This window comes from Equus asinus, chromosome 6, assembly GCF_041296235.1.
Source record: "Equus asinus isolate D_3611 breed Donkey chromosome 6, EquAss-T2T_v2, whole genome shotgun sequence".
NCBI classification, from domain to species: Eukaryota; Metazoa; Chordata; class Mammalia; order Perissodactyla; family Equidae; genus Equus; species Equus asinus.
The window spans coordinates 70,615,140-70,759,318 of record NC_091795.1 but is presented as its reverse complement, the minus strand read 5'-3'; the positions used below and the strand labels follow the sequence as shown (position 1 = coordinate 70,759,318).

Genomic DNA, 144,179 nt, shown 5'->3' with positions numbered 1-144,179 from the left:
AAGCCTAAATTTGAAATTCAAATATTTGAACTGATTGTGATGTCCACGTGCTACAAAATTATAACGTTCCTTAAAAAAAAAAAAACCCTGTTGATTGACCTAGAAGTATTTTTTGCATAATGCTTTTCAGTCAAGAGCCATTTTAAACCCTCAAAACTTCATACATGCAAGGAAAGCAAACTGAAAGTGAAAGTCACTAAGTTTACTCTTATTTCTAAGATTAATTTCAACCTCCCTAATTTTCAACACTCCTGCCATTGTCCAGACTACTAGATGCAGCTACGAGGAGGGATTTCCTAAGTCACACAAGGAACCTGGACAAGATTACTCTGGAGGCATATGTGCGATGTCTAAGTTTGTGGTTTGCTTCACTGTGTCTAAAGCAGAGGTTATTAGACACTAATGCTGCACAGATTTTCTAAATATTCTGTATTGCCAATGGCAGAGCCAGATGTGAGCCACATCAGGAGAGATATGCGTGACAGCGTTTTCCCAAATGCTCACGATGAACTATAATTTGCAAAGGGGAAAATTGCAGTTGTGTGGTGCCAGGATAATTTCCTCCAAATACCACTCTCATCAGGTCATTTTCTCCTCGGGGAGAGTCAGGGCTGCCTTTTGTGTGAAATCGAAAGACTGGTATTAAAGACCTCAGTCGTCTGCCCTACCTTGAGACTATCCAAATGGATCCCTGTACCCGACGACAACCTCTTAACTCTTCTCCTATATCTTTTGCTTCAGCAGCTCCCTCTGGAATACAGAGCTCCAGCATCCTTCAAAACTTGGCTCAAACCTCATCATTTTCAAGGAGACTTCCCCATCCAGACCCTCTCCATGCTCACCATTCTCCCGTATTTGGCATTCCCCGTAGTTATCTATAGTTGTCATTGTGACTGTTGGTGGTGGCCACTGGAAAGCCTGGCATCAAATTTGCAGCCGCTTTAAAGCGAGTGTGTGGAACGGACTCTCTGGGGTGCATTTTCTGTGCTTCCTCCTGCTTACCTTCACTGTACATCCCCACCCTTGAATTTGCTCTGCTTTTTTGTTGCTTCTAATTTACCTAGTTTTACATGACACCTTACATCCTTTCTGGATCAAAGTGGAGTGTCAAGGTGTTTCTTGGACTATATCAGCATGTGCTTTTCTGTCAGCACCTGTCCTCTGCGAGTGGCTTAGCTCCCACTAGTTCATATGCTCCTCCGAGGAAAAAATTATCCCAGAAGCAAGTTATCTTCTTGTTCTAATTGTCTTCTTCTATTGTCATCTTCTATGTTCTCGTTTTTGAAACTAATGGGTTTATTTTTTGTTCTTCCTTTGCTTAAAAGATTATATGTGCAAGATCCTTATATATACGATCTGGAGGCCAAAATTATCATCCTTTCTGATTATGAAAGGTTAAATGGTTGGCCCAATGTCACCCAGCTGATAAGGCAGAGCCAAGACTTGAACCTAGGTCTACCTGATTCCAAATCCCCTAAGAGTGTCTAGTACCATGACAGGCACTGAGTGTTCTGTACTGATTGATGGTTGAAGTATGACCAGGAAAATTTGGTTCGGAATTGAATAAAACCTTGGAGGCAAAGCTATCAAAAGTTGAATTTGTAAAATTGGTACATTGGCTTCATAAAAAGACGGTGAAGAGACCCTAAGTATGTCTACCTGTGAAAGACAAATTAGACCTACTAAGGTAACCAAAACACTTAGGGTGTGGAGTAAATGTAGCACTGGAAGAGATGCCACGTGCTGATGTCCATGTCTGGACACTGAGAAAAGAATGGATGGAGCACTCTGGTTTGGATTTAAGTCCCGGGCAGACTGATCCAGCTGTGCAACCATCACAGGAAGTCTAGCCCAAGCCCTAATAAGGGTAGCTTTGGTGGGTTATCTCTTGAGGGGATCTGACAAAATGGGGTAGACAGACTTTTTACATCCGAGGAGAGACTACAGAATCTGTGTTTCTTAAGAATCTTCACACATTACATTCTCTGAAACACTATCCCTAACTCCTCCTCAGAGTTTCACGTTTATGTAGTATTTACCACACGTTATTTTAATGATGTGTCTCTGTCTGTCTTCCCCACTAGACCATCAGCTATTCAAGGGGCATAATATAATCTTTTGGAAGGATCATGCAAAGGTCACTTCTCCCCAAACTGATCTAAAGATTGGATCCAATTCCAATAAAAAGCGAAATAGAATTGTTGAGGAACTTGACCAACAATTCTCAAATTTATAGAGAGGAGCAAAGATGTAAGAATAAACAAGGCACTCCTGAGAAGGAATATCAAGATTTACTACAAAGCTGTAGTAATGAAGACAGTGTGGTCCTAGCACAGATATAAACAAATTGCCCAGTGGAATAGACTAGAGAACCCAGAAACAGAGGCAGAGAGAAAAGGGGAAGGGCCTGGGTCCTTGAGATATGACAGAGAAAGCATTGCAGATCACTGAGGAAACAACGAATTCTTCAATAAATGGGGCCAATTGGTTATCTTCATAGGGGGAAAAAAAACCCTGTACTTAGATCCTGCTTTGCACCATATGGAAAAATCAAGTCCTGGTGGATTTAAGACTTAGATATAAAAAGTAAAACTCTAAAACTTTTGAAGACAATGTAGGATAATATCTTTAGGACCACAGGGTGGTGATGATTTTTTTTTTAAAATTACAAACTATGAAAGAAAAAATAATAAATTTGGCTATATTCAAATTAAGAACTTCTGTTTAACGATAGATCCCATGATGGAAATGATCAGAAAAGCCACAAACCAGGAGAAGATATTTGCAGTATGTGTAACCAATAAAACATACATAAAGAAGACTTATGGTTTTTTAATCTTCAAAGTCCAATAAATAAATGAATAAATACAAAACTAACAGGCCCAGTAGAAAAATGGGCAAAAGATAGGATGAGGCAGTTCACAGAATAGGAAACATGAGTGGCCCATAAATACATGAAAGCATTCTCAACCTCATTAGTAATTGGAGAGACGCTAATTACAACACCCAGTGAGATACCACTTTTCACCCACTGGATGGGCAGAAATTAGCAAATCTGACACTGGCAAAGTCTGGGAGAGGGTGTGAGTCAGCTGGAATTTTTATACACTGTTGGTAGGAGTCTAAATTGGTACAACCACTTTGGAAAAAATAAGTTGAATGTTCACATACTTTATAGCCTAGCAATTCTACCCTAGAGAAACTCTTGCACATGTGCCAGAGAGTCATGTGATTCTAAATATTAACCCCAGAGGAGCTCCTGCATAGCATTTATGGATAGGAACATTCACAGCAACATTGTAATAACAACTGGAAGTAATAACAAACAACCGGAAATAATAACAGACAACCGGAAACAATTACGCCTGGAAAGAACTCTGTCCAAAGTGGCCAGAGAATGAATAAATAACTATTCATGCCACAATAAAATGTCATACACGATAGAGAAAATAATGAACTACAGGCCACATGGACAAATCTTAGAAACATAAAACAATGAAAAAAGCAAGTGAAAAGAAGACTGCATGTAGTCTACTACCATTTTTATAGAGCAAGCAAAATTAAATAATACATGGTTTGATGTTGTATACACATGTGCCACCTTGTTTATTCTTTAAAACCAGGGGTTTATAGAAATAAGATTCAGAATGCTGGTTACTTCCAGGGGTCTGTAGGACCTGTTATAGGAGAGGAGCCCACCAGCTGAAGCAATGGTATTGGCCGTGTTCTCCTCTAAGTAAGGCTCACGGGTCCTCCTATTGTTATTATGCTCCATCACCTACCTGTGTGACACTCACATTCTTTTGCATATATCAACTATTACATCATAATAATAAAAGGAAAATTCAGGTGGCCAGGCTTTCCGAGAACACAGAAACAAGATTCTTCCAGTTACTCATGATTCTGCCTGTGCTCACAGACTCGCCAACATCCAATGTTAGAGATGGATAGGGCAGCGAGGTCATCTAGGTCCATCTTGCAGCTGAGGATATTCAGGCTCAGAGAGCACAGGCAACTGTTCTGTGATCACCTGGCAGAGCCGGGAGCCGAATCCAGGTCCTTTGACACTTCTTCTCTTGAACAAAGTCCCCAAGCCATGCTCTTCAGTCTGGTGGATAATAAAGAGAAAAGAAATCTCCAATCTTCTTTATCTCTGCATCTTTGAGACCTGGTACAAGGCCTGACAATTTGTTGGTCTTCGAAATATCTTTGTTAACTGTATATTATGGAAGTCTCCATGAATTGTCCACAAAGTGTCTCCAAAGTGGTAGAAAGGACTTCTCTTTCTCCTGGTTCAATAGCTTCAAACCAAAAAAAGTTTCCTGGAAGCAAAACAGAAAAAACTATCAGTCATGTCATTAACGGGCATTCCCAGAACTCATATGTGTGGGCACAGGGGAGGAGATATTGCAGGGGGGGAGGGCAGAGATCGCTGCAGTAGCCAGGGATATATTTTCCAGCTGGTCCCAGCAGGCCAGCCTTGCGTGACTGACTTCTTAGCTTAAGGTGTCGGATTCAAGAGAAAGGAGCCAAATCCTATGAATGTGTCTTTGTTGCCTCACAGGCGAGGAGTTGCCAGGATCTGTGGTTTGGCTGTGGAATGAACAGTGGAAGCACTTTCTCTTTCATTATATCTGTGTAACAGGCTGGCTGATCCCATGTCGTGTTAGTAAGTTCCTGGCAAGGCAAGTGGTTTACATCTTAGTTCACTGATGGCTTCCCCGAACCTCAGGTTTCCCCTGTCCCTAATTCTCTATGTGAAAGTCCTTTCAGGTGTCATTATTCTTCCTCCCTTGGTTTTTCCAGACCTTCCCTATCACCAGGAGGCTGAGCCAGGTCTGTGTTTGTGGGGAATTTACAGCCAGGCTCCTTCTCCAGCTCCTGTCTGGAAGAACAGTCTCTTAAAGAAGAGCTGTGGAACCGGCCTCCTCTGAGTGATGCCAGGCCTATGGTTTCTCAGTGTGCCCGAGGTCTCCTGGCTGCAGTTGACACTAGCCAAGATCTCTGATTTCACCTCAACACTTTCTGGAGTGCATTGTGTCAACAGACCCAAAATTTCAAGTCTTACCATCTAAAAACATAATATATCTCCTCCTTTACTCAAATCTTTTATAGCCCTCAATAAAGTCTCTTGTTTTCTTTACCAAATCCTATACCTTTCTCAATAACTATATTTCTGGGTGTGTTCTATTTGGGGTTACTGGAGACTGCCATATAATTAAGCAAGATAATAGGCTGCTTCTGCACTGAGCTGCCTGCTGGCTGCTGGGAGTGCTAAACGATGACTTGAGCCAGGCTGGCCACCACGTGTCTGCCTAAGACAAAGCAATTCTCTCTCGTGAAGAAGCACCGCCTTCCTGCAGGTTGTATTAAGACCAGGTGCTTAGTTGTAATTTCTGGTTTGTGCAGGTCCTTCCCAAAGGTAGAAACCTGGGCCTGGTCTCCCACATTAGAGTAATGCCAAGAGCAGTTGTGGCCTCCTCAGCTGTTCACCATCCTTGACCCAGGCTGCCTTACTTATTACAGATAGAAGGGGCTGTGGACGGATGACAGGAAATTCTTTATTCTCACCTGAGCTCACTGGGTGTCTGCTCTGAGGATCAGCAGATTCCGCCACAGTTCTTGGCTTGGCTAATGTCCTCCCACTGCAGATCAGCGCCACTTGCTAATTTACACTCTCTCTACTGGGCCTTCAGGATGTGTGAGCTCTCTGGCTTTGAAGCCAGTTTTACTTGGGTGGATAAGGCCTGATTTATAGGTTTTGCATATACTCATGTTTTGTTAATTTGAGTTTTTAATTTCCAGCATATTTGGGCTTCACCTTCTGCACCTGGTTTTTCGTATCACTGATCCCAGTGATCCACGTTTAAGCCCTGATTTCACAGGAAATGTCACCCAAACATTTACAGAACACCTGTCGTGTGCAAAAGGAAGTTGCCCTTGGTGGACCCAGCAGCACAAGTGGCCAGCGGGAAGAGGCAGCGTTTCCGAGACTGGAGGAGGCTCACTGAGAAACCAGTCCAGCCCCTTGGTCCGTCCCCATTCATGCTTGGCTCCTTGGCCTGTGAAGAATACAAAACAGCCAACTCCTTTTAAACTGCTTTAATCTGTTTCATTAGTAATTCTGCAGGAAAATTCCCTTACAATTCACAAAAATAACATAGCCTTTATAATCTTTTATTTTTTCAGAAGTACCAGCTATCAGGGTGGAAAACGGAAAGAGCATTAAACTCTCTGGAGGATTCCAATGAGCTGTGCTCCAGTCAGACCTTCCTGAGACCACCTGCATGACCTTGAGCAAGTCACTGACCTCCCCATGCTTCATCCCATTTGAAAATGGGAACAGCAATACCTACCTCATAAGATTGTGGTGAGGCACAGATGACTCCAATAGCTGGGCAAATGTTAGGTATTATCGTTTTACCCTAAGACTAATAATAAATGTGTCATAAATACCTTATTTCAAGAAAATAATTCTTTATTTAGTGCTGACCTGCAGGAAGAATATGAGAGATTCTGGTAACACTAGAAAATGATGGAAACAAAAGACAATAACAGCACACAGCACTAGTTCATATTTATGGAACACTGACTGCATGCCACGCGTGTTGTGAAGCCCTCCAGATGAAGTATCTGACTTAATCTTCAGGCAGGTAATGTTATTCATCCATTTTTACCAAAGAAAAACAGCCACATTTAGCAAGGTTTAAGAATTTGGCCAAGGTCACATAGCTTCTATGTGGCAGAGCCAGAATTCAAACTCGAAATAGCAAGTCTTGACCTTGCTCCAAGATGCTTCCAAATTATCATGAAAAATAAAACATATTCACAAATAAGACATATTCACAGAAAAAATAAATCAAATTCACAAACTTACAAATAAAGTAATAGAAGGTATACCATGGATGGTACCATTGATTACCCCAATACGTGCCCTGTTTCCTGGTGCAAGGTCTTTGTGCTCACCCTTCTCTTTGTCTGGGACGCATTTTTCCTCTTCCACTTGTCAAAATACTCATCCTTCAAGGCACAGGTAACATGCCACTTCCTCCACGAAATCTTCTCCAATTCTCAGTTCTCTCCCTCTCTGGCTCTATGTTTACAAATGGAGGAGGAAAAAGGTGCCCTACACAAAGGAAGATGGGGGCACAAAGGCCTAGGGCCAGGAAACAAAGCACATATGTGAGTAACATATTTTGCATGGCTGGAATGTAGGAAAGGAGAAGAGAGATGTGGGCTAAAAGTAGGGACTGCTAATTGTCCCCTAGTATTCATTTGCCTTTCTTCCTTTTAGTAAGAAGACCCCAATTTTATCCCAGTACACAGCTACCCAGCTAGAGACTACAGTTGCCAGCCTCTCTTGCAGCTAGGTGTGGTCATGTGACTAGGTCTGAACCGATGGTGCGTGAGCTGAAACGATGTGCTGCTAAAGCACTGTCCTAACGTCCTAACGATGGAGCCCTCTACCTGGGACTTCTCATTTTCCCCTTCCTTCTGGATGGAAATGGTGACAACTAGAGCAGCTGCCTTGGACCCAGATACAGAATGCATAAGTGGAGGATGGCAAAGCTGCTCTCCCCACCTAGAAACTCACCTCTAGACATATGAGAAAGGAATAAACTTTATGTCATATAAGTCGTGGTATTTTGTGTTCTTGTGAAAACTCCAGAATCAAAAATTTTTTCTGCCTGCACCCCAATTAATACAGGACACACCCTATAGGTCCTTGAATACATGGAAAATATTTGGAAAATACTACACAGGCAGTGAGAAGCCTTTTTTAAATTTGAAACATCTGTGTCCACTCTGTGACCTGGTGGCATGGTTTACCTTTCTTAAACAGCATTACTATATTAATAGTGAGCCTTTCTACCAACTGAGTTTCTAACTATGTTAGCCGGAGCTTGAGGTCAGGAAAAGGTGTGCCTGGACCTCATAGCAAAGGGCTGCATGGGCTTTCTTGAGAGAGCTTTGCTTTCAAGCCAATAGAAGAGGAAGAGGAAACTCAAGGAGAGATGAGGGCTGTGTGTGTCTGAGACAACCCCACCAAGGAACCATTCACCCTTGGGCTCCAATAATGTGCAGTTCCCAGTTGTTCTGGAATACGGTTACTCTAAAGAGGGCAAAATCTAAACCAAGGGTACCCACATAACATCCACCATCTTACTTCTTCCACGTCCATACACGACTCGCAATTAGATTTAGACCAAGAGTAAGATCTCGTCTGTGTATTTTTTTAAAGAAATATGTATTTCAGATAAATGCATTTTGCCAATACCTGAAGCTTAAGTTCTCTTCTGTTATTTTATCGTTAGCTAACAAAAATTAAATTAGTGCTATTGTTCCCAAGATAATCCTAAACAAAACTACAAACCTAGGAGCGAAATTAGTGGCAGTAATCATCAGAAGGTGGTCATCTGGGTAATCCAGAATACGTTTGTTTAATTTCTTTTAAATTGTCATCATAACAGAAACACAAATTTGAAGCATTTTCTAGAGAATTTGGGATCAATCTGTAGCTCTCCTGTTTGAGAAATTCAGGTGTAAGCAGCCAACATTTGAGACATGTGGTCTCAAACTAATCATTGGTCTTTCATAAATTCTGCCTTATAAATATATGTCCAAGATTTCAACATGTGTTGTATATTAAATATTTCTACTACACAGACTTATTCCTAAAGGATCTGTGCTGAGGGAGAAAAAATTTAAATGAAAAGCAAAATTTTGTAGTTCTCAAATTGCACCTAAATCAAATAAGCAAAAAGTGAGGATACTATTACTTGAAAAAACAGTCCATTTACTTGCATTCCTGGGAAACTCAATATATTTCATCGCTATGTAAAAAATTATTTGTATTTCTATGTAAAATGGAGTTCACATCTAGGTTCAAGCACGTAAAGGGTTTCTTAACTACTTGAATTTGTGGTGAGACATTAGAAAGTTGTGTGGGATGTGGAATAGTGTTTTTGATGTGCAGGATGGTACTGTGTGTGGCAGGATGACCAACATCCCTGATCCCACCCACGAAATGCCAGGAGCACCCCCAATCATTGTGAAAATAAAAATACTCCTAAATTTCTCAAATTGTCCCCTAGGGGGCAGTAGCGCTCCCGTTGAGTACCACTGTCGGAGTGATGCGTGCGCTGGACTTTCTTAACTCACTTCCTAGGGCAGATCCTCCCACTGCACCTGCAGTGCCTCAGCAGCGGCGTGTGCTTTACAAAGCTGACACAGGGGATGTGTTTAGACAAATTGCTGGCTTCAGATCAGACAAGGTGTTGGGCCAGAGCGTCTCGCCCTCCCAACGAAAGGATTCTTTGCATCATTGAACTGACACAGGGAAAGAGGCTGGGCATTGGAGCATTCTCACCTTTCGGCCTACTCAGGAAACCTTTATCTGCACGGAGCCCCACAGTGCTGGCTGGAGAAGACAAGCACCGAGTGCATTTTAGCAGCATTGATTTTAGCAGCATTGCTAATGAGCCAGGGTAACAACGACCCTTGCTCCTAAAAGCTCTTTTTTCACAGCCTAAGGGAGAGCTAGGAGTGTGATAGGGAATTACAGGGGAAGGGGAAGTGTTGAATTCTGATGAGAGAGGAGAGGTCAGAGGGCAGAGAGGGTGGGTATAAGAGTTGCTGCCTCTGGGAGTCCTTTAGCGTGAGGGCATGGGCTGTTTGCTTTGCCTTGCTATATTAGGAACAGATATAGGTGGCGTAGGTACAGGAAGTGTTTGTAGACAGGAAGTTAAAGGAAAGCAGAAGAATCTGGCAATGCAAGATTCTCACAAAGAAGTAACTCTCCAGTTAAGCGGCGACTCTAAAAATAGCCTCGTTTAACTGAAACGCTATCATGTCGAAGACCCAGATGAGTCTTCTAAGCTACACGCATGCGTCTCCATGTCCTTAGGAAGGAGCCGGTATAGGCCTGGGGTCGTGAATAGGGGAATAGCTGCCAGTGCCTCTGTTGTTAACGTTTTTCTCCCCAGCGACGTTCTCAACCTGCTGTTGCCACATAGCATTCATTCCGCTCCCAGTGGGGCCAATCCCTACTGTCAGATTCATCTTCCTGCCTCAGCGCTGAGAGTTCGCTCAATCCCATCCTGCCTTGTGAGTCAGACGAGGTATTGTGCATTGCAGAGATGACAGCAGTTGTTTCAACTGGTGCCATGAAATATAACTCCCCAAAAGGAAACTCAACATGCTTTAAAAAACAACAAAAAAAAAACCCTGAGTAGGCAGTGACTTGTCAAAAGGGATATAAAGTTACTAATTTGTTTAGGTTCCAAAACTGTTTGTAAATACCATCTGTAACCTTTCAAAAGAGTACTTTAGGAGCTGACCCGTGGCATAGTGGTTAAGTTCTGCCCGTTCCTGTTGGGCAGGCCAGGTTCACAGGTTCGGATCCCCGGTACAGAACTGCACCACCATCAGCTGTGCTGTGGTGGTGACCCACATATAAAATAGAGGAAGACTGGCACAGATGTTAGATGGGGGCTAATCTTCCTCAGCACAAAAAAAAAATCACAAATTTTTTTTATAAGCAATTCATTTTTGAGATAAAACTATATATAATAATAAGGAAAGATCTCTAAGACATTAAGTGAAAAAAGCAGATTGTGGAAACAACGCATTTAGTGTGATCTCATTATGTATATCATTTAGATCAACTTTATTAGTTAGGTTGTTTAGATCTTCCATAACCTTATTTTTTATTATCCCCTTGATCTTTCATAAACCTGCATATATAAGTTAAAATAGCCTATTATTAATATTTTTTTCCTATTTATCCTTACATCTTCCATATTTTTGCTTGAAAAAGTTGATGCTATGCTATTTGGTGCTTAGAATATTCAAAGTTTATGTGTATATAGTGAATTTCACTCTTTGACATTATAATGTATTCCTTTTTATCTTATTTAATGCTTTCTGGCCTGGATTCAGCCTTCTCTGTAGTTAATAATCATTACCTCTGATTTCTTTTTGTTTGGCATTTTGCCATTCTTTTATATTCAACCCTCCTGAATTTTTTAATTTTAGTTATGTTCTTATATATGGCATAAAATTGGATTCTGCCTTATGATATATCTAAAAGTCTTTTTCTCTAAATGATACAAGAAATAAATGTCATGTTATTTTATGATCTTTTTATTGCTTTTGTAAATATTTTACTGTATAGACTCTTTGCTGTGTCTGTGTGAGTGTATCTGTTTCTTCTGATAATTAAGAACATACGTATTTTTGTTCTAGAGGTTACTTTTATAGATCCAACTTTATTTAACACTTTATGACTCTATATCTATAGAGTCTATCAATTCTCTACTGTGATCAATAACAATAATTATTCTATTTTGTCCCTATTCTCCACTCCTGATCACTTTTTCAGTGTTTACTTTAGAATTGTTACATACATTTTTACTTTTATTACTTGATTTGCTAGCTTTAAACGGTATCTTTTAAACCAAGAATCAGCAAACTTATTTTGTAAAGGATCAGATGGTCAATATTTCAGACTTTGCAGTTCAGATGTTCTCTGTCACAACTACTTAACCGCCACTGTCGCATGAAAGCAGCCAGAGACAATCTGTAAAGGAATAGACATGGCTGTGTTCCAATAAAACTTTATTTGCAAAATCCGGTGGTGGCTGGATTTGGCCTGTTCGCCATAATTGACCAATCCCTATTTTAACTTACCAGTTAGGAAGAAATAAGCACTTATCTAACTTCTCACCTTCTTTCTCCCTTAAATTCCAACTTTTGTCAGTTATATAAGATTTATATCATCAGGGAAAATAATATTTGCATTCTGTTACGTCATTCTAATTTCCATAGTTGCTTAAGTCTAGGTTCTATTGTTCAATAGAGTCATTCAATGCTCATCACCAGTATTTTTATCACAGTGTTTTTAGCCTTCTTCTAGTTGGATACTTTTTGTCTAGTAGATTCCTCAAGAAGGGCTCGTGGAAACTATTTTCCCTGAGTCTTGCATGTTCCAAGCAGTAAATTGCCCTTAACTGAAGGAAAGATTGGCTGGATATAAAATCCATAGACCACATTTTCTCTTTAGGAGGATTTTGGAGCTACTGTTCCACCGTTTTGTAGCACTGAATGTTGTTGACCTAAGGTCAGCCTGATTTATTCATTATAGGTGATTTGATCTTATTGCCTGGATGATCAAATGCAACAGAGACTTCCCGCAGGAAAATATTTACAAGAGCAACTTAAAAAAATAATAAAATAATATAATAGACATTTCTTGTATCAATTTTAAAAAGACTTTTAGACTATATCACAAAACCAAACAAAATCCAATTCTATAACATAAATAAGAACATCACTAAAATTTTAAAATATTCAGGAAAGTTAAAAAAGAATGGCAAAATGCTGAACAGAAAGAAATCACAGGTTACAATTATAAACTTCAGACAATATTCAAAGGGTCCTTATATCTCTTTGAAGTACAGAATGTTTATTAAGCTCTGTCTCCATGTGGACCATTTCAGTTAATTTTCTCTGGGACCCAGTGTACCTTTCTATTAAGTACAGTCATCCATTTAAGGAAAGCTTTATTGAATTATGTCAATAAATCCCTCTTCTGTTTCATTAATTTGATGATTTGTCTCTTGGTCCTTCAGTTATGCGTAAGTTGGATGTCCTTGCCCATCTTCCAATTCCATCACTTTCTCTCAACTTTTCTTTTTAATTCTCAAACTTAAAATAGTATACATTACCTAATTTTTTGTTTAAAAAATTTTTTTTATTTTTTAAAAGTTTGATCTTTTAAAAATAAACATGTCTTTATGTACTTTATGCTTGAGATGATACTATAGATAATATGACTATTTTTAAAAAATCCATACGTCCAATCACAGAAGGACAAAATTCATTGTACAGAAGGTAAAAGGAAGAGTCTGTTCTAGGTTACACAGACCGGAAGTACCTCTCAACTTTTGAAGCCCTTTACTTCCTTTTGATTTTGCTCAGATTTTTCATTTATATCCTCTAGTCTATATTCAGCAGTGTCTGTTTTCCTTCATGTTCCTTCCAATATAGCCATAATTTCAATCATAGGGTATTTCGGGGTTTTTTGTTTTGTTTTGTTTTGTTTTGAGGAAGATTAGCCCTGAGCTAACATCTGCCGCCAATCCTCCTCTTTTGGCTGAGGAAGACTGGCCCTGAGCTAACATCCGTGCCCATCTTCCTCTACTTTATATGTGGGATGCCTACCACAGCATGGCTTGACAAGCGGTGCCATGTCCTCATCCGGGATCTGAACCTGCGAACCCTGGGCCGCCAAAGCAGAATGTGTGCACTTAACTGCTGCACCACCAGGCCGGCCCATAATTTGATTTTTTAAATCCTGGACTCTGTGCTTCTTGGAGATGACATATGTTTGGCAGTCTTCTCTATTTCTTCTAACACAATTGATCTATATAGATATTCTATCTTTCCTTGAATCTTATTTGGTAATTTATATTATACCTGTTTACATTTCAGCAACTTTTGTTATTGCACATGTCTCCCTTGATCTTTTGTATCTTGCTTGGGCTCTTGATTTCATTATTTTTAAATTAATTCCAAAATATTTTGTCATAATTTATTAAAGTAAACTTTATTTTTTAGAGAAGTTTTAGGTCATAGCAAAATTGAGTGGAAAATACAGAGAATTCCCATATACTCCCTGGCCCTACACAGGCATGAACCTCCCCCACTATCAACACCCCACACCAGAGTGGTACATTTGTCAAAATTGATGCACCTATATGGACATATCATTATCACTTAAAGTCCATAGTTTACATTAGGGTACATCTTGGTGTTGTACATTCCATGGGTTTTGACAAATGTATGATGACCTGTATCTACATTATAATATCATCCAGAGTCGTTTCACTGCCCCAAATATCCTCTGTGCTCTGCCTATTCAGCCCTCCCTCCAGCCTAACCCCGTGCAACCCTGATCTTTTTACTGTCTTCAGAAGGTCATAACTTGGAATCATACAGTATGTAGGCTTTTTAGATTGGCTTCCTTTACTTTGCAGTAATATGCATTTAATATTCCTCATAGCTGAGTAGTCCATTTCTTTTTAGCACTGAATAATGTATTTCATTGTTTGGATGTACCACAGTTTATTTTACCATTCAACAACAGAAAGACATCTTGATTGCTTCCAAGTTCTGGCCATTATAAATAAGGATTCTATTAACACTTGTCTGCAGGTTTTTGTGTGGACAAAAGCGTTCAGCTCATTTGGGCAAATACCAAGGCACCCAATTGCTGGATCATACGATAAGAGTATGTTTAGTTTTGTAAGAAATGGCCAAACTGTCTTCCAAAGAGGTGGTACCATTTTGCATTCCCAACAGCAATGAATGAGAGTTCCTGTTGCTCCGTATCCTCCCCAGCATTTGATGTTATCAGTGTTTTGGATTTTGGCCATTCTAACAGGCAAGTAGTGGTATCTCAATGTTGTTTTAATGTCATAGTTTTATCAGCTAGACGGCAACATTTCTCTGGAGATTGTACATCATTTGATATGCGTTTTTCCTATTCCTTTCCTTCTTTCTTCTTGTGACATCTTTGTATATTACAAGAATCTGTGATGGTTCCTTTTTTATTACTTTTTACAGAAACAAGTGATATTTTCCCATATCAGATTTTTGCTTTCTTACTCATATTACTTTGCTGTATTAGTCACCCACTTATGCTGAAAAAGGTGACGTGGAAGGAAAGGGAAAGATAGGGTACCCAGTTCCTTTTCCTTTCGGTCCTCCTTCCTCAGCAGTAAGTCAAGGCAGAGAGCGTGGGCAGAATGTGTGTTGAGTCAGTTTTGTGCACTGTTTCTACCATCCTGGTAAAACAAAACAAACATATACATGTGCAAGCTACAAAATACGAACTGTTTAATTTCAGTGATTGTGCATATAATTTAAACGCTCTTATATTTAATAATTTAAAACTGGTGTTGCACAGTATAAAGATGAATGGTAAAAGTCATGGTAATAATATTAAATTTTTAATTTTCTTTACTTAGAACAACATTAAATAGCAAATAAAAAACATCGTGACAAGTCAAGAGAGAACAGAGGAGACAGGAAAAAGCTTTATATTTTTAGGACCTTTAGCAGCACTTTTTTCCAGATTTTTGAACAAGGGCTTTGCACTTTCACATTGCACTGGGCCTGACAAGTTAGGCAGCCATCCCTAACAGGAGCTTAGTGCTGAAAAGACCTTAGAGATCGTCTAGTTCAATCTCTTCATTGGATAATGAAGGTGAGGCCCAGAGAGGTGAAGTGACGTCTAATTTAGGAAATTAAAAAGGAACGGTAGGATGAGAGGAACTTCCTCCTTCTTCAGACCTTGAGTGGTGAACTGAGCTTTCCCTGAAACACGCTAAATCCACAGGGACCCACACCTTTCCGACCTGTCCCATCCAGGTTCTCTAGTGCCCACCCTCTGCCATGATGACCCTGGTGTTCCCACAGCCAGCCTTGTCTCCAGAGTACAAGGGCAGTGGAGCCAAGGCCCCAGCATTCTTCGCAGCTGCTTCATGTTTTGGCCCCATTCCCACCACCCTGGATTCCCCCGCTAGGCATCACTCCCACACGTTCAACAGCCAGACAAGATCCTACACCACCAACTGCATCCTGCCAGCCCTGGGCGCCTGGGGACTTTCAACAGACATGAGTTCTATTCTTGGGAACATTTGGCTTCTAGTAAGTCCACAGAGCCTTTAAAGGTTTGGGAAGTGAATTATTAGAGGTGGGGTTTAGGGGAGGACGGAGAGTCCCAATGCACTGTCCTGAATCTTCCTCCCTTGGACAAGTTTCTTCCTTCCTGTGAACATAGTATGGAAGGGAGAAATGAGCTGGGGAACTGAGTTAGGGAGATGTCTTTTCCTACCACTCTGGTAAAATCCTTGCCGTGAGGCTTGCAAATGTTGATTTTGAAAAATTTAACAATTTCTTCTCAAGACAACTGATTGAATAATACATATAATAAGAGTCTTTTATCAGATTTTGTCATCTGATATTCCAGCCAGCACCACACACACACACACACACACACTTTTATTTTCACATCTTCAGGGAATAAGAAGAAAATGGACACTTTTTCTCAAATTACAGTGAGAGAATTTTACCCTCCCTACAGCCCTAGAGCCCAAAGAATTCCCAAAACACAGCAAAGCGATGTCTGAAAGGACATCATGTATCATTTCATTCCTCAGGGTGGAAACAGGATTTTGAACTCCACCCTGCCCTCCCTCCACCAAGACTAAAACCCTAGAAGGATATTTTCTTTGAATAGTATGTTTTCTGGGACTTCTTCATGTTGCCTGAAAAGTGTTTTTTTTCTAATCAAGACATTCTGGCACAGGCTGCAGCTCACCCTGGAGTGCTGCAGTGGACTGCGGCCCTGGCTGCGCAGTAGAGGAAAAGGGCCTCACCCCCTGGGGCCCACTACACTCTCTCCCAGCTTTCAGGCTGCTCAAGCTTTCTCGGGGAACGTCCTTCCCAGCCACCACCAGCCACAGGTTTTACAAAAAAGCGACCACAGCCTCTGGCTTCCCTGCTGTGGGGGCGGCTCCAGGCTCCACCTCCTGACCCCTGGTCCTGCACAGATCTCACCCCTTGCTTTGGTCAGATTTTTTCTTTCCACCAGCTCCCGTGTACCGGACTCGGATTTTCACTTGCTTCCTGAGCTTTCTTGCCAGGACTCAGAATTCACCTCCAGCCCAGTTCTCCTGCTCTTACAAGAACCAGTTCAAATGCAACGGTCCCTCCCGGCCTCCCGCACCGCTCTGAGGCCCAGCTTAGAGCGTCTGAGGACGGCCTGTATTCCAGCACGTTAGTTTACTCTCGTGTTTGCTTCCCCACTGAACTGGAACTCAGGAACTATGACTTATTTTTCTACGCCTCCCCTTCCACCCACTGCCGAGTGCAGTAACGGTAATATGGCACACCCTAGGTGTTCAGTAACGATGGGCCGGATAAATTCAAACTCTCCACTGCCAGCCCAGCATTCTCTGTTACCATACCTGCGCGAACACTCAGTAAATACATGTGGTGGTAACTTGGATTTCGGTTGGATAAATGTCTCCTGGTTGTGTTCTCAGAACCCCTCCTCCAACACTACAGAGGCCATAAGGGAGGCTGTCACACTCATGAGATCTAAAACGTCACGTGGGCCGCTCTGCCCAGCTGTGGGGCACTAGGGGCTGTTGTTGGCTTTGAACAAATCCTGGGATTATTTATAATTGAAAATCAGACTCCGAGAGCCTGTAGAGCCATGAAGGAGTTTATTATTCTCGACCCCCACGTGCTTCCCCTCTGTCCTCTCGCCGCCCCCTCCACAGCAGGATGTCAGGCTCTCAGGCCTCACAGCACCTGGGCTTGGCGAACGGCCACCTTCCCGCCGGTTCATTCCAGGAGTCAAGAATCGCAGACCACCCTGCACGCCCACACATACCCTTCTGACTGGGATGGAGCATCAAAGAAGGAGAATGGCCAGCTGAGGCGGAAACTCAACAGGGCTGACTTATTCCAGGCTTATCTCAGCAGGGGCCTACAGAAGCCTGGAGAAGGAATGGAGGCCGCTGGGAGGACCTTGGTGGGAGCTCAGTCCTGTTTCCACCCACGGGACCACCTCCCTCCTTCCTCCACACTCTTGGCCTGAGCCTGCCCTTCCCGGGAACACAGCAAGCTCTTAGGCCTCTAAGGCAGCACATGCCAAGGCCAGGTGACTAAGAGAGCGGAATAATACAGAACATCAGACCTGAAAAGGCAGCTGAAGATCTTCTAAGTGAGTGAATGTAAAACAGTTTTAGCGCAGAGCCTTTCTTCAGAAGAACCTTACCAGAAAACCCAATGAGCAAAACCGATGAAAACCCAGAAAGAACAGCCCCCACTTCTGCTTTCACGCTCCTCCTCAGCTCCCTTCCTTTCCCACCAGCAGAGGCACCTGACATCCCAGAGCCCAGCTGCAGCGTGCCCTCAGGGACTCTAACGCCACCAGAGCCAGGCCAGCAGGCGGCCTTCTCTTGCCTGTTCAGGAATGGTGCTTATGGAAAGTCATAGAAGGCAGGCATGTTGATGAGTGCGTTAGTCAGAATATTGTTTTTTGCAAGTGGTAGAAGCCCGATACAAAGAAGCTTAATTAAAGTGGGGCTTTATTGGAAGGATCCTGGAGCATCCACACACATATCTGGGCTCTCAGTACCCAGAATTGGGCCTCAGTGACATGAGGACTCCTCTCTTTCTGTCTCCCCTCTCTCCCTACCTCCACTTGGCTTTATTGTCTTCAGTGGAGATGGGTTTTCTCTGTGTGACTAAAAACTTAGTCTCTGGAACCCGAAATTCTCATCCATGCCTCCAACCTCCCTGAGTGAAAATGCCTTCACCACCAGCTCTTCTTAGAACAATCCTAGGAAAGCTCTCTGATTGGTCCGGATTCTGTCATGTGCCCATCCCTGAACCAATCACTGTAGCCCACGGGATGGACACATGCCTACCCCATGGCCAAGAGCACAGAGTTCTGGGATTGACAGCCCCTCAGAACCAAAAGGAAAGGGGACTGGGAGAAGTAGTTCCCCAAAGAAAGAGAGGCTCCTGTTAAAGATGGTGAACAGTGCAGGTTCTTAACATTTTGACAGACTCTCTTGGAAACAGTGCCTTAATCAACAAGGATGATCCCTGTGCATTCACCTTCAAGTGTTAGAGACTGGGGCAAGAAGAGCCTTGCAGAGCCCCTCAGACCACCCATAGAGGGAGCCATCTACACTCCCCCCATACCACTAGAGCTAAACCCGAGCATTAGCTGGGACCATGTGTGTTGCTTTTCCTTTTAAACTTAATTCAACTTGAAAGGACTCTTCATCTTATCTTGTGCAAGTGAGCAAGGGAGAGTGTGTTGGTTCAGTGGTGCAATAAATAACCTCTCATTATGAGAAATGTGATGCCTCCACCCACTAAGCCATTTGGTAACCATAATCTGACATTACAGAAGCTTTTCTTGTGAGACCAGAGACATCTGAGCCACTTCCCTTTTCAAACAACTTCAGCTAATGGCTTTCCATGCTATTAGTGGAATGAGTCCAAGCTATCTTTGATTTGTGGTCACTTGATTGGGTCCTGAAAGAGGAGGCTTAGTTTTGCAAGGAGGAATAATTGCCTGGGAATACTGCAGAGTGATACAATTCCTGTGGAGCTGGAGGGACCACAAATTTGGAGAAACTTAACTCCTCCAGAGAGATGAAAATATTCGTAAAGGTTCTCACTCCCATGCTGGCCCCTTCCTCACTCTGAGAGCTCACTTCAGCCCTCTCTGCCTCTCCAATTTTCCTGATGCTGGGAATGTTTTCTTAGAAAGGGAGGCGGGGGGTGTCTTTTTGGTTCCTACTACACAAAGCCGGAAGCCATGTATTAAATGATCCAGCCACACAGCCTGCCTCACAGGTCGTAGCCTTAGGCAAAGTGTCGGTCCTCGGAGCGCACCTAAAACTCTACGTATGAATTTCACGTTCTGACTCCGGCTGCTGTAGGACAGTTCAAGTGGGAGGGCAGCAGTGTGTAGCCATTAAATAGACCTTCTCTTACTAATAAGAAGAGAGACACCATTTTGTAAAGTTGCACAACCACCTGCATGCCTCTGGGCTCACCTGCAGGCCCATGTTAGGGTCTTTGGTACCATTTGATCTAAAAGAAAATGACCAGAGAGCTCTAAACTGTGCTAAGCATGCTTCACAGGTTGGAAGAAAAAACACCAAGGGGACAGCATTTGTTTTGACACTGGAAACCTGGCTTTGTTTTCAGAATCATAACAACCAAAGGTTATCTCAGGCTTACAAGGGACTTTTTCTTTTTAATAAACTTTTTATTTTAGAATAATTGTAGATTTACAGAAAAGTTGCAAATATAGCACAGAGAGTTACCACATGCCCTTCACTCAGTTTCCACCAATGGCAACGTCTTTCATTACCATGCTGCATTTGTCAAAATTAAGAAATTAACATTGGTACAATACCAGCAACTAAACTCCAGACATTATTCAGATTTCACCAATTTTTCTACTAAAATTCCAGTATCCCACGTTACATTTAGTCATCAGGTCTCCCTAATCTCCTCTGATTTATGACAGTTTTTCAGTCTTTCGTTATCATCAACTTGATAGTTTTGAAGAGTACTGGTCTGATATTTTGTAGACTGTCCCTCAGTTTGGGTTGTCTAATGTCTCAGAACAGACTAAAGTTATGTACGCGTTTTGAGGAAGAATACCCCACGTGAAGTGCGTGGGAGGGCCTTTGTGAGAGAACAGGCAGGTAGCTCAGATGTTACAAACTGATCTGCCTTCAAACCAAACCATGTTTTGTTTGTTCTAGCTGTATTTTTAAGAAATTTTGTGCCAATTTGTGCCGGAGATTTTCAATTCAGATTTCCAGCCTCTTTTAAAAAATAGAAAGAGCTGGTGGCTGCAGGCTTCCCTGGCAGTCAGGGGTGGCCTTGAGAAGCGGTGGCCCTCCATGGGACACCTCCTCTTTGGTCTTATGGCCTCCCTGGCATCAGCTGCCATTGACCATCATGTCCACAGTGTTGATATTCTTACAGTAAAGAGGTGTTTTCTGTATTTCTATCATATTTTTATCACAACAGAAATGGACCCAGAAGGCCCATGCTTCCAGAGAAAGCAAGGACAAGAAAAGCAGTGAGTCAAATCTCAAGGAAACTGCATTTTTTCTAATGACAGGAAAGGGCATGAATGCACATTCTGAAAACTGCCTGTGATTCTCTGTGACTGTTGTCACATGAAACAGTCCTCACCGCTTATTTGGCAGCAGAAAGGCGGGTGTTGGTCAAGAGGGAAGCCAACTCTAAGGGACATAGAAGGGTGAAGGGACAGGATGGTGAACTGTCCACCTGCCCTGACTTCCTCCCAAGACCCTTCCCCAGGCCAACTTCATATCACCACCGAAGGATGGCCCTGTCACCTCCCGGGACACAGCCATCCAGTAGCGTCTGCACAGCTGGGCCTCCTCTGGGCAGGGACTTCCAGCACTGCCATCTCCACCTCAGAAAAAAACCTGCAAGCAGAGACAGCATCTTCCACATCTTTTGTATCTGCCCTAACTATGGGCCTGCTAGAGGCACATGAGGGTCTGTCTGATTTCCCCTCTACACCCCCACCCCTGCTACCTCTAAGTCAGACACCCCCTGTCACGTGAGCTAGAATTCTGAGCCCTAACCTCCCGACCCCAGGTGAAGTGATGACAGGTTCCCCAACTCCTCCTCTGCCTGATCCTGCTCCCCTTTCCCATCACTCCAGCCTTGGAGGCTTTAGGATCTGTAGAATGTGACCACACCAAGTTTGAGGTGGTGAGCAAGCCAAGTCTCCAAACAATCCCCTACTGTGAGGAGTCTACCCAATGCATCACAAGAGCACACCTGGAGCGGGGGCACCTCAGGTAAAAGGAGTGAGCCCTGGACCAGAAGTCAGAGGATGTGGATTCGGTCTTGATTCCAGAGCTGTGTGGTTTCAGGTAAATCACCTAGCCCCTCTGGGCCTGAGTTATCTCAGCTATCAAATCTGGTGGCATTTTTACCCGCCTTGCCAATCTCCTGATTTCTGTGATGTGTAAAGATGATATGTAAAGCCACAGAATCAGCTTCCTGACTTGTTCGCTTCACTCCTAAGCCCAAATTATATCCTTCTCTATATGTCCATAGCAGCCCAACCTTCTCCATGAGTGCACTTCCATCGCATTCTCTGCTTCTGTGTTAACCCTGACCCCTGCTCCTAAGAGAATCGCCTTGAGGACAACATACCTATATGGGAACATGGGGCTTACTACTGTGATACTCACTCCAGGACTTGGTATAGGGCATGTCAAGAGATGCTTGTTGAATCAAGCAAGCAAGAAAATAATATAGTGTATGTAGAAACACTTCCTAAACTGCTAGGCTTTATCTACACGTGGAAAGCCAGGGATAGAACCTGGCTAGTTTCTGGGTAGCTCATCTAACCAGCCCTCCTCTCAGACAGCCTGTTCTGGCTGACAGCCAATGCCTATTACCTGCCTTCTGGCCAAAGTTGATTGGACCAGAGTTTGACACCTGACTTAAATCTGTCAATATATTGGCTGACAAGCTGCCAATCAGACTCCTCCAGGCTTTGAACTGTCACAGAGATAATAAATCATGAGATGAAGGTAGGTAACTGCACTGAAACGTTATGCAGAGCCATGACTGGTACAGCCGTATTGGTCCATGACAGGCACCAGAAGCCAGCAGAGAGAGAAGAGATGGAGAAAGAGAGGTGAGAGATATCCTCTGGGCCTTAGAGTCGGAGAGGGCAGTCTCAGTTCCCAACAGTCCAGTTGCATTTCCAGTCTGGCTGCACTTCGTGTCTTGTGCTTGGGTGTCCAAGAGATTTTCCCTTGACATTGTTTAATAAATTCCTCTTTGCTTGAGCTTGGGGTGGGGTGGGGGGTGAAATAGGTGTTACTTATACTCAAATAATCTTTCATTTAGACACTGGGCAAACAAGGCCATCTCATTAACAGGTATGAACTTACCTATGGGGAGAAAGAAAAGGACACGCTTAACGACTGAGGCACCAGTACCTCCCTGAGGCAGGGATAGGTCGGAGGGCTCTCCTGAGTCTCAGGACAGACCCGGAATCCCAAAGTTGATGATGGGGGTGGTACCTCCCTGTGGAGACTCAAAGATGCTTCTCTCAGTTGAGCAGAGGAGGCTGAGCCATAAGCCAAAAAAAGTTCCAAAGAAATCAAGCTTCAGCCTGGCATGTTCTTGTTGGAGCTGAGAGCCACCAGCGAGTGGCCCAACCAAGAGGCCTCCCAGGACCCTCTGTGGAGATTGGCTGGCTCCAAAGGGCTGTGAACCCACCAAACCAGGAGATGGCCAAGCTCACAATAAGTGAAAGTATAAACCAGTCATAGGAGCAAAGCGACAAGTGCAGGAAAAGGAGACATAGCCGACTTTGGGCCTGCCACTGGGATCCTGGTAAGAAAAGATTCCTCATCCAGAAACTGTAGGTAACTCGGATGGTGTTTGTCATAAGATTTGAAACGCTGTGGAACTTGTGGTTCCTGTAATTGGTCTGCCTCAGAGGAGCTAATATTTATTGATTTTCTTCTGTAAGAGGCAGGATCATCCGTTTAGTTTGCCAGTATTAAAAATTCTCAGATTTCTGGAAGAAGGCTGAACCAAGAGAATTGAAATAGGCATCTCTATATTGGTTTTATTCTTAATCACAGAGAGTGATTATAATGACAGCCTCCACAAACATCCAAAACCTTATTCTTTTTCAAATCCTAGGAAGTTGAAAATGATAGAAGGAAATGAGCATTTCTTGAGTACTGAACGTGTGTCAGCACAGAGCCAGGCCCTTTTACAAGACGGCAGTGAATTGGCACGACCTCCGAAAGTTATGACTATACTCATTTCACGGAAGAGAAAATGGAAGTTTAAAGAAATTAAATAGCTTTCCCAAAGTCCCACAGCTCATATGGAGCCAGTCTGAGATTCTGGTCCATGTCAGTGTGTCTCAAGTTGCTGATCTTTCTGTGGCACATACGGCCTCTCTGTAACTGGTTTCCCCAGGACCTTAGGAAGAAAAGAAAAACTGTGGCTGGTTGTCGAGTCCCCACTTCCGACCATCTAGTTTTATGTGAAGGTCTTGGGGCAGAAATGAGGGAAAACATGTAAATTCCAAACTAATATTAATATTACCTTTTTTTCTAATATGTCACTTTTAGATTCATATCTTTAATCCATCTGGAATTTATTTTCAAATGAGGTGTGAATTAGAGGTCTATCTTTATTTTTGTCTTAATGGATACCCATGTATGCCAGTACAATCTATTTTTTAAAGAATCCTTTTCGGGGCCAGCCCACTGGTGTAGCAGGTAAGTGCGCACATTCTGCTTCTCGGTGGCCCGGGGTTCACCAGTTCAGATCCTGGGTGCGGACATGGCACCACTTGGCATACCATGCTGTGGTAGGTGTCCCACATAGAAAGTAGAGGAAGAGGGGCATGGATGTTAGCTCAGGGCCAGTCTTCCTCAGCAAAAAAGAGGAGGATTGGCAGTAGTTACCTCAGGGCTAATCTTCCTCAAAAAAAAAAAAAAACGAAAAAAGAAAAAAGAAAGAAAGAATCCTTTTCCCATTGAATTGAAAATGTCATCTTCATTATGTTTCCATGTTCATTGTGTGTACTTACTCCTGACTCTCCTCTCCACTGATTTATTCCAGCGCCATCTCCCTACCATCTAAATCTTGCAGCTTTAAGTTTTACTACCTGATAAAGCAAATCATTCTTCTTAACTCTTCTCAGGTACTTATTCTCCCATAGAAACATTAACATCTTTTCACCTACTTCCTTCCACCCACCAAAATAATCATTTTTATTCCAATTAAATTTTATTAAATTTGTTTATTAATGTGGACTATGAATAAGGATTGATGGTAAATTAAATATGATGTTGCAGACACATGGTCTGTTTCTCCATTTTTTCCCTCTTGCCCTATGTCCTTTACCACAATTTTATAGCGTTTTTTTCATGTATGTCTTTTACCCATCTCATTGGATTCACTTGTAAGTATTTTGTAGTTTTTGTTTCTATCAAAAATGGGATTTATTTTTATTTCTAATTGGATGTACTCATTTAGAAAAAAGCTATTGACTTTTTTATATTTATCATCTTCAGCTTCTTACCAAACTCTCCTGTTCATTCTCGTAGGTTCTTAAAGTCACTTAATTCTGAACATATATGTATATTTCTGGAAAAAAAGTGATAAATTATTTGGTTTTTCTCCGACATTTTACATATTTTATTGTCCTGTTGCATTATTTAAAACTTCCAAAACTACTAAATAATGGTAATAGAAGTGAACATTATTTGTTCCTGATTTTAAAATGGCTTCACAATTTCACAGTTTTATATAATTATTATGTTTAAAAAGTCATATTCTATCCCTATGTTATATGCAGTTTTTATCAGTAATTGTTGCTAGATTTTATCAAATGCCTTTTAACATCTACTGCAATAATATAGTTTTTTTCTTTTAATCTAACATAGTAAATTTTTTCGATAAATTTCCAAATTTTAAACTATCTTTACATACCTGAAATAAACTTGACTTAACTTCTTTTCATCCTTTTTATAACTTTAAACTGGATTCTGCTCACTAATTTTTGTTTAGTATTTTTGCTTCTACATTCATAAATAAAATTGTCTACTTTTCTTTTTTTACTTTTATCAAGTTTTAATGTTAATGTTACTTGGGAGCTATTTCCACCTTTTTCCTATGGCCTAGGATAATTTAAATAATAACCTGCTGCAATTTCATGACTGCTGGCACAAAACTCCCGGATCAGAGACAAAAGACAGTTTTACTCACAGCAGTAGCGGCAAATAAGAGATCAGCATCTTTGTGCAAATTTCCTAACCCAATTCCCATAGGGCAATGTGAAGGGGACCAGAGGACGCCCGGACATGCAGTGATTGGATTACAGGAGAGGAGCCCTAAATTTAAGGAACCTGATTATTTATAACAGGCATTAAGCATACCTGCTCTTTGCTCCAGAGCAAGACACACTCTCTATCTCCAAGGTTGTAAGAAACCTGCCCTTTACTCTGAAGGGAACCACTCTCTCTATCCTCCACAGTTTACTATACAAATATCCTTTAAAAGATCGTCCAGAACAAGGAGCAGCCAGTAGTTCACTCACAGATGTACAGAAAGGTGAGAGAGCCGTGGAGAATTATCTCCCAACAACAGATAACTGAGGCAAAAAGGACAAAACGTTAGTACTTTTTAATTCTTAGGCAGTGGGTATATGTATGTCATCACATTATTTCCTGTCTTTTTCTATATTTTTTCAACATCTGCCCCCCCCCACACAAAAAAAAAAAAAGAAAGAAAGAAAAATAAACAAGAGGTTTCTAGTAATGGAATAGCTGCCTCAAGATTTGGCGAGTGTTCCAACAAAATATGGATGACTTCCCTTTAGGAACACTGTAGAGTCCGTCAGTTGGATGGATGGGGCAGGGTAGGCCCCTCACATTCAAAGAATTTACAATATTGCATGGTAAGTTGGAAGGCATTTCAGCGTTCTTGCTGTTCCTACTTATTACCTCTGCATTTCATCATATTCATCATAGGTAGAACAGGAACAGACGATTGGAAACCACACACACACACACACACACACACACACACACACACAGGGACACACAATTTCCAAGCAACTCATCCCTGGGATATCCATGTTTCCTAATCTCTTTAGTCTTTTTTTAATGAGGTCAATGGCAAGACTACTATTTGTGCTCCTAAAGCATTGGTATATGAAAAATGTCATGGGCACAATAAAGTCCATGGTGAGCAAGATGAACATGACCCTGTCCCACAGATCCTACTCTCTAGAGTGGAGAAGATCAATAATTCAACAGAATAAGCAGCTGTGACTAGCTCTCAGCTTCACTAGAAGTTAACTTAGCCCCCTCCTCTTCCATGTCTTCTCACCCCCTAGCTCCCTAGGGAGGATTAGCCAGAGAGAATTGGTGCAACTTTCCTGTGCCTGTCCCATAGAGAGGAACAGAACGGGAGAGCCAGGGAGATCGTAGATTAACAAAAAATCCAGTAAGGTTCTGGCTACAAAAGGTGTCTGCTCAGGTGACTGCCTTCTCTAACTCAGATCTTCCTTTTCAAAGGAAATTCCAACATCTAGCTTCATACCTCAAATGAATATTGATTGCTTTAAAGCACCCAGCAAATCTAACATAGCATTAAAAAGCCCAAAATTAGGGGCCGGCTTCGTGGCTCAGTGGTAGGTTCTTGTGCTCCACTTCAGCGGCCCGGGATTTTGCCAGTTCAGATCCTGGGCGCGGACACGTCACCACTCGTCAGGCCACGTTGAGGCGGCGTCCCACAAGCCACAACTAGAAAGACCCACAACTAAAATATACAACTATGTACTGGGGGGATTTGGGGAGAAAAAGCAGGAAAAAAAGTCCAAAATTAGAATATTCTCTTGAGGTCTTTGCCCAAAATGCAACATCCCACATCCCTAGTCCTTTCCTCTCTCCTGCCACCCTGACACCATTCTTGTGGCCATAATGATATGTGAAACACACACACACTACACACACGCATGCATTTGCTTTCTCCACATTTCTAAAATTTCCTGTTATTCATTCTCAGAGGCTGAGGATGCAGGAGGGGCTCCTGTGCTGGAACAGGAGCAAGATGGCTCATGAGGATGATGGTCTCTTCACTCATCCTCTCGGCAACAATAAAAATGCAGCTACAGCTCAGTTTAAGCAAACACCTCACTGAAAATTCAGATTTATAGAGAATATTAAACAAATAATATTAACTCCATTGACTGGTCTTTATTTTTGAAAGCATTCAGAGTAGAATTCCTTTACTTAACAAGCTTCCTTCACAACTATTCCAGAAAAATATTTCCTCTGAAAGATAAAACTTATCTGTGGTTTGTTTTTTTTCCTGATTTGGTACCAGAAGGACCTGAAATCAGATAAGCAATGAGCAAAATGCAAAACCAGATTCCAGTTTCCTTCAAAAGCTGAAGTAACGATTCTAATCTGCTACAGCTGGAATGCTAGGTGCCCGCAAAAAATTTTGAAAGATGGACTTCATCTGCCCCCTGCTGAATTCTAGGTAAATGACAGGACTTCCTAATTTGGCAGCAGGAGATAGAGCCAAACTTGGCATGTATTAGCATCCTTGCTAGAATCCAAAGGCTACAGCAAAAGAGACTGCACCTGTGGTTCACCACTGTGTCCTCAGCACGTCGCATAGTTGGAATATAGCAGGCACTCAAAAACCATGTGCTGAATGAGTGAACATACAGGTAAGGAAGATGTGCTTACATACTCTGTTTGCATAGGCATAATACCAAGAGTGTATAGACTCAAGAAAAAAACAGGGGAAATGTTTTGCAATTCTCTGTTCATAAGTGTTTGAAATAAATTGGTGGCAATCAAGCATGCCTGATGTCCTCTAATAACTCCACTGGGCTAAACAAAAGAACAAAGTCGGAATTTTCAGACTTAAAGATGAAGGTAGACTTTCTAAATGTTACTGCCAAGAAATACATCTTTGAGAGCTTAGGATCTAAAAGCCATGAGGTTAATAAACCATATGATCATCTCTAAGGTGGCAGAACTAGTTGAGAGATCTGTGTTATCTTTCATCTCTTTCTCCAGAGATGCTGCTGCCACCAGCTCCCCCGTGATTATCCGTATATCTCTCAAGGATTAGTGAAGGGAAGGATAGGAAAGATAGGCGTCATCTTTAGTTGGGGGTGGATTTACAAAAGAAATCACATTAGGGCTAAGATTTCAACATTTGAGATATCTATGTGCCTATCCTGGAGAAGCTAGGATTCGCTGAGGAGTCAAAAAATAAATACATGCAAAACAATTCTAAAGGGAATATAATTGCCAATGGATGTCATTTAGAAAATGTCCAAAAGGGAAATGTTTCCACCAAGGGAATGTTTCTACCAGTTGAGACTGGCCCTTGGCCATTTCACGGTCCTTACACCATACCACTAAGCAAGCAAAGAAAACAAGGGGCGCGGGAGTGTCTGCCATTTCAGTGAGGGAATTGATCCTGGGTATTAAGGGAAGGTAGGACTGGTGCTACACCACACAGGCAGGCAGGAATGTTCGGAAACTAAGGGATCCTCCTTGTACTTCTCTGTTTAATGGTGAAAATTAGCAGAGGACTAGAGCAACCCTAAAGAAGTAGGGGGCCACCAAGCACTCAAATCCCTCAGGAATAAAGGTTTGCATCACTCCATCAGGTAAAGCCAGTCGAAGTTGTGGCTCAGGGCAAAGGGAACGTGGAACAAGTCTTATTTTTCTCCTTCCCTGGTGAGTTATGTAAGTACACATGCTAATTCTCTTTTCCTTCCCCCTCCCTCCCCCAACTATACTATATAGTCTCTACTGATGCATCTCACAATTCATCCATAGTTTGCAGGGTATTAAGATGGTGTTGTGTTTAAATTAGAAGAAGGGCCATCAAATAAAAACCCTGAATTTAGAGCTGAATATAATAAATTGAGATTTGGGGCTTCGCCTTTTGAGGAGAGAGTAGCATATTTTGTATAGGGGAGAGTTGCATTGTGTTATGCAGGTTGGAGATTGAAGGATGGGAGAAGGATGTATGTTGGTGTTAGCAGCCAGGCGAACTGGAGAGAACATTTGCCCCTGCCCCAAATCTTTCAAACACCCTCTCCTCACTTTGATAATTCCCCAAGTATAAGTCCCACTGCCCTCATATAGAATAATAACTTTAAGTACCTTGAAATTTTGAAATTAACACAACAGGTGTAGTAGATTCTACCCATCAGATATATACCTGCGAGATCTGGTTTTGGAAGTGAATTTTTGGAGAAAACAGACAAGGTCCAGGGCAGCTATATTTGCAGGGCCAGAGCAGCAAAGGCAGCCCGGTTACGAAGTCAGTGGCGATGGTGGCTTCTCGCACCGCCCACAGCAGCGTCTCTACGTCACGGCTGCGCTGTGGTTCTGGGAGTGTTCCTAGAAGCTCAGCGTAGCTTCTCCAGAAATTCTGCAAATTTCTCATAGCTTTTGTGAATCCCATGCTACTTAAATCAGCTAGAGAGGATTCTGTTGTTAAAACTAAGAAGTCCGATTAGTATAGGAAAATGTAATAGTTACGTGCCTACGGGCAATTTTTCTTCCCTCCCTCAGCCTCAGCCGCATCATCTTTGAAAACTTTCAAGCACTGTTATAAAGACTAGAAATAATACAAAGTGCCGTACATCTGGGAAATGCTCATTTCATGGCTTATTATTTCCTCAAAATATATCCAAAATCTATTTCTTACCATCTGAGCCAGCATCGTCATCTCTCACCTGGGTTATTTCAATCACCTCCTAAATTATCTTTCTTTTTCTAGCCTGCCCACCGTGGTAAATCTATTCTCATCACAACAGCCAAAATGATCCAGTCAAGTTGTAAGTCAGTTCCCACCGCTCTTCTCAAAATGCCCTAACAGTTCCCAGTTTTCCTTCTACTAAAAACTCCTTTGGACAGCCTGCAAGACCCACGTGCCCTGGCCCCTAACCTCGTCGCTGACCTCAGGCACACTTGCCTCCTTACCATCCCTTTCACATGATACTCACACTCACTCCTCAGGCCTTAGCACTACCTGTTCCTTTTCTCTGGAATATTCTTCCCCAAAATATCTGCATGGCTCCTTCCCTCATCTCCTCCAAGCGTTTGCTCAAAGGTCATCTTCTTAATGAAGCCCACCCTCACCATCCCACATAAAAACAGTAAGCCTCCCCACCCCGTGCACTCCTCAACCTGATCCATTTCTTTTCTATAGCACTTGTCACATTCTAACAAACCATACAATTGACTTCATTACATTTATTATTGTCTGACTTCTCTACAAAGGCTGACGTTTTTGTTTCTTGTTCACTGATGTTTCCCTCATGCCTATACCTGGGTCTGACATATGGTACCCAATACATGTTGGTGGGGTAAAGAAATTATCAAATGAATGGATGAATATTGCTTCTTCAACTGTTCTACTACTACGACGACAACGACTACAGCCTTCTTTCTTGGCTCTTCCAAGTTCACTTTCTGGATTCACCTTGCAAAATTCTGCCAGGGCAGGAAGTGAGATCAAAGCAGGAAGTTACCAAGCCAATAGCATGATGTTTCCTCAGGTTCCTACATCTATAATTACAACTATATGAAGAATAAAAAGCTATTAATTATGAAATGCAATTTTCTTTTCAGGGTGGGAAGAAAGGGAAGGTATAAGGAGTGTTCTTTCATTTGTTGATACTCAAAATACCTTGAATGATAAAACCTAGAGTGACTCATTTTAGACTTGCCATTCTTAAAGGATTAAGAGGTAAAGTAAATGGATCACCCTTCATTTTTGAGGAAATCCGTGATGTCTAGAGTTGTGCCACACAACAGGGGCAATGCCCGCGAATAACAAGTTCAACTTCTTGTAGTGGATGGTCAGGGACTTTGGCTATATGAAGATAGTTATGAGACAACCGGGGAAATTTGAATTCTAACTGGCTATTTGATATTGAGTAATATTTTATTCTTTTATGTGTGATAAGAGTATTGTGGTTGCTAAAAATAAGAACCCTAATGTTAGGGATACACACTGATGCATTTATGATTCAAATAACAAAATATCTGAGATTTCCTTTAAAATAATCAAGTGGGGTGGGGGGGGCGCAAGGAATGGGAGTGTAGGATAAAACCAGATTGGCTATGTACTAATAATTATTTAAGTTGGGTGATGAGTATATAGCAGTTCATTATACTATTTTCTCTACTTTCACATTTGAAAATCTTCATAATCATGTCTTTAAACATCCCATTAAGGACCTTTTCATTAAGTCTTAATTTGATCTATATTTGGCACCACATCTCCTCAATCAGGAAAAATACAGTCCACGGTCCACACACATTGACACTATAAATAGCGCATAGATGAGATCCTGACATTTACTCAACTTTACCGCTATTTATAGACACCCAAGAGTCAACTTCCGGAAGAAATACCACTGGAGGCAAACCAATGGAAGCTTACCTGAGTTCTGCTTCCTTAATTTCTTTCTCCTCCCTCAAGCTTCTGTTTCACCCACTCCTCTCCACTACTTTACCTATATTGTCCTTAAAAGATTTGGGAGAGTTTCACTTAATGTATGAGTCTTTTTAAAATTGGAGGATATCTGCCAAATATTTTTAGTTAAGTATAGTTGAGGTAAGACTGTTCTTTTCAATATTAATTATTCATTTACTTCTCAAGGCCCCTTCAGGTTTAAGACATGGGAACATTTACATGTCTATGTGCTGTGGCAGAGACAAGTGCAATTACTTCATCCAATAGCTCTAGAAAACCGCTTCAATGTACGTTTAAAAGAAGTGCTACAGTTCTGACAATTCAGGTGGTTAATAGTGTCGTGTTCTGATTCTACCAGGCACTATTCAAAGAGCTAGAAACACAAGAATGAGCAGAGAATCCTTTAGAAATTAAGAGCCCTTTAGAAATTAACATACAGGAAAATATACAATAATATGTAAACAAATAGGTACTGATAAGAAAATGCTAAAGTAGGGTAAAGCAATAGAACCACTGCATAAAAGTGAGAGCTGCTTTAACGAGGGTGGTTAGGAGAGCTCTCTGTGCAGAGGTATCATTTGAAATGAGATCTGGGTGATGAGAAGAAAGATCTGGTGAGAGAATGTTCCTAGCAGCATAAACGATGGGCATGGAAATCCTGAGACAGGCTCAGTGTGTTTAAGGGCAGGGTCAGTGTGGCTTGAGCATAGTGGATGAGAGAAATGGAAGATGAGATCACAGAGATATGCAAGGGCCCTGGTAAGGAGTCTGAGTTTTATTCTGGTGGCAAGGGGAAATCACTGGAGAATTTGAAGCAACAAAGGCGTATGATCTGACTTATTCTTTAGAGTAAGAGTGTTCTGGCCACTTTGGGGAGAACAGACTGTAGAAGAGAAAGCAGACCAGTTTGGTGTGAAGAGAGATGAGTGTATGACTAGAACTGTAGCAGGGGAGCTAGTGAGAAGGAGTCAGATTTAGGATATGTTTTGAAATAGAACCAATGGGCTTAGTGATGGGTTGAGTGTAGGTATGAGAGAAAGAGCAGATATGAAGATAACTCCTGGATTTTCTACTGAGACAGACAAAGATTGTGAGTGAGTGTACTGAATTGGGGCTGGGTGAGAATCAGTAGTTCTGTCCTGGCATATGTTTGAAACAGACATACAGATGGAGATATCGCATAGACACACATGTCCAGGTGGGAGATAGACTTTTAATAGCCACCAGTGTCACCATTAAAAGATGGTGTTTATGGGATCCAACAAAGGACACTGAGTGGGAGAGAGGGACCACTGAGGTGAGAGAAAAAATCCTAAGTGTTTCAGTGAGTGTGGTCAACAATATCAAACGCTGTAGAGAGACTGAGGGAGATATTAGATTGACATTTTGTTTTGAAGATAGAGGTCTCTTTTGACCCTAATAACTGTTTCCATAAAGTGGTGGAGACAAGCCAGACCGCAGGCAGTTCAGGTGAGAAAATAGAGGCACTGTGTGTACGTATAAAACTTTCTGAAATTTTTGCTGTGAAAGGAAGAAATAGATCTGTAGCTGGAAGGGAATGGACAGGCCATGGGAAGGTTTTTGTTTGAAGATGGTATTAAGGAATGTCTGTAAGCCAAAACAAACGATCCGGTAGAAGAGAATTTAATGACGCAGAGGGATGCAGAGAAAAAGGGTATTTGCAGGATCAGTCTTCAAGAAGTTGGATTCCAGAGCACACCTGGAAGAGCAGACCTTGAATATCAATAGGGACACTATCCATGGCAACTGAGAAGAATGCGGAATCATGTAGGTATACTTGGAGTTGCACTCATGAAACAATGGTGGCAAGATAAAATAATTTTTGTCTTATTGCATGCATGTTTCTCTATGAGATATAAGGTGACGTTATCAGGGTAGAACTAGAGAAGGCAAAGGATTTTAATAATCTGATGAGCAAGAAGGTGTGAAACAGCCCCTCCATTTACCAGAGAAGTGTGGTAGAGTTGTTTGGCAGGGCTGAGTACCTATTTCAGATTTGTGGTAATGCAATTTAAGACACTTTAGTCAGCTAGATTCCGTTATTTTCTCCAACAACATTCAGTGCTAGAGTATAGGTGCAGGTAATCTGAGTTAGGTTTATAAACAGAGTTGAAGTTTTGCCAGTGGGTACCACAAAGGGGCCAAGGATATGTATAAATGAATGGTTGTAGCGCTGGCCCACTGCATCTAAGCTGAGTAAGAAAGAAGTGAGATGAGGGGACATGGATGAAAAGTAGCAGGGACAAAGGATGAGGTTTTGATGAGATTAGAGAATTGCTTGAAAAGGAATAGTGGAGTACATGAGCAGAAAGGATGGGAAAGATAGCTGTGGAAAATCTAGATTAGGGAGGTAACATAGTTATATGGTAGAGGGGTATGACCTATGAGTGAGTAGAGATGGAGTGGAAGAAAATATCATTGGAGCTGAAAAATATCAAGGTATAGGATGGGTTTATGTCAGTTAATGTTGCCAAAAATGACCACAGAAGGAGCGAGAAGACTGTAAACCACATGCTACGGTTATCAGTGAAAGGGGGGAGTGGCAGGGAGCTCAGCAGATTGTCCACAGTAAGATGGGGTGCTGAGTGGAAGTCTGACGACTCTAAAGAAGCTGGTTTTTTTGCTTGTTGTTTAATACAAAAAAGATATGAAATCAGCAATGGAACACGAAGACATCTATCCTTCCTTTAGGACCTAAAGAACACAGGGTATGGAAGGAAACCAGCATTGTGGGGAGTACAGGGGAGACATTCTACTTGGGGAGTGAAAGAGAAACCCAGGTTTCAGTTAAGCCAAGAAATGGAGCGAAAAGACACAAAGAGAGAAAGCTTTTAAGCAAATTTGCTGATAACCTGGGTTATAGAGACCACAGAGGGAGGGATAGGAGGGCAGGCAAGGGTTGAAGATGGGGCTAGAGTAGGTAGTGGTTCTCAGTCCTAGCTGCACAATAGAATCACCTGGGGAACTCTTAGAATACTGAGGCCTAGGCCAGACCCCCCTGACCCAGAATCTCGAGTCGGGCCAGGGTGCCGTGATCCTGATACACAGGCAGAGTTGAGAACAACTGGATTAAGTGATATCTGAAGCAGTATGGAGATAAATGGCTTCGTTTTCTGATGGTGAATGGGTGAAAGGAGTTGCGAGGCCTAATGGGTTAGTCCTACGAGCACTGCTGTAGAAGGTGTAAATTGGTACCAGACTTTTAGAGGACAGTGATTCTCCTTCTAGTTTATCCTGTCTCCTGGCTATTACCAGAGATGTGCACAGTGATGTAGGCGCAAGGTTCTCCACTGCTGTATTAACACACCACAAATGGAAAGTCAAATATGCAACAATATGGAACTAAATTATAACAAAATAAAATGCAGTCATTAAAAAGATTAGAATATGACGTACTGTCATGAAAAAAGGCTCATGATGCATTAAGTAAAGGCAGGTTAAAAAACATTATATATAGCAAGGTACCAAACTCAAATATATACTTACTTTTATACACTAACACAGATAAGAGACTAGAAGGGGAAGAAAAAGATAGCATTTATCTTCGACAAATTCAAAGTATCAAAGGTGACTTTTTATACTTTTAAAATTTCTTGCACACATTCTATATTGAAGGAAAAAAGATTTCTTTGCTCGTTTCGGGGAATTGCTTATTTTAAAGAAAGGGGTTTATAATACAGTCCCAATTCCCACTGTTACAAGTAGAATTTGGTTTGTCTGACCCAATCAGTTACTGGTGACAGGAGCATGACATGGGCTTTGAAGTGCAGTATTAAGAAAAATACCCCAAACTTGGAAATAAAGCAAAAGCCGCTACAGAATGTCCTTTCAAAGTCATACTGGGGCACTGTTTAACATGCCTGCCAAGGACATTTCTTAATCTAGGGCGGTGGTTCTCAAAGTGTCCTCCAAGGACACTTGGGGGTTCGCAAGACACTTCTGGAATCCTGTAAGGTCCTCTCTTTCCAACTACATAACTGTGTCAGGCCAGATTTTCTTCATATATTTCAACCAAAACAACATACTGCAACATATGAAGGCAGAAGCTGATGAGAATCCAGCCGTCTTCTGATAAGCCAATTAAGCGTTCAGTTTGCAAAAGTGTAAATCAATACCTTTCCTCAAAGTATTTATATCTGAAATTATTTTTCATAAAAATATTAACATATAATGGGCTTATTTTTAAATTAATATTTAAACATTTTGTTTTAACTTCTAATAAGGTAAATACTGATAGACCACTTAGGGTCCTCAGTTTTTAAGAGTATAAAGGGGACCTGAGACCAAAAGTCTGACATGCACTGATCTAGATATGTCCAACTTTGCTATTTACTATGGAGGACTCAGATAACTCCTCAAAACACCCTTCCTGGTGGACAGCATAACTCCTGTTCCTCTAATTCGGCGGCCCAGGGTTTCGCTGGTTCGAATCCTGGGTGTGGACATGGCACTGCTCATTAGGCCATGATGAGGCGGCATCCCACATGCCACAACTAGATGGACCCACAACTAAAATATACACCTATGTACTGGGGGGATTTGGGGAGAAAAAGCAGGAAAAAAAAACTAAAGCAAGCCCAGCTCAGAGTTCTCTGAAAAAATAACCCTCAAAAGTTAAATACTGCTATTCAATTCTACAAATAGAATATGTTCAGTGAAGCAAGGATGAATAGCTATCTTCATGAAATATACAGCACACTCAATAGAAGGGTCACAAATGATTGTCCCTTACACAAAAGCAAATTGTGTCTTAATTAGTAAGATAACTCATTCATCATTAAGTCCGTCTTTAAAAAAAACCTACCTTCTACTATCGATTAAAAAGATCTATACCACAGAAAATATGTCAACACCAGTTATTTCAGTCAACAGTTTTGAGTTTGTCTTTAATCCCTTTTATTGCTTCTTGCTTAACAATGTTCAGTCTTCCTGCTGAAACCAAAATGCTTTCTTGGGATCTTTTATAGAATTATATATTCTTTGGGGAAAACTCACACTTTCTAACAAGAAATACTAGGAAATCCAATGGTCTACATTTCACAACTCTTTACTTAAAAACAAAAAATAAGCTATGTGTCTTTAATTTCAGAAGAACTACTATTTTACAACAAATGTTTTATTTTTTCATTCATAAAAACAGTCCACAGCATTCATGAAACAAGATGGAGAAGAAACAGAGACATTTTTCAGGTGGATTCTTTAGTTTGAGAACAGATGAGCTGGTAACAATCTAACACAGATGGAAACAAACACAATCCATATAAAAACAGGATTTGAAAGATGGAGGGGAGGAGATATATCAACCAAAGTAAATTTAGAGCTTTCAGACATGCAACTCAACATCTGAATTTTCTTCACTCAAAAACTAACCTCGGTGCTTTAATAGGTGTTCATAAAGAAAGCTACAAAAGTATTGCAAAAATGTTAGCTTTACATATACCACAAAAAAGAGAGAGAGAGAGAAAAGAAATTAATAAATCCCCAGCTATGCCTACGATGATCACGAGTTTTCCCTAAAAGAGACAGGCACAGAAAAATAACCTTTTGCCAGCTTAGCTTCAAGGTACAAGAGCTTAGAGTCCTCACTTGCGTGTTTCCTGCTCATGCTCTTCTCGGTATAAAGAAATATGGTTTATGCAATGGAATACATACTTGAATTCCTTAAAAAAGAATCACAAGTTTCATTTTATATATACAACAAATTTTTAATTATGTACTGAAAATAAATTACAGGAAATAACTTTAAAATGCAACAGAAGACAAAGTCACGATAAACATTCCCATTGAATTCCCTTGGGGGGTGAGATTGCAGTGCTCAAGGAAGATAAATATCACAAATATATCAAAAACTTCAAATTGTCTATGCATTCACACACTGACATGAGCCACAAACATTCCTTCACAGGGACTGTACTTATTAGCCTACCACAGAACCAGATTTTGCCATAAACTACAAAACTTTTAATACAAAATTGTATTTATATATTTATAATTCATATACATGCCCTATCTGTGATTTTAGAAAATAAAAGCTACACACTGTACAGACACTCTTAACTCATAGCTGTAGGCAACATTTTTGGATGGAATTTCTCCCCCAATAAAATTAATGGCATATTTTATGTACATGAAGGCTAAACTGCATAAAAACAGCTCAGTTTCCCAGATATGCATCTCCTTTTAGGGCAGATTTATAAATTTAAAAAGGCAAGACAAATGTACACCTCAGAATCACTTTCTTAGCTACGAGAGTTGTCATGTAATTTCTGTGAAGTTTCTGATACATGCATTTATGTAATACTGGTATTGAAGGCAGTAAAGCAATATATACTTTTAATGTAGTGGCTCAATAAAGGCTTCATTGTCATTTCAATCTGATTCTTGATACAGTGATTCATTAACTTCTCTAAAAATTAAAATTTCAATGGGACACTATGTTGAAGAGACTCTAAATACATTTCTTAAAATATTTCCCTGAAATATCCTTTTACATAAGACAAATTTCACTAACATTAGATTAAGTAAAAACGAAAAAGAAGAATTAAACATGGCACAACTGTGCATGATAAACTAATGCTCCTCAGCCAATCTCCATGTCTTAGGAGCCATGAACAGAATGCTTAAAACCAACGAACAATTTTCACACTCTGTGGCAGCCATCTGTGAAGCCAGTTATACTAAACTACTTCTACAGTTGATTGTAAACTTTGGTTTATTTTTTCTTTATTTGAGTTCTCATTGTACAGCAAGCATGAAAAAAAGGGAGAATGGAGTCCATGAGGAGATGAACTGTCAGTCTGTCTTTAATCTGGCATGATGAGACACCTGGTCAGTCAGGCCTGCTTTGATAGAGTTTGTTACAGACTGCCTTATGTTTTCCTCCATCAAATTATCACCCAGGGGCTTCAATACCTGTGATATGAGAAATGTGCAAAACAAATAAAAACATGAGGTAAAAAAAGAGTTACATATAAAAATAGATATAAAAATTCAATTCAAAGCAATGAAGAAAATAACCAGGAATGTGGGAAACAAAAAGATGCTTCTCCCAAAAAAAGTTATGATCCTACAAATAATGCAGTTAGACATTTTATAATGCAACAAAAATTACTTTCCTCCTACTCAAACCATTTACAATTCCTATGAGATGGATGTGCAATTCCATACCCTATATGCAGCATCAAATCTGGTATGTATACAGCATTTATGCAGACCGGCCCAGACGGTCCTGCTTATTGTCCTACATGTATAAGTGTGAACACTTCAGATAGAGAAAAAAGTTAAAAATACTGTCTAATTTTTCTTCTTGTTATTGTTGGATGACAGTCTCTGTCGCTGTGCTGATGAAAGAGCACGATGAACCATTCGACGTCTAGTAACTTCAAACAGTTTGGAAAACACCTAAAACATGGAGTGATTCGTTAGGAGAATGACTCAGAGTGCCTTGAAGTTAAAGCGTTTAAGACTACAAGAATTTGAGACTTTGTAGGTTTCTCACCTTCCTGGGACTCCTCTGAAGCAAAAAAAAGAGAAATGCAAGACAATTTAGACAATGTTGATGCAGCACAGATCTTCCCTCACTACTGATCACCTTACCTCAACATGCTGAAAATAATTTTACATACTTTAGACTTTTCGATTTAATTGTTTTGTAATAATGGTACCTCTAAAATCCTAGAATCAGTGTATACAGGAGATGACTGATTTTCAAAAGACATTGTACAACTATTGAAATTCATGTTGTAGAAGATTAGTAATGGTCCAAAAGTTTATTCTTAAAAAGTGAGGTGGTACCAACTTTTAATCAATCCATCTTCTACTAGAAGATACCAAAGGCATATGAACAGTGAGATTTTTTAAGAGATAAAAATTTAAATTTAACAAATATCCAAACAGAAGCTTCCAAATCAGATCTGAATAAATAGAGCATTTGTTTAAAAAATAAATACAAGCTCCAAATTAATATAGTGGGTCACTTTATAAAATAATAAGGACATTATTACAAGAAAAGTCAATATCCAATCAACTTTCTTCAAAAAATGCTTTACTTCTTCAATCTTTGAATTTAAAGCCCAAACCAACACGGACCTACATATCCTAGCATCTTCAAATAAGCCCAATACTTCATCAGCCCAGAAAGGCTATCTGAAAATGCCTATTATACTGTCCATCAGTAATTACTGTAGCTCTCATTCTGGTTCTTGACATGATGCTCAAGTACTTCCCGACGATCATTTTAATGACAACATTCTTAAATGGGTATTTTCCGAACACAGGCAATTCCAGCACACAGTTGACTGATACACAACATGGCTTCCCTTAGAAGATACTTGTCAGGCCCGACTTTGAATTCTGGTCTGACGTAACATTATGGTTTGGATTCTGGGTGAGGTAAATGATTATGATTAAGAGAAGCTGGTTCTGTTTGTGGAACTTTGCTTTGTTCATTAGTGTTTCCATAGCACAGAGGTCAAACACAGTTTCTTTGGTATAAGAAATAGCTATAGGATTGTTCCTTGTAGTACATCAGTAAATAGCCACTATCTTCATGGAAGGCAACGTAGACCTGAACACAATTCAATATTTTTCCTGGAATATAAGCATGCATTGCTTCTTGCCAATATTAGTAAGAAACTTCTTTTGCTTTCCTAAAGCACTGCACTTCCGAACTTATTTTCCTTACCTTTGTGTAACTCTTTCATTGATTATATTTTCTTTTCTCTCAAAGAAAAAAATCTTCAGAGATTCTGGCCCTGCCCACTGTCTGGTATAATCATGCTTACGACTAAGACTCTATCCAAAGGATATTACAGATTTAAGCCAACTAAAGTACACTATAATCATGACTTTAAAGAAAAAAAGAACTCTTCAGTTCATACTTTAAATAAAGATTATACATCCAAACAACACAGAAAACATCCTTTTGATATTCCTCATATAAAGGGAAAGCAGGTATGCAAATATAGGGGGGCTGGGGGAACAGGGATGATAGGGAGGAGATTAGTCATTGAAAAACCAAAAAATAGAAAGATAGATACCAACCTGTTCCCATAGTGTTTCAGCAATCTGATCAATCATTGTTCCAATTTCTCTGAACTCCCCAGAGTATTTAACATACGCCCAAGTACAAAGAGACGTCAGTGCTAACCCCATGACAAGGTTACACAAGACGGCTATAGAGTTTAGGCCAATAAAGCCAGTCAGTCCTGAGATTATATACATAGCAAACATAACTGCAAACAGTGTGGCAGGGGTGCGAGCAGCATAGAAGATGTTTTTGCCATCATTGTGCTTTATAAAATTTGCATAGGTTTCTTCAATTTCAGCCTCAAGCTGGTCCTGATAACGACGGCAGAATTCATCTCCACCCATTTTTTTTACTGAACGGAACTGTTTAATCGCCACTTCCTTGAGATCCAGGTGTTTTCGCTCCAGATCTGAGGGTGCAATGTAAGGCTTGTCCCCGCCACATACCTGTAGAGGCAGGATTACAGCAGGACAGATTACATGCTAGAAGTAAGTCACACTTGAAAGAAGTTCCTTGCTCATAGCTTTCAGTCTCAAAAAGTCAAACCACCTACACGGTTCAGTTTGAAACTTGTTCATAACACCTCACACAATCATAACCTACTTATTTCTTATATGTTTAACTGACTCAGGCAAAATAAATTTTTCAAACATGACTAATACCAATGAAGACAAAAAATATTTTACTGCAATCTGTACCTGACCTCACTTGACCTACCATAAGGGTACAAAAGACTGCTGGCAAGAGAGTGGGTAACAGATACACATAAAAAAGGTACTTTAATGTTCAATCTAGCAAGCTTGGCATAGAAATTGCTACTGGCCTTAAGCTAATGTTACTTACATCAGAAGCTACTAATAACAGCACTCTGAATCATATGTCAGAAAATATTTCAGTACAGTTTATGTAATAACTTACCACCTGTATCTTTAACTATGTGAATTATTTTCTTAGTTTATTTCTAGCAGAGACAATAAAGGGGAATTAGGGAATGACGTAACATGACAATGCATAAGGAGCACAAATAAGTTCAATTATTTTAAATATAAAAATCTTCTCTCTCATTCTAGTGTCAAATTTAAATTTCAGTTACAGACCTGTTCCATACTTTTGCAATAGATCTCTCTTGCTCCTGCTACTGCAGCAAGATTATTAGCTTCAGCTGTTGCCTAAAAAGTAAAATAAAATGTGCCAATTTTATGCAAAAAATACCTGATGACTCTGTAAATTCTGATTAACACAGTAAGTTATGTACAATGAACAAGTCTGAAAATGAACCAGAGAAAATATTATCAACTTTCAGTTTTCCTTTCTAATGGAAGGAAACACCAGTATAAAGGATATAGTAATTGCTTCTAATAGGATTCCCTGCCTAATGTTGTTTTGCTTAGGTTTGTTAAAATGGGTTTGTAGAAAACACCACATATTTTCAGGAAATTACAGAGAATTAAATAGATACACCCTAAAATGTATCAAATCTCCAGACGTAAAGAATCAAGAATTACACATATGGTTCTCTTTCTTAAATACACAGAACTGCTTACTGCATGAGTTTCATGAGAAAACACTGTTTAATCCACTATCAGACTGAGAAACTGCCCAAAGGAGCAAATCTTAAACAATATGAACTAGGTTAAATAACATTGTCCCAAAAGAACACTTACTAAAAAAAAGAAAAAAGAAAAACCTAAATTCACTAGTAGAAGCTCTAAACCATTAATACCAAGAGAAAAATAAGCCTTATTTCAACCAACATTCATTGTCAGACTCAGAAGAAGCTTGGTTCAGAGAGGGCCATATTAAGCTATCTTCTGCAACAGAAATTTTCCTACGCTTTTCAAGCAACTGAAAAGAAGGTACTAAGGATTCATTTCTGGTGGCCTATATGTGTGCAAGGTCTGCTATCTGTAGTTAGAAAAAAAATGATATAAATATAAAAACTTCAGGACCCATGACATATATTGCCTTAAACACGTAAAATTTATTTGCACGTAAAGAAGCACCACTCCATTTCCAGCACGTATCGCTAAAGCAAAGATTTTTTTCTCCTTCATAAATAAATATGGGTACAATGCACACACTACCTGAAGCATGGACTTTGGATGTGGAAGTTCTTCTCCTTGATAAATTTTAATGTAAGCCTAAAAATACAAAGACTCATTATATAGGTAGCTTATGCAATTTGGCTCTACATACCCAAAGAAAGAAAAATCATTAAATATAACGATTCACACTATTAAAAGGAAAGTCTAGGTTTTAAGTCATATACTCTCAGTTCAACTAAGTTAACCTTATTCTCAACATTATTAAATGTGTATGTTGCTAAATAATACCCTAGAGAAATGTTTCTAAATATAATTCCATCTTCCATAAAAGTTGTATCTCATATTTAAAAGTTATATATAAAATGCCATCCACTTTATGAAAAGAAATCCATTAATTCCCCCCTGCCAATGTTTCAAATAAATGTTAGAAAACATTTTAACTCAGTATTTTACTTTGACTAGCTGAAATTCAGTTCAAGAAAAAATATCACCTAATTTTCAATTTAAAAGTAAGAAGGAAAGATGGGAATTTTCAGTAAGTCCATATAGGAATCTTTCATCTCAACTTTCTACTGACTCTAAATTAATTTATAACTAAACAAAGGTAGTATGAAAGTTATCAAGTGTCCATTAAATGACAAAAAAATACACTCTTAGTTAAACATATTTTCCCTTCCACATCTCTATAACTACTACGAATAAATACAACCCTCTACAATGGTCTTGCTCTGGCAAGCAAGTGATAAAAACTAGAGAAGAAGAGAGGGAAAAAAAATCTATGAATAATTTACTTGAACTCAGAAACTAGTTTTGATACTTTCAGCTCTTATCAAGTACTCAGAACTGTGAGAGAAGGTTTCTGTGAGAACTCAAGATGCAGAATTACACTCCCAATGTTATCATTCACAAGTGATGGTATTACAATAATATCGTCAATGATTCTTCTCTCCATATCAGAGCCAGAGAAAAAGTAGAATAATTCTGTAAATAAATAAAACTACTGTCTAGAAAATACAAGTTGTCTGCTAGAATCTTAAATATCCTTATATATTGATTCACCCAATTCAAGGCAGAAAAATACATTTTATTTTAAAACAAAGGTAAGAAATTTCTTGTACATACAGATGAGTTCTAAGTCAGCTATATTTCTAACTTAGACAAAATCATTTAATGTAAGAGTTTTCCTACCTTAAAGTATTCTACAAGATCTCTACAAGTGACCTTAGATCCACTTATCTCTTTTTCTACCAAATTTTCAGGGGCAAGAAGTAATGGAACTAGATTTCGAAGCTCTCGTTTAAAATCTTCACCAATATCTAGTGGACATAAAATTAGTCAACGTATTAGTCAAAAAAAAAAAAAAGGTAAAGAAGTCCCCATTGCTAAGAGGTCATAAAATTCTGTTTCATGAAATAAGAATACACGGTACCTACTACCTAAGTAGATTCATTTTAAAAAACTCATCCAAACACGTCATATCCCCTAGGGAAAAACACAATCCACCCCCCCACTCTACTAGTCCATTTCCCTCATCCCCCAATGACTCTTTCAGTTAAAATAATAAATAAAACAAATTGTGAAGTACCAAAATAAATTCCACATTAAGTATTAACTAAACTATCCCTTTCAAAAGGCAAACAATTCATGAAATTGTATTAAATTTTAATACTAGATTTTGTTTTTCCAGCCATACTATAAAAGTTTCATCAATCCGCAAGCCTTTTGCCATCATGCTCAAAATAATTCTACAACATACAAAAAAATTATACTATCACCCCTGAAACAGAGAAACTTAAATTTGATTACATCAATACAATATATTAGTAAAGCTTTTTAGCAGACTGCCATCAGACGAAAAACTGAAATGTTCCCAGTCTTCAGAATTTTTAGGACAACAGACCTAATACGTTGAGCAACAGACCACATATGTTAATCAACATGCTAGGTGTTTGCAACAAACCAGTGGAAAGCTAGAAAGACCACACAGAGCATTACAATCACATCATTAACAATGCATCAAAATGTCCTCCAGTATAAGACAATTTAAGGAACGATGTATTTAAAAAACCATTCAGCCTCTAAAAAATAAGTTCTGATTTTAGCAAGAATGAGAATTCCCACCTTTCAATCTCCCATCAAAACTAGGATTAGTTGCAACTTTAAGACCAGGATGTGGCAAAAGGAAGCAACCGAGATTTGAGAAACAATTGTGAATATGCTTCCTTACATTCTGTAACTCTTCATGTTGATTTTGTTTTACCTGAGGGCAGAAGGAGACAGGATGAAGGTGCAAACAGGAGAAAAAAAAGTTTTTAAAGAAAACCCATAAATAATCACACGTATGCACACTTAACTCAGATGCTACTCCAGATGGGTGTTTTTTGACAATGTAAAATTTTTTACTAAAAATTCATTTCTGACCACTTTGGTAAAACCCCACTTTGTCTTAAACCAGAAAAGATGTTTTTTCCCATGTTAGCTGCCAAGGATCCGAAAACACACAAATACTAATTAATCATAATATCTGACACCAGAATAACTAGTTGTGGTTGTGATTTACAAACCAGTAAATAAAGAAGTTCCCTTTAAAGTACTTATAATGGCAAAGAAAAAAACAAAGTACTAATTTGCATACAAATAAAAAGGCCAGCCCCTGAGCAAAGTAACAGCTAAGGTGAGAAGCTCCAGTGCAGTCCAAAGAACCTCAGAAATTTGTTAGGATTTCAGCACAAATGATTACTGATGATTTATGCTAGTTACCAGTGTTTTGAAAAAAGAGATTACTATGTACTTTCTGGACAAAAATCTTAAACTTAGATTTTTAATGACTACTTATCCCAATATAACTCATATACTCTCCCCCAAAGACTCTTCTCAAAAGCCATTTGAAAAAAACATGCACCATTTGTAATCAGCAATCAGATTTAGGAAACTACCTAAATCTCCATCAAGAGTAGAATGGAAAAATTGTTATCTAGTTATATGGTGGAATACTGCATAGGAATGAGAATAAATGAACTAAACTACATGCAACAATATGGATTAATCTCAGAAATATACAATTGAGGAAAAGAAGCTAAACACAAAAGAATGCATACTGTACATGATTTCTTTCATTAAAAGTCCAAAAACAAACAAAGCCTATCAGAGGTCAGGATAGTAGCGGAGGGTATGGGGGGTTAGCGGATGGAGGTGGGTGCTTCTGGGTGCTGGTTACATGGCTTTCTCAATTTGTACAAATTCATCAAGCTGCACACTTATGATTTGAGCACCTTTCTGTATCACTTCAACAAGACATTAAAAAAAACCTTCTTTTCTTTGAAGTACATAATTGAGTTTACTTAGTATGCCTAATGTGCTTTGTGTTAATTTCTTCTAAACAAACCAGAGAAAATTCTGATGACTGAAATTATCTCTGACAGTAGGGTCTGGAAATGACTTTCAAATGATCCAAGAATGAGGAATTGATTTTACTCTCATGTTAGAAATAAGAAAATTATATTGTACCCCAAGTTTTTGAACATGGTTGAGAAACTAAATACATCATCCCACAGGCAAACAAAATTTCACCGACCAAAGAAGAGAATCCTCCTACTTAGGAATAAAGGGACTTTTACGTATCTTTTGTGTATATAAGTAGATGGCTAGTATCTGACCTGAGGGTTTCCCAAACACTTCTGTGGGAGGGTCCCTTTAGGAATAAAGGATCATGTTGGTGAAGTACTTTTCCAGGAAAGACTTGGTGTGGCATATTGCATGGGCCAGGAGTCTGGATGTTTGGGTCCTAGCTCCAGTTAATAATTAGTTAAGTAACCAAAGCCAAGAGACTTTTCTGGGTTCCAGTTTCATTATATATATGATATATATATTTTTATATATATAGTAAATACATTATATTTATATATTAATTATATATTTATATATAATATATAACTAAATATATTACATATATATGTATATAGATATATATATTAAGTATATATATATATATAAAAGGAAGGCTGAACTAGATGATGTTTAAGATCCCTTTTCCAGCTCTACATGCTGTCACTGTGAGATAATAGCCAGCTCTGGTGGTCTGGTGGTTAAGATTGGGCTCTCTCACCAGTGAAGCCTAGGTTCATTTCCTGGTCAGGGAACCATACCACCCATCTATTGGTTGTCATACTGTGGTGGCTGCATGTCACTGTGATGCTGACAGCTATGCTACGAGTATTTCAAATACTAGCAGGGTGTATCAGCATGGTGGACAGATTTCAGCAGAGCTTTCACACTAAGACAGACTAGGAAGAAAGACCTGTCCACCCATTTCCAAAGAAGGTGCCCTGAAAACTCTACGAACAGCAGCAGCGCATAGTCTGATACAGCACCAGAAAGTGAAAGGATGGCATGAAAAGACTGGGCAGGGTTCTGCTTTGTGTACAGGGTCACTAGGAGTTGGAATTGACTCAATGGCACTAACAACAATTATGAGAGAGTATTCTTTGGAGAGAGGGTCTCACATCATCTGTGTTCAATCCATACACGTATTATCCAGCCTGCCCCAAATGTTCAGAAGCTCAGCTGGGCCAGAAAGAGATAGGCATGCAATCTAAGTAGATCAAAAAGTTAGTCTTCTTCAAACTTTTGTCCTTTGAATATTGATTTACTGAGGGGACAGTTGATTCTAGAGACAAATATTTGTTCCTTAATTTGTATTTGAGGGCACTGCCCTCTGGCAGGGTGTTACCAATTTACTTTCATCCATAAAGGATGGAGTCATCTGGGTAACATGGGATACTCAATTTACTCCACGACATTTGGAGACTGTAGTCTAAGCAGCAGTGCAGGCAGCCCACTCCTTCACCTGGCGTGGTGCTTACGCTTTCCTCTCTAAGAAATAGGAGCTTACCTGCAACCTCTTTTCAAGGAATTGTTTTCCACCTTCCAAACCATATGAATGTTCATAAGGATAACTCCAATCTCGAATTAAAAACATTAATGTCTACAGACAGAAAAAAGTTAGAAATCATTTCTTACAAAATTTTACAAAAAATCACTGCAACAACTGAAGCCTCCCTTACTCCCCTAAACAATCTTTATCAAAAGTTATAGTAACCAAATGGTTAATACTGCTCATAATTACATCAAGAGCCTACCTAAACCAACAACACTCCCAGACCCTATACCCAGCAATTGCCTTCAATTGAGAACCTCACTGCGTATAAAGAGTCACGACAGGCAGTAACACAGTATTTTAAAAAACGAACAAAAGGCATATCAGGGCATATAGATGATAATTTTAAGTCAAGGTTATATAACAAGAAGATCAACTAACCTAATTCTAGACCAACTAATTCTTTTCACAGAATTTTTTATTTGTATATGCTTAGGTTTCTCAACCTCAGCATTGTTAACATCTGGGGCCAGGTAATCCTTAGTGGTATGTGACTGTCCTGTGCATTGCAGGATGTTGAACAGCATTTCTCGCCTTTATGCACTAGATGTCAACAGCATTAATCTCCCCTGCAAAAATGTGACAACCAAAAATGTCTCCACACATTGGCAAATGTCCCCTAGGTGGAAAAAATGCCCCAGTTCAGAAAAACTGATGTACACCAAGTAGAGTACATTTCATTCATATGCACAAAATGAAGCCATAACCTGCCCAAATATTTCATAAAAGTGATCACTCGAGCCAGACAAGACTGAGGCAGAATCAATGTAAACCCACTGACACTGAGAATAACCAGCAATGCCGTCACACTGGAAGGATTCCACACACTGACAAGCAAACAGGGTGGAGTCATTCTCACCTACTATAACACAACTGACGAAACTGTACTAATGTCAACTTATAAATTACACTTACTTCAAAAAAGAAACTATCTGAAATTGATAGGACTCCACAGAAGCAAGCAGAGCATATGCTTCTCAAATAACTCCACCTGGGTTAATTTCTGACTTAATATTCTGTACCTGGCATTTAAAAGGAAAAAAAAAACCATGGGGATAGAAGGGGTGCAGGAGGGTGAGGGATATAATAAATTCTGGAATTTTTCTATATGAAACCAAAACAAAGAATAACAAGACCAACCTCAACCTGTAAAACACCACGAAAAACAAACCTACAATATCTTGTGGTATAGAAACACGTTTAAGACATTTTCATGACTGTCTTAAGCTTTGGAATTAAATAACATCTAATTAAGACAAACAATATTAGCCTCTTAATCTAAGTAAAAGTATTAATCAATCTATATTCATTTGTTCTATTTCCTATCCCAACAACCTACTACTGATAAGTTGGTGAAGACTATAAATTAGTTTAAACTCCACTGAATCTGTTGTTAAAAATGAGTTTGCTGTAATATATTCATGTCTTCAGAGTTACGAGATGAGGTGGATTGACAGCTTTTCATAGGTAAATTTTAAAAAATGATAAAATACTTACTTACCTGAAATGGTTTCTGGTAGATTTCTTCCATTGCCAGTCTGCCGTACTCTGTAAATAACTATCAAATCAAGTTATTTAAAATAATGCCCCCAAAGAAACTGAGATATTTGTAAAGCTGTTCTATATATATCAGACCACTAGATATCAGAGCCTTTAAAATCATTTGAAAGCCAAACATTTAATTTCCTAACAGACTGGATATATATTAAATTCTTTTAGTAAAGAAGTCCTACGACAGTTTAAAAATCATATAATATTCAATCTTCTTACAATATTATAGGCTTCTAGGTGTAAAGTCACAATAAAGTGGGAATTAAATTTTTAATACTTTGGAATACATTCTTCGAGACATACGTACTTGCAAGTGTTGAAGATCATCTTCTTGAATATTCTGAGACAAATTATATACCTGTTAAAACAAAATTTTGTTTTTATTAGTGTTTTATTTTGAATACTCAGCTGTGTAATAACTTTACTTGTGGAAATGAAGGCTATTTTATACCTCAGCACAAATGAAATCACTTAGCCACTATCTTATCTAGTGGCATATGGAAAGGAGTTTCTCTTTTTTCCTAACAGTCAGGATAAAACATTAAGGCAGAAGCAGTGGTGGTGAACCATGCAAAAATCATGAGTATATGCATATGGGGCCTAGAAAGTAGAAGACATAAAAAAAAAAGTGTATCATGTGGTTTCTTTTTCTCCTTCTCAAAGTTTCTTTAATGTTATGATCTCTTTTTTAAAAAAAGGTGAAGATTGTTTCCACAATTATTTTTCTAAGTCAAGGAATGTGAGGGGCATAGTTCTACAAAGATAAATTCCTCCCTGGCACAATCATAATACCATAAATCATAATATTTGCTTATGGTTATTTGGCAGACACCTCTAATACCATCGACCCTAATATGGTTCTCTTTTTACTTAAATAAACTTATCAGTATAAACAACTTAACATGAAAATTTTATAAGCCTGTAGTAGTTAAAAAAAATAACAGTAGGTGGCACTCATGCCCTATCAAGAATTTTTTAGGCAGCTTTTGAATGCACTTAGACCAGAGCTGATAATGGAAGATCTAAGTACTCTCAAAGAAGGGAACTGGGAGAAAAGACTCACTAGGTCCAGTCCTTCTGAGTCAGGTCTTTAAAAGGTGACCTAGGCCACCACAGGAGAAAAGTAGGTATCCACAGATGTCACCTCTGTGACAAAGGTTATAAGAAATAACTTTTGTCTAAGAAGATAGGATTACACCAATATACTACAAAGCTACAGTAATCAAAACAGCATGGGACTGGCAGAAAAACAGACAGACAAATCAACAGAACAGACTGAAAGCCCAGAAATAAAACCACACATCTATGGACAGCTAATCTTTGATAAAGGAGCCAAGACCATACAGTGTAGAAAGGAAAGTCTCTTCAATAAGTGATGTTGGGAAAACTGGACAGTCATGTGCAAAAGAATGAAAGTAGACCATTATCTTACACCATACACAAAAATTAACTCAAAATGGATTAAAGATGAATCTAAGATTTGAAACCATAAAACTCCTAGAAGAAAACACAGATAGTATACTCTTTGACATTGGTCTTAGCAGTATCTTTTCAAACACCATGTCTACTAAGGCAACGGAAACAAAAGAGGCAACATTAGACTAAAAAGCTTCTGCAAGGCAAAGGAAACTACGAACAAAATGAAAAGAAAATCCACCAACTGGGAGAAAATATTTGCCAATCATATATCTGACAAGGGGTTAATAACCAAAACATATAAAGAACTCATACAATTCAACAACTAGAAAACAAACAATCCAATCAAAAAATGGGCAGAGGATATGAATAGACATTTTTTTCCAAAGAAGATATAAAGATGGCCAACAGGCATATGAAAAGATGTTCAACATCACTAATTATTAGAGAAATGCAAATCAAAACTACAATGAGATTTTACTTTACAACTGTCAGAAAGGCTATAATTAATAAGACAAAAAATAACAAACGTTGGAGAGGATGTGGAGAAAAGGGAACTCTCACACACTGCTGGTGGGAATGCAAACTGGTGCACACACTATTGAAAATAGTATGGAGATTTCTCAAAAAATTAAAAGTATAAATACCATATGATCCAGCTATCCCACTACTGGGTATTTACCCAAAGAACATGAAATCAACAATTCACAGAGACTGATGCATCCCTATGTTCATCACAGTATTCACAATAGCCAAGATGTGGAAGCAAGTGCCCATCAATGGATAAATGGATAAGATGATGTGGTATATATATACTACTCAGCCATAAAAAAAGACAAAATCGTGACATTTGCGACAACATGGATGGACCTTAGGAGTATTATGCTAATAAGCCAGACAGAGAAAGACAAACACCATATGATTTCACCTATATGTAGAACATAAATAAACACACGGATAAGGAGAAAAGATTAGTGGTTATCAGAGCAGAAGGAGTTCCGAGGAAGGCAAAAGGGGTGAAGTGGCATATATGTAAGGTGACAGATAAAAACTAGATGATTGGTGACAAACACAATGCAGTCTATACAGAAACTGATATATAATAATGTACACCTGAAATTTACACAGTGTCATAAGCCAATATGACTTCAATAAAACAATTTTTTAAAAAAACAAAATAAGGTTACTCCAAAGATAGAACAATTTGTTCAAATAGCAAATAAGTAATAATCTAGCTGACAACCACTTGGAGGTCAAAAATATAAACAGCCAATATAGGTCAGCAAACCTAAAATTATATTCTCAGCTAATTCCAAAAAGGGAACTTAAAATGACTGAGGTGATTAAACTCTAGATTTAACCTTAGAAACTGAAAGCATGATCAACCTATTCATACCCACATGAGCCTTGGCATTTAGAAAATAGGTCTAGATCCTTTCATTGTCAAGGGCAGGTTGCAAACAGCAAAGACAGAACAGGATTTGTTTATCATAGATCATTAGTACATATTATACTGCACTGTACTTAACACATGCTCAATAATTATTTGTTGAAAGACTAAATGACAAGAGGATCAATCGGTCATCGATCTATTAGCCAGGCAGCTTATGTAAGGAAGAGGAAAAGCCTAGCCTCAAAGATCAGGAAGAAAGGAATAACAAAAAAATAATTTTAATATTCTTGATTATTGTTTACAGAACACTTTCTTATGTATCATCTCATTCAGATCTCATTTGTGACTGCACACAATTCCTCATGAGATAGGCAAGATGGGTAAAATCCTCGTTTTACAGATAAGAAAGTAGCTTAAGTGGCTGTCCAAAACCAGGCCTCCTATTGCCATAAAGTTGAATAAATAAACAAGAGAACACCAAGGCACAAGTTTTAGGACAGAAAATTCCCTCATTATAATTTAAGGTAAGCCATAGAGCCAGCTAATCTGAAGGGCTATAATGTGATAATATAAATACAAAAATGTGGCTCTGCTTGTCTCAAAAGAATGGCAGTTGTGCCACCTTGCAAGATCAGAGAAAAAGAGGTAGACAAAATGGAAAAGAGAGACTTTGAGGGTCCCCAATACCATCATTTAATTGGTAGTGATAGATATCTCCAGCCCTAAAATAAACAGAAGCCATGCTGAAAAGTACTCCTCATAATAATATGCAAAACTTTTTTCTACTCTCACAGCTGGATACTTCACATTGAGGAAAGAAAGAAATGGGAACTTAAGGGAGACTGGTCAAATGTTCCAGATGTTATCAGAAACCATTACAAAAATTCCAAGACACTGTGACAGTATCACCTATGATCTATTATCGATAAGAAACATTTCTTATCTCAGGAGGAGCACATACTTTTTTTTAACATTTGCGAATATACTTCTTGATACATCTTCACCAGCTGGGCCTAACCACTATACTTCAATAATTCATCTTTCAGCCAGAGAAGTATCAACCATAGATGACAGAAAAGAGATGGCCTAGCTTGAAGAGACTTGAACTTGATAGAACACCAAACACAATTAGGGTATAGGATAAATGAAAAACAAAATGGATTTTATTCCTTTTCAAATGCAACAAGTGGTAAAAGTCCTCAGTTTATTATATAACATCACTTAAGTTTCCTAAATTAAATATGAATTAATTCTCATGCCTCTGCCTCCATTAGTTCAAACAATCGAGTACTAGTTGTCCTACAAAGCAAATACAAAATTAAGTTTAATTACTTGGTTTCTTTGGCTGGTTGGTTGGTTTAGCCAAAAAAATAAAGATATACCCTACATCTTACTTTATCTGCAGCTATATGACTGAAATCAAGTAAGGATAACATGCAATATCATCTTTTCCTTAAAAGAAAAAGCAGAGATGCTATGATGAAAAACCAAAGGGACTGGCTATTGGTTTACTGCTGCCTTGGTAACCACTCAAAGTATGAAATTTCACATTGTGACGCAGAACAGCAAGCATGGAAATGTAAACTACTAATAAGAAACGTAAATAACTCTTTCTAATTTTAATCCTTTTTTTCTTCAATCAAAGGCATTTTGAAAAGTTATTAGGATTATCTGAACTGATCATACCACAGCATCTCACGTCTCACCTGGACAGAGCTAGTCATAGTGCTCAGAGCAAACACTGTTGCACAGTCTTTGATAGTTGACTGGCTATCAAAGGCACCCTGGGTATCCATTAGCAGCACAGCCACCTAGGAATTTAAAAGTTTAAAATACTAAGTAAAATACTCACTAATAGTGACTATAAAAATGAAATATAAAATGATAAATGTCAAAATCAGTAATTAAGCCAAGAAAAGTATTCTAAGTTAAATACCTCACATATTTTGACATAATAATCCATATATGTTAAAGTTATCAGACTTAACAGTTTTGTGTTGTTTTGCTCTTTTATATCAGAAAATAGCTCAAGAAAGAATATGGGAGAAAAAAATAGTAAAAAAAGCATAAACAGAATTTTACTTTTGTTCCATTAGGTCTGTCGATCACAAATACTTCATTCCAGACTTGTATGCCTGTTGTTTCTCTTTCGCAACCACCTCGCCATGTAAAGCCAGTCAATGGTTCATTGTTTCCACCAATCCAACTTTGAGAATCCTGTTAAAGTCAAGCATAAATGTAAAATAAAACACAAAAAATTAAGAACTAAAAAAGAATGTAAGAAATCACCGTTCCTTATTTTACAGATGAGGAAGGTAAGTCCAGCGAGATAAAATACACTGTAACATTACACAAGTAGTTACAAAGCAGTCCCAAATCCCGTCTGAGGTGCCTTGTCTTAGAGTGTGATCTCCTCCAAACCTTCTCAGATCTGCTCACATTTTCACTCTCCAGGTTTCTAGATAAGTAGGGTCACATTCACTATTCTCCATTTTGGAGAAATTTCCCATAATTTAAAAAAATCGTAAAATATACATACCAGCTATTTTGACATCTCCTTTACAGATAAGCAAAACTAAGCTTCAGACAGAATGGCTGTCAAAACAGCACTGCTTTCTTAGAATAGCTTATACTAAAATATTTTCATACTGTCTTAATTTTCTCTTTAAAAAATATCAACTTTAAAAATAACTACGACACTTGTCTGGAACCTGATTCAAACAATCCAACTGTAAAAAGCAAACCAAAAAAAAAAGTCTTTTTCGAAATCAAAAGGACATCTGAACCCAGAATGGGTATTATATTAGATGGTGTTAAATTGGGGTAAAGATGATTGTTTGGTATGATAACGGTATTGTGGTTGTGTTAAAAAATAATAATAATAATAGAGTCCTCTGTTAAATACTCAAGTATTTATGATGAAAGGATATGCTGGCATTTGCTTTTAAATATTCCAGCCAAAAAAGAACAAAAAGACAGGGAAGAAAACAAATGAAGCAAGACAAGCACAATATTGCTAGGTACACTGGGGTTCATTATAACACTCTATTTTGGGGTATGTTTAAAATTTTCCATAATAAAATGTTATAACTAAAATCACAGGGCTAAACTGCTAAAATGAAATATTATGAAATAACATAAAAGTTAATATACCACAACACAAGGTAATTTATCTAGAAAATTAAATCTGGAACACAATAAATGAGTAACTTTGACAGATATCAGATCCCTATACTTTAGTATACTTAAAGCCCACATACCCTTTACTCAAAGTACCCAGAGGAAAATTCCTTTGTTTCAGAAATACTTCTAATAGGCTTGGAGAAATATATATAGTAAAAGACAGACAACAAAGTCCAAACTAAGCGTAGAGAAAACATGTTTAAGGTAGGCTCAATGAGGGATAAAGCAATTTATGAAAAGTAGATATAAGGTGAGAAAAAAGTGTTGTCCCCACCATCATCTAATGTGAAGATCAGCCTTAAACTTCAAACCATCTATAATTACTATTCTTCGACATAACTCCCATTCCCAGTGGGTTACCAGTCCTATGAATTACGAAATTCTCTTGGACTCTCTTCTTCACTTTTCAATCTTCAACTTGAGGACCCTCATCTCTCTGTTGGTCACAAGGCTGCCACAGGGCACAACTCCATTCACACTATATACTATGGATTTGTGCTTCAGGAGGCACCCTTTGCAGAGATTACAATTAACAGTACGCCTAGACAATGTGCTCCCTTTTGAGCATGGCTAAGAGATACAGAAGAAATATGATCCTTTATATTATTCCTAGAAACAATACAATAACAGGGACAAGACAGTAAAAATAAATTTTTTAAATTATGGATGACTGAAATCATAGCCTAACATGTTTGTTAACTTTACCCTCTCCAAAAGAAACTTTAAAAAAAAATTAGTCTCATTAAAAAAAAAAATCTACTGATTATATATCATCTCTTCTTAGTTTAGCCTGTAATGGAAACGTTTAAGAAGTAGTAAATTGATTAGTCAATAAAATGATGAAAGAAAACATAAATTAGAGAACCTAACTAATCAAAACTAGTAAGTTTTGATATTTTAAAACTTGAAGTTAAGAAGTCTGCTATTTCTCTAACATACTAAATACTGATAACTTTCATAAAACACATTCATTCAACAAGTATCTACAGAACCCTTAACCAGGTGGCAGCCATTGTTCTAGGTTCTGGGCCTACAGCAGTGAACAAGAACAAACGTTCCTGCCCTCAAGGAGCATTCTAGTGAGTTCTAGAAGCAGCCTCACTGATAACAAATACTATTTGCTATCATAAGTTACTAAAAGCAAACCTAAGAACTTAAAAAACAGTAAGCTGCTACCATTTACGACTGTGGGGACCAAAAAAAGCCTTCAAATTCAAAATTCCAAAAACAATCTTATTCCTCCAGTAAAATAAAAAGGAAAAGAGAAGATCTTAAAGAATAAATGTCATTTGCAAAAGGAAATCTGAAAACATCTGAGCTTTAAATGTAGTCAAATACTAGTGAATAAACATAAGCCCTTGCCAAAAAGACTTACCAATATAATATAGTGATCAACAGTGAAGAACTCCTACCTACTCTAAATAATAATAAACACATTCTTATTCTACCACAGGAAAGATAACATTTCCTAGCAACAAAGTGAAACACTAGCTAGTTAAACTTTAAACACAGAGTTGGTGGTCCATCGTATCACAACACACACAGCTCCCTGTTTGCAGGCCTACTGACTCCAACAACAAGCAGGCTGGAAGAATAAGAGCCCATCCAGAAGCCTTAACAACTCATTACAGCAACAAGGAAAAGAGACGGAAAGGATGAAATTAAAGATCCAAGAAACACTACAATAAAAGAAGAGATCCTTCCTAGCTGCAAGGCATTCCCCACAAAAACACCATAGATGAAAGAAAATCTTAACCTGTATAAAATGAGTGCTTAATTCAGGAGGTAGGTTATTAACACTCAACACCCAAATTACTAGCTAAAATGAGTAGTATACACATTCTGACCAACAAGCATAATTTAGTCTTTTCATTTGAATATGTAAGAATACACTGCAAGTCCTGGAACAAATTAAGAAACATTAGACTCTTAAAACAGTTTAAAACGAACATCTTAACAACCCCACGTCTGACCCCATCCTCTTGCACCTGGACAAACAGATGACATTATGACTGACTCAAGTCACAAGCTCAGACAAAGGACAATTCTATCAACTTAGGCACACAGAAGAGAATACTCTTTTTAATAAAATGTTCTGGTTAAAAAGTGTCCTTGACCTTCTAAACATTATGCTAACTGAAATATGCCAGACACAAAATAACAAATATTTTATGATTCTACTTATATGAGGTACCTAGAGTAGTCAAACTCATAGAGACAGAAAGTAGAATCGTGGTTACCAGACACTGGGGAAAGAGGGAGAATGGGGAGTTTAACGGGTACAAAGCTTCAGTTTGGGAAGATGAAAAAGTTCTGGAGATGGGTAGGTAGTGATGATTTCATAGTAATACGAATGTACTTAATGCCACTAAACTGCACACTTAGAAATGGTTAAGGTGGTAAATTTTGTTATGCATTTTTTAACCAGAATTTTTTTAAAAACATGTACTTGACTGCTACCGGAACAGAAAAGGGGAAACACCTCTAGTTATTAAACTGAGGTGTGACATGGAGATCTCACTTTACAGTCTTCCACTGGACTTCCAGTTTCAGCTCTCCCATGTAAAAAGCTAATAAGTCACCACAACTATCTTCACAAGAAGAAAAAAGCTGAACAAACTGAAAATCACTAGACTTTTCTTTCTTCAATCAGAGAATTGAGGTCACAGGGCAAACCATCACCCAGATATCTGGAGGGACAGGTGAATATAAACAATCACAGGCTGAGGTCAGTTTACCAGGAGCAGAAACTGCTGGAGCAACTGGGAGGAATGGTCATCTAGACCAACTGCTGGCAACGAGAGTGGACTACCTTGAGAGCTGGGAACTCCTGCAGGCTGTCTTAGCAGGCCCCCACTTTCCTCAGTTCCCTGAGGTTCTTAGGGTAAAGATACGAGAAAACTAGTTTTTATCCATCACCATACACATGTGCTCCTTTACTCCCTTTGCCCTCCTTCAACTCCCTTCTTCTCTGGTAATCATCAATCTGTTTTCCTTATCTATGTGTTTATCTTCCACATATGAGTGAAACACAGAAACTGAAATATAATAATGTACACCGTGTTATAAGCTAATATGACCTCAATAAAATAATTTTTTTAAAAAAGATAGGAGAAAACTTCCCTCAGGACTGTGGCAGGTGGAGGGGAACAGTAACCACTTTTAAATACACTCAGGAGAAAGTAACCACTTTGAATTACACACACCCAGAGCAGTCTCCATAACAAAGGCCTACCCACCAAGGCAAACTACCTTACCAGAGCTTTATCTGACACTAGAAAAGGGCAATTTGCCCACTGGAGATCCCCTAGCCTTTCTGTCTCACATAAGGAGAGAAAAAAAAAAGCTAAGAAACACTTCTGAAAGTCATAGCCTAGAGACTCAGGCCCACTTAAAAACTGAGATTTATCCATAAAACGATATAATGTTTCCCCTCCCCCACAATTTACCACCACATCAATAGGGCTCCAATATGATGACAGTGGATTACAACTGAGAAAACTGCAAGACACAGATTCTATTTAAGGAGTTCTTAGGGAAACCCAAAGACAATGCAGGAGGAAGAAGAAACAGAAGTCTCCTGGACCTACAGCTACAAAAAGCATTAAACACAGTTCATCTCCTAACTAGATTAACATAAAACTTCACACTAAAAGCCTAAATCTTCAGTTCCTATTACCTGATAGTTTATGTCTGGCTTTCAACAACTTTCAACAGAAAAGTTACAAGCCATGCCAAAAGGAAAGAAAAAACAGACTGACAAGACAAAGCAAGCAACAGAACCAGACTCAGATAAGATATAGATTTTGGAATATATGACAGTAAATTTTAAATAACTAGGATTAATATGTTAAGGGCTCTAATGGAAAAAGTAGACTACATGCAAAAACAGGTAACGTAAGCAGAGAGACAGAAACTCTTAAGAATCAAAAGAAAATGCTAGATATCAAAAACACTGTAATAGAAATAAAGAAGGTGTTTGAGGAGCCAACCTGGTAGCATAGCGGTTAAGTTCACATGCCCTGCTTTGACGACCTGGGTTTCGCCAGTTTGGATCCTGAGCATGGACCTACCCACCACTTATCAAGCCATACTGTGGCAGGCGGCCCACATAAAAAGTAGAGGAAGATGGGCACAGATGTTAGCTCTGGGCCAATTTTCTTCAGCAAAAAGAGGAGGATTGGCGGCAGATGTTAGCTCGGGGATAATCTTCCTCAAAACAAAGAATGTGTTTGATGCACTTATCCACAGACTGGACATGGCCAAGAAGAGTCAATGAACTTAAGGACATGTCAATAGAAACTTCCCAACCTGAAATGCACAGAGAAAAAAAATAAAACTAATGTAACAGACCATCTAAGAACTGTGGGACAATTACAAAAGGCATAATAAAGGAGTAATGGAAAAATCTGAAAGAGAAGAGAAAAAGGAGAAAAAGAAACATAAGAATCAATAATCAGAGAATTTACTGAAATTAATGACAGATACCAAACAAAAGATCTAAGAAGGTCAGAGAACACAGACAGGATAAATACTAAAAAACCTACACCAGACACATCACATTCTCACTGCAAAATAACAAACACACAAAAGAAATCCTGAAAGAAGCCACAGACAAAAAAATACTTTACCTATAAAGGAACAAGGATAACAACTACTTCAGACTTCTCATCAGAAACCACACAGAGTATAGTGAAATATTCAAAGTGCTGAAAGAAAAAGGCCACCAACCTAGAATTCTGTATCCAGTGAAGTTATCCTAAAAAAAATGAAGGAGAAATAAAGACTTCCTCAAACAAAAACTGAGGGAAGTTGTCACCAGCACACTTGCCTTGCACGAAATGTTAAAAGACGTTCAGAGAAAAAGAAAATAATATAGTTCAGAAACTCAGACATATATATAGAAAGACTGTCAGAGAAGGACTAGAAGGTACAAGCTTTTATTCTTCTTATTCTTAAATTGATCTAATAGACATCTGTGTATTCAAAGTACTAATAGCAACAATGTATTGGGTGATTATGATATATAGATAAAGGAAAGGAACGACAGCAATGTTACAAGGGACAGGAGTGAGGCATTGGAAATACTCTGTGATAAGGTACCTGCACTACCCATCAACACATAATACTATTCTGAAGTGGACTTAAATTAGTTGTAAATCTATATTGTAAACTCCAGGCAACCACTAAAAGAATTTTTCTTAAGTATAATAGATATACTAAGAAAGGATATAAAATGCAATCATATAAAATGCTCAATTAAAGCTAGAGAAGGCAGAAAGTAATAGTTTAAAAAAAGAAACAAGGAACAAGTACAACAAACAGAAAATAGTTACAAACATGAGATATTAATCCAACTGTATCAATAATCACTTTAGATGTGCATGATCTAAATAAACCAATTAAAAGACAGACTAACAGTAGATTAAAAAACAGTCCCAACTATTTTTTGTCTACAAAAACCCAGTTTAAATATAAAGACAGAGACAGGTTAAAAGTAAAGGAATGGAGGAAGATACAACAAAAGCTGGAGCAGCTATAATAATTTCAGACACAGCAGACTTCAGAACAAGAAAGTTATCAGGATGAAGAATGGTATTAAATAATGATAAAGGAGTCAATTCTCCAAGAAAACTTAACAATCTTTAATGTGTATGCACCTAACAACAAAGTATCAAAATATGTGAGGTAAAAACTGAACTGCAAGGAGAAACAGACATATCCACTATTATACTTGGAGATTTCAATACCCCTCCACCAGTAATTAACAGATCCAGAAGACAGAAAATCAGTGAGGATATAGACAAAGTGAATAGTACCCACAATCAAACGGATCTAACTGACATTACAGAAAACTACATCCAATAACGGCAGAACACACATTCCTCTCAAACTCACACAGTACATTCACCAAAACAGACTACATTCTGGGCCTTAAAAGAAATTTAAAGGAATAGATTATACAAATTATGCTCTCAGACCACAGCGGAATTAAACTAGAAACCAATAATAGAAACATAGTTGCAAAATCCCAAAATAGTAGCATTTAAAGAACACATTTCTAAATAACACATGGGTAAAAGAAGCCTCAATAGATTTTAAAAAATATTTTGAACTAAAGGAAAACAAAAATACAACTTATGAAAATGTGTGAAATGCAGCAAAAGCAGTGCTTAGAGAATTTATAGCATCGGGTGCACACATTAGGGAAGAAGATCTAAAACTAACGGTCTAAACTTCCACCTTAGGAAACTAGAAGAGTAATATAACTAAAGCAAGCAGAATAAAATTAGAAACAAATAAAAGTGAAAACAAGAAAACAGGCTATCAATAAGGAAAAAAAAATCAATGAAACAAAAAGGTGGCCCTTTGAAAAGACCAATAAAATTTGAGAGAGAGAAAAGACAAATAAAAAATATAGAAATCAAAGAGGAGTCAAAACTAATAATTCCATGGACAATAAAAAGATGATAAGGGAATATTAAGAACAACTCCATGCTCACAATTTTGCTAGTTGGAATGGACCAATTCTTTGAAAGGCATAAACTACCAAACTCACACAAGAAAAAAAATAGATTATCTGAATAAGCCTAAGCCTATATCTACTAAAGAAATTTAATCAATAATTAATAACATTCTTAAAAAGAATGAACCAAGCCCAGAGAGTTTCATTGGTTAATTCTACCAAACATTTGAGTAAGAAATGATACCAGTTCTTTATAAGCTCTTCCAGAAAACAGCAGAAGACTTCCAAACTCATTCTATGAGACCAGCAGTATCCTAATACCAAAACCAGATAAAGACATTACAAGAAAGAAACACTAGAGACCCATATGTCTCATGAATATAGATGGAAAAATACTCAAATACTGGCAAATTGAATCCAACAATGTATACAAAGAATTATATACCACAACTTAAGTGGGATTTATTCCAAGGATGCAAGGTAGACTCAAGATTCAAAAAATTAATAATGTAATCCATCACATCAACAGGCTAAACAAGTCACATGATATCAACAGATAGAGAAAAAGCATTTGACAAAATCTAATGTCCATTCACGATCAAAAATAAAACTCCAAGTAGACTAGGAATAGAGAGGAATTTCCTGAACTTGATTAAAAAAAGAAAACCTACAAAAACTCCTATAGCTAATATCATACATAGTGGTGAGAACCTAGATGCTTTCTCCCTAAAGATTAGGAAAAAGATAAGGATGTCCACTTTTATCACTTGCACTTAATATTGTACTGGAGGTTCTAGCCACAACAATTAGCCAAGAAAGAGATAAAAGGTATTCATATTGGAAAAGCAGTAAAACTATTTCCACAGGCACGTCTCACAGATATGCAGATTCGGTTCCAGACCACTGCAGTAAAGCAAGTATCACAATAAAGCAAGTCATACAAGTTGCTTGGCTTCCCAGTGCATATAAAAGTTATGTTTATACTATAATGCAGTCTATTATGTGAACAACAGCATTATCTCTAAAAAACAACATACATACCTTAATTAAAAAATACTTTATTGCTAAAAATTGCTAACCATCAACCAAGCCTTCAGGAGTCGTAATCTTCTTGCTGGTGAAGGGTCTTGCCTCAATGTTGATGGCTTCTGACTGATCATGGCTGCTGAAGCTTGGGGTGGCTGTAGCAAGTTCTTAAAATAAGACAACAATGAAGTTTGATACATCAATTGCCTCTTCCTTTCACAAACAATTTCTCTGAAGCATGCGACCGCTGTTTGAAAACATTTTACCCACAGTAGAACTTCTCTCAAAATTGGTGTCAATCCTCTCAACACCCTGCCACTGCTTTATCAACTAAGTTTATTAATATTCTAAGTCCTTTGTTATCATTTCAACAATCTTCACAGCATCTTCACCAGGAGTAGATTCTATCTCAAGAAACCACTGTGTTTGCTCATCCATAAGATCAACTCATCCATTAAAGTTTTATCATGAGATTGCAGCAATTCAGTCACATCTTCAGGCTCCACTTCTAATTCTAGTTCTCTTGCTATTTCCACCACATGGCAGTTATTTCCTCCACTGAAGTCTTGAACCCCTCAAAGTCATCCATGTGGGTTGGGATCAACTTCTACCAAACTCCTGTTAATGTTGATATTTTGACCTCGTCTCAAGAATCACAAACGTTTTTAATGGCATTTAGAATGGCGAATCCTTTCAGAAGGTTTTCAATTTACTTTGCTCAGGTCCATCAGAAGAATCACTATTATGGCAGCTATAGCCTTACAAAATATATTTCTTAAATATTAAGACTTGAAAGTTGAAATTACTCCTTGATCCATGGGCTGCAGAATGGATGCTGAGTTAGCAGGGATGAAAGCAATGTTCATCTCGTTGTATGTCTCCATCAGAGCTCTTGGGTGACCAGGTATATTGTCAATGAGCAGTAATGTTTTGAAAGGAATCTTTCTCTCTGAACACTAGGTCTCAACAGTAGGCTTAAAATATTCAGTAAACCATGTTATAAACAGATGTGCTGTCATCTAGGCTTTGTTGTTCCATCTATAGAGCACAGGCAGAGTAGATTTAGCATAATTCTTAAGAGTCTTAGGATTTTTGGAATGGTAAATGAGCGCTGGCTTCAACTTAAAAGTCATCAGCTGCATTAGTCCCTAACAAGAGTCAGCCTGTCCTTTGAAGCCAGGCACTGACTTTTCCTCTCCAGCTATTAAAGTCCTAGATGGCATCTTCTTACAATATGAGGCTGTTTCGTCTACACTGAAAATCTGTTGTTTAGCATAGCTACTTTCATTAATTATCTGAGCTAGATCTTCTGGATAGCTTGCTGCAGCTTCTACATCAGCACTTGCTGCTTCACCTCACACTTTGAACTTATGGAGATGACTTCTTTCCTTAAACTTTGTGAACCAACCTCTGTTAGCTTCAAACTTTTCTTCTGCAGCTTCCTCACCTCTTTCAACCTTCATAGAATTGAAGAGAGTTAGGGCGTTGCTCTAGATCAGGCTTTGGCTTAAGGGAATGCTGTGACTTGTTTGATCTTCTATCCAGACCACTAAAACTTCCTTCATCTCAGCAATAAGGATGTCTTGCTTTCTTATCATTTGTATGTTCACTGGAGTATCGCTTTTCATTTCCTTCAAGAACTTTTCCTTTGCATTCACAACTTGGCTAACTTTTGACACAAGAGGCCTAGCTTTCAGCCTATCTGGGCTTTCTGACATGGCTTCCTCACTAAGCTTAATCATTTCTAGCTTTTGACTTAAAGTGAGAGACGCGAGGCTCTTCCTTTCACTTGAACACTTAGAGGCAATTGTAGGGTTATTAATTAGCCTAATTTCAATATTGTTGTGTCTCAGGGAGTACGGAGGCCCACAGAGAGGGAGAGAGATGGGGAATGACGGATCAGTGGAGCAGTCAGAACACACACAACACTTACTAAGTTCATTGTCTTATATGGGCGCAGTTTGTGGCACCCTAAAACAATTACATTAGTGATCACTGATCACAGATCACCATAACAAATATAATAATGAAAAAGTCTGAAATACTGTGAGAATTACCAAAATGTGACACAGAGACACAAAGTGAGCAAATGCTGCTGGAAAAATAGTCCGACAGACTTGCTCAATGCAGGGTTGCCACAAATCTCCAATTTGTTAAAAAAAAATGCAATTATCTGCAAAATGCAACAAAATAAGGTAAGCCTGTGTTTACAGATGACATGATCTTGTATACAGAAAACTCTAAAGAATCCACTAAAAAGCTATTGGAACTAATAAATGAGTTAAGCAAGGCTGTAGGATACAAGATCAATATCCAAAAATCAATCGTATTTCTGTAAACTTGCAATGAACAATCTGAAAATGAAATTAAGAAAATATCATTTATAATAGCATCAAAAAAGGGAATAAATTTAACAAAAGAAGTGTAAAATATACTCTGAAAACTACAAAACATTTTTGAAAGAAATTTAAAAAGCTCTAAATAAATGGAAAAACATCCCATGTTCATGGGTAGGAACACTACATATTAAGATGGCAATTCCCCAAACTGATCTTTCAGATTCAACCCAATCAGCAACAGAATTCCAGCTCACCTCCCACAGAAATTGACAAGTCTAAATTTATAGAGAATTGCAAGGGACCTAGAATAGACAAACAATCTTGAAAAAGAACATAGTACGAAGACTCTCATTTCCTGATTTGAAAACTTACTAAAAAGCAACAGTAATCAAGACAGTCTGGTACTCACATTAGATATATAGATCAACAAAATAGAAGTGAAAGTCCAGAAATAAATTCATATGTCTATGATAAACTAATTTTCAACAAGGGTGCCAAGACCATTCAACAGGGAAAGAAGAGTCTTTCCAACAGATGGTGCTGGGACAAATGGAGAGGCATATACAAAAGAATGAAACTGGACCCTTACCTCATACAACTACTATTCATTATTATATATTAATGTATTATTACATATAATTAGTGGATATATTATATATTAATATTTATTCATATGAGTATAGTATTATTCATAAGCCAAAAGGTGGAAACAACCCAAATGTCCATTAACTGATGAATGGATAAATAAAATGTGGTATATCTATACAATAGAATATTATTCAGTCTTAAAAAGGAATGAAGTACCAATAATGCTACAACATAAATGAACCTTTAAAACATGACTCTAAGTGAAAGAAGCCAGTCACAAAAGACAACATATTAGACGATTTCATTTATATGTATGTCCAGAAGAGGCAAATCTATAGAGACAGAAAATAGATTAGTGGTTCCTTGGGGGGGGGGGGGGGGGTTTGGCAGCAGGCCCTGGGGAGACAGGGAGATGGTAGCTAAAGGATACAGAGGTTCATTTTTTTCATTTTGAGGTGATAAAATGCTCTAAAATTGATTGTGGTAATGGTTATGCAACTGTGAATATACTAAAAGCCATAGAACTATGCACTTTAAGTGGATGAATTCTATGATATGTGAATTATATCTCAAAAGAAAAACAAAAAATCAAATACACTCAGTATACAAACTTAACCAAGACTCCCAGTCATACAAAATCCACCCCATATAATATTACAGAAGTTTAGGAGAAAAATGAATAGTCTACTGGAGATTCTGTTAAATGTCTATATACTACTGCTACGTGGCATAAATCCTATGCAAGCTTTTTTTTGTGTGAGGAAGATTCTCGCTGAGCTAACATCCGTGCCAATCTTCCTCCATCTTGTACGTAGGATGCAGCCACAGCATAACTTGATGAGTGGTGTGTAGGTCCACACCTGGAATCCGAACATGCAAACCCCAGGCCACCAAAGCGAAGAGCACGAACTTAACCACTATGTCACCAGGCCGGTCCCATAAACTTGCTCCTTGATGAAAGAATTACAGTGAACATTCTCCAAAGCATCTATAGAAAATGCATCCCATTAGTTATTTTTTAAAAAAGTTTCAAAGAGTGAGAACAAAGAAATCCTGAACTAAAAGTCACGAGTTGAATAGCAAAATTGTTGTGGGGCAATAGGGGAAGAAGAGATGCGGACAATTACTTAAAAGAAAATTTCTCCTCTCAAAACAGTTAATGTTAATATAAAAGGAACCTAAATTATACAAGACTGTTAAACTCCCTAAATGTCTTAAAACTGGTAATTGAGTAGTCAGTGCCTATGCCTAACAGTACATTACTTAAGATATTCCTCAATAAATGACCTAAATAAAACCAATTACTTTAGAAATAGTAATTTTAACTTACAGGAAACAAAGATTCCAGAACGGGAAAAGATCTTCTGGAACAAATAATTTATGTTCTCTCAAGTCCAAAATCAAAATATGTGATGACACAGGTAGCATAATTTTAATGATATTACAAAATAGGCAGTACATACATTGGGGCTGAAAACTGGAACGCTATTTCAAAGGCTACAAATGACAGAACATTTTCAGGGAATATACACGAATGCAACCAAGAAAGTCTCTCCTACGACAACACAATAAGGACTCTGAACAATATATTGTAGACTCCTCCATCTCATCTGTTTCTGATTCCTCTAGCTTTGGCAAAATTTGGTGAAGTTTTTCTAAAGGAAATTACTCACACTAATTTTAAACCTACATATGAAAGAACAGAAAATTAGTTTCAATTCAGAAATCAAAATCTAGGGGGGAAAAAAATCCAATGTGCCAACGGAAAGAAAGTAGTCCACAGTCCACATCACTTCTATATCCAACCCCTTAGCTTATATTCAGGGGAAAAAATAAGTCCACCGATTTTTATTTTCCTTATTGACGCTTAAAATTCGAATCAAATTTTGCCTCCTTCTTGCACAGGCAAAAATAGTAACAACATAAAATTTAAAATTTCATCAGCTTGTTACAAAAGTTACATACAGTGTTTCACTTGTAATAAGTGAAGTATTCAAAAGCAAATTCAGTTAAAGTAATAATTAAATGAATAAGCTAAACTTCTACATTAAATCTGGCAACAGTTTTATGAGCATATGAACCTGTATAGCATATGATGACTTAAAATAACAAAATGCAAACTTATCAGAATGGCTAAAACTAAAAAGACTAACAGTACTGTTTATAAGACGAAAAGTAACTATAAGCCTCTTACATTGCTGGTGGAGGCGTAAATTAGTAAAACCACTTTGGAAAAAAAATTTGGCAGTCCCTTACTAAAGTTCAATAGGTATTTACTCTCTGACCCAGCATTTCTACTCCTGAGTATAAACTCAACAGAAATAAGTGCTTACGTCACCAAGACTTGTACAAGAATGTTCATGGTATCTTTATTCATAATAGACAAAAATTACAAACAACCCATATGTCTATCAACAGAAGAAGGGGTAAAAATTGTGATATCTTCATCCAATGAAATACCACTCAGCAATAAAAAATAACAATTATCGATACAACATGATAACAACATGGATAAACATTTTAGACAATGCTTAGTGGGGGAAAAAAACAGACACAAGAGTGCATACTTTACGATTACATTTATGTGAATTTCAAATGTAGGCAAAACTAATCTATGGTGATATAAGTCAGAATAGTGGTGGACCCTGAGAGCTGGAGATAGTAATAACCGGGAGGGGGAATGAGAGAGCCTTCTGGAATGCTAGTCTCTTTCTTGATCTGAGTGGCAGTGGTTAGAAAAGCATAAGTACATAAAAATTCACTGGTTATACTAAAATTTATGCACTTTATTGTACGTAAGTTATACCAGAAAAACAATAAACAATAAAATGAACCTAGGAAGAAACTTTTAAAAATATTGTTCTTCCTCTAAATACAATTCTTTCCTGGAAAAGAACATGAAACAAACCAAGTTATTCTTCATGGATTCACACATTTCCCACAAGTCTTACATCTCAGACACTATTAGGCTTAGAGAAAAAGGTGAGATCGAGTTCAGCATCCCATACAGTTTATTCTGAGACATGTATGCTCCTGGCAAATTATATGTAGCAGCACATATGATCCTTAAAGACAGTTCTTACCCCTTATCTCTGGAAGCAGTTCTGGGAGCAGCTCTTTAAATAGTAAAGAATAAAAACTATATATAGTTACCTTTAAAATGCTTCAGCAATAAGTTAAAAATTGGAGTCAAAACTCTTTACTCATTAAGCATAGATATCAGTGGGCAGTAAGAAAAGTTACCTTGCGTGTACTCTTGTCAGTCTATTTCAACTTTTGAAGTAAAGACTGAAAAATGCACATTTACAAAAGAATAATTCAGTGTAGTTATCAAAAAGGACCAAACATCATTTTACATAGCAGTCTTTAGAATAAAGGCTTTGGCATCAAATTGCCTGGTCCAGAATCTCAGCCTTGCCACTTACTTTGGGCCTCATTTCTTCAATTACCAAGTTGAAATACTAATATTTCTGTCTAGGGTTATTGTGAATATTGAGTAAGATAATCTGTTAAATGTCTAGTAATCAGAGTACCTAGAACTCAGTAAAGATTCAAAAACTGTTACCTTAAAAGATATACGTGCCTGCTCATGGAAGAATACACCACCTATGAAGTGGTCTTGCCAAAAGTCGAACCTGAGTCTGATCAAGTCTCTAGATTCAACTGACAATTTACAGGAAATTCATAGGACAAAGGAACATCTAAAACTACACCAACAGGATATAAATCAGCAAACCCCAATTAGGAAACTATAAGACCAACAGTCAGTTTCTTCAAGAACAAACAAACTGCCAAGAAAAAGAGATGGAGGGAAACCTACAAAGAGTTAAAACACTTTAAAGACAACCAATCACAATGTGGACCTCAATTGGTTGGATCTTGATTCAAACAAACTTAAAAATTAAAGCATCTGAGGCAACTGGAAAACTGATCACTTATAAAATATTACATAACTTAAGGAATTAATTGATTTTTATGTATGATAACAATATTACTGTAATGTCCAAGAGATACATACTGAAATATTTACAAATGAAATGATATATCAACATACTTCAGAAAATATATAAAGTGAGAAATGAGTTGGGGTACAGATAAAACGAGAAAAAAACAGGAAATGATATAAAAATGGAAGCACCTCTGCACGGAAGTAAGAATCCTTATCTAGAAGGGTTCAGTAACAGTTATCTCCACTACTTAGTGTTCAACATATCCCAAGTATTAAGTTTTACATACATTATATAATTTAACTCTATCAAAATTAAGTTTTGACCTTCCTAAACTGATTCTTAGAAGTGAAATTACTTTTACATGACAATTTGATCAGCATATTTCTAACAATTTCTATTGACACGGGAGTAATTTACTTCACTTTGGAAGCATGTGATTCACAAAAATCAGCTTACTAAAACTTGTAAGATCAAAGCAAATATCCATTGACAGTTAAATGGATAAATAAAATGTGGTATAATCATATAGTGGAATACTAAAGTAACAAAAATAACGAACTATCACTACATGCAAAAACATGGGTACATTTCACAGATACCTTAATGAAATAAACCAAATACAAACCCCTATGGTATGATTTCATTCATGTCAAGTTCAAAAACAGGCAAAACTAGTCTGTGGTGAGAGTTCAGAATAGTGGTTACCTTTTGGGGGGTGGCTATTAACTGAGAGAGAGAAAACAAAGTGAGGGTTCTATATCTTCACCTATGTAGTGGTAATATGGGTGTATACATATGTAAAATTTCATCAAGCTATATACACTTAAGATTTGTGCACACTTTTCTTTATGTAAATTATACTTAAAAAAAAGAAGAAAAATTTTTAAAAAGATAAAACACATTTACCCAAACTTCACTCCTAAACAACCAAATCAGCATTTGAAAGGGAAAGAGTACTCTCGAGTAGTATACACAAAAATTTCGAAAAGTCAACCTCCCTCCCACCACCATCACCAATTCCGTCTCTCATTACAGATTTTAATCTCCTCTTGTGTAACTCCCTACTTTTACACATGAAATAATATGGTGATTTTTTTTAAAATACTGATATAATAGACCTAATAGTTCCACGTAAATTATTTTAACTATTTTATTCCGTAACTTTGAGAGTTACTTTTACAAGTAATACACATTTTACTTACAAATTATTAGGTATATCAACAATACTTGAATTTCTGTGATATTCCTCATATATGAGATTCACAGTGAATGTCATATGTGATACCCTTCTAAGTTCAAAATGTTTCCTGTATTACGAATTCAATAAATCAGCAATTCTAGTAACACTCTCATGTTACACATTTCATGGTAAAAGCTTAACTATAATAATTGATTAATTCTGACATGAGGAAATTTATCCTAGAGGAACTTTTAGTTTACCTCTCAAGTTTACAAAAAACTAATTTAAACTTTCCTCCTATACGTCAAGTAAAAACAGCCTAACTTTTCATAATACAAGCAGTATAGCTCAAAAAACAAACTGTACAAGAAGCTATTTACTTCACAAGAAAGTGAGACCTAAAAGTCAGAATTTCCCTTATAATTTGGAAATGTTTGGTAAAAACCTCAGAATATTCTTAGTTTTAAGGACTTAGTTACTAAAGTTTTTGTTTTTAGCCAATATAAAGAGCTTACATTCAGCCTTGTGTTATGTATGATTCCTTTACTAACTACTCAAAATGATAACACTCATCTATTCTTAAATCATAAAGTAAAATATTTACCTTTAGTTCCTTTAATGAACTGCACCCTTACAAAAAGTGACTCAGGTCAATACAGAAGACTTATAAAGTCAGTATAAGCCACTGCTTGTCTCCTACCTTCTTCAGCTAGCATCCCACCTTTGCAGGTATATAATGAATTAAATCCAAAACTATCCCATTGTTATGTCTCCCTTACTTTCATCTCCTAGAAAAAACATGACCCACCACTAAATCAGTATAAGTAGAGGCATGTTATCCCAAAAATTAGACACTGTTTAATGCAATTTTCAATTAACAGAATAAGATTATTTATATCAGGAATTCTACATGGAAACCTTACAAATGAAAATTTAAAAAGATATTTCAGCTTACAAGCCAACAAGCAGGTGTGTATTCACTCAAGGCCTCATAACCTTTCAGAGGCTTCAGTGTCTCCCCCAGGAAAGGGGGAATTCTATTAGTTCAGAGACTGTAAACACATGACACATGTGTGGGCTGCTACTCCCTCCCTCCCCCCCCCACCCCGCCAACAGCTACTACTAATTGATCAGAGATGGAATCAGAAATAGCACCTGAGGTGAAACTTATCTGCCACTGCTTGACCAGAGATCTAAGCTTCTTTTCCCTTCTAACATTCTACTGTCTGTGACCTAATTGGAATCAAATACAGCTGCAGTGAACAGCTCAGACACACACAGATACGATATACACAAGCTAACTTAAGGAGTTAGAAACTCAAAGTACAGGAATTATCATCTTTAAATGTATAGTTTCTTTTTAAAAGAATATGCCACTATTTATACATTTTTCTATTTCAGATGTAAAACTCTGGGAAATAATAAAGTCTAAATGGAAAAACTTTAAAATACTATATCTTTCTCTGTAGTACACTGTAAAATAGTGTTCTTTTATATGAACTACATTCTTGATACTCAGGCATACTTGAACATGCCTAACGAGATACCTAGGAAAAGAATTTACTGAAAAGCTTCCTAGAAACATCAACTGAGAATGTTTACCTTATTACTCATCTCAAGATGCATACCCAGTTACAGATTATATAGAACTCGTAAAGGGTAAGCACCTTGACTGGTGCTTAGACAACGACAAAATGCTGTCAAAGTGTTACTGCCACCATCTTCATGTGGCTTCTGAATGTCAAAAGCCCCCTGCAAAGGCCTTCCCCCTAAATGTTCCACTCCAAATTTCCAGTCCTTCTTGGTCCCTATCAAACTCTCATTCCCTCAGTCCAGTCTTCAACTGTTAGAAAAACATTCTGATTCAAGTGAAATTTTTTTTTGCTTTTTTTCAGGGGAGAAAGTCAAAGTCAGGGAAGGGGAGGGAAGTAACAATTGTCTAGTAACATCAAAAAGTGAAATGTGTAGAGAGAGGGAGAATCATTGATCAAATAGAAAATACGTGCTTACCATGGGCCAGTTATTGTGCTAGGCTTGGGAGACATGGTAATCAAGATGAGGCCCACTCCTGACAGAGGTTAAACTAGCCAGGAAAAATAAGGAAAAACTCAAATAGTATCAACGAAACACATGACCTGTGCTATGAAAGTTGGGACGAGGATACAACATAGTCTTAAAAACCAGAGGTGGCCTCCTATAAAAAGATTAGCCAAGAGTATAGTAACATATGAGAAATAACACGACACACTCAAGGAAACGCAAAAACTATAGTATACCTGACACACAGAGGCAAGAGATGTGGCTCAGAGATCATGGAAGCCACTCTAAGGAACTGGACTTGATCTTAAAAAGTAATAATCTGAAGGTGACTTATTTGAGGAGCCTAGGTGTACTTTTACAAAAGTTTCTTAAGCCTACTTCACCCGTTGTTGTAAAGGTGATCAAGAAGCGGAAGGTGTAGGAAACAGCAAAAAGGCAGAAGATGTACAGTACTTCAGAGATTCAGACATCCTGGGTAGGGGCTACAATGCCTGGAACATAGATGCTCAATCATATACATCAATATACACTATACACAAAAGGGAATTAAGGATATGAATAAGAATCAAGAGCTCACACAAACCATCTTAACTGAGAGGTCTTATCAAGAACTGTATTTTTGTAATATTAAAGATATAGTTCTTACTGTTTTTTGTCTTTCTAAGCAAGGTTGATTGGTTGCTAGCTTTTGTTTTTAACTGGGTTCAATTTAAAAGACACTATTCACCTTGTTATACATATATCTAAGCATGAAGTCCAGCAGAAATGATTTCCCTTTACGAAAAGCTCCTGCCACGGATACCACTACTATGTTAAGATCTCGTATGTGCTCCTGTAGCAATATCTGCTCCAAAGCTTCTTCATCAAGCTCAAAATTATGGTCATCTTCATGTGCAAGAACAATCTGTACTGGACATGGTTTCTTCATAACCTCATCAGAGTTTACTAGGTCATCATCTTCATAATTCTCACCTAGAATTAAAAAAAAAGAAACAGGTTAATTCCTGCATTACAAACTTTTCCTAAAGGATCACAACTAAAGCAAATTCCAAATAACTTCCCCCTATTATAGGTCATTTGAAAATAGTTACAAAAAGTGATGTTCAGGTACATTTGGATTTCTCACTCCCTCTATAACAGGACCAAGAATACTGGTAACATTTCTCACTATATATACAGAAAAGCAACAATACTAAGTATGGCCTCTATCTCAATTAGGTCATAAGAGCTAAATGTAAGCAGTAGTTGTTCTTGAGCACTGCATTATTTTATAAACAATTTTTGCTACATATGCACACAGAAGCTAGAAGCTAGATTTGAAGGAGGGGAATAAATTTCACCTAATAATTCAGATTTCTATTTTCCCTGTAGGAATCACCTTGGAAATTACTCCAAGTTACAAAGATTAAAACATATATATGAATTGTAAACATTATTTTTCATTCTGAAACTTAAAAGGCTAAGGTCCTAAGAAGTTTCCAAAAATGACACTCATGATAAAGCAAACAAATCCCTAATTTAGTAAGAGTAACCTAATAGTACAAGCTTCCCTTATTAAAGCAAAACACAGAATTAATGTTTTAGTGGAAGACAAGAAGAACGGTCAGTGAGGTGCAGAGGCATAACTGAGTTTCATCTGCCTCTAGGGCTCTTCTTCACTAAACAACACAGCCACCACTTCAAAATTACGCAGCCCCCCAAAACAAAGGGAGAGTTTACATAGCTCTCCCTTTGTTCATCCAGCACACCAAAAGAAGGCAATCTTTGCAGAGGAGGCTTACTTAACAGCAAAGAAATAACTATAGAACATGTAACAACAGAGATAAATGTCTAAGGTTTAGGTTTCTGTTCTTCAAAAACAAAAACATAATAGTTAAGTTTCAGAGGGTATCTACCTTGTTTGGCTTGATCAACTGCTTGATCCCAAGTAGCAAGAAGTTACTCCTGGGGACATTATCCTCTCTCACATCAACATTTTTAGGAAACTCTCCCCTTGAGCCTGTGTACTAAGTGTCAGTTTCCAATCTAAGGAGACATACAGTATCTACCGTACTCAATGCAATGAGAGGAGGAATGACACTTCCTCCTCTCCTAGGAGATGGTCCGCTAAAGAGCGGTGCATTATTAGTCAACAGTGAGACAATACCTTATCCACATAACCACTATTCTCAGAGCAAAGATTATATAATGGATTTTTAATGTCTTTACACAGAGAAACATCTAGCCTACTTGATTTGCAAAGACTATTAGAGCCTTTACCTCCACATCACAAGGCACCTTTAACTGTACACAGCAAAATCAACAACACAATTTCAAAATATGCTGCAAACACTGACAATACAACACAAAGAGCAAGCAATATCAAAAGAGAATCTTTGAAAGTAAAAGCAATCAATATTTAATTTAGAAAGGCAGTATCATTGCCTGCTTCAATGATATACAGATATAGCCAGACATGCTATCTGAATGCACGAAAAGTAAATTTTCCAGGAAAGGTCAACACAGTTAAATTCCAATTTAATGTATACTTAGTGGGCCAGATAAATGACAAAACAGTATGCAAATTGTGTGATTAAAAGCTTCCAAGCTTAATTAGTAGTTAAGACCAAGAACTAGGGAGCAAAACCGCCTAGGTGCATGTCACTTAACTTCTCTGTGCCTTCTTTCTCATCAGTAACGTGGATAATCACAGTACTTACCCCAGAGTTGTCACCAGGATTAAATGAGCTGAAATATGCATGGTACATAGTAAGCACTATAGGTGCTTGTTATTAAGGCAACAGTAATTTTTAAACACTCAATCCCACAGGAGAAGCTTTTACTTACACCTTGAAAGGCTACAACTCTACACTGAAGTTCAATTGACCAGTGTAGCTATGTAATGACATCATTATCCACCCATTTGTTCAGGCACAAATCTGGGGGCTGTCCTTGATTCATCTCTCCTTTTCCTTACCCCTAAATCTAATCAACAACCGAGTTTTTAAATTTGTCTTCATTCAAAATTTCAAATGATACCATCCCTGTTCCCCTCATCACCATCTTATCTCACTTAGAGTGGTACCTAATGGGTCTCCCTTCTTGCCCCCTCCCACTCCAATTCAATCCAATCTCCACAGAGTAGCAACTAAGTAATGTAGTTAAATATAAATGTGATTAAGTCTCTCTCCTTCTAAAAATCATTATTACAGAGAATTAACAAATAAAATCCCACATATTGTTTTACCAGATCCCATACTGTCAAATCTCTCCTATCCCATTTGGTGCTACTCTCCCCTTTGTAAACTAAAATAGACAAGCTAGCCTTTTTTCAGGTTCTTATGCTATTAAACTCTTTTTAGACTCATATTTGACTCATGATATTCCTCTGCCTGGACTACTCTTTCCCACATTGTTCCCCTAATCAATTCATACTTATTCCGTAAGTCTCAGTTTAAATGTCATTTCCTCAGGAATATCTTCCCTAAGGCTTCTAACCAAATAGTCCTTCTATACTCCCCCAATCTTAATCCACCCATCATTTGAATATTTATGTATTTATTATATGTCTCCCCTCCTAGATTGCCAATCCTCTGCTTAAAACCCTTAATCAGTTTCCCACTGTAACCAAAAATATAGAGGGGAAAAAAATGAAAATTCCAAGTTCCTTACGAGGGCCTCTGAAGTCATGTGATCTGGCCCCTGCAATCTGGCTCTCTTGCTGTTCCCTGAACAGGCCAAACCCGTTCCCCCCATTAGAATCTTTGTCCTGTGTTCTCCCCTGTCTAGAATGCTCTGTCCCTAGAAATTCACATGGCTTACTTCTCCATCACCTAGGTCTCAGCTCAGATGTTATCTCCTCATTGTGGCCTTCCTCAACCACTCACAGTCCAAATTACAGGCCCCTCCTCATCACTTTAACAAAACAGGTTTTTTTCATAGCCCTTTTCAATATCTAAAATAACCTCTTTTCATTTGTTTGCGTGAGTACTTTATATCTCCCCCTCCACAGAATGTATCCACCACAAAAATAAGGATCCCAATCATCCTGTTGACCACTCTATCTCCCAGCACCTAGAACACTGCTTGGCACCTAGCAGGTGCTTAATAAATATTTCCTGAATGAAAAATGTACAGATTTTACTCAGGAGTTTTATACCTGCCCCTATCTATTTTATAAGCAAATTTGACAATCATATAATTATTTTGGGGAAATACTTCTAGCAACTCAAGAGTAGTATATTTATCACAAAGTTACTATTAAAAGTATGAAGCCCCACCAAGTAATACACTTTAATTAGAAAGAATTCAAAATTAGTAAGTGCTAAAATATCACAGTGACCAAATTTGGACATTGTTGATTTTGTTAAGACCAACAGTCTTGTTTACCGTTATAAAGAAAGCATTAGTTGGTAAATAACAAAAACAAACAAACCACTTGGCAGGAAATCTTTGTTAACTTGAAACCTCACCTAGATTAGCTGACTATAGTTACCATGTGGCCAGTTTTTTCTCATTAGCATGGATAAAGATATGTACCTCAGATATACAGACAGCCTGTCTCTACATATTTGTCACCATTTCTAGTCTACAGACTTCCAAAGTACAGGAAATATGTTTCAAAGGTACAACGGCCCACAACAACATGATTCACCTAAGTCTACTACCCCCATCATGATTTCTCTACCAAATTTGGACTAACTACAGATAAAGTACTTCGTTCACCAAATACTGGTATAGGCGACCCAATAAAAGACAATTATATGTAAATTTCATTAGAATACCTGCAAATATAACATTCAGTGATTACCTACAATTGGAGGTCTTTTTAAATTTAGTACTACTCCAAGATTTTAAACTGAAGTTAAACCCTACGTAGAAAATAGTGATTTTATTTCCATTCTTCAATGCCAAGAAATTACTGGGAAACTAGATTTCAGCCATCCCAACAGATTTTCCTCATTCACTGTTTCAAGTTAGTTCTCCCCCACTCCAGCCCCCAAATGGATCTTTCAAAGTCAAAGCTGAAAGACAACTACAGATGATCAACTGTTCCTCAAAAATTTCTCCATACCCTAACACTAGGTGTACTTAACCTATTTGCCACAAGGCCTACAAAAAGATACCTGTCTTAGTTAAAAAGATCAGTAGTTGCCAGAGGTTAAGGGGGGAAGGAGAGATGACCAGGTGGAGCAGAGAGGACTTTTAAGGCGGTGAAACTATTCCCTATGATGCTATAATGGTATATACATGTCATTACATATTTGTCAAAACCCATAAAATATACAACTCCAAAAGTGAACCTTCATGTAAACAATGAATTTTCAATGATAATGATGTGTCAATGAAGGTTCATTGATTCTAACAAATATGACACACTGATGTGGAATACTGATTCTGGGGTAGGCTATGGGTGTGAGAGGATACGGGTTATACAGGAACTCTGTACAGCCGGCCCTCCATAAGATACCGAACACGTACAGGTTTTTTTTTCTTGTCATTATTCCCTAAATAATACAGTATAACAACTATTTACATTGTATTAGGTATTATAAGTAATCTCGAGATGATTTAAAGTATATGGGAGGATGTGTGTAGGTTATTTGCAAATACTATGCCATTTTCTATAACACACTTGAGCATCTGCAGATTTTGGTATCCTCAGGGGTCCTGGAATCAACCCCACTTGGTTACTGAGGGATGACTATACTTTCTGCTCAATTTTGCTGTGAACCTAAACCTGCTCTAAAAAATAAAAGCCTAGCAAAAATTTTAAAAGACCTGTCTTTTTGATTGCTGTTTAATCATACTTTATCTTAAATTTGCCAAATTCATACATTCAGCATGTATTCCAAAAGCAAAATTTACATGTCAGGACTGACCTAGATCCATCTGCAAATTTCAAGCATCATTATAAGCTAAGACAATAAACAGGTGCCACAAATCTGCATTACAATAAAATGTTACTAACGTTAGACTCAAACTAAACTTGTAGAAAGAGAACCAAGTAAAGAGTAGTTCACTTTTCCAAAGCAATAAAAATTATTATTCACATTCCAAATAAAAACATGAAACAAATTTTTATGGAAAGTAGCCTGCATTCAGTCTACTCAATCTATTTACAAAAATTAGCTATTCTACAAAAGCAAAATAATGTACTTTGTACATTATACTATTTATTATTTGTACAAAATAATGTACTTTGGTATCTGGTACTTGAACCTCAACATTTATACTCTACAACCAAATGAAAACAGTATCTAAGTATTCAAAAGTTTATCCGAGCACATATTTTTAAAAGCCTTAAAGAGGTTATCCCATGGTAAACTTATTTCTAGGAATTTATTATAAGAAAATAAACACTGGGGACCAGCCCCGAGGCCGAGTGGTTAAATTTGCAAGACTCCCCTTTGGCAGCCTGGGGTTCACCGGTTCATACCTACACACCGCTCATCAAGCCACACTGTGGCAGTATCCCACGTAAAAGAACTAGGATGACCTACAATTAGGATATACAACTATGTACTGGGGCTTTGGGGAGAAATGGAAAAAAATAAATAAATAAACAAAGATGCTAACAAAAATATACAAGTTTATTTACCAGTGTCATTTATGGTAGTGAAAACTAATGTTGAGTGTCTCAAAATTGGAAAGTAGCCTAATAGTCATTTTAACCACATGTTGACATACTATGCAGCTTAACAACACACACATCTACTTAAGAAATTAAGGATATTAAAAGTATCAGGATAAAATAAGCAGGAAAAATGCAAATCACAAAATACTACAAATCATCCTCAATTCTGTTTTGATTTGTCTTTAAAAACATAGGTTCACTTAGGAAAAACAAAAACGAAACAACATTTGGGACACCCTCTTCCAGTCATTAGAGTAACTGGTACCAGACTGGCCCTCTGCCACAAAATGTAAAACTAGACAAAATATATGAGGCATCTTTTCTCAAGCATTGAACAGGCAGAAGACAGTAATCTCTGAGAGAAGAAAACTCACAAGTGAGTCCCATGATCACCTGCCTCCCACCTCCCACTCACCTCCACTCTCTGCCTAGGAACAATTTCCTAAACACAGCATGGGGAACCAAAGCACAAGCAAAGATCTGAGTTCAGGACTGCGAAAGCAGCGGGAACCTGTGAGGCAGGAAACAGAGAAAAAGAAGCCATGCAGAGGTGGAGCCCAGAAGTCTTTGGCCAAGAGCAACACGGGTGCAAGGGAACACAACACTATGCAAAGCTTACCAGAAAATAGCTACTACAGGGTTGAATGAGGTAGAGAACACCAGAAGTCAAACAGCATTAGGACACTTGGGCATTCTGGGCCAGCCGTGGTGGAGAGATCTTATGAACACCTAGGGCATCAAACTAAGACAACAGAAAGGCCACATCTTAGAATTAAAGATCATGTTCTGGAGTAAGATCTACTGAAGATCTACCCAAACAAAGCCTAATACTAAGATTTAAAAAGATCTACAATGGAAACAGTTTGGACATTTAGTCCCACCAAGTCAGGAATGTTTCCTCTAAGCTTTCCAGAGATCCACACTAAAAAAGTATAAAGCCAAGCCTACAAAAGGTCAAGACCAACTAGTAATTGAACTGCTCGCCACAAGAAAAACAATTTAACAGAATCCAGAATCTCTACCATGCAAAACATACAACATAAATTATATGATCAGAAATCATTTGACATACAAAGAAAGAGGGAAATGTGGCCCACAGTCATGAAACAAAAGCAATTAATAGAAATCAATCCTGCAATGGCCCAGATGTTAGACTTAATGGATAAAAGCTTTTAAGAAGATATTGTAAATATGTTCAGAGACTTAAAAATAAGGTTTAATAATGGGGCTGGCCCCGTGGCCGAGTGGTTAAGTTCGCGCACTCCGCTGCAGGCGGCCCAGTGTTTCGTTGGTTCGAATCCTGGGCGCGGACATGGCACTGCTCATCAAACCACGCTGAGGCAGCGTCCCACATGCCACAACTAGGAGGACCCACAACGAAGAATATACAACTATGTACTGGGGGGCTTTGGGGAGAAAAAGGAAAAAAATAAAATCTTTAAAAAAAAAAAATAAGGTTTAATAAGTGAATAGACAGGGAGTCTCAGCCAAGAAACAGACTATTAAAAAAAAAATGAAAATTCCAGAACTGAAAAGTACAATAATTAAAATGAAATATTCATAGGATGGACTTAACAATAGACTGGAAATAGCAGAACAAAGGGTCAGTGAACTTGCAGACAGATCAAAATTCTCTAATCAAAACAACAAAGAGAAAAAATAATGAAGAAACACTAACAGAGTCTCAGGGACCTGTGGAGCAACAGCCAACGCGTAGTTAGACTACCAGAAGGAGAACAAAGTGAGGATGGAGTTGAAAACAAAGTGAGGATGGAGTTGAAAAAATATTTGAAGATATAATAGTCAAAATGTTACCAAATTTGATGACAGAGACTTACAGATCCAAGAAGCTCAGCAAACCTCAACTAGGGTAAATACAAAGAAAACCACATTAGTCAGACTGCTAAAAACCAAAGATAAAGAGAAAATCTTTAAAGAAGTGGTTGGGGGGTGGGGAGAGATAATACAAATAACTACTCATCAGAAGTACATAGTAGATATACTGTATGTAGTGTATATAGCAGCTGTCCTTTTAATAGAAAAACAGAGATAGGTTGAAAGTAAAAGGTAGGAAAAAAGATATACCATGCAAATAATCATAGGAAAGCTGATGTAGCATCAAAGTAGACATCAAGATTAGAAGTATTACCAGATATAAATGGGTAATCATCAGAAAGATGTAACAACTCTAAATAAGAGATTAAAAGTTCAGAGAACTAAAGGGAAAAACAGACAAATTCAGAATCATACTTAAAGATTTTAACAACCCTCTCTGAGTAACTGATATAAGGAAACAAAAAATTACCAATACGAATACAGAATAGACAGTCCTGTCCACAAGATACACAAGCCACATGTGTAATTTTAAGTTTTCTGTAATCACATTAAAAAGTAAAAATAAATAATTTTAATATTTTATTTAACGCAATATATCCAACATATTGCCATTTCGACTAATAATAAATATTTTAAAATTAAGATACTTACATTCTCCTTTCACATTGTCTTTGAAATCCACTGTGTATTTTACACTTACAGCACATTTCAATTTAGACACTAAAAGTTTATCAAAAATACATGATCACTTAGATTTCACAAAATTTACAAACTGTTCCAAACATAATTAAAATTTTCCAATAACTGAATCAAATACCAAAAGATCTTTTTCCATTCATGTTTGCATACATGACAAAACTACTTCAGTTTTTCAAATATAAATTAACTAAAATAAAATTCTAAGTTCAGTTCTTTAGCACACTGTCCACATTGCTTTAATATGTATATCCTTGACTGAGGCTGACCATTTTTCTATGTATATTTGTCTTCTCTTGTATGAACTATCTACTAATAATCTAAATAGCTTTAAGAAAACAAAGTGTAAAGTACAACCCAGAAGTTCCCTTAAGCCTACAGTAGCAAATTATTAAATGCTTAAACAGTATTTTGCAGATAGTTTTTCAATCCAAAAAATTTCCGTACTGCTTGCATGTTTAAGAGTACACTGGGGTACCTTGTATACACTACATCATTTAACGCTGAATACTAACCAAAAAGGTTTGTAGTTACTATATATTTGTTTATATAATACTGTATATCTATGATTTACTTCTTACAGAACACTCGGAGAAGAATGCGATTTTCAATGTAACATTATAAAGGAAACTGTGTTTCCCCCATAAGAACAATGTGGTTCTCTCAACTGAATGGGAGTAAAAAGCTGGAACTGGCTATAAATGCAGACTACAGACAGGAAAATTGGTAAGGCTCCATCGCTGCCTCTCTATAAGCACAAACGGGGAAAGCCTCAAAGTGAAATGGCTTTACTTTCAATAACCCTACACTGTTTTCATGACCTTTATTAAGATTTCCACAATAAGGATCAAAATTCAACTGTATAACCAACTCAAAACTAAAAACGAGTTTCAAAACTAAGGATGGCTAAATCAGCTGAGGTTAATAATCCAGCTAAAAATCTGGAGTTGTGCTGAACACAAATATGTACTCTGCTCTCTACTTCTGGTCAAGTTTCTTCAAAGTCTGAACTTTTTTGCTTTAACTATGATCTCAAAAAAAAGGTAAATCACCAAATGTCAAATTTTTAAAAAGTAAAAAAAAATGTCACTAGAAATAAAGCATGGCTGGTATGATATAGAATGAAACAGATTTCCTAAAACAGAATCCCAATGAGAAATAATGTAAACTTACAGGAACTAATGATCTGACTTAAGACAATTTACCCAGGAACCAATTAAGCAGTAAGGTCTAAGGTCCTGCACAAATAGAATCCAGTTAGTCTTCACTCCCTAGAAATGGGGAGTTCAAAAAGGCAGCAATGCACAGTGGACTACTAAAACTACTGGGTGAAATGCTGATGGGGTAGATTACAATGGACAGATCAACCCTTAAGCCCCAGAATCAATCTTAACATTACGAAGAGACAATCAGATATTTTGTGGCCCCTGACGTAATGCATCAGAAGGCACAAGACACCACCAATGATGTACTTCTGGGGAAAATTTTTTAAAAACATGAATCTGATCGAGCCTCTACATCTAACTTTGGGGAAGGAACTACAGGAGAGTTCACTACCACCACAGAGATGGGAGTCAGAAACCTCCTGAAAATGAGAAATTCCACTGGACAAGCAAGTTTGGACAAATAAATTGCAAAAGCAAAGGAGAAAAAGGGGGAACCTACAGAAAACAAACCTAAGAGGCATATCAACCAAATGCAATGTGTGGGCCTTGTTCAAGCAAATCAACTATAAAAAACCTGAAACAATCAGAGAAATATGAACTCTCAATATCTGATATTAAGGAATTATTTTTCTAGTGTGATAATGGTACCATAGCTATGTTTTTAAAAATCTTCTATCTTTTAAAGACATAAAACATTCATACAATCTGCTATGTGCTTCAAAATAATCTGGTGGGGAGGCTGGCTATGGGAGAATACATAAACAAAGTGGCCAGCATGCTGATAATGGTTGAATCTAGGAGACATGTATACTTGGGTTCCTCAAGTTGATCTCTTCACTTCTGTACATATTTGAAAATTTCCATAATAGAAAGTGTTCTTTGTAAGTAGTGAGGCTAACAAAGGCTTTATTAGGAGATGAAGCAGATCTAAGTACAAAAGACAGAGATACAGGCTAGTGCTATTAGAAACAAGAGAACGTCTCTCAAATATTCTAGAACACTGCTTCTCAACCTTTCTTCTACTTCCACAGCATTTTAGTGCTTGGGAGGGGCAGGAGGGTGCCATGGGGGATCAAAAAAAAATGTTTCAAAATATACAAAACAATGTGAAATGACTGCAAAATTCTGCACCTACCCCACCATTCCCCTCAACTCACTTCCCCAGAAATATAGTTCTAAACACACATCAATTCTTGCCTCCTAAAATCTGGAAGCAAGAACTCTACCCTAAGAAACTCATCTTCAGTTGGTTAACTAAAAGAAGGTACTCACTCTTTAGTAGGAAAAACGCAAAAGAATCAAGTTCAAAATCAAACCCATTAAACACTCAACAAAGAAAACTTTAGGCCCAGATGGCTTCACTGGTGAATTCTACCAAACATTTAAGGAGGAAATTAAACCAACTCTAAGACTCTTACAGAAAAAGAGAGAAGGGAATATTTCCCAGCTCATTTCATGCAGCCAGTATTATTATCCTAATACCAAATCTAGATGAAGACATTACAAGAAAACAAAACTACCAACCAACATCCCTCACAAACAGACACAAAAATCCTTAATCAAAATTCAAAATATATAAAGAACTCTTACAACTCAATAAAAACAATTCCATTGTAAAATGGGCAAGAGATTTTAACAAACACTTCAAAAGAAGATAGATGAATGGTCAATAAGCACATGAAAACATGCTCAACACCATTAGATGTTAGGGAAATATAAATTAAGACCACAATGAGGTACCACTACACACTCACCAGAAGAGCTAAAATTTACAAGACTGACAAAAGAATTGGTGGGGAGCAACTGGCACTCACAAATATTTCTGGTGAGAGTGTAAAATAATACAACCACTTTGAAAAACTTTTTTGGCAATACCTTTATATAAAGTTAAACATAACCTCAACATACAACTAGCAATCACACTCCTAGGTAGTTAAAAGAGAAATAAAAACATGACAAAAAAAAGATGAATGCAAATATTCATAGCTTATTCATAGCAGTTATAAACTGGAAACCACCCAAATGTTCACTTACTGGAAAATGAATAAACTGTGTTAAATCCATACAATGGACTACTACATGGCAATGAAAAGGATTACTGAAATACACAACACAGACACATCTAAAAAGCACTAAATTTAGTGAAAGAAGCCACACACGAAATATTGCACTGTATGATTCCATTTATATGATATTCTAGAAAAACTACAGTAACACAAAGGAGATCAGTGGTTGCCAGGTGCAGACAGTAAAGGAAGAAAATTAACTACTGCTATGGACTGAATGTTTGTGTGTCCCCCCAAATTCGTATGTTGAAGCCTTAACCCCCAATGTGATGGTATTTGGAGGTGGGGCCTCTGGGGGATAATTAGATCCTGAGGGTGGAGCTCTCATGTATGGGATTAATAAGAGACTTGAGAGAAACTCTCTCTCTCCACCTGTGAGGCTACAGCAAGAAGACAGCCATCCACAAACCAGAAAGCCGGCTCTCACCAGACATCACATCTGCTGGCACCTTTATCTTGGACTTCCCAGTCTACATAACTGACAAATAAGTGTCTGCTGTTCAAGTCACCCAGAATATGGTAATTTGTCATAGCAGCCCAAGCTAAGACAACTATAAAGGGGTAGAAGAGAACTTAGTGAAATGATGAAAATGTTCTATATCATTATTGTGATAGTGGTGCTTACAAAACTATACTTTCGTCAAAACCCATCAAACCACTCAAAAATAAATGAATTTTATGTGGATTATTTCAGAAAGGCAGATTTTGAAAAAATCAAATTCAGCCTATTTCCCTTAGCACTTTCACTTATTAAATGAGACAAAGTGATGCAACCAACTTATTAATCATTTTCAAAAATTAAAATTTTCTAATTAGTATTGTCCCCTTCAAAGATAATTGTCCATGAAGGTCCAATGTGCTGAAAAACTGGGGCTGTCCATCAATTCTGACACTGCTCAAACTTAATTCAAAATATTTTCTCTTGACCTGAATTTAGGACCTGAAAAACATAATTTTGAGTGTCTCCAATGGTGACAAATTTACTTCTTTGTGAATGAATTCCTGTGAATCCACTATCTCATCATGCCAAGATATTTTGGTTAAAAAATAAAAAGGTATTATGAAGTTACTAATACTTTTTTCTTATAGAACTCAAGAGACACCTTTTTATATTCGGGAGGAGGCATTTTTTTTTTACTCCTGCAAGTGATTTAAGCATCAATGGAATATGCATACATACTTCAAGACACATGAGGACATTCAAGTTCTAGTACATATGCTTAAAAATTAGCCTCAATACTTAAAATTAAATCTATTATATCACTCACAGGGGCTTTAGAGATTATGCAGCCATATTCACTCATTTTAAAAGTAAGGAAAACACATGACCAGACCACTGTTTGGCAGAAGAACTGGGCCAAGTCTTCTCATTAATTTAGTGTTATGTTCTCTATAGCAGTGCTTCTCAAATTTTTAACAGGTATATGAATCACCTGGGGATCTTGTTAAAATGCATATTGTGATTCAGTAAATCTGGGGTGGAACCTGAAACTTCACATTTCTAACTAACTTCAACTGTGATACAAACACTTTGGCCCTCGGAACATAATGGAGTACCAAGGATCATACGATTCTACAGGTGTTTAGCATGTATATATCGTTCATTTTATTTCATGTAGTTTCTAGTGATGTTCAAGTTTTCACAGAATGAAAATAGTCTTACAGCTAAACTAGAATCCTCCATTCTTCCTGGGAGACTGCTAATACTCTAATACAACTAACCAGTCCAGCCTCGCTACTGAGGATTCTGTATAAAGTGGAAAGAGGCAGCGTATATAGACCTCCCTACTTTAAAAATATAAATGTAGAAAATACTTTAATATGTTGACATGATATACAGCTAGGGTTGAGAATTATTGGTCTAGAGTCGTCATCAGTCACCTGGGTGAGCTTTATAGCAATGCTGGGCTTCCCTCCCCAGCCCCAGAGAGATGCAGCCCGGAATAAGAATACTGACAGACACATGAACTTGGACTTCAATAAAATACTTTTTTGAAGTAGAGAAGCAGCTATTAGCCAATCAGGTACTAAAAGAAAAGGTTTTAACTATTTGCTCCTATGAAATAACGTTATTAAGAACTTATATAAAGTTAAATTTCTCTTATAGAAAACTGGAACTACAATGCAAACTTCAAAAAAAGAAACTTTAAAGACACCAGAAGAGGAGCCAACGATGTCAGATATCAGATACTTTCCCCCATTAGCTTTGCCCCTTTGGTCAAAAAGACCATCCTAAACCACCAAGCTTTAAAAATGCTTTTGAAGAGTATAAAATGTACTTCATCTCCTTCCTTCATTACTATCAAATCAAGAATAAACAAAACGTTGTTTTCCTGTAAGATTCACATGTTATTTTCCACTTTAAATCTACTGTTTCCATAGTAACCAGCACTGATGTCATAGAATTTTTTCTGTTCCCATTTAAAGAATACTGAGGCATAAAAATACTTTCATGCATTTATCTAAATAGATGAAAACTGTAAAACAGATTACAAATTATTTTTCCCAAAGCTTATCGTCAAATATTAACCAGTTCTTAAAACACAAACTTGAATGTAAGTGTACTCTAAGAAAAAAAATTCAATTGGAGTTAATTTAAATTAGATATTTTACATGAGGTTGTAGTTTATGAAAACAACTTTGTTGGCTCGTTAAGAGATGCTAGAATAAATAACGGCTCAGGGGACTCTAAGCAACAAGACAGAAATTCAGAAAAATTCTATTTAGGTTCTGCAACTTAGAGTCCTCACTGAGGTTCTTCTCTATTTTCTTCTAAACAGAAGTCTTGCAGAAAATCTCACCCAAGTCACCCCAAAGGTCTTGTATCTGCTCTTAAGCACTTTTTTGGGGGCAGGGGGATATACTTTTGGTCAGTGGTCCAAATTTTTAAAAATTAGAGTACACAATACAGAAATTTTTTAATTTAATTTTTAGGTAATTTGTTTATATGCTACAGGAATTCTTACACATATACACAGGAAGAGAGAGAGAAGGTTCCTTGTTCACTGAGGTACTGTTTATAACAGCAAAAAAACTTAGAACAATCTAAATATCCATGGATAAATAAACCATGAAATAGAGAACTGAAATTAATGAATAAGACCTAAATTTGTACACATGGATAAACCTAAAAATTAATGTCAAATTAAAAAAACAAAATCAAGCCACAAATACATGGTTTGAGCCACTTAAAAATTTTTAAATACAGCACAATACTACATATTGTTTATGAAAAAAATACATATATATTATAGGATGATTAAAAAACCAGGATGGGGCCAGCTGCTGGCCAAATGGTTAAGTTCGCGCACTCTGCTTTGGCGGCCTGGGGTTTTACCAGTTCGAATCCTGGGCGCAGACATGGTACCACTCATCAGGCCATGCTGAGGTGGCGTCCCACATGACACAACTAGAAGGACCCACAACTAAAAATACACAACTATGTACCAGGGGAATTTGGGGAGAAAAAGAAAAATAAAGTCTTTAAAAAAAAAAAACAGGAAACATTTCACCAACTGTAAGACAGGTATATAACTGTGGAGGAAGGATGACAGGAAGAGAAAGACACTGGGAGAACCCTTCGACTGTAGAGTAACATTCTATGTCCTAAAAAAAAAGGATTCAAAACAAACATGGCAAATATTATGTATCAGATCTATGAAATGGGCACTTGGGCAACCATTATATTTTTCTCTATTCTTTTTGTAAGTTCCAAATATGTTACAATTGTTTTTACTGAAGCATTTTAAGTTGCTTCAGAATTTACTTCCACAAGGAAAGGAATTTATATTGATTGAATGACTCTATGACTTTATGCCAGGCACTGTGATAGGAATCCTCTCAACAAACGAGTGACTTAGCAATTATCCCTATTTCCGAGAGAGGAAATGTGGACATTTAAAGAAGTTTAAAAAAAAAAAAATTCTTCAAGATTCTACAGGTAAAAAGTAGTATAAGCATCAAGATTTCTACCTAGGTGTTTATATTAATCCCGTATCCCGTGCTGCTTCTTCTATACCAAACTGCCTTTCAGTGTTACAGGGGAATTCTTATAAAGATCAATCATTGTTCCCCAGTGGTATACCCACAGAAAGGAGACTCAAATCAGTCCATATACTTGAATGATGCTTACTGCTTAAAATAAATCCCTGATATCAGCTCATCTATTCTTATGAGTAAAAAATGACAAGTACAGATTATATGTGAGTAAAAAGGGTTTGATCTTGTTTGAGAGGTAGACTGATAAACATCTAGTATTTGAGACTTCTAGATCCTAAAAGTTCTGGACTAAACTGGGTTTTTGGACAAAAACTAGAGTAACCAAAATAATCAAACCTACAGACACACATAACTCTTCCTTGACAGATCAATAGAAAAAAAACTCTGCTACAGAATGGTCACTCCATCTGTAATTTAATTATACATGGGTCTACAACTGAGTTATACTGTCAATATTTAATTAGCCACAGCCACACCATAAAACAGTGAGTCTCATGCCCACTAAAGCTTAAGAACCACTTGAGTGGCTTGTTTGGAATACATATTCTTGGACTTCACCTCCAGAGTGGACTCAGGTAATCAGGTATGAGGTCCAGGAATCTACATTTGAAACAAGCACCCCACTAACAACTACCAAGGTTATTCTAATGCAGAAAGTGAAAGGAGTAGAAGTGAGGGCGCTTAATCCTTTATTCCTTCAATAAATATTCACCGAACACCTACAACAAGGTTCTAAGAACAGCAGATTCAGTAGTGAACAAATTAAATGACAACAACAAAAAATCCCACCTTTAGGAGTTTATTACATCCTAAAGGTGAGGAAATAGAAAACACGTGACATCAGCTGGTGTTAAGTGCTATGGAGAAAAATAAAGCAGCTTAAGGGAAATGGAAGCAGAGGTTGCCATTTTATAAAACAGTCAGGCAGGGTTTCTTGGGGGCCAGCCCGGTGGCACAGTGGTTAAGTTTGCACACTCTGCTTCAGCAGCCCAGGGTTCACAGGTGTGGAGCCCAGACGCAGAGCTAGCACTGCTCGTCAAGCCACACTGCCACACTGTGGTGGCATCCCACATAAAATAGAGGAAGATTGGCACAGACGTTAGCTCAGGGCCAACCTTCCTCACAAAAGAAAGAGAAAAAAGAACGGTCAGGCAGGGCTTTTCTAACGAGACATTTGAGAAGAGAACTCAAAATGGTGGCTATCTGGAAGACACGGTGAAAACATTACTGGTAACTTCTCATTCCTGGAAATAATTTACTGTTTGAAGTAATTTTAAGTGTTCTACCTTTTACTATAGAAGAGGGAAAAACACTTATTTACAGTGTCTATGTTAATACTATACAATATCTCTAATCCTCAAAAATCACTGTGTGGGGTAGCTATGAGCTTCCCTGACTGTATAAAGGAGGACACTGAGGCTCAGATTAAGCAATCTGCAAGGACACACATTTCATAAGTAATCAAATCAGGATGCACACCTAGGCCTTTGTAACTGTCAAATCCATCATCTTCCAACTATACCAAATAAGCATGTTTGTTGAATAAACTTAGAGCTGAATTCTTATGCGCTCAAGATTTCTAGAAAGGTAAGAGAAAGTTACCAAGGATACAAATTGCTTTTTAAAAAAGCAGAGGGGTTTCCTCATCTTTATAACAAATCATGGCATACAGCTATTTTTCCTTTTACTTTTTCCAAAAATTTCCATCAAAACTTAATCATCTATACAGCAGTCAGCAAGTCATCTACACAGTCCCCCAGCATTTGGGAAGCAACTGTTTTTCTGCATAAACTTTCTAGAAGAGCGAACTACAGACTTTTAAAATATAAGATGCAATAAAATAAAATATAAGATGCAATAAAAATGCACCTTTGGTAAGATATGCACATATATTTATATGTAAATAAATGTGCATCTCTTGTTTCATATTCATTGACTCCAACAATGTTCAGGACATCTACAGAATGTGTCATGAATAACTGAGGAAGGTCCCCCACCCTACCTACTTCAAGCTAGTAGAGAGCAAGACACTACGCTAGATACTAGAGAAGTACAATTTGCTAATAGTCCTTACTCTCAAGGTTCTAACACAAACAAGTACAAGAACACAGTATAAAGAAAGTGCTATACTGGATTTTTCAAACTAGGGTTATCAATGAAGACACCTGGAGAAGGCTGCATCTCTCTGAGCCCTGAAAATCACATCAAGGCTAACTAAAAGTTAGGCTAAGAATCTGGGCATTATCCTAAGGAGAGTCACAAACGATTTTGAAGCAAAAGAGTGATAGGATCAAAGCTGTGTTGCAGAGATAAACTGAAAGTGATGAGTGAGTAGGAAGTGTAATGAGAGCCTAAAAACAGGGAAATCAGATATAAGGCAACTGGAAGAGCCTAAGATGAGAAACCTAAAGTCAGGAGGTAACAGCAAAACTGAAAAGCAATGCATGCAAGAGCTAGCTAGTTCTTTAACACCCTTCTTTGGTTTAGGCAACCAATAACACTAAACTATGCCATATTTCTTATAAAAAATATTCTCTTTTAAGTCTTTATAAAGTGACAATGAGCTAAATTTCAACTTTCCTCTTTGTTCCTTTATTTTTTTTTTTTGCTGAGCAAGAGTCACCCTGAGCTAACATCTGTTGCCAATCTTCTATTTTGTATGTGAGCTGCCACCACAGCACAGCCACTGATAGACTTGTGGTGTGGGAACTGAACTGGGGCTGTCAAAGCAGGGCATGCTGAACTTAACCACTAGGCCACTGGGGCTGGCCCCTAAATTTCCATTTCTGAAGGTATTTTTGGTACAGTGACTCCAGGATTTTGTAACACAGGAATCAGGAATCCATCAAAACCAGAGTAGGTTTCATTCCCTTTTTGGCCCAACAATTAAAGCTAAAAGAAGGCTAAAAGATATTAAACCTATAGAAGAGCTACTGGAATTTGAGATAGCCAGTTAGCAAAGGAGTCATTTAAAAAAAACACACACACAGGGACCCAAGCTTAAATTTAGAATAGGGTTTTCATGACAAATCTCAAATACAAATCTAACGAGACTCTGGCAATAAGACATTAAGTTCCATGTTGCCACAACTCTTTACCTTAGATGACTCGTTATAGTAGCAGTTTTAAAAAAGTATACACTCAAACTTAGCTCAATACAGGCAAAATTCCTACTAAGACAGCAGCCGTAAAAAGAAGGGAATAGCGCCAAAAACAGACAAATAAACATCCTTCCAGTTAGATAAAATGTGACTAATTTGAAAAGACAAAAGAGACAATAAGTCAGAGGTTCTCACTCTACTCTCCTTTCATCCTTTCTCTGGTTTGGCAATTTTAGAGTATACGTCAAGATTCCTTGTGCTAGATAATACACATGCTCAAAAATAGGGGAAAGGGAGACACATCTCCAAAGTTTTTAAGAAGTCAGATTTGGGGTTATTCAGATGGTTTTTCCAGGAATTATCCAGTTATTTAAATCAATTCTTTGCTCTACTTGGCTACAGAAAAACAGCCCATATTCCACCCCCCCCCTTTTTTTTTTGGTGAGGAAGACTGGCCTGGAGCTAACATCTGTTGCCAATCATCCTCTTTTTTGCTTGAGGAAGATTGTCCCTGAGTCAACATCTGTGCCAATCTTCCTTTATCCTGTACGTGGGACACCACCTCAGCATGGCTTGATGAACCATGTAGATTCATGCCCAAGATCCCAACCTGCGAACCCTGGGCGCCGAAACAGAGTGCACAAACTTAACCACTACACCATTAGGCCAGCCTCCCATAATCCTTTTTTATTAAACATGCTCTAACACCATTTGATCTTTCAGTTGCCACTATCTAATTGCTTTTAAAATACCTTTTAAGCACCCCTTTTAGAAAAATTCTTGGAAAGCAGGGACAAGTGCTTAAACTACTTTGTAAAAAGCTCATCCACATACTGCCTATCTTTTTATCTCCAACGAAGTGGTATATCCTTCACTCTGCTCTCTAAGACCCACCCATTCCTCAAGGCCTGACAAAGACCATCCTCCTCCATGAAGTCTTCCTCAAGGACAGTACAAAGCAATTTCTACTTCTGAAATTATAAACTTAATGATAAATTTCACTCACAAATATGCAGAGAGTCTATCTGATCTCCCATCTACATGAAAGCTTAGAACAGGGATCTGTTCTACACTTTTTTGTGTAGGTATTCATTACAAGCAACTGAAAAGCCCTTTATAAGGTAGATGCTCAAAATGACAATGGATAATATCAAGGGAAAAAAGCTAGTTCTTTTTCTAAGTATGGTCCTCTCTCTGCCTACCCTACTCCACCTCTTTACTCCTGAAAGAAAACTAATCCCAGCCCCTTTAGGTTCTCCTTCGCCCTGAAGAGAACGATAACTTTCTTTGTACACTCAGTATAAGCCAAGTGTTTTTAACACATTATCTTTTAACCTTAAGCTTCTAAAGTAGGTTTTTTTTTAGTTCAGGAAGCTGAAGCTTGGTGGTGGTGGGGATGTGAACCCAGCTCCTAGGCTTGGAGCTTCTTGGAGTTTCAGTGCACTGAAGCAGATGCCCACACTCTGGCATTAGAAAGAGACAGGAATAAATGACCAATGTCTCACAAACAATTTCAAACAGTAAAAAAAAACAAAAAGAATATTCCACTAGTGTACCTAAAGATTCAGGAGAAACTAGCACTAAGTTAAGTTGAAAAGTTGCCAGTTTATTTAAGAAAAACACTCACATGGAACCATTTTAAATGTTTTTTTAAAACATACTATTCTAAAAAAACCCCACAAATTGAAAAGCGAATACGAAAAAATGTCTAGTATGCAAAACAGCTTTTACAAAACAGTAAGAAACACTGAGAGATGGTCATCACACTCAGTTACTGCACCAAAATTTCAACATCAACTGTAATCAAAGAAATGCAAATGAAACAGTAAGATCTCCATTTTCACCTAAGCGTTGGCATTTATTTTTTAAATAACAACATCCACTTGTGAACAAAGGTATTTGTAAACTAACACAAACCTAACCTTACAGAGACAGAATAAATGGATACAATCTTCCTGAACAGATTGGCTGTGTGTCTTCACTCTTGAAAATGTACGAGTCGTTTGACCCAGAAATTTGAGACCTTATCCTGAAGGTCAAGATTTATCTAAAAAGACAGTTGGCTAGCATTACTCACAAGAAATAACCACATATCCAAAAGGAGGGTTAGTTAAATAGTACTACGATGTCAATTTAAAAAGCATTTGTAGAGATTATTTAATCACATAGTGAAATACAATATGAAATGAAAAAGGAAATTATAAAATTACACTAAGGTCTTAATTTAGGAAAAATTAAATTATGCATTTAAAAAAGGATATGTATGGGGGGCTGGCCCCGTGGCCAAGTGGTTAAGTTCGCGCGCTCCGCCGCAGGCGGCCCAGTGTTTCATTAGTTTGAATCCTGGGCGCAGACATGGCACTGCTCATCAAACCACGCTGAGGCAGCGTCCCACATGCCAAAACTAGAAGAACCCACAACTAAGAATATACAACTATGTACCAGGGGGCTTTGGGGAGAAAAAAGGAAAAAACAAAATCTTTAAAAAAAAAAAAAGGATATGTATTAAAAGATGTATATTAAAATGTTCACAGTGGTTACCACTATTGGTATGATTTTTACTTTCTTCTTTTTTATTTCATTTGTATTTTCCAAAGCATCTACAAAGATTTATTGCTTTTGAAATTTAAAAAAATTAAAACTTTTATGACAAACTATGAATTACCATATCACTCGTATTAGGTTAAGAGCTGTGATGACAAGCTCTGTTCAATCACAAGTTTAGCCATAACTTAAAGACAGTAAATTTCTACCTTAATATCGAGTTGTAAGACATTTGGCATCAGGCACATTGCTCAACCTTCCTGAGAACTTCTAGCCTACTTCAGAATTTTTTGAGAAACAATATCCAAGTGCACTGCCATTTTCCTGCGGTAAAAAGCCTCTCAATTCTAAACAAAAACTTCAGACAGCCAGTTCGTATTGTCATATCTTTTTAAAAATTAAAGTACTGATGAAAACAAAAGAGTGACTTCTGAAGATGTGATTAATAACTGTCTTGAAAAAAATCTATGAATCTCGCCATTTTCATGTCAAAATCTCTCCGACTTATTCAAAATCAACTCCTCCTCGTATTCTGATAAAAGTGAACTTAATCCAACTTCTAATATCTCATAAACCCATTTATTCAAATATGAAAAGAGCAGCTTGTTTAATGCGCTAATTTCACCTCCTTTAAAGAGTTCCTTGGGGCCGGCCCGGTGGCGCAGTGGTTAAGTTCACACATGCCACTTCGGCGGCCCATAAATGATTACATTAAGGGAGAAAAAAGCTTTTTATGTGATTCACAATTAGTATGGTTTCAAGTCAATCGTTTTTTAGGCATTTTTCTTCCCTATTGTTGGTGAGGAAGTTTGGCCCTAAGCTAACATCCATGCCAATCTTCCTCTATTTTTTGTATGTGAGATGCCATCACAGCATGGCTTGATGAGTGGTGTGTAGGTCCACACCCAGGATCCAAACACCATGAACCCTGGGGCCGCTAAGCCCAGCACATGAACCCAACCACGACGCCACCTGGCTGGCCCCGTAGGCATTCTTGTGCATAAGAGACCCAAGTGAGATTTTGCACATCTACTGTTTGAAAAGCCAATGCACCCTACTTGTAAACTGCCATGGCCTTAACTAAGAAATTAATCCATATTGAATCCTGTAATGAAAATAATTTCAGAAGATGATTTTGCCACGACTGATTCTCTAAAATACAAGTTTATTAAAATGAAGATAGCTGAGAAGCATGAACATATTTTACCTTATAAAAACTGAACGAAAGCTTTCAAGAGACTTATGTTAAAAATTAATCTTAGGGCCAGCTCGGTGGCACAGCAGTTAAGTTCGCATGTTCCACTTCGGCAGCCCAGGGTTCACCGCTTTGGATCATGGGTGCAGACATAGCACCGCTTGTCAAGCCATGCTGTGGCAGGCATCCCACATATAAAGTGGAGGAAGATGGGCACGGATGTTAGCTCAGGGCCAGTCTTCCTCAGCAAAAAGAGGAGGATTGGCAGCTGATGTTAGCTCAGGGCTAATCTTCCTCAAAAAAAAAAAAAAATTAATCTTAGTTCAAAGACTCATCTTAAATAACCACACACTATAGTGATAACTACCATCAACAGAATGTTTGCAACTGCCTTAAGCACTTTTGTCACATTTAGTACTCACAACTTAAATCATGAACACATTACGAGCATTTTACAGATAAAGTTAAAAATCTACTCACCACCCTTGCCCTTAAAACTAAACCTTTGTCCACATTACAGGAAAAAACATTAGAAGAGACTTCCTGATTGCAAATATATGTCTACTAGTACAAGCAGTCAAACTGACATATTCTTACATGTAGATTACTGTGTCTTAAACACAGTTTTACAATTTACAGAACGTTTGTACCCTATCATCTGTTTCCTACAAGAGCCCTGTTATGGGATTATTATCACTACTGTATGTGAGGGGCTTCAGGCTCAGAGTTTAAGAGAAGTCACTTAGCTTTTGATTTCTCGTTCTTCTTCCACTACACTATCTTGCTTCTCTATGATTAAAGAAACACTGCCCCCATAATCAAAGTATCATGCAATAAAAAGATGAAATGTACTAGAGATCCTAGATAAGCATCTTCATCAGTCACACGTTTCACCAAGTTATTAAGAGTTACCCGTTATTTTGATGCCAATCATAGAAATACAAGTTGTATGAATAATTTTTATTAAGCTGGTACTTAGCAAAAGAATCCCCTAGATTCTACTTGTACTGGCCAGAAGGCTAAACCCAAAGTCAGTCAGAAATGCCTACTATCTCCCTGGGAAAATAGAGAATGCATAAATTAGTCTTTCATGACTTAACAGTTGTTTCTAATAAATATCGTCTGCCCATAAAACCAATACCTTATAGCTGTTTGCCCCAGAGTAAGTAGTCAGAGTGGCTACTTAAATACACCCATTTTTACAAAATCTACAAAAGTTTAGCAAATAGGGGACCGGCCCCGTGGCCGAGTGGTTAAGTTCCCACGCTCCGCTTCGGTGGCCCAGGGTCTCGCCAGTTCGAATCCTAGACACGGACATGGCACAGCTCATCAAGCCACGCTGAGGGGGCCTCCCACATGCCACAACTAGAAGGACCCACCACTAAAAATACACAACTATATACCAGGGGGCTTTGGGAGAAAAAGGAAAAATAAAATCTTTAAAAGAAGAAAAAAAAGTTTAGCAAATAGATGTACATGTAAACACAAAGAGATATGTTTACCAATAATTTGAAAAATCATCTGTAAAATAGTTATCTTGGCGTTGCACTTCTGAACACTTTATGCTTCTCAATGTCCATAACAAGCAAAATTGTTCTACTTCATTAATTCTCCTAGTTCTTTCTACAATATCTACCTCTTCCCTTACTACTTCAAAATTTCCCACTCGCTGACTTGCCCCATCTTTACTTTTTAACTGGTCCATCTTCTCATTAGTATGATTTCAGACTTTATTCATTCCACAAAGTTTTACCCAGTCATCTCTAATTATATGTGATAATTTTCAATGAAGAAAGACCCCTACCCTCCTCCAAGTCTGGTAAGGAGCAGTAAGAGTGCCTCTCTGCAGTTTCTGTGCCTCTAGACAAGTCACAATCACTCCCTCCAATGGGAATAACTTAATTCCCTCACAGGAAGGTTTTAAGAAATAAAATCAAAGCAAGATATTTAAAGTGCTTTATAAAGTGTCAAGTATTATCCTATTGCCATCATATTTTCAGGTTGGTGTTTTTTCCGGCTACCCATTTTTAAAGCTATAGAGGAAACCCTCGACCATTCTTCTGTATCATGGGTGGTGAGGAAGAGTAAAGGATAGAAGGAACAAACATAAGAATGAATTCACTGGAGGATCAAGTTCAGTTATTCTACGTTCACATCTATCTTTCTTAAGCTAAATAATGCCCAAGAAAATAAATAACATACCTGGACTCTGAAAACCCAAAATGGCTATGCAATCAGAATACCATTCCACTTTTAAAAAGGAAAAAAAAAAAGAAAGCTGTTTTCCTGCACCCACTCTGGAGAAAACCTCCTCCAGTAGGGCTGTAAATCACCATTACAAAAAAGTTGAACTTCTATTCCCATCCTTTACACTTCTGGCTCTTGAGTTTGAGAACCTGCCAAACAGCTTTGGTTACAATAGTGTGTATCAAATAGGTCTTCCAATTGAGCATAAACAATTTTGTAAAATGCATCTTGCTGCTAAGTCTCGCGATTTTAAAAATATGTCTTGGAAAAAAAAAAAATATGTCTTGAACTACAGCATCAAACTAGTGACAGTCTTCCAGGCGCTCTTAGCAGCTGCTTAATATCAGACGGATGGAAAAGACACAATTTTGGAAAAGGTCTAACAATTTCAAGAAAGTTACTTTCACTCGTGAATATTCAAAAACTTTATCGCAAAGTTAAAACAGTTGCAAACTAAAAACGAATCCCAAAATATATGCACTCGATTTAAGGCCAGAATCCTATTATAACTTATGGTTTATTTTCCCTAAAATAAATACCTCTTTACTCTAAGGCAGCTCCTTCTTTCCCAAAGAACTTCAAAGGATCCGAAAACACTTTACTAAATAGATTTAATCACATGCACGGATTCTTATCGTCCTACAAAGTCATTAAAATATAAGAGTGCAAAAGTGTTTTATAAAGATCCTACATTCCTAAAAAGAGTAAGCATTTCTCTTAAAGGTGACACAAAGCATCGTACTAAGACTAAACTACTAGAGTGGCAGCTGACTCACCCCCACTCAGCTCTTCAACTCCACTCATCTCGACAGGAGAGGGAGACTAGTTTCTCCACAGCCAAAATAGATGAGTCCCTACTCATTCAGTCTGTTTGTTCTTACTTTAAACACAAATCTTAACAAGTTTATTTGGTTTTTAATGTACTAATCAGTGACTCAGAGCAAATTAGCAGAGAGAGGGGCTATTTTAGGTAATCATTGGATAGGAAATGGCTATCAAGTGAAGGGCTAACCCCAGAAGAAAAAAAAAGACAAAAACCTGTGCGTAGCAGACAGAGCATTTAATAAATGGTAAGCCCTATTTACCAAGTTTTAAGAACCGCATCTCTTCTCAACGTGCCACAGCATAAAAGTCTTGTTCACAACCATGACTGAGTCATAAAAGTTACGCTTCTCCTAATAAGGCAAGTACATAAAAGGCTTAATGTAAAAGAGTCACCTTAAAATATAAATATAAATCAAAAAGCACATACACCCCTAGGGTCCAAAAGAGCTAAATTAATCCATCCATCAGCATTCCAAAACAACTAATTACTTGAGAATTCCAACAAGAAGAGAGCTGACTAAAGCAAAACCTCTCTTCTCTCCTCTGGTAGTATTTTTTCTATGTAAACAGTTCTGTCAAGTGCTTTGGCTGGCAGACAATAATAAAATAAGCTTCATTTCCTGCTCTTTTTCCCTTAGCAAAACTCCAGTCTGTCATCACCTCTGACATACGTTCAACACGTCCAAGGGTTACCATGAACGACAAAGCATATTTCACAAACTTTTCTATTAAAGTGAGTCTTCATGATTAATATTTTATCAAATTATTTTACATTTCGTCTCAGAAAACCTTTACCAGATTATGGAAAGAGAAATCTGAAAAACACAACTTGGTATTTAGCGTAAACTTTTATCTATGGCATGGCTGTACTTACCTAACTGTAAGCTTTCACTATTCAGAAGCCTTTGAAAAACTCTATGCCTTTAAGTACCATCAAAATTTTCAATCAAGATTTCATGCGTTCAATTCACACCACAATGAAAGATCAAATGCTAAACTCCTAAAAATAGGGGTGTTATGAATGAAAGGGACACACAACACTCCACCGCCAACGCAAACGCGTCTTTGAGGGGGGCAGTGGTGCTTTTCGAGCAAGTACAGTAAGAGCCTACATTCAGCAAAACCGGGGAGCGAGGGATCAGGTCACTTGCCACCATAGACACTTTCAGTCTGATCGGGCCTTACTATCGTCGGAGTGACTAGCAAACGGCTCATAACTCCAGTTTGACAACTCAACCTGGACTTGCATGCTAACCACGCGCAACCCGGGCGAATGGACTAGAGGACCGAGGGGCCCCGCACCGCGAGCCCTCACGCACAGCCCCGGCCTGCGGACTGCGGCTCCCGCCTGGAAGGGTGTCTGCAGAGCTTTCCGACCTGGCAGCGAGGTGGCTGCTCCCACCGCGAGCTCCGCGTCCTCCTCCTCCGCGGGGCCCATCACGCCCAAGTTACCCCTTTCTCCCTTTCCGCGAGGGGACAGAGGGCAGGGAGTGCCCGCCTGGTGACAGGTCGCCCTGCCGCCTCCGGAGCTCTCCAGGACCGAGTCGCGCCGCCGCCGACCTCCGGGCGCCCCGGGTCTGCGGCCCCAGCTCAAGGCCGCCCCCTCAGGTCGGGGCGGACGCGGCGGCAGCCACGCGACGGGCGGGGGGCCGGGCCGGGCGCAGACGCGCGTGCCGCCTGTTCACCGACAGCTGCGGGAGCCGGGGCCCCGGGGCCGCCCTTTCAGGCCGCGCGCCGCGGCAGCACGGGAGCGGCGGGGGCTAGGCCCGGCGGCCGGCCGCGGCGGCGGGGGGAGAGCCGAGCCAGGCGCGGACGACGACCCCGCCGCCTGCGGCCGGTGCCCGCGAGCGCAAGCGGCCCGCGCCCTCTCCTCACCAGGGCCCTGCGGCCTCCGCCCCGCCGGCCCGTACCTAGGAAGGTCGTGGACGAGACGTGGTTAACCCCGGTGCTTGGGTCGCTGGTCCGCCGCCGGCGCCGCAACCCCTGGTGCGGCGGCTGCCTCGGCGCTGCCTCGTCCCCCTCCGCCATCTTGTACCGATTTAAAATTAACTCCCCGCTGACGTCAAACGCCGCCGCCGCTTTATCAACCTCCCGGGAGCCGGCGGAGCGCCGTTGGGTCCTAGCGCCGCCCGCAGCCAGCACCTCCTCGTCCTCCCCGCGCCCTCCCCCGCCCCGCCCATCAGCCCTCTCGCTCCGCCTCCGCCCTGCCGGCGTGCCTGCCTGTCTGCCGCGTGGGTTTTCTGGCCTTCCTCTTCGGGGAGCAATGGGGCGCATCCCCAACCGCTACCGTCTCACAACCCTCCGCCCTGAGCTCAGTACCACACCCCCTTAGCACTGGGCTGGGCTGCGTAAACGCAGAAGGGATCTCCAGAGAATCCAAGTCCCTCCTTGCCAATTCAGTAACCCACTTCTCTTGACAGCTCTTTTCCATAATCGTTGACTCGTGCCCTGCACGCGAGGTTGCTTTCGGTCTCCTTTCCTTCTCGCCTTTTTATCACCACTTCCTCCTCCACAGCTATTCTCCTCCTTCTCTACCCTCCTACCAAGCTATTGCTTGTGCCCTGCTTTTCCTCTCGATCTTTCCTCGCACAAGTCCCTAATGTTGCTTACCCTCCAGAGACCATCCTATGGTTGATTGCAACAGCTCCCGTCTGCTTATGAGACCCTCCCCCAATCTTCTTAACTGTGCATTCCCTTACCCTCCTGCTTCTAGCACCTTGCAGGGGCAAGCTGGAAAGCACCCTAATCAGAAAATGAATTGTAGTGGGACCTTTCCTAACGTGATAAACCTTGTGGGGATTCAGTGACATCCTGTAGAAAGTTTAGGTCACTTTTAAAAATAAGTATCAGCCTGTGGAGACTTCTGTGAAACATGGTCCCTATTCTTTTGGATTTTTTGCCGTATTATGAGCGGCAATTAGAAATTCCTTTTCTCTGGTCAAGGCAGGTGTCCAGGTGTCCAAATCGCTGTCTTGTTCAGGTCTTGTTTCAAGTCTAAAATTCACAGCCTTTCATCCTGCATGATCTCTAGAAAAGCATTGGTGTCATGGAAGCTTGTAGGGCACCATTCTAGAGGGGTTTTGTTGGGCTGTCTATTTATTCATCTGTTTTCTGTCTTTATGGAAAGGGATTTGGAGCTCCTCCTGGACTTCCTAACTCCCTGCATCTTGGTTCACTGCCCCTGGGCAGCCTAAGCCCCAAGCCATAAACCTTGCTTGATGATGGATTTCCTTTCATAATCTCCCTATGCCGCGTCTATTTAATACTGCCCACAGTCCGCTTTATGCAAGGTGTCCTGGGCATGAGGAAACATGCAAAGATGAGTATTTTGGCTATCAAAGAGTAAACTGCCAGCTACACCTGGCAAGTCCAATGTGGAGTCAGTTCTGACTTCTAAATCTCTCTGCAGCTCACCTCCGGTCCATTTCCTCAGCCTCCCTCTTGATTCAGGCCCCATCAACTCCCACTAGATTTATTGTAACAACCTCCCTGCTGTTCACCCTTCTCCTGTGGGTCCTCCAGCCAGCCTCTGGCTTGAGTTTTCTTAGATGCAAATCTGTTCATGTGATTTCCCTGTTCAGGATAAAGTCCAAACTCTTCAGAATAGTTGACAATGCCTTTCATGATTTGGGTCCTACTTATGTATCGAGACTTATCTGTCACTACTCTGCCATTTATTCCTTCATTCTTTCATGTAACAAATGAATTTTGAGACTTTGGTGTGTGCTGAACAGACAAGTAATGGACAAAGCAGACAAGATTAGTTTCCTTGGTTTTTGTCTCTTTCCACACCCCATGCAGATCTCTCCACAACAAGAAACAAAGATCTGTCTTGTTCAAGGTATATCTCAAATACCTGGACCAGTACCTAGTACATAACAGGGCCCCAAAAAGTATCTGTGGAATAAATGAATGAATAAATGCATGAATGAATGGCTTACAATTCTTATGCTACCACTGATTCACCTAATGTTTCTAAACTTCCAGGTCCTCATTTTTTATAATTAACTATACAACAAGATTCTTATAGGATCGAATCAAACAATGTACTGAGGCCATTTTCTTGACTGGAAAATAGCCATTTATGGATTGTTCCATGTTTCAGGCACTGTTCAAAGTACTTTACATATGTTGGGTCATTTAATCCTTAAAACAATCCTAAAAGGTAAATGTTATTGCTATTCTCGTCTTATAGATGGAGAAACTGAGGCACCAAGATGTTAAAAACTTGCCTAAGTGGCAGGGCTAGCATTTGAAAGCAGGCGATCTGGGTCCATATGCTCATAGCCACTGTGATAGTGCTCAGTTTAGAGACTGTGAATTCTTGGAGGGCAGAATCCACAGCTTGTCCACAGCAGTACTTTGGGATTCTGCCTTTAGTTGGTGTAAATTGTATTAAAGGCTATTCCTGCCAATTAAACAACTTTAAAAAAATTTTAAATCCTATTAGTAAGTAGGCAAAATTCATCCACAAAAAAGAGTCATAAATATGGACCTTAAACATACAGAAAAATGTCGTTTCACTCATAATAAGAGAAATGTAAATTAAAACAACACCGAGACACCATTTCTCACCCATCAGGTTGGCAAAACTTCAAAAGCTTACGATTACACTCTGTTGGCAAGGATGTGGGGGAAAACAGGAACTCTCACACACTGCAGTCTGACCGAGATGGCAAAATGATATAACTCCTATGGAGAGGAATTTGGCAACATCCAACAAACTTCATTTGCATTTACACTTCGACCTGTCAATCTCACTTCTGGGCATTAACCCTGAAGGTGCAACTCCAATAATACCAAAAAAATACATTATCACAAGGTTATTCACTGCAGCATTATTTACAGTTGCAAAATCTTGGAAACTATCTAAATATCCAAGCTTAGGTGATCGGTGAAATAAACTGATAATACTCATGATGGAGCACTTTGTAGCTATACAAGAAGAGGAGGAAGATCTCTATGAACTGAGCATGTGTAATATGCTGACTTTTGTGTGAGAGGGAAAACTAAGAAAACGTGCATATATCCACTTATCTGTCCAAAACAGAAACTCAGATAGGTTAAACAGAAAACAGCAAATTTAGTGCTCTTCAAGGAGTGGGAGCTGGGGAGGAACAATGTAGAGGAAATACAGAATGGAATGACACTTCCCTGAGTATACCTTTTTGTATAGTATTGACTTTTGGTTTAAGAGATCAAAAAATAAAATTAACAACAAGGATTGGAAGGGGGTACCAAAACTGAAAGCAAACCAAGTAAATAATCATAACAGGGGCCGGCCCCATGGCTGAGTGGTTAAGTTCAAGCGCTCCACTTCAATGGCCTGGGGTTTTGCTGGTTCTGATTCTGGGCGCGGACATGGCACCACTCGTCAGGCCATGCTGAGGCAGTGTCCCACATAGCACAACCAGAATGACCTACAACTAGAATATACAACCATGTACTGGGGGCTTTGGGGAGAAGAAGAAGAAGAAGAAGCAAAAATTGGTAACAGATGTTAGCACAGGTGCCAATAGTAAAAAAGAAAATCATAATAGTATTTAAATGAATAACATGACCACACTGAAGAAGGAAAAAAAGGGAGGCAACTAATCCAAGTAATTAACAAACATAGCATGGGACTATAAATATTTCTCAGTCTTGGTCAGGGTGGGAGGAGAACAGCAAACAAGCCTTGAACTCTTTTTAGTAGGTTTGTTTTAGTAAAGGTATGAGCAAAGCAATTCTGAGCCTACTTTATATGTGTTATAGAATTGAACTCATGAGAAAATGTCTTAGTATTGTTGAGGGCCAGGGTTCTCAATGGGGAAGAAGGAACATACAAATAAGGAAAGGAGGAAGGCAAGACAAACCCTATGGGATTGATTAAATTGGAGGCATTGATATGGATGGAAGATTTCTAAAATATGTATGTGTGTGTATATGCAAGTGTAAATATGCATGTATATGTGTATGCATAGGTACAGATGCATATATATGTATACACGTGCATATATTTTCTAGCTCTGTCCAAAGCAGAGACAGCCAGGTAGCACTGATCATACCTAATACCCAGTCTTGGTCTCTAATACCATTCCCTACTGAAGGAAAGCAGGAATCCTTGGAGAAATGGCTGATTCCAGAGCCGGGGCAAGGTGGATATAAGCTGAACCATAATTATCATTTTTGTAGCCGAAATTAAGGAGATACTCAATATGATAAAGTATGTCACAAAGATACAGAAGTCAGCTTGAAGGACTCCCACGGGCCAAATCTGGAACAATTTGAGCACCAAAACAATTAAGAAGAATAATAAATTATAGATCTTTGGGAAAAAAGAAACTATGAGTCTATATCAATGATAAATTAGATAGATAAATAGATCAATAGATGATAGATCGATAGATGATAGATAGGTAGGTAGATAGATAGATAGATAGATAGATAGATAGATAGATAGATAGATAGATACAGATGGAAGGGAGGACTCTTATTTACAGTAGAATGCCAAAGGTTGACTGGTAAATGTGGAGGCAGTGCTAGAGTTGGAAATTCATCAATTTGCAACCATGATAACAAATATTGGTTCAGACAAGAATCACCAATGGATGTTAAATCTAGGGGGGGGAAATTTGATGAAGAGCAGAATCTGTGCATGTATTAAAGTTTCTCCCCACATTTGCTTATTAACTGCAAGGGAAAAATAGAAACCATGCCATGTAGAAATCAGACAACACCTTGACCAGGTGATTCTAATTAACATCACCAATGAGGAAGCACATGGACATCATATGCCTCTAGATGTGATGACCCGAGAGGGACACAACATCACATATGTAGTATTTCAGTCTGGAATGAACCTAACCAAGAGGGAACCTAAGACAAACCTAAAACAAGAAACATTCTATTAAAAAAAAGGGGGAGAGACATAGTCTTCAGAAACATCAATGTGGTAAAAGACAAAGAAAGGCTGTGGAAATGTTCTAGACCAAAGGAGGCTCAAGAGACACGGTGACTAAGAGAGGTTCTAGACTGGATCCTGTACTGGAGGGGAAAATACCATAAAGGACACTACTGAGTCAACTGACAAAATTGGAGTCTGGACGGTAGATAAAAGTATCCCATCAGTATTAGATTATATGAAGTCGATAACTGTACTATGGTTACGTAAGAGCAGGTTCTTATTTATATAAAATACATACTGGAGCATTTTAGGGTACAGGACCAGGAAGCATGCAACTTCCCCTCAAATTGTTTAGGAAAATGCTATATATAGAGAGAGAAAGAAACAGAAGGGAGAGAGAGAGAGAGAACCCAAATGATAAGCAAATGGGGCAAAATGTTAATAGCGAATCTGGAGAAAGAATCTGTAGGTGATCTATGTTTTATTCTTATTCTCGAAACTTTTCTGTAAGTCTGAAATTATTTCCAAAATGAGGGTTCGTTGGTTTGTTTTTAATTTTAAAAACAAACTTTTTTTTAAAGGACAAAACATCATATCTCTTTGATTAGATCAAAGATCAATCAAAACTTACATTCCATGTGTTTCTGTGCAGTTATTAAAAATAACCATCTGTAACAATTTAGCAAGAGAAGAAAATTTTTATAATGTCAAGTAGGAAAAAAGTAGAGTACAACCATGTAAAAACATGTGTGGTCATGGAAAAAACTGGAAGGAGATGCGTCAAAGGAAGGTGGTAGGATGATATGGGGTTATATTTATTCTCTAATTTTACAAATTTTCTGTAGTGCTGCTACATCGCCTATATTATTTTTAAAAATTACTTGGCAAGTGACTCATTTGGATTTTTAACAAATTTCTGTGATAAAAGAGGCCTGGATTTCAGGAGGAAAGATTCAAGTTAGACATTCTAATGTCTATGACTTCCTTCCTGGAAGAAATCTTAGAAAATATTAGCACGGGTTAGAATGAAAACCCTCAGCATATTCTCCAACCATACAGTCTAAATTTTCCAGGTGATTCTGATTTCATACATCATCTCCCATGATGTATGAAATCATGCGTTCAGATGTGTGGTTGTGAAAGTGTCATCACTATGCTTTAGGTCTCTCTACCACAGGAGAATTGAAGAACTTGCCTCCCCATTTCCCCTCCTCCTCCTAGTAATTACTCACTCCCTTTTCCTTTCTCCTCACAGGAGCTCTGGAAATTGCCTGATTTCCCTGCAAAGTCAGAAAGGAAGAATTAAGCTGATTTACAGAAAAACCACAGACTCAATCCGAATATATTTAAACAGAAACAGGAGTTTATTCCAGTTGTCACATAAACCTAAGAGAATAACCATTTCCACGTTATTGGCAATATTCTTTGGGTAACTAAGCTTCTAGTTCTGGGACCTGAACTACCACCACAATCCCAAGAATGATTACCCTCCCTCCTCCTTCATATTAGTGGCAGATTCTTTATCAACTGGTTAATTGCATCCTCCTTATGTCTTAGGACGTACAGTTTGGAAAGCTCACTTTGTCAGGACATTTTCTGTTTTATTATTGGCCTGAAGAATACGGCATTTTAAAAAGAAGACAAAAAAAGAAAAAAAGCTGTAAAAGGATTATTCCATAAAGATTTATACACCATCATTTACTCACTAAAAAATTGCCAAGGTGGGGCCAGCCCAGTGGCCTAGTGGTTAAGTTCACGTGCTCTGCTTCAGCGGCCCGGGGTTTGCAGGTTCAGATCCCAAGTGTGGACTTACACATCACGCATCATGCCGCACTGTTGCAGTGTCCCACATACAAAATAAAGGAAGATTGCCACAGAGGTTAGCTCAGGGCCAATCTTCTCACAAAAGAAAAAAATTGCCAAGGCACATAAAAATAAACAGTTTACAAACAGGATGGCATAGACCATTTGCTAAACTAAAGTTGATATAGTCAACAAAGAAAGCTACCTGAGTCCTTACCAACCTGTAAAGTTCACCTAAGAAGTCATTTCACCCTACACTGTTTAGTGCAGGCATTCTTTCGGAAGATCAAAAACATCTTGTAGGTAATAGACCTTTATGGTTTTCCTCTCTTTGCCTTCAGTTTCAAGGAAGCCAGTTCTACTTGTCAATCTAGTCTACTCCCCCATGTGCTTTCTTTTCCTTTCCTCTCCTTTCCTTCAATATACCTTTCTCCTTTTGGTGTTCTGGGCATCTTGGCCCCCACACCCATGCCCACCCTAGTCTGTGGTTATTCCATCTGAATCAACATGAGTCAAACCCTTATTTAAAAGAAGAGAAAAGCCAGTGATCCCTAAAGAAAACCTTCCGCTGTCATACCTCAGGGAGCCCAGTCTTTCTTTCTGAGACTTCTGTGGAAGGAAAGCACAGGGTACCAAGAGTATGAGAACTGACAGTAACTGACCCTACAATCTTTTTACCTTCATGAAAATGGTGTAAGATAGAAGGAATGTTCTTCCCCTTAAGAGGTAGGGATTTGGATATCCACTAGCGGAAACTGCCCCTTGATTTTGGGGACATCAGATGGATGGGGGCGGGGTTAGGATAGGGAACAGGTAAACACAAGTAAAGTAGTGACCACAGTAGAAAAGGTGGTGGAGACTGCTGTGGCTAAAATGAGAAAAAGTTTGTGTTAGGAGCAAACTGCATCTCTGTAGACCTTATCTTCTCAGTGATGGGTTTGCTAAAAGTATAATTTAAGCTATACTGTATTTGCAAACTGTTGCTTTTTGTGTGAAGGTTATGTGCTTTCTTGTACAAGAATGGCTGACAGGAGAGGAATGAGCCATTTCCTTGTGACTATGTGGATTTCTGGGCACAGGCAGAGTTGCTTCGGGGCCCAGTTGACAAAAAAGAAGAACAAGACTGGGAATTGGCCCTGGGGTCTGGCAGTTGTTGGAGCACCAGTGAGCTCGAACCAGTCACTGGCATCTCTTGGTGGACTCTGCAGGCTCCTCTCCTCGCAGGGGAAGTGGCCACTGATTAATCCCAGAAGTTGCGTGGTGACTGTGGCTAACAAACTGATTTGCCACATCTGGGGCTTTCTTTGGGATTAAACATTTTGAGAAAGGGGCCAGAGAGGAAAGTTTTTGCAGGGAAATCAAAGTTCCTGCTGGAGTAGATGTGGACAAGACCAGGAGCCCTGGGTTATTGATTGGCAGGAAAATTGTATTTATATCCAAAGCTGTCAAGCCAGGGTCATTGGGTTATATCCTCTAAAGAAGATCAAATCAAGAAGAAGAGGGCCGGCCCATAGCTGAGCGGTTAAGTGTACTCCCTCCACTTTTGTGGCCCAGGGTTTTGCTGGTTCAGATTCTGGGTGCAGACATGGCACTGCTCATCCAGCCATGCTGAGGCGGCATCCCACACAGCAGAGCCAGAAGGACCTACAACTAGAATATACAACTATGTACTGGGGGGCTTTGGGGAGGAGAAGAAAAAAAAAAAGGAACATCAAGGGTTCCTTGAGGCTAGTATTTGTAGGAGCCTGGACATGGGTGCATGCCTCTGACACAACCATGTTTGTCTCATTTTGAGAATTGTGGGCATTTGGAAAGGTAGTTGCTCCATATGGAACACAGTGGGCAGATGGGTTTCCCCCTGGGCTTGCTGCTTAATATTGTGTTCATTTTTCTCTAGAGCAAGGGTCAGCTGACCCTCATGAATGCAAGAGGGAAATAATGACCCTTCCATAATGACCATATTCATCCTCAGAGGTAATGACTTGAAATGGGATATGTGAGCATCAGTGTCACTTAGTAAAAGGAGCACCAACTTTGGAGTTCAGGCCCCAGCTCTGCCACTGGGTTTTATGACCTTGCAAAAGTTAATTAACCTCTCTGACCCTCAGGTTCCTCTGCTGTAAAGTAAAGGTCTCTTCCCAGCATTTTTGTCATGATGATTACAAATAATGTAAAGTATTTAGACCAGAGGATGGCACATGACAATAAGTGATAGCCATGATGATTATTCTAAGAAGAGACTGAAGAGCAGGAGCATAATTAATAACACTAATACCTACTCATCATTTCATTTAATCTACAAAATACCTCTATGAGGCAAGGGTTATTGGCATCATTACCCTTTTACAGAAAGAGAAACTGGGGCTCTAAAAGGTTACATAATTTGTTCAAGGCCACATGACTAGTGAATTGAGGAGCTGAGATTTAAATGCAGTTCTGTCTGCCTCCAGAGTCTATCACCTTCACTGTGTATCTCCAGATAACACGCTGGTCTTCAGGCTAGGCACTGAAAACTCTATAATCATAAGCACCATTTGTACAGACCATTGTGTAGCTAGAACCAGCTTCTGGATGGCTGGGAGACTGTTTCAGGTAGCTGGAGGGGAAGGAAACACCACTCAAAGTCCAGGACAAGGACACCCATGAGCACCATGACAAGCTCGCTCCCAGATGCAATGTGAGCATCTACTTCAATGATCAACTTCTGTGGAATTCACAGGTATCTTGTCGTCACTAAAATAGATTAGTCACGGGAGCAACAAAAATCCAGATCCGTGGACTGGGCTTGCTTAAGTACATTTTGAAAAGTAGATAGAAACCGGTTTTTAAATTACGATCAGCATACAAAAGGACACTGGCAGGAACGCTTTAGGAACTATATCGTATTCTATAACACTTTTTCAAAAATAATGAGGAGGGAGTGATCATAGCCATCAAGATACAGAAAATGCGCTTGTAGCTTGAAGCAAACATTGCTGTGTGCTTTCAACTCCTCTGACAACAGGGCAGTGAATGACATCGACCTCAGAGAGCTTATCCAGACACACCTGAAGGCCTAGCCATCACTCCCCTGCCCTCAGGAATGCCTTTGAAGTCAGTGGGAAATCTGTGCTTCACAGAAGGAACTGCATATCTTAGCTTCTTTTAAGATTAAGACAATATCTACATTGGCCTTATTACAACCAACTATTTTATTTGTAACTGGAGAGCAGCCAAATCGTTTTTCTATCTCACACCCAAGCTTAATTCTAAACTCTCAAAACCTGGCTGGCTAGTTGGCAGGCAAAACACTCCACCTTGACAATGCCCTTAGAATTAGTTGTCCTTGTTGTAACCTATTTAATCCTTGGATTCGCAAACACTAGAGTAGTTTCATTATTATATTTCGGCTGTTAAATCTGCGCCTCGTCTCAAACACTTACCCCTAGACCCACGCCATTTCTCCCCTCCCTCAATTTTCTTGGAGACGGTCTTCAAATGTAAATGCTCAAAATGTGAGTTCCTTCTTTCTATTTCCCATAACAATTCTTTGCTCAAGCTGAGATATCAGCAGGTAATGCCACTGCCACCTGATCTGCCTGGCAAATATTTATCTTTCAAGCTTGTCCTGATCACCCTCCAAGAAGGTGAGCCATCATAAGACATAATGAAATGATTGTTGTTTGAAGATATGTTTTCGAGTAATTTGTTATACAGCAATAGATAACCAGAACACATGCACATAGTGTAATACCAATGCATAAACATACACATGGAGTAAAAGTGTAAACAAATACATAGCAATAATAAACACTGAATTCAGGAGAGTGGTTGTCACTCTTTGGTAAAGTTACATGTTTGCTTCTGCTGTCTAGAGGCAGTGGCTCTTAATTTTTTTGTGGTTGTTTTGCTTTATTTGACAGTAATACAAACAATAAATGGCATTCACTTGCAGGATGTGTTCCCATAGGTATGCCCAAATATCCACTGGAGGCCACTGTAAATGAGATTACTGGCCATGCAGCTTCCATCAGGAGCAGATCCAGGATTTGTGGGGCCTTAAAGCATCTATAAATTTGGGGGACTTATTTAAGAAAAGAAATTACAAATCAAAATTAGATGTGAAAGTATTTAGAATGTGAAAAGAAGTCACAGATTTTATGATGCTAACATACCACAAACATACAGAAAGATTATATTTTTATTGATTAACTTCTTAGCATACCTTTCTAATACTTTTTTTCTGACTCTTTTGACTGCATAGTCTTTGATTGGCTCTTTGTATTATACCAATTTGGGAATATTATTTTCTTTTTTTTCTTAATGACCGTTGGTTGGGTTTTTTTTGTTTTTTTTGGGTTTTTTTTGGTGAGGGAGATTGGCCCTGAGCTAACATCTGTGCCAATCCTCCTCCATTCCATATGTGGGACACCACCGCAGCATGGCTTAATGAGTGGTGTGTAGGTCTGTGTCCTGGATCCAAACCTGCAAACCCCAGGCCACCAGAGCAGAGCGTGTGAACCCAACAACTATGCCACCAGGCCAGCCCCCATGGGGATATTATTTTCTGAAGAGAAAATAGAAAGACAATTTAGTTTTTCCTCTAGCATAGTTAATAAAGTTTTTATTTATTGATAGCTTAGAAAAGTCTCTTTCAGCTTCATAACATTTTATTGTTGATGTCTTGTAAATTTTCAGGATTGTTGTCAGATTTGGGAAAATCCCTATCAGGTCTCCTTTGTGGAGGAGCTTCGGATTTCAGGGCATATCAAGTTTTCTTTGCAGTGACTAATCTCAAATACTCTCTGAATTGAAAATGTATGAGGCATTTATAATTGTATATGCTGCATTTTGCAATAGATCCTTAACAGGATAGAAATTCCATTTTTAATCATTGTTGATGAGGACAAAATCCTCTTTTTACAGTTTTACTCATCTAGGGATTAGAAGAATTTTTCATAGACTAGTTTCTGGCTCCATAGTTTTCAAATACTATTTTCCTTCGACTCTTCACACACATTCTGTTGGTGCTGGGTACTGTGGGACACTTTTACTTCTGACCTTGCACATGTTCCTATCACCTTTGGGTCTGAGGACACAGGAATACAGAGACAAAGGGTATGTATGTCCTGGTCTGCCCCTTTAGGGCTTAGATGCAGGAAGTCAATGTTAGCTAGACTGAAGTGAAAGCAGAAAGCAGAGAGCGTTTGTGCCCCTCTCCACCATCTGGAACTCTGAGAGGGACCGGCTCCACAAAGTGACCTTGCTCCTTCAAGAAATGGTCATAGCAGAATAGGAACAACGGTGCAGGGGATTAGATGTATGGGCCTTAGTCATCCCTTCTGAGCTTCCCTTGGCTGGGGCCTTGAAGTCACCACATATACCCTGGGACTATGAAGTTAGCTGAGTTGGGAACCACAGGTCATCACTGTGAGTACAGAGTGTTCAACATAAGCCAGGAATCAGATGGAGGTTGTAGGCAAGACTCAGACAGGTATGCCACACCAATGTGATCTGAATCAGCAAAAAAAGGGTGTTGGGTCCTAGATACGCCAAAGAACAAAGGAAAGGCAGGTCAGCTCTGACTCCATGGATGAGTGCAAGGTGCCCAGGGACCAGACTAGCCAAACCACCTCACAGCAGAACCCAGTGAGGCCCCCCACAAGAGCCCTGGGATCCAGACATGTATCCCGGGCCCCCTCCCCTTGCCAGGTGGTCACTTGAGTAAGCTTTCTACTCTGGCTGCAACGCTGTTCCTTTAGCTCTCATTCTAGGAGGGAAGAGAAACAACGGAGCCTAAGATACCAGAATCAGATTTTCAAGTCACAGGAGAAGATCCTTGGAATCCTCTACTAAGACTTATAATAACATCTAACATTTACCAGATACTTACGTGTGTCTGGTAATTCCTATTACCATAAGATAATATATTTATATTATGTATACACTTTTTCAGTTAAGCTTCACAATAACTCTATCTATCACTATCTCCATTTTAAACCAAGAAACTTGAAGCCAAGAGAAATTAAACAATTTGCCCAAGGCCACCCAGCTTATAAAATAATAGAGCTAGGCTTTGAACCCACAGGTAGACCTCGGAGTTCACACTTGGAATTACTAAGTTCTGTTTTCCTGGAGCAGCCTGAGGAACTCCGGGTGTATGATACCAATAGCTCCTTAGGGTTGGCCTGACTATCCCGCAACACAAGTTCCTTCCTTGTCATGATGTGTCATCAATGGCAGCTCTCAGAAGATAAAGTAATTGCTGCTCCAGTGTATTAAGTGTAGTCTGCTTCTCAAATCCAGAGCCCACATTGCTTGCAGGGAGGGTCACCTGTTGCTGGAGAAGCACTACGCATCAGCCATCACTACTCTGGATACCACACTGGGCCATGCTGGCAGTAGCCAACTATACCTTCTATCTTGTACCCATTCTCTGCTCCATTCCAGAAGCCTCTGGAACTTCTTAAAGGCATGTTCTCTCTCAGCACAACCATGTGTTGCATATTTTAATCCATGGAAATTCATCCTTAGAAATAACTGCACTTGCTATGGATAACTCGGAAACGGGAGCAGTAAAGCTCCAGATTGTAATTCTGACTCTGTAATAAGAACCCTTAAAAATGTATTTAACCTTTATGTACTTTCATTTCCACAAAACCGAAGGCAGTACAACATACCACTATCCAGCCTACCACTATAGGCTGGTTGGTTTGTTTTTTCTTGAGCAAGTATTCCTGTTCAACGTATTTCTCTGCCCAGCCTTGCCATCTCCTCCAACACCCCCCTCCCATCAGCATCTGCTTCCCTCAGAGCTCTTGAGGACAGAGCCATATCCTTGCTGGTGCTGACAGCGCCTATGGAGAGAGTTAGGAGCTGTGCCAAGCATGCAGACTGCTGATGCTCCTAGAGCCTCTGGTCCACTGAGTAGCACAGCCGAGAAGATTCCACACAGAGACAGTGAGATCAGCCTCCAACTAGCCCTGCCATGGCTTTGTTCTAAGCAGTTCTGCTTGTGCATAAAGATTCCCAGTCTCTTGTGAATAGAGACTTTGTAGTTTCTTCCTCTCATCTCTTGCTGCGAAGGCCTCAAAGTCTCATGAAGTCAATTCCTCTGTTCATGGTCTCACTCCTCTAATGAGGGGTCTCCAGCACCTTCCAAGAGGACAGACAGGGAACAGAAGCTCTGTCTCTCCTCTACCTCTCACCTCTGGCTCTACTCTTACCTAATGCTAACTGTCCTCTGCCCAAGGGCACTGGATGTTTGACCAACCCAGCACAAAACGATGCACATTAGTAACAAAAATGGATGCAAAGCCAAAGGGGACTTGAAGGAGAAATATTGAGCTCGCTAGCTGTATTTTGGCCCCAGCTCAATAGCGCAAAATCGTTGCCCTGTAACAGATGTCAAAAATAAAAATACTTAGGAATTTCAGCATGGATTAAATATTTTCCTCTTGTTCTTATTTTAAGTATGTAGAGCCAAAAATATGCATGTCCCTCTGGAAAATGGCATTTTTAGATTTTAGTTCATGAGCATATTTAAATCTGAAGGTCATGACCAACAGCACCCTGTAACCCATATTGGGATTCTGTCCTCACATACATCCATGTTTTCTTTTATTTCATCTTGAATTGATGGTGAGTGATAGAATTATCAAATTCAAGTCAACAAAGAAAAACTATGGGAAGTTCACCATGACAGTAGGTCGTGTTCTTGTTATTTACAAGATAAGCAGGTTTTTTCTCACCATAAAAGTTACAGTTGTATAAAAGAAAACAAAATCTTTCAGTGTAATATTTTAACTAGGAAAACTATTTCTAGAGTGTTTTTAATATCTTTCATTATGCTTATGTGAGAACTGAGGAGCTGGTAGCCATTCCGTGGGAGGGGTTAAGCAGTACATGTGGAAGACTGCTACACGGCAATTTCCTAAAATGAAATCAGGAAAGCTCCAGGGAATCACTAAAATTCCAGGAGCACACACAGATGCTCTGGGGAGGTTGGAAGAAAAATAACAGGTCTCTGGTGAAAACACAGGAAAAGGGATATTATGGGATAAAGGAGTAGTTATGAGCAGTCAAGAATGGGAAAGAGAGACTAAGAAGAAGATAGACTTATGAAGGTGAGAAAATGCCTATTGTGGGTCAAAAAGGAGGAAAGAGAAATTTGGCAACAAAAAATTCAGGAACCCTCAAAAAAGAGAATAAATATATTAGAGTCCCATACGATTCTGGGGAATCAGCATCTACTCTCTAAATGATGGTGTTCACAAGCCCCACAGCAAGGAACTGAAGAATAAGATCTTGGGTTCTAGTCTATCCTCTCCAACATCCACTAAAGCAATCTGGCCAGCGCTCTCCTCTTGGACAGCAGAGAAGGATGCAGACAACAAAGACAGGAGGGAAATGCAAAGGACAATAGCAGCAAATATTTTCATAGAGGAGAGACTTGAGAGGTGCTGCTGGGGAAACACCAAGAGATGAGTACAGGGCATCTACAGTGACCTGGGGATCTGGTAGATTGAGACTCAGGGGTCTGCCCTGGATTTGAAAATAGTGGTCACAGCCAAAACGCAACTCATAGATCTTTTGATAATTTAGATCATTTGCAGTTCAATAAGCATACATGATTAAAATCTAAAACTGCCTGACCTAAGGATATGGTATTGGGCACAAGCTACAGATCTACCACCGATGCTCAGGATAGCTCTCTTCTCCTGCCAGTGAGACCCTGATCACACCTGCAAGCCTTCAACAGGTTCCTCCACACGTAGACAGTTGTAACCTGCAGAGGCTTCTTCTTTGAGCGTAAAAGGCCGTGTTAAGACTGACAGGCTGCTTCTAGTAAATCCTTCGAGGACACAATCTAATTCTGAGGGGAAAGCTAGGTTCTTTCAATATTCCAAGTGGAATAATAATTGATAATATATTAGGATGCTGTAGGCTTAAAATAACAGAAAACTCAACCAGGAACATCATCAACAAAAAGAAGGATGCAGTGTCTCATGTAACAGTAAGTTCAAAGTGTTGGTTAATTCACTGTTCAGACATCACTAAGACGTCTGAGTTTGTCGGGGGTCGGGGGTTCCAATTTTCTACATTTCCTTTCTCTATAGGTTGACTTTGGTCCACGCATTTATCCTCCATAGTGGCAAACTAGTTGCCAAAGATATAAGTGCTTCATAAAAATGCAACAAGGTGACAAAAGAGGGTATATTTCCTGCCTTGGATCTCTTCTCATCAGGAGGAAAATTTCCCTTAGACTTTCCCTCAGTCTCATTGCTCAGAATTGCTACACGTGCCAATTACTAAACTAATCTCTGACAAAGAAAATGGACTTGTACGACTGGTTTGATGTAAGCAAGATCCACTCTGCTTTAGGCTGGGACCAGCTTTCACTGAAGCACATAAGTTGCTTGAGATCTGCGAAGTTGAGATATTGTTAGCAAGGAAGAAGGGAGGAATGGCTGATGGACAGTCAGCCTGTATTGTCTGTAACAGAGAAGAACGCAGGGCATGACCTCCAAACGCACCCTGACCTACCAGTTCCACTTATTCTGCTCCAACAATCCACCTGCCACAAGGAAAATGACCCCCCTTCCACCCAGAATTTGGGCATAACTGAAGTAATGAAGGCCCTTCTACAACAGGCTAGGAGCAACCTGGAAACCCTGAGACCCAGTTAAGAATTCTACACCAGAAATTAATGTGGGTCACAGGCAGCTTATGTTGAAACAAGCCTCCAATTAAGAAGCAAAGTTACGCCATGGCTGGTGATAAAGGACCTTCCACTTCTCAGTAGGAACCAGTCATGTGCTGCTCCTGTTCATCCCTTGACCTGGATGTTTCTATCAGGCCTTGTTGCATGGTTGAAAATCTTGTTTGTCTTATTGTCACACAAATCCTTATAATATAGTCCTCTAAAACTTGAAGTGACTTAAATAAGTTGGGTTTTTCCCCACCAGAAAATCAGTTTTACCTAGAGGCCCAGGATTTGGAGCTGAATGAGACATTCAGATTTGTTTTGTTGGACCTTACACAGTTGGCTTGAAATGTGATTTTTTACATTTTAAATTAATTACAAATATTTAAAAATCAGAACATTACAGGCATTTTTTTTTTTAAATCTGGATTTCTGGATTGTCTTGAAAAATCAGAAGATCTGACCACCTGGGCCAATCTAACTACACCATGACCATTGTCTGAAGTTGACTAATGGATTCCCCTTTGGAAGCGAAATAGATTCTCCACCTTGCCACAGACCCTATTTCATATCTATGCTGCCTGCTCCATCCACCCCAAGCATTTGAGTTTATGGCCCCTGGCTAATCAAAAATACCCGTGGAGTTAACTAATGGACCTGAATTTAATAAACCCAAGAGTCAGAGCCAGTTCAACCTGAGATTGAAAAGCAAATACCTAAATGAAGGGAGAGACATATATGTATGTGACATATGACCTCTTATCAGGAGATCTGAGACATGAGGCTCATCCCCAGAGGAAAATGTTCTGAAACTCACAGCCCTCCTCCCTCTCCCCACACATCTTGGGAAGCTGGCCAGCCCTAATAGGAGAGAAAGAGGAGAATCAAACGTCCCACTGCTGTTTTCAGTCTAGCGTGCAACAATCACTGTGTCGTGGAAGGTCCCAGAGCACTAGATCTGATTACTTGCTGATCACAATTTCAGCTTGCAGAACAAGTCTGTTCCCATTAGTGACTGCAAACAATTACTATACAACATGCTTTTGGAATCTCACCACAATATTCTTTTCAGGGATTTCTCATTTCTTCTACCGTCCCCTACACACATACACACAAACACACAAACACACACGCACAAACACACACACACTCTACCCTGATATCCCTGACAGCAGGTGGCCCAAATGGAGTCTGGAAACTGCTCAGTTTTGTCAGCACTCTATACTTGTTTCTCAAGGTCCATATTTTCTTCCTTCTTTAATCCCCACTTCATGAACACACCCATTAAAACCCATCTTCCTTGCTGAATGTCAGAGTCTAAAACTGAAAGAAAGGGAAGGTGGGGGATGGATATTTCCACCAATTATTTTCAGTAAGTGCCTAATTCCAAACTAAATCAGAACTGTTAAAATGTACTAACTTAACATCTCAGGATCTCAGTTCAGAAATAGCCAATATTCAATATGAACAAAAATGTGCATAGCATGACACAATGCTGAATGTTGAAACGGGCAACTGAGTACAGATCCTTTAGCTGATGAGATAACAGAAATAGTTCTTAAAAAATAGGACAGATAAAAAAAATCAGCAGAAAAGGGAACTAACTATCCTACAGATTACTGTGGCCTTTGGAGAAATATCTATCAAAGTGGATGCAGCCATAGGGAAATCAGGTTAGTGTAATAAGACCAGACATTTTGAGTGCAAAGCACCCCTTCGAGCATGAAAGGACACAAACAATGCTCTCTCCTGACAACCCAGGGTAAGACAGTCTTCTGTCTGTTCCACTTTCTGTGGCCTAAGGTGCATACTTCAGGAAAATCCTGTTGAAAATAGAAGGGCTCGGGGCCAACCCCTGGGCTGAGTGGTTAAGTTTGCATGCTCTGCTCTGTCGGCCCAGGGTTTCGCCAGTTCGGATCCTGGGCACCATTCATCAGGCCATGCTGAGGTGGCATCCCACATAGAACAACCAGAAGGACCTACAACTAGAATATATAACTATGTACTGGGGGGCCTTGGGGAGGAAAAAAAAAAAGATCGGCAACAGGTGTTAGCTCAGGTGCCAATCTTGAAAAAAAAAGAAGCAAAGAAATAAAAACTATAGCCTAGAAAAAAAAGAAAATAGAAGGGCTCATTCTACCTAAAAAGTTTTAGCACTTGGAATGTAGGCTCTAGAGGAAGGTGAAGGAATTGGACATTTTCTGGAATTCTTCTCTCCTGGTCCTTTCATCACCCTAGGAAGTGCCTGAAAACAGAGTGATGAGGCAGGAAACGTTGAACAGAGAGATACTCCATAGACCTTGGTGGGTTTGCCTCCATCATTTAGTCCAGCCCAATTCAACTGGAATTTACTGAGCAACTACCCTGTGCCCAGCACTGTACTCAGGGCTATAACAACTATGAAAGAAGCCTATGACAAAGCCCTTGACCTCAACAAGCTTGCCATCATGTTGGGTGGGCTGAACCTATACATATGAAGGAATTAGAGAATAATACAAGACAAGAATACAACTGAGCATTAAAATTGATCTAATCTCTATCTAATCTCGGGTTCCTTAGGTGTCATTCTACAAATATATTCACTAACTTATAACAAATTAATTATAAATTAAATGTATTAAAACCCATCATGAGTCACAATAAGCATAGCTAAAATGAGAAGGTAGATAATGCCAAGTTTTGACAAGAATGTGGAGCTATTGGACCTCTCATACCTCAGTGATGGGAGAATAAAGTGGTAAAATCACTTCGGAAAATTCTTTGGCAGTATCTATGAATATCCTATGATCCAGCAATCCTGCTCCTTGGTTTATGCCCAACTGAAATCCATGTATATTTTCACCAAAAGACATATATAAGAATAGTCATAGCAGCACTATTCATCATAGCCCCAAACGGGAAACAACCCAAATGACCATCAATAGTGGAATAGGTATGTAGCATATTCAGGCAATAAGCTACTATAGAGCAGTGAGAATAAACAAACTACAATTATATGCAACAATATGGATGAGTCTCACCAACATAATGTGGAGCAAAAGAAGCCAGAAACATAAAGATGACTACATACATCATATATGATTCCATTTGTATAAAGTTCAAAAGCAGGTAAAACTAATCTCTTGTGGTCGAACTCGTAATAGTTTACCATACCCAAACTCAGACTGATTAACTTTTTTGGGGGAGGGGGATAATTATTGGGATGAGGGGCAAGAGGAGGACTCTGGGGCTGGTAATGATCTATTTCTTGGTCTGGGAGCCGATTGCACAAGCGTGTTCACTTTGTGAAAATCCATTGAACTTTATGTGAGTTGCATACTTTTCTATGTAATTTGTCAGTAAAAAAAAAATCCATACAAGAGTCACATTCAAGTATTATGAAAGCATCAACATTTCCTAAATAGTTCTATTAACGGAGAATTGAAGCCCAGAAGAGTTGTAGAAATTGACTTTCAACGGGCTTTGAGTAGGACCAAGAATTCCAGGTTTATGAACTCCCTGTTCTGTCACTGATTCTCCAGATAATTTTAGAAAAGTATTGCTTCCAATACCTCTAATTTTTAAGAAAAACAGCAAGGTTGGCTCTCATGCCTCATTTTCTATCTAATAGATTTGCCTTTAAGGGTAAAATATGTGAAACTGCCCAGAAGTTGGTGCTTTTGACATTAAATCAAAATTCAAATTCAAATTCCTCACCGTTTTCATGATAGGTAATAAAATTCTACTGCACGTAGGAAACGTGTACTGTCCAAACTTACGCATCATCACTATATGATAATAGCCTGATTCTCTGCTGAGCCCACAGGTGAAGGTTAGGCTGTCTGCCATGGACATTTATGTGGAAGCCAGGCTCCCTTTTCCTTCCCTCTCAGAGGATTGGGGAGAGGCGCTTTCTCAAACCTTACGTGGATGATTCCGTTGCTCTGAGGAGCCAGGAAAAGTAAGAAGTCTTAGGCATATAAGCCAGAATGGAAAGAGAGTTGATCCAGATGGAAGGAGACCTGGTGCTGTCACTTATTAGCTGGAAAATTTTAGAAAACCATCCCACCTCTCTAAATTTCTTCCTTTCTTTTTTTTTAAATAATTTTTTTAAAAAGATTTTATTTTTTTCCTTTTTCTCCCCAAAAAGCCCCCCGGTACATAGTTGTGTATTCTTCGTTGTGGGTCCTTCCAGCTGTGGCATGTGGGATGCCGCCTCAGTGTGACTTGATGAGCGGTGCCATGTCCGCGCCCAGGATTTGAACCGACGAAACCCTGGGCCACCGCAGCAGAGCGCGCAAACTTAACCACTCGGCCACGGGGCCAGCCCCTGTAAATTTCAATTTACTCATCTTTAAAATGGGGTTGTAACAATCCCTCTCCTACTTACCTTATTGGGTTTTAAGGTGGAAGTGAGATTATGTATGTAAAAGTTTTTTGGGAACTAGAAAGTGCTATACAGATATAAAGTATTATAATTATGTAAAAATGCTATGAGTAAACTCTGTTGGGTTCTTTTAAAAATGAGTGTCTGCGTGAACCACTCCAGGTGCTGAGGATATAACACAGTGAGCAAGATAAACAGGGTCCCCACGCTCAAGCAGCTTATGTGATGGGAGATATCTTTACAGATAGTAAAAAGGCCAACAAAAAATAAGATGACTTTGGTTAGTAAAAAAAAGTGCTATGGAGAAAACAAAGCAAAGCAGTGCCATAGAGAGTGACTAGGAGCTTTGTTTAGCTTGAGTGATCAGGGAAGGCCTCTCTGAGATGGTAGCATTTGAGCTGTGTCTTGAATGTGACAATGAAGTTCTGGGAAAAGAATGCTCCACGCAGAGGGAACAGCAGGTGCAAAAGTGCTGAGTTGGGAGGGAGTTTGACAAGTATGAGGACCAGACAGAGAGTCAGTGTTGTTGGAGCAGGGGGAGAAGCAAGAGAGGTGGCCAGAAAGGCAGGCAGAGCCTAGACCACAAAAGATGTCATGGGTGATGCTAGGGGCAGGGTCACCTAGGGAAAGGGTGTAAGTAGAAAAGAGGGTAGAGGACTAAGACTAGTTTATAGCAGAGGAAGAACTGGCAGCAGACTTTTCTCCCAGGGAAATAGCTATGAAATCATAAAATCAGGCCTTACTTCTGACTTGCAATATTTTGGACCAACAGCACACAGGTTCCAGGGGTGGCTTCACTGTGGAGCTAATGCAGTATAAGCTCCAGAGCTCCTTGTACAAGGCCCTTCCGAGGCCCTGGGAGGCACCCCAGCATTCTTGTAATCAAATTCGGTATTCTTTTTCTTTAAAAGATCTCCCAAAATCTGCCCCTACCCCTGAATGTATCTAAATATCACTGCAAATGTCTAGACTCAGAGCTTTAGCGAAAAGTCAGGACCTACAGGTCTGTAAATATGCCTCCCTTTGATTACCTCTGGGTCCTCCTGTCCAGCCCAGAAAGTCTGAGAGATAGACATTTCTATGGGCTGCCCTACTCACTTCTTTTTTCCTTACTATGCCCTGGAGCCCCAGTTAACCTTACCAGCCTCATTCCCCATGGCTTCTCCAAGCCTGCTCCCTTCTCCACCCCCACTGCTTTCCAGCATCTGTGCAAAACTCCACCAACGGTACCTCTTCTGGCAACACATAGATCCCCTCTCAGCTGCATATTTTTGCACATGCTGTTCCCTGTGCTTTGAATGCCCTTCCCCCCTTCTCCTGTCAGACTCTCACTGAACCTTACGCTCTATAAAGCTGAAGTCTTCTTGTCCTCCTCCTTTGCTTACTGCTCCACGACACTGTGCATCACTCAATTAAGGCACCAACCTTACATATTAGAGTTTTCATGTACATGTCTGTCCTCCCCATGCCACCCACCCCACCCTGGACCGGTGAATTCCTTCAGAACGTGTCCTCTTCATCTCCTGCATCCTCTTGCCCTATCCCAGTAGCTAGCACAACATCAAGGAGTAAATCCGTGGATGCAACCTCCCAAGTACTTAGCAGGAGAGGACAGGAGGTTTGAAAAAACTTCTAGTTTTGCCAACATACCTCCAAGCATGTAACACATTTACTTATTCATTTATTTTTGCAGATGCATTTGTCCCAGCAAGCCTAATGCCTAGTATGTACTAGGTACTCAATAAGTAGTTGTTGACTGCATGCTTGTGCAAGGCACGGTTGTGGGCACTGTTGGTCAGCTCCTCTGCTTGTCAGGGGAACTCACACTCCAGTGCAAGGTGGAGCACCACAATTACTATAAACAAAAATAATAAGATAATTTCCAATAGTAGTAAGTGTTGTGAAGACCATTTTAAAAGGATGGGGGAAGGGAGCCACTTTGGATATGGCATCAGGGACAACCACTCCAAGGAGGAAATGATGAAGGAATCTTGTCCCCAGGGGCTGCTCAATAAACAAGAAAAAAACTGTCTGATTCTCTAAAGGGTCTGGGTTTGCAGGGGAGGCGGATCTGGCTTGGCTGGGGCTTGTTCCCCTGAAAACTCTTCCTGACATCCTGCAAGAGGAGCAAAGCTTTCCCAGAGCAGTCCCGTTCGTCAGGCCGCTGGATTGTAGAGCTGGCCTCAGTGTTTACTAAACAAACTGATGTGATTATCCTGTCAAGATCTGAAAGGGAAAGACAAAAAAAGTAGCATAAATACAAGGCCACCTATTCAATTAAAGCCGCAAACCAGGGCAGCTAAAAGGCTGAATATAAAACAGTCAGGGAGAGTTTTAATAAAAGTGAGTTACATAACTTGAGACTTGCTTGAGACTCAAACAAAGGCGTTCTTATCTCAAGGTTAAAGAAAAGAATTACGACTAGCTGCAGTCTCCCAGCACTTTTCCTATAAACTTTCTGCCAACAATGAGGCTCAGTGTTGGGAACCAAGGGTGACACGGGGCTCTAAGCTGGCCAGCCATTCCCTCGCGCTCATTAGGATGTCTTCTGGGCAAGGTGTGGATCTCTACTGGTGGTGGAATTTGTGGGGCTTTCAAAATCAGTACCATTTCGCAATGCGAGAACTGTTCCAGTGGAAAGCAACGTTTGAGACCATCCGACCAAACCCCTCCTGTTCTGGATAAGAAACCCCAGAGGTCATGCAGCCTGTTCCAGCAGAACCTCTGATGTCCAAGCCAGCACCACTTCCACTTCACCACACTGCCTGAACCTTTAGACCCATCCACAGACTGGCCGATAGCTGGGGGGCAACTGGGCCCCTGCCAACTCGCTGAGGCCAACCCCCCACCATCTTCTCCTTTCTTCCTTCTTTTCTCTTCTCCTCCCCTCTGCCTTCTCTCCCTTTCCTTCCTCAGCCTGGCTATTGGTCTAAACCCATTGGTGGCACAGAGGAACCTTTAAAACATTGTTTTGTCTTGCTAGTGGCACTGGGAGGCAGTGACGTCTGGAAACAAAAATGTTTCTTTTTCTTTCAACCTCCTCTTCTTCCTCTCTTCCAGCCTAGGCCTTGCCCCACCTGGTGGGCCTTCCCCTGGATCCTTTTCCTCCCTGTGTGGAATTGTAGCTACCAGAAAACTGGTCGGGTTTAAGGCAGAACCCTCCACAAGCTAACTGCATTTTAACAGGGCGCTCTTTAATGCCCAACAGCTTCCAACAAAAACAGAATCCTAACAGTGGACATATCTAAAAGGTAAACGCCTGAAGACAGGGCCTTCCTGCCCCCCCTTAGAGTAACTGAGAGGCAGGCCAGTCCATGTCCTGCTGCTCAAAGGTGAATCAGAGCCGCCCAGCTGCCCACTCCACTTCCTCCAGGGAGCAGCAGTCCGTTCCTTGTGGCATCACCTGCCCTGGCCGGGGACTCTTCCTTTACTGGAATCTCCATTTCCCGAGCTGTAGGCTGAGGCCATATCTTCTGGAACTATCCTCTTTGGGGACATACAACACTAGTCATATCTTCTGTGTCCTTGCCTTTGTTATAGACAAGGGGGAAGAAAAAGGTAAAACCCAAAGGCGGCTCAGAAATCCTGACTCACACAAATGAGAAAAGGGCTACTTCTGAGCCACCTGTGCCAGTAGCTGGGCGGCTTATAGCTTTAAATCCAGCAGAATTTGGTCCAAGCCGGTTCCAGGACAATGAAGTGGTTCTTTGTTTGGGGGACCTGCCGGGCCAGGTTAAAGTAGGTGGCTGGCTCTCGCAGGTTTCATAGGCTCCTGGGGGCGGGGGGGTGGGATTACACAATCTCTCACTGGACAGACAGGCAGAGCTGGCAGGCTCACTGGAACAGAACGAGGCCTTGGGAGAAAGCTTTTTCCCTGCAACTCTGCCAGCATCCCTAATCATTCTGGCTCTAGATTTGGGGACTTTAAATAACAAAATGATAGGTCTGAAATTTATTTCACTTCTCCAAAGAAAATTGTAAGACTCCTCATGGGCTCCAGAATTTTAGAAGTGTTAGTTTTGAATAACTGGCTTTTCCAAAATCCTGCCACATCAGCAAAGCACACCAGAGAGGATGAAAACTTGCATCTCCGGGGGACCAGGTCCTGCACTGCCCCTTTGTCTTTGGTGAGCAGTGGTTGTTTTAAATTTGCATCAAAATAAAGGGCACCAGCATCAAACTGGGTGGCTGTTGCTGCGTTGTTTTGCATTTTTCCATCATCTTATTTAGAAAGCAATAAGACCTTTTTCATTCCTTTTGGCTCTCTACAAGTGGAATGGTCGTTTACATCCAGCATATTCCAGGATAAGGAATGGGTCACAGAGAAGGCACAGGGGGTACGAGAGTGTGTATTTAAATTTCTAGTGCTACTTTCAGAATGACCCATGAATGAAGTCTCCCCAGAGTGCACGAGTGCTCCCAGAGGGCGAGCCCTATGATGAGTCAGCCAGGGAGAAGAGATAAAGCTGGGGAGGGGCTGCCACTTTAGTGGCATCCATGGGCTGTGCCTGATTACTTCTGATGGAATTTCCAGAAAGTACCATCCACCTCTACTAAGTGTAGCCATAGGAAAGAACCACAGAATATCTCCATGGCATCTCCTGCATAGATATTATTGAAGTCGTTGCTTCTTCATCATGCAAGACTCTCTTTATGGGGACCCTCAGGAGAAATTTCATTGTGGTCCTAATATCAAGGATAGACATACATCTCTTGAAACATTAAGCTACCTTATGGGATTATGTGCATTCTTACAAGCAGTCTTCAGAACCCAGCCATATATTCTGGATGGATTCTGCATCTGGGGTTCCATCAGGGCTGCCTTGGGGGAACTGCCTGCCCAGGCCCTCAAGTCCCACAGGACACCTCCCATGGACAGCCAACCCAGTCCCAGAACTTCAAGAAGCCTGACCTCAACCCAAAAGCAAATCCCTGGACTTAAGTTTCTTTGGACATATCATTCATTCAATAACAAATAGTTCATATGATAAATACATATGAAGCACCTACTATGTGTCAAAGGATGTGGCCATGAACATGACAGGCAAATTCCCTATTCTCACAGTGTTTTCAATCCAGTAGATTTACCCTACTGGATCCGCTTGTATTTGTATATATGCCAATGAAATTAACATGCAGCTAAGGTGGAAATCTCATAAAAAGACCAGAGGACCAAATAACAACAATAGAAAGAAAAAGCTGATACGAGCCAGAGTGAACAAGAAGGACACTTAGAGAAAGTGAAACAATTATATTTCTGTTAGCTGTAAAATCTTGGGCAAATGACTTAACCTCTGAGTCTCAGTTTCCACATCTAAAATATGAAGATAGGGGCCAGGCCCGTGGCAGTGGTTAAGTTTGCATGCTCTGCTTCTGTGGCCCAGGGTTTCCCTGGTTCGGATCCTGGGCGTGGACCTAGCACCACTCATCAAGCCATGTTGAGGCGGTGTCCCACATAGCAGAACCAGAAGGATCTACAACTAGAATACACAACTATGTATGGCGGGGCTTTGGGGAAAAGAAGAAAAAAGTAAAAATAAACTAAAATATGAAGATACCACAAAAACTTACAGTAAGAAATAAGTGGGATAATATTGATTAAGCTCTTAACACATATTGATAAAGCTCATGACTGTGCTCAATAAACACTGGCTCCTACTATTTCTGTTGTTATACCCAAGGAGTGCTGAGAGGAGAAGGGCTCTTGACATGAGTATTTTGGCTACATGATCTGTTTCAGTCCAATCAGTGTTAGAAATGGAAACGTGGGGAGAAAGGAGAGTGCATTCTGTAGGGGTCACACCCAAGATGTCACCCAAAGCCTATTATTTCCAATAGAAACTATTTTTTCTCTCACACTTCAATAATTTCTTTTTTCTTTTCTTTTCTTTTTTTTTCAGATTTTTAAAATTTTTTCCTTTTTCTCCCAAAGCCCCCTGTACATAGCTGTGCATTTTTAGTTGTGTGTCCCTCTAGTTGTGGCATGTGGGATGCCGCCTCAGCACGGCTTGATGAGCAGTGCTATGTTCGTGCCCAGGATTCGAACTGGAGAAACCATGAGCTGCCAAAATGGAGTGCGCGAACTCAATCACTCAGCCACGGGGCCAGCCTGCACTTCAATAATTTCTAATCACAATCTCCATATGCACCCCTCTTTTTAGGTAAGAAGATAACTCCCATAGTCACTTCCATTTTGCTGATGTGAGCGGTCTTCATTTTCCTGATCTCAGCCAATGTTAGAGCTAGCACAGATAGAAAGGTCAGACCATCTAACTAACTCATACCCCATGTTTGTGTGTTATTTGTTTTGAAGAAAAGAGGAAATCAATTTGCTTTTTCTTTGTTCCTTTTTGGCAGTAGCAAGCAGTGTCACATGCTACGGACAAAGGTCTAAACAACACACATTCTAATTTTGGAGTGCCTTGCAACTGACTTTAGGGTTATTGCTTCTCTAAAGTTCCTAGTCAAATGCTTCATTAAATGTAACATCTAAATGACTGTTGGTTGCAGCCCTGGGCCCAGAATTCTGGGATGCACCAAAAGGAAAGTTAAGAAAGTTCCAAAGATGTGGTTCCCTCTTTGGCTACAACTCAGCCTCAGTGAATGACCCACTTCTATTTCAAGGGATTGATCTTCAATGTACAATCTGGGCAATGAAAATCACATTTCAAATCAATAAGATCCTAAAATCCCAGGATTTTGGAAACCCAGTTTCCTGAACTTCTTTGCTTCGTTGTACTTATTAGGCCCCCAGCCACACCCATTCTTCCATCCCTTCCTACACCATAGTGGCCCTGAAGAACTTTCTCCAAGAGCAAATAAAGAGAAGCTCTATAAACAAAGTTGTGAGAGGGAATACCCACATGCCCCACCCCCCAGGAGCTGAGAGACACTTAAAAGAAATGTCCTTATTGTATGAAAACCAAGAAAGGCTAGGAGATGCTGGAGAAATAGCATGCCACTAGTAATTTCTACTCATGCAAGATGAGTAGGCCCATGACATAAATAGGAGCAAGACAACTCTCAAGCCCTCATGCCCTCATTCTCTACAGACCTTGTAGCACAAATGAGCTGATCATGGCATGTGCTCTGTTAGCAAACAGGCCAACCAAAAGCTGGCCTTGCTCAGCTGGCTGAGTCCAGGTACCTTGGAGCAGGGAACCTGAGGAGCTGAAACATATACTGTCTTACTGAGGACTGAAGGTTGGAGCAATTCCTTCCGGTCAATGTGCTGGAAGGCAAAGGTCAGGGAGCCAGTTCTAGGTACCCTATGCAAGCACTTGTCAGAGCTCTCTGAGCGTGGATCTGAGCCTAAGTGTTCAAGCACAAAGGAAAAGGAGAAAACCATGCCCAGGAAACAGGCCTCTATATTCTCCAATTTTATGCTGTTACTGCTCTTCTGGTGGCTTTGAAGTTGGTGTGAACATTGTGCTGTGTCCTGTATTTCCAGTCTACTAGAAATTATATTAGACAGTTCTGTGGCCTGATCTGTAGCCCACAGGAGCAGCAAAATCTACCAAGTGTGTATCACCCTATATATTGTCCTGCCTATATGCCCCTGTGGATATACCCAGGCTTATCTGAACTAGATAGATTATATTATGAAAACTTCTGAGAAATCTCAAATAGTATTATCACATTGACCTAGGTGATGTTATGACTGCTGTATACATTGCTTTTTGAATGCAGAATATGTATTTTTTTACACCCAAAGCTCTGAAATTTAGTTTCTATTTATTAGCATGCTTTAACTATCATATATTCTAATTAAGTGTGAATCTGACCTGACTCTAACTGATTCCCTTGATATTACCCCAATCAAGGATTATGAAAAATAATTCTAACTCCCACAAATTGAGTGTCTACTAAGTACAGGCCAGTAAATGTATCAGGTACTCTACATCATTTCATTTCATCTTCACAACACCCTTGTAGTATTATCTCCAGTTTACAGATGCTAAATCTAAGATGCAGAAAGGATACACGATTTCCCAAGAACACAGCGGCAAGTGTTAGAACCCAAGTGCAAACTCAGATATGTCTGACTCCAAATCCAGTGATAAGACATACTGCTTTGCCTGAGTAGGAACAGTCGGGACATGGAAATTCTTTCTGTCTCACTTTCTCCATGAAAATACTGGAAGGAACTCATGAAGTCTTCTATTAGAAAAAGGCTCATGGTGTCCACAAGATGATCCCACTCTACTCCACCACTAGTGGGACCTCATCTGTGATGTTGTGAACACTTGTAAGAGCCACAATTTAATAGGGATGCCAGCAAAGGAAGTTGACTAGGCTAGGTGGGTCTGAAAAATTCAAAGGACTGTTGAAGGATAATTAGCCTGTTAGAAAAAAAGGCAAGACGGGGAATGAGACAGTCTAACAACTCTATTTTAATATTTGAAAAGCTGTAATGTAGAAAAAGAAATAGATTTCATTCATTCATTCATTTATTCATTCATTCATTCAACAAATATTTCTCACACACCAATCATGTGCCAGGCACTGAGCTAGGTGCTGGGGAACGGTGAGAAACAAGCCAAATACACCTACACAATGTAGCAAGGAAGACATCTTAAATAAATCCTTGCAAGTATAATGATTTGCATGGTATACAAGGGAGATGACAAGGAGTCCGGATCTTAGTCCTAGATAAGACAGAATGAGTCTTAATGGATAGAAATATCAGTGGGTAGAAGCGAAAGAGAGGCAGATTCCACGGCAAAATAAGAACTGTACTGAGCTCCTAGTCATGAGGCATCATGAAGTGAGTCCCTGTCGTTGGAAGTGTTCACTTGGGGACTGGATGACCACCTGCTAGAAACATTCCACAAAGGATGCCCACATAGGGTAGGAGTCTAACTTAAGCGTTCTCTACCAGCTCAGATTCTCAAGTCCTGTAGTCTTGGACTTCACCTTCAACAGAGTGAGTAAAAGCTCTCTGAAAGAAGGGCTTTTTTCAATGAAGGTGTTCAACTCTTTCAGTGTACCACTGTCCCAAAATTCAGTAGAGCCACTCAGTCTGCAGAAAAGAAGGCAAAGGGGTCAACTTAATCCCAACCAAATGACATCTAGTTACGTCCAGGGGATTGGTGGGCCCCTCCAATCCATTGCCAATGAAAACTTCGATGAGAGAAAACTCACTGGGCTTAAACTGTAGCATTCAGGACGTAGAGTTAGCTGCGCCTATTCGCAACAGTTTTGGGACAGAGAAAATGTTTTTAGGAACCTACTCTATCATTGCTCTGCACCATAAATTCAAGAGACCACCCTACTTCTCTTCTCTCCTCAGCCTTGCCTCTTAAGACCCATTGAGTGTTCATCAACTATTCGCTCTGGTGGAGTGATAAGGAGGAACGCTCTTGTTTTCTATGATAAAGCCTCTGTTTTCTGTTTTCATGCTCAGGCGAGTAGCCATGAGCTTGAGAGATTTATCAATTTATTACTCATGCCAATTTGGAAGCTTGCAACTTTGAATCAAGCCAGGGATATTTGCTATTACAAACCTAGCAAGCCAGCAAAGAAAATTCAGGAGGGAAAAAATATATATCCCCTTTGATCAAACTGTGCAAGTCGGCGTCATCCCCTCTCACAGATCAATTGCTCATTTAATCATAATGCCTTACAGCCACATGACCCTTCAGGGAGAGCTTACAAAGCATGTTCTCATTTGTTATCTCTTGACCCTCCCAACAGTCCTCGACAGTTGGCTTGGCTGGTGTTATCACACAGCAGGCTCTGGAGTGTGAGCCAGAATAGAGCTCTAGCTTCAGCCACTTCCTTGATTGATGTCCTCGGGCAAGTTCACTTAAACTCTGAACCTCAGTTTTCTCTTCTGCACAAAGGAGCTAAAACTCCCAGAGATGGATGAGGCAAACAAATCTTTAGCTTTAGGACCTGCCACCTGCACAGGCTGTGAACCTAATTTTGAATTCAATTTTGTGTCCTTTTTCTTAAAGTTGTTGTTGTTACATGCCGTCAAGTCGGCTCCGACCCCTGGTGACCCTATGAATGAGTGATGTCCACAATGTCCTGTCCTCGACAGTCCTACTCAGCTCCTTAGACTCATGCCCATGGCTCCCTTTAGGGAGTCAGTCCATCTCATATTTGGTCTTCCTCGTTTCCTGCTACCTTCTACTTTTCCCAGCATTATTGTCTTTTCCAAAGAATCCTGCCTTCTCATGATACACCCAAAGTAGGACATCTTCAGCTTTATCATTTCTGTCTCCAGCGATAGTTCAAGCTTCATTTGCTCGAGGACCCACTTGTTCATCTTTCCGGCAGCCCAGGCTATCTGTAGAGCTCTCCTCCAACACTATATTTCAAATGAATCCATTTTGTTCCTGTCAGCCTTCTTCCCCGTCCAGCTTTCGCACTCATACATAGTAATTGAGAACACGAGGGTGTGGATAATCTTGGCTTTAGTTCCTAATGACATTTCCTTACACTTGATAATCTTTTCTAATCCTTTCATTGCTGCTCTTCTGAGTACAGTCTTCTCTTGATTTCCTGGCTGTAGTGTCCACTTAAATTGATGACTGAACCAAGGTAAACAAAATCTTTAACAATTTTAATGTTTTCATTATCTATGTTAAAGTTGTATAATTCTCCTGTAGTCATAATTTTTGTCTTCCTGAAGCTCAAATGCAGTCCTGTTTCAGTACTTTCTTCTTTCACTTTCATCAGAAGTCTTTTCTTAAAAAGGGCTCGCCAAATTGTAAGAAGCTTCAGGACCCGTAAAACCTGAATGGGTCTCCCAATAACAGCTACTTGGTCTATTACTAGGAAGCAAGACTATGACAAGCATCTCTATAGCCTCAGCTCTGTCAGATGGCCCTTGTGGATCACCATTCATCCCTGTGTAGTGCATGGACTCTTCCAGTGCCCCTCCTGGATGGAGTGAAGGGCTCATAGCTGGCCCCTTCTCCAAAGAATTTCTCTCTGCTGCATGGGAGCCCCTCGTTCTCAAGGTCGTACCACCACCCTCATCCCGGGTAGCCAACCAATGTTTGATTGATGGGGAGTGATGCCCTCCTTGTACAAAAGGCTGCAGGCCTGTCTCAGTGGGACCAGCTCTATGGTGCAATTCATGCTCCTTTGGTATCAAACCAAAGCTCAACTCCAGCTGGGATGATATCCTTGCTTAGCTTTTTCCTCTGTCTCATTCTGCTTCCCTCACTCCCTTTCTTCTGGAGCACTGCCCCACCAAGATATGTGCACCTGAATTCTGGAGCTTGGCTTCTAGTGTACCCAACCCAAGACATAGAGTGATAAAGAGTGTCATGTATTTCCTATGTCAAAGCCTGTCTGGTCCACTTTCAAACACAGTCAAAAACCATGAGCCTCTGAGACTCACTGCAGCTGATGCTCAGGTTACTGCAGAGATCTGTATACTTATCCCATGCCCAGCATCCTGGTCTGAGCTCCATCCTGGGCCCTGAGCAAAGTCCACAGATTAAGTGTTAAGTACCTTTGGAATTAGGCAGTGGGGGGCGGGGGGGAGTGAAAGTGGTGATGTTGAGTATTTGTCAAAACCCTATACTTTGCCCATCTCACCCTCAGTGTCTTGTCTAAAACGTTTGCTCTGGATATTAGCAAGGAGCAAAAGATGAGAAAAGAACGATCAGTAACATTGTGTCTCTTTTGATCATTTTCTTGGCACTTTCTACCCGCAGGAGATTCATAACTAGTTCTTTGTCCTGGCTGAATAGAACACGAATTCAGGCTCTCCATTGTTGCCTGCCATTTTAGAGAAAGACAGAGTTTAGGAGTAGAGAGATTTAGAGCTGTTTCTGTCTCTCCTCTGACTTCGTTTGTGACTTTAAATGAATTAATCGTTGCCTTTTAGCACTCCCACATGTGGTATGGAGATTTACTTCCACACCCCACAAAGAGCCAAAGATTCTCTGAGAAGGATCATCATAACAGCAAGACCACCATCCATAAGAGAGACATAATTTTTAAATCATCAAAGAGGATACACAAGAAATTCCTCCTGAAAGGGAATAAAATGTGGGGCAGGAAGAAAATATTCATTACCCAAGTGCTTGCTTCCCTACATCCTTACACCTGAGGGATCTAGAGACAACTGGCCAATACTCCCCTCCACAAAAGAGACAAGCATGCACTTTGCAGGCAAATTGTGAGGATCTAGGTCCAAATCCAGGGGCATCATTCAAGGGAGAGACGAGAAAGTGGGTCTGATGAGCTTAGGCAGACACGTTCCAGAATTGAGCTATCATAGGTTGGAAAAGCCCAGTTAGGAGCCTGGAGATCAAAGAAGCAAGGGCCCAGGGAACTCGCCCAGGTAAGGCTCCTAGTGCCCGACGTGGAACTCATCAGAACCTTGGATTTTCTGAGCCAGCAGCTTCCTGTAAACATCCTTGGAACTGATCTCAGAATGTGAGCAGCCCTAAACTTGAGTGAGAAGCAAAATCACAGGATTAACTGTGTGACCTTGGTCAATTTATTTGACCTCCATTTCTTCATCTGTAATAATCCCTCCTTTACTTATCTTTCTAGGCTGGTGTCAGATTTCATTGGAAGCAGTATGCGTAAAACTGCTTTGTTGGGGCTGGCCAAATGGCGCATTGGTTAAGTTCACACGTTCCGCTTCGGCGGCCTGGGGTTCGCCAGTTCGGATCCCGGGTGCAGACATGGCACTTCTTGGCAAGCCATGCTGTGGTAGGCGTCCCACATATAAAGTAGAAGAAGATGGGTACGCATATTAGCTCAGGGCCAGTCTTCCTCAACAAAAAGAGAAGGATTGGCAGCAGATGTTAGCTCAGGGCTAATCTTCCTCAGGAAAAAAACCCCCACTGCTTTATAAACTGTAAACGTAAGACAATGGTACCTGTGGATAGATAGGGAGGTAGAGAAGAGAGAAAGCTCTTCAGAATAAGAAGAAAGGAGCTCTAAAATCTGTAGGCTCATTCTATCTGGTCTCTGAGCCAATGCAAGGCCAGGGTTACATGTGGAGCCTTCCCTGCTATTGAGGGGAAGCTGGAAAGAGTGCCATGTCCACTGTCTGGTGTCCTTAGAAAGAATGAATATGGCTTTGGGTGTCCACAGAAGTGTGGAGCTGTAGTCTCCCTATCATAAACTGCCACATATGGGCCATCTGTGTGACTGTCCTCTGCTATGATTTCTGGTTCCAGTTCCCTCTCTAGCTCCCTGTTGGGGCCAGGGCACATCCCTGAACCCTGGCGCAATTGATTGGGGCCCTGTTCATTCTAATCTCTTCCCCAGATAGATGGACCCTTGGATAAACATGTTGGATACACATAGGGCACCTAAACTCTTCTTACAAATCCCATCTTGTGCCTTACCTGCTCAACCCCCACAGCACAGCACAGCCCAGCCTGGATCAGACTCAGCTCCACTCCCTGAGCTGAGTGGTTTGCACTGTGGGTTCTACTCCTGGGGCAGGAGGAGGTCTACAGCCATTCCCACCCAGTTATTTGCCTTCCACTTGCAACTCAACATCAGTTGCAACTGTCTCCCTCCTCCCCATTGGCAGCCCACAGTACTGATAATGATGGTTTTTAATATCTTTCCCTAAAAATAGCAGCAAAGACAAGAAAGTCACAAGATTAAAGGCTCAAAAGAAACATGAGGCATGTACTTTCAAAATTTTCACCCTTCAAAGGAAGAATCAAAGATAATTAAAATATTAGTGAAGGGAGCACAGGCAGATAAGACTTATACTTGCATATTCTTTGAATTATAAATCAGTATGCTGCTCCTGAAAAAAAAAAAACTTTCTACTTACACAACTTAGCTGATTGAAATGGCAAAGTTTGCAGAACCCTGAATGCCTGTGAAATAAATACTCCTTCTATGTACTACAAGTATTACTGATGATTTTATATTGTATAAACTTTGTTGATCTGCTAGGTAATTCTCAAATAAATGCAAAGAAGATATTAAGCTCTTAAGCCAAACAGAGTGAGATTGCTTTGGTTATTCATCTAACAGTTTGCAAAGGTGGCGTGTGATGACGGTTTCTCTTCTAGGCTGGGCAAGAGGGGACTGTAAATGGCTGAGTGACAGTGAGTGTCCCTCAAAGTGTTGTTCCTGGAGCAGAGGAGAGAGATCCTAGAGGCTTCATCTTGAGACTGCCAGTGCCAGACCAGGCTGATTACAAACCAAGTGGCAGGAGGTGAGAAGTGGCTTCAAAGGCTTGGATTGGACACTCGAGAGGCAAAGTGGGAAGACAGAGACGGAAGCAGAGACAGGAAATTGGCTACTTGGGAGAGCGGCTGGAGCAGCTGTTGATATGGCCTCTGTGGCCTTGGCCTGGCCAGGGAGGGAGTCATTTAGGCATCAAGTGGGTCTGGATATTTCTCTTCCTCCAGGAGCTTGTGCAAGAAGGCCAGGTCCCCAGGGGAGGAGAAAGACTGAGAAAATTTCTGTTGTAACACTAGTTCACCTGCCACTCAGCAGCCCGTCAGACAGCAGATAACGACTCACTCCTGAAGTCATAACTCAATCTACTCACCTCTAAAAAAACCATTCTTGCAGCCCTAAGAATGAACACAGCCCAAAAGTTAGAATATGTGAGCAGCTGGAACGGGGATTCCTACTTTGATTTGTCTAGTGGGAAGTCTCTATTTCTTTTGTCTTGACTATAAAGGAATGTGGTTGACTATTTATATCAAGTCTGATAAATAAAGCAGGTAAATACGATTTGGCACAAAAGGATGTGGTCTGTCTGGTGTCAGCATGCAGGGCCCCTGACTAGGATGGCTCTGAGGAGCTTTGCTGGAGCTGGCTGGTTATTAACCGGAGAGCAGAAAGTACATCTTGTCAAAGGGCAAAGATAATCAATGAGAGAAGAGGAGGAGGGACCCTCTTCAGGGTCAGAAGCTGGAATTGCCAAATATTGTGCTCACGGCTACTCTCCTACTTACAATCCTTCTTTGGCTTCCCCTTGTCAAACGGTAAACTCCAATCAGCGTTGTCCATTAGGGTGACGCACAGGACCTGGCTCAGCCCGGTCTCTTGATATGACCTCCAGACACCTACCCTCAGGCATCCAGATTGCTCGCTGGGTTGATCTGGCTACATGAACACTTGTCAGGTTTCCTCACCCCAGAATAAACCCTGCCCTTCCTATGCCTGGGAATTGCCTCCTCATCCTTAAGAATCAGCTCCGTCTTCCCCACCAACCTGCCTCTCCCAGGTGACCATTCCCTCCGTGGGCCATTACAGTAGCCTCAGAGCCTCTTTATTAGACTCACCTATTTTACAAGTCTGTAAATCCCTCCAGATGGAGATGACTATGTCTTATCAGCCTCCATATTTCCAGCGCCCAGCACTGTGCATGGCACGTGATAGGTACTAGCAATGTCTGTGTAATCAAATTGAATTGAAATTCAGTGTGACTCTGAAGTAACAGGCCATTTTCTTTTTCTTGTTCAACTCACAAAAATGAGAAAAGGAAAATGAAGTACTATGTGCCTATCTTCCCCAGACAAATTACTTTAAAGGACAACTTCTATGTGAATTTTAGCTATGCAAATTCTGTCAGAGTGGACATGGAGATAAAACCAAATTTGTCTTCTCAGTTTATAGTCACCCTTTAAAGCCAAGATAACATTCACTTGACTTTATTCATTAGTGGTTGTAAGAGAAGTGCATGTTCTGGTTGATCAAATAAAGAACCATCATAAGAGAAACCAGGAGACCTGGATCCTGGGTCCCGGCTTTTCCATTTACTACCTCCTGTGGACTCTGGGCAAGACCCTTTACCTTATAGTCCTTCAGCTTCAGAATGTGGATTATAAAGTGTTCTTGTTTAAAATACCACATAAACTGGAAATTGATCTGCCAACGTAATGTATCATTAGGCATACATGACCAATTTCCCAAGAATAAACCTCAAATAAGTGCTTTAGGTTTATCATTATAAACATTATTTACCATTACACCATAAATTTGTTAAAATTCCAGTTAATAGAAAGTTCCATTTGATAGAATGGTACACAAGCCAACTTTTGAATAATATTGTATTGTTTTTGAATTGACACTCCATGGAACAAGATAATGAGGTTATTGCCAAAACAGCTTTATGGTTTTGTTAGTTAAATGCACAGTTAGAGCTGGAAAGGTTTGTTCCGGCTCTGTTAGTAATAACTGTTTACTGATCCCAAGTGGGTTTGGAGGGAAGTTGCCAGGCATTACGATGCGTGGTCAGTGACGCACACCCAAATCATTGTTCTCAGGCAGAAGAATCAAACATTTGGGCAATAAACCTTGTAAGATTCTTAGTTGTAGGAGGTTAGGCAGTGGTATTAGTCTCATCCAAAGAGAATGTTAAAGACGTTCATTGACTGCAAGTCTGAAAACTCCTGTTTACTATAGTGACATAGAAACTGCTTTCTAGGGAAAACACCAGTCTTCCTCCAGACTTTCTAGAAACCATATATTGTAGTGAACATTGCTTCATAAAGCACAGAAACCGTCTGCCAAAGCTCTAAGTTGAGTCTGATCCAAACTCATTCACCGTTAGGAGATTCCACTTCTAATTTTGTTTTCGGGTGGGACCAGAATGACAAGGTGGAAGGTTGTTCATGGTGCAAAGACTGCAGTAAAACCTCTAGAGAAATACAACCAGGTTTGGTAGAGAGAGGAGGAAAGAAGAATTGAATGAATGGATGATTCAAGCCAGGAAAGGGATGGACATAAGATCAAGGAATCAAAATTCATGGTGCGGGGGAAGGAGAAGCTCGTGGAGGGACTTTGGGCGTGAAGAAGACTCCCATGCCATGTTGAGGGAAGCTTTGTAAACCTTCCTCATTTCTGACCTGAAGATAAAAAAGCATCATTAGTGGTCAAGGAGGTAACAGATGCGAGAAAGAACCTTCCTGTAAGGAGGGTAGCAGCGAGGGAGAGTGCCTTCATACTAATTCTAAAAAGATGCAACCCACGCGAGGCCTGTGCTTCTCAGGTGAGGTCCATGGAGCTGAGGAAGGTCCGTGGAGCCTCATCTGGAGCTGGATAGACATGCAGGATCTCAGGCCTCACCGCAGACCTACCGAATCTGAATGTGAATTTGCATTTTAACACGATCGATCCCCAGGGAATCAGATGCACAGTAGAGCCCTAGTTTTATTGAAGGCCCTTGCAGCCTCACCTCCTCCCTTTATTTGTTCTCCTTCTTTCCCTTCTCTCCCTCACCTTTCATCATCTTTGTCCTCAAGTTCCAAAAACAGGTCACGTGTGAAAATCAGTATCTACTTGTCTCTTCTTGGTCCTAATTCAAATACTCAAATATGTCTCTGCTTGGTCCTAATTCAAAGCACCAATCAGCCCCAATTCATAAACGTGTGAACGTTGGGCCCCAGAAAAACAGCAGGCGAGAGCCCTCCCGCACAAGATCGATGTTTGTGTCATTTGTTTACACAGAGCCTAAGAGTACCCAGGGCTTCGTGCAGGAACATACCAAGAAATGACTACACTCCCTGCCCTTTAAAAAGCATTCTTCTTTTTTACTCAGAGCCCTAGGGAATAGCAAGGGTGGGGAAAGAATTATGAAATCTTTGGACCGAAATACATGAAATGAATAGAAGGAAGCCATAGGTATTTGTTAGGGCCTCCAGATCTCTCTAAGAAAACAAGCAAGCCTTTCCCAAACAATATGCATGAGTAGACTTTTGCTGGACATGGAAACAAGCCCTCAGTTATCTGAAGGATGCCCCCCAACACACACACACACACAACACAGAAAGGAAATTTTAAAGGCATTAGTGGTCAAAGATATCTATCTATAAAGTAAATTTATAAAAGGAAACTTAAAAAGGAAAAATATTTCATGATATTTGCAAAAAACAGTTAAATAAAATATGGAGCAATCATATGATAAAATATTATGTAGCCACTCAAATCAGGATTTCAACAATATTTAGCGCAAAACACTAACAATAAGTGGCAAAGCAAGATACAAAATTTTATATTCACCATCATCCCACTTTTATGTAAATGAAACGGGGAACTAAATATACTGAAATGTTAATAATATATATCTCTGAAATTCATATTATGAGTGATTTAAATTGTACTCTTTGTACTTTTGTGTATTTTCCAACTAGTATGAATACATACAACTAATATGCATACTTTTCTAAATAGTCACTTTTCTTGGCAAATCTTCTTTCTTGACCCCACCAATTCTGCTTTCTCTCCATTGTCTTATCGAAGTCCACTTAATTCTTTCTCCCAATCCAGAAAAGAGATGGTTCAGAAGCATGGTGATTTTCTCCATTTGAAAAATCATGTTGGCTCTGTACACTGAGAAGAGAGTAAAGCAGAGCTGGAAGGGGTAAGAATGAAGAAATTTAACAACTTCCCAAATCCTCCCATATCAGCCCTTCAATGTGAGACTTCCAGACTTCGTTCAGAGTGTTTTCAATTTCCAGACATATTCATTATTGATTGATATGGACATTCTAAAGTCCAAAAACATGGTTTTGGCACTATCCAGAAGGTCAAGAGTGGAAAGAACTTTAAAGATCATCTAGTTCACTAGTTCTTGATTTTGGTACACATTGGAGTCACCTGGAGAGCTTGAAAAAATGTGAATGCCAAGGTCCTACCCTCAGAGATTCCGATTTTATTGGTCCAGGGTCTGGCCCAGGCATCTGGGCTTTCTTAAAGCTCCCCGGGAGATTTAACATGGAGCACCATGGATTAGAGAACCACCACTCTGATCTAAACTCCACCACTCCCCTACTGATGCGAGTTCCCTCTCACCTAAAGTGGTGTGTCCAGCATTAGCCAGCTGCATCACCGGCTTCCAGAGTCTGATCAGGTATTTTGCCATTGGTGAAATTGTCACCTGACCATAATTAACTGAAAGTTGGGCAGCCATGTTCTATTATTGTGGAAGAAAGGGATGGTCAATTTTGGTGGACAAGTACCAGTCCTGACCACTTAGATATTATCTCTCTTCCATAGCCAAACAGACTTGAGAATTCAACTTGTACGTGGTTGGGTCGAGATTCTTACTCTAAAGCCTCAGTCTTTCAACTTCACTTAGGACAAAACATCTAATGCATTTTTTTAGATATATATTTTTTAATTTTGGAATAATTTTAGATTTATAGAAAATTGCAGAGATAGCACCAAGAGCTCCTGTATAACCTTCACCCAGCTTCCTCAAATGTTAACATCTTACTTAACCAGGGTACATTTGTCAAAACTAAGTCATCAACATTGGTACATTAACTAAACCATGAACTTTATCCCGATTTCACTCGTTTTTCCGCTAACGTCCTTTCGTTTGTTCCAGGATCCTGTATTGAACACTAACACGTTTAATATAACAACACAGGAAATGTCATAGGATGATTATCAAAAAGATTGGCAGAAAGAGCATCTTTCCTGGGTGAGAGAGGCCTAGAGATGCATCTCAGAAGAGCATGGGCTGGAGGGATGTAGTTGTGTTATGGCGGACAGGGTTAGGGCAGGCATCCCAGCTCTCAGTAATACTCGATATGGCTCAGTGTGTGCTAACTGCCCAGGAAATTTGCAGTTCACATTGGACAAAGGGTGCAAAGCTCTAACTATGGAGTCTGGGTCCAGAGAGGACCAAGTGGTTGAGCGAGAGGAGACTTTCTCATGGCTGGAAGTCGCACTCCTTGCCCTGCATGCTGGGAACAATGCAAAGCCTCAGGACTCTTACTTATTTTTGAAGCTACTTCTCAAGTCAAAAGAACAAAAACAACAAATTAAATATTTAGACTTGCAGCTTCTAAGGGATCTGTTCTTTGCCTCTCCAGGGGCCGCCTTTGCCCAGAGGCTCCATGAGGCTGGTAAAGCAGGTGGTAGCGCTGAGTGAGCCACAGTCTGGAGGCAGAAAAGTTGAACTGTCCTCAGCACTGTCTGGGCATCCTTGGGGGCCTCCAGCTCTGGCCTCTACTTTCAAGGTCGCTGATCTTTGAGCTGGACTTGGTGCCTGAGGCATGCTAAGTCTGGTGTATTAGCATTCCAACTATATTTAATTAGGAATAAATTCTAGATTTAGCTCTGCGGCTAGGATAGAAGTTTTCCTCTTCCCTTCCTCTCCCTCTTCCTGCCTCAGAGTCAGGTCTTAGGTGAGGCAAGTGAGGGGTCTAGGGCACAAAATTTAAGGAGGCCTGTGCACGACCTTGAGAATGAGCACCTCCTTCAACTTTGCACCCAGGGCCTTTGCTTGCCTCACTCCAGTCCCAGCCCAGTTACCTCCTCCCCATTCACCACTCCACCCTCCTGGTATCATCATGATGATTTAGCATCGACAAAATAAAAAGGGGTCAACAAACCCCCCAATTTCTAGCCTCCCAAAGTTACGACTAATACAATTCTAAGTGTCCCAACTTCCAGCTTTGAAACAGAACTAAATACAGCACTCCCAGCAGCCCCCTGGTGAGAGCTCAAGTTCAGCAGATCGCTGGCCTGGGGGGCAACCAGTGGAACCCTGGACACAGCCACTTACTGGGTGGTCCTGGAGAAGGTGCAGTCTGCTCTAGATCATCTACAGAATCTGTAAATTAGGAGTTTGAGAGTTTAGAAGGAAGAGCTATTCTAGAGCTTCTGAGATTTCTGACTTAGAAATGTAAAACAGAGAGTGGAAAGAAGGGAGAGAGCAGGCAAGTGGTCCAGAGGGATCTACTTGGCAGAAAAGAGCAGAACTTTACTGATGGCTGTTTATTGCTCGGGCTCATTGGACACACTAGACATTGAAGCAGGGCTAACAGTTCAGAATTGCCCCAAACACCTCAGTCCTAATTTTCTCATATGAAATTAAAGGAATTTTAATCACTAGATGGTTCTCAACTCTGACTACACATTCTCATCACAAGGGGGCTTTAAAACCACCAGTGCCTGAGTCCCACCTCCGGAGGTGCTGTTAAATTGTCAGGCCTGGCCACCAGCACTCTTAAAACTCCTCAGCTGCTTCTAATGTGTGGCCATGGCTTGAGAACCCCTGTGATAAGGGAGATCTGAGATCCCACCTCTGACATTCTATGATCCTGAGAAATAACAGGGAACTATTTTTTGACTTGGCTTCTGTGGACAGAATCCAATTCAAACAACACCATTAAAATGACCACAAGTTTTAAACAAGGTTAAGTGTTTTTAATTTAGTCTCTGACCTTCTGGCAGAAGGAAGCTAGGGAAAAGACAGCCATGATGACAGAGTTAATGAGTAAATTTTCAAGTAGAAATTGCTCCAGAGGCTCACAGCGCACTGGCAGCTAAAAAGACAAAATTCAGTCGCTTCACATGCTCAGAAGCCAGTGGGCCAGCCCAAGGGCACGGCCTTGTTGTCCTAAGGGTTATGCAATTACCCAGCTGCCCCCCAGAGCACGTGCAAGGCCTTGGGTAATCAGCCAAAAACCTCAGCTTGACCTCCTTGGAGGACACGAATGCCAGTTAAACTAGAGGTCACCTGGGTTTGACAAGGATGGTGGCCTGCCTGGGCTTCAAGGAGCGGTAAGTGAACAGTAGACTCTGCTGTGCGATAGCTGTTAGGGCCTAAGTAAACTGGTCACATGCTGGAGCCCAGTGACTGAAAGGTCCACAGAAGATTGGGCAACAGTTGATTTCAGAACCACAGTCCCAGGGCAGAGGTACATCTAGTACCTCGCAGTAGACAGTCCCAATATAGCTGCGCAGGGTATTACAACAGGCAGGCTCTTATCTAGAGCATAAAGTTTTTTTCATTCCCTTCCTACTTTTTATCACTCTCCTCTGGACTTTCCACGTATACTGCGGATGTGGAGTGCAGTGAACACCAGTTGACGCTTTTAAAGAGACTGCCACCTCTGAGCATGCCATGAGGAACTTTTTGGTAGCCTGGTGGGTAGGTTCTCAACCTCAGCTGCACGCTGGATTTAGCTGGTCTGGAGTAGGGTCTGGGCATCAGTATATTATTAAAGTTCCCCAGGTGATTCTAATGTGCAGCCAAGGATGAGAAGCACTGGGCTAAGCCATGCCTGGCTCAGGGGAGTAAGTGGTGGCATGGATTGGGAGGGAGTCATGGCAAGGATCTCAGAAGAGTCACAGAGGAGATGGAAGGAGAGGACCAAGACATGGAGAGCTGGCAAGTTTTCAGAAGTTACCTGCTGATGTCTTTTAAAGCTAACGTTTTTCATTCATCCATTCACTCATTCATTCATTCACTGCCTCTCAGTGACACCCTCTGTTTGGGTCTTAAAGGATGAGTAGACCTCAGCCAAGTGGACTGAGAGAAGCAATCCACATAGGGGACAGCAGGCACACACGCATACGGGGCAACAGCCTTCTGTGATCTGGGAACTGCATGTGG

At 39.6% G+C, this 144,179-nt stretch overlaps 1 protein-coding gene across 7 annotated transcripts; it reads right to left on the bottom strand.

Annotated features, from left to right (window-relative positions):
- Positions 1 to 38,389: 38,389 nt before the first annotated feature.
- Positions 38,390 to 101,196, bottom strand: ATL2 (atlastin GTPase 2). Of its 7 annotated transcripts, none has more exons than XM_070512238.1 (14): positions 101,038 to 101,196; positions 73,564 to 73,808; positions 54,147 to 54,281; positions 53,771 to 53,875; positions 49,563 to 49,613; positions 49,206 to 49,262; positions 47,660 to 47,752; positions 44,890 to 45,028; positions 43,957 to 44,084; positions 42,808 to 42,864; positions 41,821 to 41,892; positions 40,738 to 41,169; positions 39,194 to 39,208; positions 38,390 to 39,096 (listed from the first exon to the last, which is right to left on the bottom strand). In XM_070512238.1, the coding sequence occupies exons 1-14, from the start codon at positions 101,153 to 101,155 to the stop codon at positions 38,989 to 38,991; spliced, it is 1,755 nt and encodes a 584-aa protein (XP_070368339.1). In that variant the 5' UTR covers positions 101,156 to 101,196; the 3' UTR covers positions 38,390 to 38,988. The 7 variants fall into 7 exon arrangements, with proteins under 7 accessions (XP_070368339.1, XP_070368341.1, XP_070368340.1 ...); XM_070512240.1 differs by lacking the exon at positions 101,038 to 101,196 and adding an exon at positions 100,505 to 100,790; XM_070512239.1 differs by lacking the exon at positions 101,038 to 101,196 and adding an exon at positions 80,072 to 80,095.
- Positions 101,197 to 144,179: the final 42,983 nt, after the last annotated feature.

Coding starts and splice junctions, on each gene's coding strand:
- ATL2 (XM_070512238.1), bottom strand. CDS start 101,155: ATGGCGGAGGGGGACGAGGCAGCGCCGAGGCAGCCGCCGCACCAGGGG. Junction 54,282..73,563: donor TTAGATATATGTATAACAAG/GTGAATAGTGTC, acceptor TGACTTTAACAG/GATTCTCAAAGTTGGATTGG. Junction 44,085..44,889: donor TTTTGATGGGAGATTGAAAG/GTGGGAATTCTC, acceptor TATGTCCACTAG/ATATTGGTGAAGATTTTAAA.